This window comes from Schistocerca americana, chromosome 1 (genome assembly GCF_021461395.2).
Source record: "Schistocerca americana isolate TAMUIC-IGC-003095 chromosome 1, iqSchAmer2.1, whole genome shotgun sequence".
NCBI lineage: Eukaryota > Metazoa > Arthropoda > Insecta > Orthoptera > Acrididae > Schistocerca > Schistocerca americana.
In genome coordinates, this window is record NC_060119.1 from 312,445,147 (window position 1) to 312,589,325 (window position 144,179).

At 43.5% G+C, this 144,179-nt stretch overlaps 1 protein-coding gene across 4 annotated transcripts; it reads left to right on the top strand.

The window, feature by feature from the left end:
- The first annotated feature begins 17,282 nt into the window (after positions 1-17,282).
- On the top strand, positions 17,283-96,855 carry LOC124622211. 4 transcript variants are annotated; one of them, XM_047147861.1, is made up of 7 exons: positions 17,283-17,655; positions 41,740-41,825; positions 54,370-54,406; positions 55,723-55,767; positions 73,560-73,645; positions 79,493-79,642; positions 96,182-96,854. In XM_047147861.1, the coding sequence occupies exons 2-7, from the start codon at positions 41,745-41,747 to the stop codon at positions 96,308-96,310; spliced, it is 528 nt and encodes a 175-aa protein (XP_047003817.1). In that variant the 5' UTR covers positions 17,283-17,655; positions 41,740-41,744; the 3' UTR covers positions 96,311-96,854. The 4 variants fall into 4 exon arrangements, with proteins under 4 accessions (XP_047003817.1, XP_047003832.1, XP_047003840.1 ...); XM_047147876.1 differs by having other exon boundaries at positions 17,285-17,655; positions 79,493-79,646; positions 96,182-96,853; XM_047147870.1 differs by lacking the exon at positions 17,283-17,655 and adding an exon at positions 24,824-24,864.
- The last annotated feature ends 47,324 nt before the right edge of the window (positions 96,856-144,179 follow it).

Here is a 144,179-nt window from a genome sequence, read left to right on the forward strand (position 1 = left end):
GAGATGGAATTGAAACTGCGTGCGAGATTGCTTGGACAAGACTCACTGTTCAGTGAGGGCATAAGCAATCGGATCCTTTCATCGACCATCAGACTCACCTCTAGTTGCAATCGGAACTTTAGAGAAAACCTAAGATTAGTCAGTAGTAGGAAGTTGTCCAATCATACGACCATCATTGGAAGAAACTATAATCGCCCAACAATCAGTTGGGAAAATTATAGTTATTTAAGTGGTGGGTGCCGCGTGAAGCATTACTGAACACGTTCGCTCAGAACCAGCCAGAACAGATGGATGTGTAATGGAGCCAGTATCAACAAACAGACCTGACCTCTTTGAGATTGTCCGCATATAAACTGATATCAGTGACCGGGCAACAACGGTAGAGGTATATGAGCATAACTATGACAACAATGATTATTAAAGTGCAAAGGTCAACTGAAACAAGTAGGAGGTTTTATATGTTCAGTAAGCTAGATAAAGAGGCAATAACGACATATCTCAGCAAGGAACTCGAAACATTTAACTCTGGGGAGGAGTATGTAGAACTGAGGCTCAGATTTAGAAGAAGACCATGCACTTTACAGACATGTACCTGGTAGAACACTTCATGAAGGGAGGGGCCCTCCTTTGTATACAGTCACTGCAAGGTTGGTTGGTTGTTGGTATGTTTAAGGCGGACTAAACAGCGAAGGTCATCAGTCCCCCTCACTGCAAGGAAACAGAGACTACTGTATCATAGATGTAAAACAAAACGTAGAGCTACGGATAGGGCGATGCTGAATAAAACGCATTATGTCCGAAGAGGGCAATGAACAAAGCCTTCAGCAACTACCGTAGCAGAATATTGTCGAAGAATCCCCCACAAAAACCAAAGAAAATCTGGTCGTATGTAAAGGCCGTTAATTACCAAAGTTAGTGTCCAGATACTCATGGACAACATAGCGACTCCTCCTCTCGTGACATCCTTCTGGTAGTACCTTGTTGTGCCCATGGTGCAGGCCGTTGCTGTTGTTGCTGCATATAGGCGATGCGTCGTTGCGTCAGAGGTGGCTTTCCATTTTGCTGTTCTTCTGCATAGCGCTGGCTGGCTGGGGTGCCTCTGACGACAGTTGTTCTTCTGATTCTTTCCCTGGAGGTGAGTGGAGGCAGGACTCTCATCTGTCGACTAGCATCTTTATGCTTCGGACAAGACTTGTAGCTTGCAGGGTGGCTACCCCCGCAAAGTCCACATTTCGCAGGTTGCTTGTTAGGAACTGTGCACTGCCTGCTGTCGTGGGGTCCGCCATTTTTAACGCACACCCAGTCCATTGTGCAGAGTCTGGCGACATGGTTGAAGCCTTGACAGCGGAAACACTAATATCTCCTCAGAGACTTCCAGAGCCAAGAGTCTGTTGATCTGGAAGATTTTTCTGCTGTCTGGGGATTCGGGAAGGGCGACCGCCCTTCGGCCAGACTTCTGATTGGTGCCAGGCATCCCGTGAAAGTCTACTACGTGAACGGTGTAGCCCAGGCGTTGCAATTCTTCTTTGACTTTCTCATTTTTGAGTGAAGCGACGACTCCTCATAGTACCACCTTCAGTGTGGGTGACCGAACAGCTGGGAAGGCATACATGGGTATACCCCTGGCGCCGACAAGCTCCATCACGCGGACGTAATCTTCAGTAGAGGAGACAGTTAGTTTCAATTTGTCCTCTCCAGCCTGTTTGGCAGAAAACGACTGCTTCATGTTTTCCTTTAGCCAGTCGTAAAGTTCCTTATAGGTGTCGGGGAACTGCATCACGATAGATGAAATTTTCTGTACCGGTCGTGGAGGTTGCTGCGGCTGTGACGTCATGCTGCCGTCCGCTGCTGTAGTCGCGTCCGCGATGACGTCGTATCTGTTGCTGGTTTCGAGCCCTTGCGGCGGCGTAGGCAATTCCTGCTGCTTAGCTTGCCGCTTCCTCGGCGGGTTGCGGAGACCGTCGTCCATCAAAGGTTGCTGCTGTGAGGGGCGGCTATAGTCGCCTCTTTTGCGGCTCGTGCAACTGCCGCCATTTGCATTGTCGTGTTCCATGACTTTCGTGAGTCGGCCGCTGTGTCATGCTGCCGTCCCTGTCCGACGTGTTGTGAGTGATGGAAACATCTTCACTCTCCATACTCTCTTCAGCTAGTTGAGATGCTGCCAGTTCTTCTTGCTGTTGAGATGCAGTCTACGCGGCTACAAACAATTCCGGAAACGGTTGCCATGCTCTTGACCTTGTCAAAAAAGTGGTTCAAATGGCTCTGAGCACTATGGGACTTAACATCTATGGTCATCAGTCCCCTAGAACTTGGAACTACTTAAACCTAACCAACCTAAGGACATCACACAACACCCAGTCATCACGAGGCAGAGAAAATCCCTGACCCCGCCGGGAATCGAACCTGGGAACCCGGGCGCGGGAAGCGAGAATGCTACCGCACGATGACCTTGTCGATTGCTGTGTCGTCATATGCTCGTTGTCCCGCCTCCTTTGCCTGTTCGTCATCATTGGGGGGTCGAATGGGGCCGCCGACGAAGCGAGCTCCGCCGGACGGCGATCCGCCACACCCTTTGCCGAGTTACCGCCCGTAATCATCGCAGCGCAAGCGTCACGCGTCTGCTCGCAACGGAATACTAACTCGAACTGACATTGTACTCAATGGCCCTTGAATATCCAATGGTACGTGGGACCTCACCTCAATCCTGCGAGGGTAGAACAGGCCAGTATTTCATAACTTCTAATTGGAAACCCCATTCGCAATGTTGTATTACTCCAACATATCGGACAGGAAACTACTCAAGGCGCCACCGTGGCCATATAGCGAACTACGAGGTATCATCACTGGCTGTACATTGCGACTGGAGTGCACTTATCATTCAGACATAGAACAGATAGCGGCTCCAGCGCACTGTTTATTGCCTGCACACGTGTCATTACATTCTTGCACGCGCTATAAACATCGCATTTTTAAAATTACTTGATTTTCGTAAGATTTCTACGGAAAAAGAAAACTTGTTTCACAATCATAAGAGGTTCGTTCTCATAATGCAATTTGCCAGTAAACCACGGGTAGCGCATCATTTAGCCGAATATTACTCTTCAACAATCCTGCCCAACATCTCACCCTCAGTCTCTTCTTCCCCACCCTTACCGTCACCTGTGCCACCATTTATGTCCGCCGGCCAGGGTGGCCGAGCGGTTATAGGTGCTACAGTCTGGAACCGCGCGACCACTACGGTCGCAGGTTCGAATCCTGCCTCGGGGATGGATGTGTGTCATGTCCTTAGGTTAGTTCAGTTTAAGTAGTTCTAAGTTCTAGGGGACTGATGACCTCAGAAGTTAAGTCCCATAGTGGTCAGAGCCATTTGAACCATTTATGTCCGCCCTAGTATCCCCATCCCACAAGATTTCCTGGCCCACGTTGACCTTCTCCACTTACGTGATTGCCGCTGACCTCAACATCCACAGCCGTCCTCCTGCCGAACTCCATTTGTGGCTTCAGTTTACCACCACCCTACCACCCTCCAGGGAGGCCTGGTTTCCCCCCCCCTCCCCCCCCCCCCCCCAGCACTCTCGACCCATATCCAACACCACTCTCGACGTGATCCTCGCCTCTCCCAACCTCCTTGGGCGCATCGCCGTGGATGTCCTTGACCTCATTGGCAGTGACCATGCTCCCGTCCTCCTCACTATCTCTATCACTTGCCATCCATGACCTGCTCCTCACCCTGACATCCCTCCTAAACTTGTTCACGATTACTCCTGCGCCAACTGAGATGCTACTGGGACTCCATACACATCCAGGTCGAACGCCACAACCTTACCCTCCAATCTCCTGATGACGTCTCCCACACTGCTGCCTTCCTGCACCAGACCTTGTCTTATTCTGTCGCCACCCATATCCCTACCAAAGCCATTAACCCTCACCGCCCAGCCCTGCCCCCACAGGCTGTCCTTCTCCTTCGTGAATCCCTCCACCTCTACTGCTCTTTCTCCACACTCGTGAACAGGACACACTCACCTGCCACTGGCAATTACAACGACACGTCCACAACATGCTTACTGCAAAGTAGCGCCGTGCTTGGCGACAGACATGTACACAACACCACGCTCCCAATAAACTCTTCCAAGTATTGGTCTGGTTTCCACCACCTTACAGGGAACCACCCTACCTCCCAGTGCCCTCTCCTCCTTGATGACTGCCCCTTTCCTGACCACCTCAGTAAGGCCAACCACTTTGCCTTCCACCTATCAGATGTTTTTCCCATCCCAGATGATCCTCAATTTGATTATTCCCTCTTCCCTGATGCCATTTAACCATATGGATACCTCTGTTCCTCCCTTTGCTCCTAGCTTCCAGTACTTGGGCCAAACGCCACCATCTGAACTTAACACTCCCATCACTACACAGGACATCAGCTTACACTCCGCACTAAACGCAACACTGCTTCCGTCCACGATGTGTTACCTACTGCTATCTCAAACACTACCCTCCCTCCTTCCTTGTAGTCTTTGCCACCTTCTACAACGTAATCCTTGCCACCGGCTTCTACCCCGACCTGTGGAAAACCTCCGGTATCCTGATGTTCACCAAACCCAACAAGCCTCCATCTGATGCCTCTTCCTATCGCCCTATATGTCTCACCTTGGTGTTCAGCAAGCTCTTGGAATCCGTCCTTACTCGGCGCATCCATCACCACCTCCACTGACACCATCTCTTCCCCAACACCAAATGTGGCTTTCGACTTTCCTTCTCTGTTGATGACCAACTCCTATGTCTCACTAATCTCCTCTCCCTCCAGCTTAACTCCTGTTGCTCCACCATTTTTGTGTCCCTCGACCTCGAAAAGGCCTATGACCATGTCTGACATCCCAATCTCCTGACCTATGCCCTTCCTATCAACTATGTCCATCTGATTGCCTCCTTCCTCTCCCACCGTCCCTCCTATGTTACTATCCATAATGATGATTCCCACACCTTCTACCCCTCCGCGGCCAAGTACACAAGTGACGAAAATTGACAAAAGTAGGGTCTATCAAATACTGGATTCGGTAACTGGAATTGACTTTAACAGGTAGATTCTAGTTACCGATTCCAACAAGTCCACGGTTCGTTATTTAGGCCGTTTTAACAACAGGTATGTGCACTAAAGTGTTACAGGATTCCTACATATGATAGTTATGTCTTCACTTCTATGAAAAAGAGAAAAATTTGGAACCTGCACCTACAATATTTATTACTTTTTCGTAGTAGTTCTGAGATCAATAAGAAATCTAGAAACCCCACAAAAACATAGTACACAGATTTACTGCAAACATGTCCAGAATTATGAACCATCTAATAGTTGGAATCATTAACTAGAATTGACCTCCTATGTAGGTCAGTTCTAGCTACCGATTCGAGGCATTTGATGATGTATTTATTAGATCGTCTTTTCAGTGCATACAACAGTGCATACAACAGCAGAAATAATTTACATATGAATCATGGAGTGGATGGAGTCTGTAACCGGAAGTTACCTACATAGGTTAATTCTAGTTATCGATTCCAATATACTTTATTTTTTTGTAGATATTCGTTAGCCACGTACTGGTTTTTCTTTTAAAATTTAGTGTGTCGGTTTCTCCACATTTCATGCTACTGTTTTGTATTTGATGTCATTCACTTCATTTTCAGTGTTTTTGTTACACTCTAGTTTCTCCCCGCTCTAAACCCCAACTTTCGTGCGCTTCTCCCGTTAGGTTCAATAATTAATAGTAAAATTGATGCTCTTTTATAGCTATGATTTCACCATGCGCTTTACTATAATGCAATTTAAAGGTTCTCTGTGCTTTTCCACTCGAACAACTTATGCGAATACTTCTTATCAGACATGAAAATTTGTTTTTAATTCTCGTTCTTAATTATTTTCATTATCTTCAATCCGTTTGGATATAATTCATGACCAAGCGTGAATATGATTGTAATTTTATCGTGTGCCACATTCGTTTGTTTACGAGTATGATCCGTTGCTTTCTTAGGTTGCCTATACGTAACGTCTTTGCCTTAGGTATGACGTCATTGCTCATAGCCGAAGGGTGGTATCGGACATTAGAATTTATACGACGAGTCACTACGGAACATATGTGTGTACGTAAAAAATAGTTGGAATTTTGTTTTTGTGGGGATCCACGGCCTCCAAATGCTTAATGAAATAAAACATGGTCCGTAGTAGGTTGTAATGTAGACAATCTTTATTTAAATACCGCGATTAGCTAATTTTCACGACCTATCGTTTTCAAGAACATATGTAATATTATGTGTTACAAGTCGCAATTGCCAAATTATTTTTCACATCATGTAAAAAGTAGACATTATACACACAACGTAAGGATGAAATGTAACGTCTGTTTATTACTTGTAGTGAAAAAAAATCGGCAATTACGACATGTAATACGTAATATCACATTTGTTCTTGAAAATTGGCTAATCACACGATTTAAATAAAGATAGTCTATATTAGAACCTGCTACGAACCATGTTTCTTTTATTAACTGTAAGGAAGTTAGTTTCGTTTGTCTTTTAGTTTTCTAGTATCTCACTATCCGCATTTTGCTTCCTTTTTAAACACAGCGTGTGATGACTGAGCTTCCATAAGGTACTGTACATAGGTTGCGCAATAAATGCTAATCATTTTCATATCCAAGGATGCCAGTTTTGCAGTTTTTGCATACTGCCTTCATAATGTTGCAGTTTTAATAGCCGTAAGTCTATGTATTTACAACGTTAATAACGCGACTCTAGACAGACTGTTTCACATCGAAGGAAACGAGGGTGAATGAGACAGCGTACCACAGTGTCTTTTTCAGTGAGCCACCCCGCTCGATAAAGACAAAAATTATATCAAATCAGGTAGGCTTACTAAGAAGCATTCGTGCTGCTGTAAAGTGGGATCGTTTATTTGATCATTCTAAGTTGATCGTATATGAAAACTGTGCTTGAAATGATCTCTGTCTCACGCTACATTTATTTGTGTGTGTTGCTTTATTTGGAAAAATGTTTTGTGATTGACATTTACAGAAGAAATACGAAACTATTGTAAATTTTCACTTCTTGATTTCTTCAAGACTATGCGAGAAGCACAATATGTTTCAAAAATATATATACGATTTCATAAGACTGTATCTTATACGTGAATGATGATAAAAACGTGGTGAGAATTTAAGTTATATATAGGCTTACAACCTTTTTGATTTGCAAAATAAACTTCTGATTTATTCCCTCCACCGGACGCGTGATAAACATCCAAATGATAGTCACGCTCGCCCCACACTTTTGCGAGCTTCTCTGGCATCGCTTCATTTACTGCTATTGTTCTGGGTGTCGCAATTCACTCAGAGGCGATGGAAAGGGAAGCAAATTGACGAAGTCTTTCACAAACCCACACAAAGAACACAAAAAAATCACATATAGTGATAGCAGGTGACCTCGGAAGCCAATAACGCAATGCTGATCCATCACCGAGGAAACTCATTATTAGGAAGTGTTCTTACATGTAGGTGGCACTGAATTGGCGGTCCGTCCTGTTGAAAAATGCAAATTTCGCTTGCTCCTACAATTGTCCAATAAACTAGTGACCGAGCGAGCGATCTGCAACAGGAAGGACCCCCTACTGGCACAAGATGAGCTTGCATTTTACAGTTGGCGGGCGCCAAGGTAAACTTTTAGTTTCGCTGCTTAAAATTGAATCTAAATTTCTATCTTCATTCACATGCAAGATGTAATCATGTTATACTGGATGAATCTTGTCACAGATATTACTGAATTTTCTTGGTTCTGATTATTCGAGAAATTCGCTTTGAAATGAGCGCTCGGCTTTAGTAATAGGGAAGTTGAGCTTGTTTCTTTACCATAAACAGCCAAATATACTGAGCGGTGAACTTATGAGTTTTGAAGAAAATGTCAGCACCAGTTGCACTTTTTTCCTTTACGCTTGAAACCATGACCGGTTTCAATCCTCATAGCCATTATCTAGTGGTATCTGCAAACAATAAAGCACAACAGAATTAGTCAAATGGTGAAGAATTTAGTTGTATGTTACTTAAAGGAAATAATATTGAAAACCAACTTGTTAACAAACATCACAAAACACCGTAATGGCTCTGAGCACTATGGGACTCAACTGCTGAGGTCATTAGTCCCCTAGAACGTAGAACTAGTTAAACCTAACTAACCTAAGGACATCACAAACATCCATGCCCGAGGCAGGATTCGAACCTGCGACCGTAGCGGTCTTGCGCTTCCAGACTGCAGCGCCTTTAACCGCACGGCCACTTCTGCCGGCAAAACACCGTAATAACATAGATATTGTTACAAACAGAGAATCGACATATCTCTCTTACACGCACATGCCAGGCGCCCTGAGAGGATACAGGAGGAGTACCAGAAGCGGTAGTTGATCAGGGGAGAGGCGTGTCACGATTAGGGCCGACAGATGGCAGTTACGTAGGCAGATGGAGGAAAGTGATGCGATAAAAGCTGATAAAATGCTGTGAAAGTTAAATAAAAACAATACAAGTTGAAATTTAAGAGACTAAAAAGGATTCATAAAAAATACGTGTAAATCGTATTATTATGTAAGGTGGAAGCACAGCAGACGTCGCTCAGAAGCCTTATGATGAACGAAATGTCTATCTGGAAATCAACGGTAGTAGCAAAGAATATCTCTGCATGCAAACACTATGTTAACACGACACGTAGGTGTAAGGAACTGACCTAGACTGCTGTTTAAAATAAAGAGGCCTGCTGTTCTAAGTAGTGAGACGTAATAGCGGCAAAATTAATGACTTTATAATACATCAAACACAATATGGAAGACATCGACAAAAACAATGTTTCCAGGCTCTTCTGTACGTCATGAATCTCGCTCTTGTTGTGCTGCACATAGTTGTAGATTTCAATTTACTCAAAAATGTCCATGCCGGTAAATTTTGTCCAAAATTCTGAGCTTGTTGGCGATATGAGTGGCACTGTGTAACTCTGAAACTAAGTGAGAAGCAAACGTAGATTTGTCTTCGGCATTCTTCCTCCCTACTTCTGCATTATTTTTGAATTTATTTTTAAAGTTTCTGACTATCAGGCCAACATAAAAGGTGTTACAATCAACGCAGCAGATTTTATAAATGCCTGCATCTGTAAATTTGTTGTTGTTAGTTTTTATAAGCAGTTATAAGACTCGAGGGGCATGAAAGGGAAGCAGTGGTTGGGGAGGGAGTGAGACAGGGTTGTAGCCTATCCCCGATGTTACTCAATCCTATATTGAGCAGGCAGTAAAGGAAACAAAGGAAAAATTTGGATTAGGAATTAAAATCTATGGAGAAGAAATAGAACTTTGAGGTTCACCGATGACATTGTAATTCTGTCAGAGACAGAAAAGGACCTGGAAGAGCAGCTGAACGGAATGGACAGTGTCTTGAAAGGAGGATATAAGATGAACACCAACAAAATCAAAACGAGGATAATGGAATGTCGTCGAATCAAATCGGGTGATGCTGCGGGAATTAGATTAGGAAATGAGACGCTTAAAGTAGTAAATGAATTTTGCTATTTGTGGAGCAAAGTAACTGATGATGGTCGAAGTATAGAGGATATAAAATGAAGACTGTCAATGCCAAGGAAAGCGTTTCTGAAGAATAGAAATTTGTTGCCATCGAGTATAGATTTAAGTGTCAGGAAGTCGTTTCTGAAAGTATTGGTATGAAGTGTAGCCATGTATGGAAGTGAAACGTGGACGATAAATAGTTTAGACAAGAAGAGAATAGAAGCTTTCGAAATGTGGTGCTACAGAAGAATGCTGAAGATTAGATGGGTAGATCACATAACTAATGAGGATGTATTGAATAGAAATGGGGAGAAGAGAAGTTTGTGGCACAACTTGACTAGAAGAAGGGATCGGTTGGTAGGACATGTTCTGAGGCATCAAGGGATCACCAATTTAGTATTGGAGGGCAGCGTGGAGGGTAAAAATCGTAGAGGGAGACCAAGAGATGAATACACTAAGCAGATTCAAAAGGATGTAGGTTGCAGTAAGTACTGGGAGATGAAGAAGCTTGCACAGGATAGAGTAGCATGGAGAGCTGCATCAAATCAGTCTCAGGACTGAAGACCACAACAACAACAGTTTTAATATTATGAACATGTAGTTGGCATAATATGTTATCGTTTTGAACGTAATTCTAACATGAAATCTGCGAAAGAAAGTACAGAGTTTATAAGAAACGCCCCCCCCCCCCCCCAAAAAAAGGAAACGAGACGAATTTTATTTATTCTGACACATCCTCAGTAAGTACGTTGCCTTTGTTTCGAAGAACCTTATCAACTATGGGAGAATGGTAGCCATTTTTTGAGGCAATCTGGCACAGTTTATGAGTAGCAAAACCATGGGCCCAACACTTCGGCCGCCGGCAAGGTGTTCATGCTGTCACAATGCAGCAACTAGATTTAACTGCTTCAGGGAGACCTCTACCGACCTTCGCTTGTCACCGGTTGCTATTGACGCAAAGGGAAACTTTTAGTTTACGTGGGTACATTAAAGTTTGTACAGCAACTTTCTATCTCCATTCGCGTATGACATGGGTGGGCAACTGGCGGGCCTGCGACTGCATGCAAACACTATGTTAACACGACACGTAGGTGTAAGGAACTGACCTAGACTGCTGTTTAAAATAAAGAGGCCTGCTGTTCTAAGTAGTGAGACGTAATAGCGGCAAAATTAATGACTTTATAATACATCAAACACAATATGGAAGACATCGACAAAAACAATGTTTCCAGGCTCTTCTGTACGTCATGAATCTCGCTCTTGTTGTGCTGCACATAGTTGTAGATTTCAATTTACTCAAAAATGTCCATGCCGGTAAATTTTGTCCAAAATTCTGAGCTTGTTGGCGATATGAGTGGCACTGTGTAACTCTGAAACTAAGTGAGAAGCAAACGTAGATTTGTCTTCGGCATTCTTCCTCCCTACTTCTGCATTATTTTTGAATTTATTTTTAAAGTTTCTGACTATCAGGCCAACATAAAAGGTGTTACAATCAACGCAGCAGATTTTATAAATGCCTGCATCTGTAAATTTGTTGTTGTTAGTTTTTATAAGCAGTTATAAGACTCGAGGGGCATGAAAGGGAAGCAGTGGTTGGGGAGGGAGTGAGACAGGGTTGTAGCCTATCCCCGATGTTACTCAATCCTATATTGAGCAGGCAGTAAAGGAAACAAAGGAAAAATTTGGATTAGGAATTAAAATCTATGGAGAAGAAATAGAACTTTGAGGTTCACCGATGACATTGTAATTCTGTCAGAGACAGAAAAGGACCTGGAAGAGCAGCTGAACGGAATGGACAGTGTCTTGAAAGGAGGATATAAGATGAACACCAACAAAATCAAAACGAGGATAATGGAATGTCGTCGAATCAAATCGGGTGATGCTGCGGGAATTAGATTAGGAAATGAGACGCTTAAAGTAGTAAATGAATTTTGCTATTTGTGGAGCAAAGTAACTGATGATGGTCGAAGTATAGAGGATATAAAATGAAGACTGTCAATGCCAAGGAAAGCGTTTCTGAAGAATAGAAATTTGTTGCCATCGAGTATAGATTTAAGTGTCAGGAAGTCGTTTCTGAAAGTATTGGTATGAAGTGTAGCCATGTATGGAAGTGAAACGTGGACGATAAATAGTTTAGACAAGAAGAGAATAGAAGCTTTCGAAATGTGGTGCTACAGAAGAATGCTGAAGATTAGATGGGTAGATCACATAACTAATGAGGATGTATTGAATAGAAATGGGGAGAAGAGAAGTTTGTGGCACAACTTGACTAGAAGAAGGGATCGGTTGGTAGGACATGTTCTGAGGCATCAAGGGATCACCAATTTAGTATTGGAGGGCAGCGTGGAGGGTAAAAATCGTAGAGGGAGACCAAGAGATGAATACACTAAGCAGATTCAAAAGGATGTAGGTTGCAGTAAGTACTGGGAGATGAAGAAGCTTGCACAGGATAGAGTAGCATGGAGAGCTGCATCAAATCAGTCTCAGGACTGAAGACCACAACAACAACAGTTTTAATATTATGAACATGTAGTTGGCATAATATGTTATCGTTTTGAACGTAATTCTAACATGAAATCTGCGAAAGAAAGTACAGAGTTTATAAGAAACGCCCCCCCCCCCCAAAAAAAAAGGAAACGAGACGAATTTTATTTATTCTGACACATCCTCAGTAAGTACGTTGCCTTTGTTTCGAAGAACCTTATCAACTATGGGAGAATGGTAGCCATTTTTTGAGGCAATCTGGCACAGTTTATGAGTAGCAAAACCATGGGCCCAACACTTCGGCCGCCGGCAAGGTGTTCATGCTGTCACAATGCAGCAACTAGATTTAACTGCTTCAGGGAGACCTCTACCGACCTTCGCTTGTCACCGGTTGCTATTGACGCAAAGGGAAACTTTTAGTTTACGTGGGTACATTAAAGTTTGTACAGCAACTTTCTATCTCCATTCGCGTATGACATGGGTGGGCAACTGGCGGGCCTGCGACTGATTTCAGCCCGGCATGCGAAACGAATTCGGGGGAGAGAGCGTGAGGACCTCGCCTTGTACAACGCCGTGGACACATTTTCTTTTAATTCCTTCGATTTGCGGCTCGTCTCGGGTTTGCAGCTCATGACGCATACTAGTGAAAGTTTTGTCGACTCCTCTAAAAAGTAAAGTTACGTAATAAATTATTAGTGTGTTTGCAATTACGTATCTGCAGTTCTGGTGCACATTGAAATCCCCGCTCCAGTATCGTAGCACACCGACAGAGGTGCCAAAACAAAATGGCGGGACACATGGATAAAGTTTCTTTAGTCTCCTCTGTCGACGTGCTGAAATCAGTCGCAGGCCCGCCAGTTGCCCACCCATGTCATACGCGAATGGGGTGAAGATTTCAGCGTATACCTGCAAATAAACAAAAAAATTATTCTGAGGAATACCACTTCATCTACATCTACATCTACATGGATACTCTGGAAATCACATTTAAGTGCCTGGCGGAGGGTTCATCGAACCACTTTCACAATTCTCTATTATTCCAGTCTCGTAATGCGCGCGGAAATCTTTCCGTACGAGCTCTGATTTCCCTTATTTTATCGTGGTGATCGTTCCTCCCTATGTAGGTCGGTGTCAACAAAATATTTTCGCGTTCGGAGAAGAAAGTTGGTGATTGGAATTTCGTGAGAAGACTCCGTTGCAACGAAAAAGGCCTTTCTTTTAATGACGTCCAGCCCAAATCCTGTATCATTTCTGTGACACTCTCGCCCATATTTCGCGATAATCCAAAACGTGCTACCTTTTTTGAACTTCTTCGATGTACTCCGTCAGTCCTATCTGGTAAGGATCCCACAAGGTGCAGCAGTATTCTAAAAGAGGACTGTCAAGCGTAGTGTAGGCAGTCTCGTTAGTAGGTCTGTTACATTTTCTAAGTGTCCTGCCAATAAAACGCAGTCTTTGGTTAGCCATCCCCACAACATTTTCTATGTGTTCCAGTTTAAGTTGTTATTACCGTGTCTGACATTTTGTCCAGGGTAGTGCAGCAACTCGACGTGACATGGACTCAACAAGTCGCTGGAAGTCCCCTCCTGAAATATTTAGCCATGATGTCTCTATAGCCGGTCGTAACTGCGGAAGTGTTACCGGTGCAGGATTTTGTGCACGAAGTGACCTTTCGATTAAATCCCGTGTATGGCGATCTGGGTGTTCGAGTCATTCGCTAGCAATGTCCAGATGTCCTTCAAACAAATGTGAACAATTGTGGCCCGGTGCCACATTGCATTGTCATCCATAAAAATTCCATGAATGGCTGCAAATGGTCTCCAGGTAGCTGAACATAACCATTTCCCGTCAATGGCTGGTTCAGTTGGACTAGAGTACCCAGTCTATTCCTTGTAATCACAGACCACACTATTGTGGAGGTGCCACCAGCTTGCACAGTGTCTTGTTGACAACTTGAGTCCATGGCTTCGTGGGGTCTGCGCCTACTCGAACCCCACTACTAGGCCCTTATCGACTGAAATCGAGACTTATCTGACCAGGCCACGGTTTTCCAATAGTCTAGGGTCCAACAGATATGGTCAGGATTCCGGGAGAGGCGCTACAGGCGATGTCGTGCTGTTAGCAAAGGCACTCGCGTCAGTCATTTGCTGTCATAGACCACTAACGCCAGATTTCGCCTCATTGTTGTAACGGATACGTTCGTTGTACCTCCCACACTGATTTCCGTGGTTACTTCACGCACAGTCGCTAGCCTATTGGCACTGACAGGTCTACACAGTCGCCGCACTCTCGATCGTTAAATGAAGGCCGGCGGCCACTTCGTTGTCTGTGGTGAGACGCAATGCCTAAAATTTGGTATTCTCGGCAACTCTTGGCACTGTGGATGCCTCGACATTGAATTCCGTGACGATTTCCGAGATGGAACGTCCCATGCGTCTAGCTCTAACTACCATCCCTTCTGTTAAACGCCATCGGTAATAATCACGTCGGACACCTATTCACCTGAGTCACCCGAGTACAAACGACAGCTCCGCCAATACACTGCCTTTTTACACCTTGAGTACGCGATGCTACCGCCATCTGTGTATGTGCATACTGCGAGCACATGGCTTTTGTCAAGTCAGTGTATCTAACTAAGGTACGAGCATATGGTATTGGTTCCCAAATATGCGAGTGGCTCGAAGACTTCTTAAGTAATAGAACCCAGTACGTGTCCTCGATGGTGAGTGTCCATCGGAGGTGAGGGTATCATCTGGAGTGCCCCAGGAACGTGTGGTGCCGGCCGGTGTGGTCGAGCAGGTCTAGGCGCTTAAGTCCGGAGCCACGCTGCTGCTACGATCGCAGGTTCGAATCCTGCCTCGGTCGTGGACGTGTGTGATGTCCTTAGGTTAGTTAGGTTTAAGTACACTCCTGGAAATGGAAAAAAGAACACATTGACACCGGTGTGTCAGACCCACCATACTTGCTCCGGACACTGCGAGAGGGCTGTACAAGCAATGATCACACGCACGGCACAGCGGACACACCAGGAACCGCGGTGTTGGCCGTCGAATGGCGCTAGCTGCGCAGCATTTGTGCACCGCCGCCGTCAGTGTCAGCCAGTTTGCCGTGGCATACGGAGCTCCATCGCAGTCTTTAACACTGGTAGCATGCCGCGACAGCGTGGACGTGAACCGTATGTGCAGTTGACGGACTTTGAGCGAGGGCGTATAGTGGGCATGCGGGAGGCCGGGTGGACGTACCGCCGAATTGCTCAACACGTGGGGCGTGAGGTCGCCACAGTACATCGATGTTGTCGCCAGTGGTCGGCGGAAGGTGCACGTGCCCGTCGACCTGGGACCGGACCGCAGCGACGCACGGATGCACGCCAAGACCGTAGGATCCTACGCAGTGCCGTAGGGGACCGCACCGCCACTTCCCAGCAAATTAGGGACACTGTTGCTCCTGGGGTATCGGCGAGGACCATTCGCAACCGTCTCCATGAAGCTGGGCTAAGGTCCCGCACACCGTTAGGCCGTCTTCCGCTCACGCCCCAACATCGTGCAGCCCGCCTCCAGTGGTGTCGCGACAGGCGTGAATGGAGGGACGAATGGAGACGTGTAGTCTTCAGCGATGAGAGTCGCTTCTGCCTTGGTGCCAATGATTGTCGTATGCGTGTTTGGCGCCGTGCAGGTGAGCGCCACAATCAGGACTGCATACGACCGAGGCACACAGGGCCAACACCCGGCATCATGGTGTGGGGAGCGATCTCCTACACTGGCCGTACACCACTGGTGATCGTCGAGGGGACACTGAATAGTGCACGGTACATCCAAACCGTCATCGAACCCATCGTTCTACCATTCCTAGACCGGCAAGGGAACTTGCTGTTCCAACAGGACAATGCACGTCCGCATGTATCCCGTGCCACCCAACGTGCTCTAGAAGGTGTAAGTCAACTACCCTGGCCAGCAAGATCTCCGGATCTGTCCCCCATTGAGCAAGCCGTTCCACAGGTCTACATCCAGCATCTCTACGATCGTCTCCATGGGAGAATAGCAGCCTGCATTGCTGCGAAAGGTGGATATACACTGTACTAGTGCCGACATTGTGCATGTTCTGTTGCCTGTGTCTATGTGCCTGTGGTTCTGTCAGTGTGATCATGTGATGTATCTGACCCCAGGAATGTGTCAATAAAGTTTCCCCTTCCTGGGACAATGAATTCACAGTGTTCTTATTTCAATTTCCAGGAGTGTTGTTATAAGTCTAGGAGACTGATGACCTCAGATGTTAAGTCCCATAGTGCTCAGAGCCATTTGACCCGTTTTTTGAAGTGTGGTAGGTCCGCTGTTGTTTTCTATCTACATAAATGATCTTTTGGATAGGGTGGATAGCAATGTACGGCTGTTTGCTGATGATGCTGTGGTGTACGGGAAGGTGTCGTCGTTGAGTGACTGTAGGAGGATACAAGATGATTTGGACAGGATTTGTGATTGGTGTAAAGAATGGCAGCTAACTCTAAATATAGATAAATGTAAATTAATACCGATGAATAGGAAAAAGAATCCCGTAATGTTTGAATACTCCATTAGTAGTGTAGCGCTCGACACATCACGTCGATTAAAATATTTGGGTGTAACATTGCAGAGCGATATGAAGTGGGACAAGCATGTAATGGCAGTTGTGGGGAAGGCGGATAGTCGTCTTCGGTTCATTGGTAGAATTTTGGGAAGATGTGGTTCATCTGTAAAGGAGACCGCTTGTAGAACGCTAATACGTCCTATTCTTGAGTACTGCTGGAGGATTTGGGATCCCTATCAGGTCGGATTGAGGGAGGACATAGAAGCAATTCAGAGGCGGGCTGCTAGATTTGTTACTGGTAGGTTTGATCATCACGCGAGTGTTACGGAAATGCTTCAGGAACTCGGGTGGGAGTCTCTGGAGGAAAGGAGGCGTTCTTTTCGTGAATCGCTACCGAGGAAATTTAGAGAACCAGCATTTGAGGCTGACTGCAGTACAGTTTTACTGCCGCCAACTTATATTTCGCGGAAAGACCACAAAGATAAGATAAGAGACATTAGGGCTCGTGCAGAGGCATATAGGCAGTCGTTTTTCCCTCGTTCTGTTTGGGAGTGGAACAGGGAGAGAAGATGCTAGTTGTGGTACGAGGTACCCTCTGCCACGCACCGTATGGTGGATTGCGGAATATGTATCTAGATGTCGATGTACTTGTTCCAGTGTGACCAACTTGCGCTCTGCAGCGTCGTCTGGCTGTCCTGACAGTAGTGGCTGAGGCGGACGTAGCAGAACTTGCGCCGAGTCTGAGCGCCAAAGCGGAAACTCGGCACGCGTTCACCGCGGACGCTACAGAGGACGGCCCTATGCATGACGTTATCGGGAAGTAGCCTGGAGAGGCGTTTAACGGTGTGATTGGTGAGCGACGTTGCTGCCCCCTTTACAGTTCGTGTTCGTACTCGCTCATGCGGGAGGGCTCAGCTCTCGCTACGCCACACACTGCCACCGGCGGCCTCCGCGCTTGTCTCCAGGGAGCTCCTGGCTACCTCGCCTGCTCCCGTCTGAGCCTCCGTCTCCGCCACCGCCACTGCAAAGTAAGTCGCGCAGAAGGCAGCGACGCGCGCGCTTCTTGTGATGGTCTGAGGTCATCGCGACCCAGCAGCTGCTGATAGCACAGACGGCCGGCTGAGTTTTTCCTCTGCTGTGCGTCCTTGGCTACTGTTTTTCTGCTGCTAGTGTTACGAATACTGGTAATTATAAGGCGGCCGCACAACGACTTATTTCTTTCTTTCTGCATAACAATGTGAGACGTGACTGTCGTACCATAAAACTGGGAAACTGTATTACACATTCAAAAATTTTTGTAACGTAATCTTTTAAAATAAGCATGTATTGCAAAATTTTATTTCCACGTAAAGGGCATTTTCTAAATTTTATTGTTTAATTTCGATGGCAATAAAGTTTTTTTATGTGCAGTGAAATATTTAGATTTCTAATATTCGTTGTACAAAGTCCCCCCTCCCCCTTCCCCTAGCCCCACAGCTCAGGACAAGGTTGTGACATGAAGTCTAAAACAGGGAAAGTAGATTTAAATTAATCTGCCACAAGGATGAGCTGATCTAGCGATTCTTTACGACACGCATTTATGAGCTCGTTAGAAATTACCCAGTTTTATGAGTTTTGTTTCACCTACTCACAGAAAATATACGTCACAAATTTTGACAGTTTGGCGAGATTTATTTTAAAAATTATCTGAAATCCAAATGATTATAGGCCTACCACCATTGAATCATTGATAGGAAGAAAAGTCCTCAACTGCATTAAACGAGGTAATAAAACAAAATATTACACACTGATTTAAGTATCGGTTCAGTGGAACTGCATGAAAAAAAGACACACATCATAACACATTTAACGCAATATTCCCCAAGTAACGTAATTAGTTCATACTGTGTGACACTTTCTTCCAAGCTTAGTAGTATGAGAAAATACAAACTACTGAAATTTAATACAATATTTTGATCAAATGTATCTTGTATATACATTGAAAAATAAACTTTTAACTTTTCTACTGAACCATTCAAAACTGTCCCTAATTTCACTAACGAGGCTTGATGTGCTGTCACGAACTTACCCCTATAACATAAGGCATTTGCTTTCTTCGCTCACCAGTGGTTGAACAAATGGTTCAGATGGCTCTGAGCACTATCGGACTCAACATCTGACGTCATCAGTCCCCTAGAATTTAGAACTACCTAAACTGAACTAACCTAAGGGCATCACACACAGCCATGCCCGAAGCAGGATTCGAACTTGCGACCGTAGCGGTCGCGTGGTTGCAGACTGAAGCGCCTAGAACCGCTCGGCAACAGTGGCTGAACAAAATTATAGTAAAATTTAACTCTTATACAGGCTCAGTCAGCTGTTCAAAGCTATCGACAGTAGAAGGAAGTTTCCGAGAAAACCACAAACATGTTTTTCACCTATAAACTGGCCTTGTGACAAGTGTGTTCATGTGCTTGTAGTTACCACCTCTACTGGTGGCGTTATGGAAGAACATACTGTAGCAGAGCTATCTGTTGAATGTTACCGCGACCTGCAGTGCAGAAGACGGTATAGATTGTCAGAAAGTAGTACCTCAGTCACAAAGTTGCCCAGTTTTATGTTAAGTTTGTCGTGCTGGGTCTGGTTTCTCTGTTTAACTATAATATTTTTTTCTTATTAAAGTTCTTACCTATTTAATATACAATTAACATTTCAGTCGGTGATAGTTTTGATGCTGTCGTGGTAATCACTGATAGGTTGAAACTGTGTCGAACTGGGGCTCAAAAATCGACCAGCGCTTTTCATTTGTTTTCCGCAGAACAGCGAGTCCAGCTCCAGGACACGGTTTTAATCCGTCAGAGAGATAGTATTAATAACTTGAAGGTATGCTAAAACGTGAATAAAATTTCATTTGCGCATTATAGTACGTTATACACATACTGCAAGCGATAATAGAGAGCATCTTGATGGTAACGAATGTCATCTTCGGTAGCGACCTGATGATGATGATGGTCGTTGTTGTGTGGTCATCGATCCCTTCAAAGACAGAATGATCAAAAACAGTCGACGATGCATAGGAAACAGATTGCTGGTAATGAATAGGAGAATAACTAGCTACAGTTACGATTTACTCGATAAGGAATAGGTCTGGTGATGTCGAAATTAGTCGAGGGATATCGCTGGTCGCGCTATTCAACTCCATGGCCGAGGTCGCTCACGCATCCCCATGCGGTGGTGCTCGACACAGATGTAGCCAGTTCTAAATATGGCAGGGGAAAAACTTCCACCACCAGTGATTAGCCTGAAACAGGAGCAAGAGGGGTGGTGGTTATGCCGACTCCGTGATCACCAGTCCGTGTGCCAATGCCCTGGATAAATTCCAGACCTCCCACAATATATCACGGAATGAGGGCGTCGGTGCTGCCGAATGGGGCTTTAAGTACAATGGATCCCTTGAGATACACGGGAAGCTGTGCTGAAAGTGGCTAATTAATTTTTGTTGTTGTATGGTTGTTGTTGTTGTTGTTATTGTTGTTGTCTACAGTCCTGAGACTGGTTTGATGCAGCTCTCCATGCTACTCTATCCTGTGGAAGCTTCTTAATCTCCCAGTACTTACTGCAACCTACATCCTTTTGAATCTGCTTAGTCTATTCATCTCTTGGTTTCCCTCTACGATTTTTACCCTCCACGCTGCCCTCCAATGCTAAATTTGTGAGACCTTGATGCCTCAGAACATGTCCTACCAACCGATCCCTTCTTCTCGTCAAGTTCTGCCGCAAACTATTGTATGGTAATGCATAGTTATATTTACTGGTATTTTGTTTGTGTAGTAATGTGAAGTTAAACTCGTGATAAAGAAACAGTTAAGTTCGTATTTAAGCTAGTAATTAATCTCGTAATTCGTGAAAAGTGATCAGCAATGCAAAAGCTAATCAGAAATGCAACAACGAATTATGTACCACAATACTCGTGACGAGAGTACAGTCTGTTCTGTTAAATTAAACTGTCCTGTTAGAAATAACACAAGCAATCTGACTGCGAAAAAAATATGAAACATAAATAATTACTAAAAATGCCTTACCTGTAAAGTATGTCAGTTTTTAAATGTTTATTGTATCACACGTAAACAATGAATGGTCTACCTGTTTGCGCGATGAATAAATGCTGTGCTGCTACTATCTCCAAACTATTGCAGCAGCTGCTGCTATGCTAGTTAAAAAATAAGACTTCAAACTACCAGCAACGCATTATGCAGTGCGTGCGTGAAACTGTAGACACATCCAAGAAACTTCTTTGCTAATAAATCTCATTACTGCAATGATTACTGTCAATTGAAATTCTGTTACTGAGAACCTTGGGAAAGCAAATTATATATGTGAAACCTGTAATAAAGAGACGAATGCTGATTGATGGAAAAACAATAAAGTAACTGTATCAACAGCACTTTGCATCACTAAGATAAGATATTTTAACACTTCAAATATTAAAAATTTAATTTACATGAATAAGGAAAAACCTGAACAAATTCTCTTTACTTTCTTACAAACACGTATGCTATCCACCTTTGAAGAACAATCAGTAAATCACACATTGTTATATTATCACAAAACTCTAAATACCCGACCAAATTAGGTATTATGCTTTGATGTCTCGAAAAATGCGCTAATATAGTACCTTTTGAAGTCTTCTGAATGAAATTACAAGATATCTCTCCATAAATGAAAAACAATATAATTATTGCTGGCACATAGCACGGCCTAAACACATCATCACAAGATGCAACTCTAATCCTCCTATCTCTCTCTCTCTCTCTCTCTCTCTCTCTCTCTCTCTCTCTCTCTCCAACACTGCAGTCCACTCACAAGCAAAGGCTCTACTAACAGTCTCTCGCAGTGCAATCCTTACAATGTGCCAGCACTGTGTTTTTCTCCCACGTATATTAGAAACATGATACCACACTACATGCACACTCAGGGTCACCCACCGCCAACACTACTACGTAAGTCTATCTCTCTCTTTCTCTCTTTAACTGCCAGGACTAGATGAGCCCCGATAATGATTTACTCGACAGGTCGCTATTATTCGAGTAATACTAGTCACTAACAGAACATCCTTATTAGACGCCCTTCCGTAATGATCCTATCAATGAGTAATGTCACAGGATACTGCTGGTTATACAGATCATACTAGAGGAACTCCCTTAACGATTCTCTCTGCGGTGGACAAGTCTGTAGATACGTAATTGTTCGAGTGATATTGCCGGTAAAGTATGCCGTATGAGATGGGTTTCCATCACGATCATTAGACAGTAGCTCTGTGATTGTGGCCGCTTTGCGAGTGGACTAGTAGTGTGTGCGATGTATTACGCTAGAGCTGTGAGTACGGGCACTGCCCAGCTTGGACATAATATCTCTGTGATGTCAAAGAGAAGACAACAGAGTGGGCCGAACGACGTACTTTGTGTATCCGGCACTGTTCATCAGGGCTGTAGCATCTTCGTAAGCTATGTCTCGCAACACTGTGATGTCTAGGACTTGTCCTGTATGTCGTTTCCTAACATACTACAATAATTTGCGCTCCGCTAGTCGAATTTGGGCTTGGAAAGACCATAAGTGAACTCGTGGCAGAATGTTCTCCATTAGCAAAGACGAATCTGAGCTATTAGTGAATCTGTATACCGTTATAGTCCGAAATCAGGAGGACGAGCATGTAGGGGAGATGGGGAAATCCCAGTCATACAGACAATGCTATCCACTTGATATCGTAATAAAAAATTCGCTCTGAATCGCTCTGGTTGGTGCTGCCTGCTACAGAACAACAGTAGGAACTAACTCAACTCTGTGAACCATTGTCTGCTGGTGCCACTTAGAAGCAAGACAATTCTTAAAGGTTTCAGCAATTTTCATATAATTGTACCTGTGTGATTTAACTGAGGTAAGTGTGAGTGTTCTTACTAGTTTTGTAGAATACTTGTCATACATAACTCTACTACATGTAGGAGATCAATGTGACAGAGTAATTTGTAATCTGAACTGCAATGTTTCGACTAATTTGTAATATATATAATGACTTGTAGGCGGTGATTATGGCGGCCAACATGACCAGCATTGCCCCACATAATAATAATTTTGATTTTACTCTCAATTAGGTGGCGAGAAATTGTAAAAGAATTTCCAGTAAGGCCACGTGAACACAAGAGCAGCTGCAAGATGCACTCTCCAGGAGAGGATAAAGAAGGTAATGGAGTAGGCCCCTAGAATGGGTCGCAAATTCTCTAAATCTTAGAACAGCTGCATATGAATTTTCAGAAAGGAACATAATAGTTAATAATTTCAACTCGGTTGTGCGTCTGGCTGTTAGAAGTTAGTGAGAGAGTTTTCTGAAGAGGAATACCACCATTTCTGTTAGGAAATTATCGTGAGCCGGATTTGAGGAAGATTTAAGGAAGAATTAAGGAAGAAATGTCCACATTCTATGATCTTCTGGGTGAAACATCCAGCAACTCAAATAACACTCAGGATGCAACAGCTTACAGCAAAAGAAACTGATCTGCAGATATATCTCTAATTCGAGGTGCTAGCAACACCCCGAGGAATAGAAAATGACAGAAACGGCAGCACTCTCTAATCCTGAGACCTCAATGAAGAAAATATTGAAGAAAAAAGGGCAAAGTAGACGCGAAAGGTAGACAAAGAGAAATAGAAGGCTTTACAGAAGAGGAAACCAGTCGTTCACAATAAAATAGTAGGTCTTAGGAAGAATATAGCTGATGCATTTCATGATACTGCATCGGAGGCTGACACTGACAATCTGTGCAATGACAATTCGGACGACAACATTAAAATTGGAAGGGAAAACTGTCTAGTTTGTGTAGACTATAGAAAGGAGGACGAAATATGGTAGTAGTTTACAATCTGTTGTTTATGGGAACATTCAGATGAACTAGACTACTATAAGTGTGATTTTTTTTGTATAGACAACTGCAGTGTAAGCAGGAAACAGTCACTGATTCAGATTTCGCCATTCTATTATTTTTGTGAGTTTCATATTCCTTAGATTCCATAGTATTTAGTATAAATATGATTGTGCACGCATTCTTCTCGATTTGAGAGTTGGTTTCTTACATTTGTATTTTTAGATGTTTGCGACCATGTAACATTTATTCCTTAAACTTAATTCTATAAAGATTTCTCTGGCCGTTACTAACCCCATCTGTGCGTATTGCCGGTCAAAGCAGTATTTTAATTTGATTCACTTTGTGCACGAGAGATGATACATAACAGTGCAAAGCAGTATTTTTACTAAATTTATATATTTAAACGAATATAAACAGGCCATTTAATAAATAAGCATTCAAGATTTTGATATTCTAATTTTGACTCGTCCTTAAGTGACTGCCCCCCCCGCCCCCCCAATCTCACCTCGGATCACCTTCAGCAGTAGCAACACTTGTACACAGCAGACTCATTATGTCCATCCTGTTGGGCAGTTTTTATTCGAACGGTTTACTAACCTCCCACAGACTTGCAGTACCATCATAATGAAATGTAGCTGTCTGTCAGGATTGTGTTCGCTTTCCTCTTTGGAACGTTCACTAAGAGGATTACAGTTTTTGGGTTCAGAGTTTCCGTGCTCAGTACCTGGCTTCTACTCTGCCAACAGCACGGCAACTGGCTTAATAGCCTCTACCGGTGCCCCACGCGGATAAGGCTTTTGCACACGACCGTTTTAAAGCTACGTGTTTGTCATTTCCGCTGTTGTACTTGCACCCTGAATTTATATTTAACAATATAAGTTTAAAAGCTCAGTAATTTCAACTAAAGCTTAAGGCCAGTCTGAAGAAATGAGAAAAGTGAAAAATAAGAGGCGGTGAATTGTAGCTGTGTTACAAGAAGCTCCTAGAAGCCTGTGAGCCGTCGGCTGTCCTTAACTATGCCAGTGTGATATTATTTAGGTCTACACACATTTTTATGCGATAAGATGGAACAGTAAACGTAAACTCGAATTTAGTAGTGTTTCCTTATGGCTTCTTATCGTTCTGACTCATATCTTGGGTTGCGTCATCAGACTTTGGTTATTTTGCAGTTCTGGGATGGAATCTACACAGTGGAAAAAAACTGAGTGAAGTGTATTTCCCTAAAAGGAGACGCATCGAACAACAGTGTTTTTTTTTTTTTACCTAAAAAGATACTGTATGCCGCTGCCAGCCCGGGTCGTGTTCTCCTTGCCCTCGCAGTTAACGCTATATTTGTAACGTGTAAGTATTTTTAATGCTTCTTATGAACATTTCAAACGTTTCTTTGCTCTTCTTCTAAGAGAAGATGTTTTGCTATTCTGCTGATGCATTCGGAATGTTATGAAACACCTTTATACCTAGCTTAGTATTTGACCCCACCAGATTTTGTTTTCTGAAGTGTGGTTGCATCAACAGATCTACTATGCTCTTTCTGGTGTTTTTAGTCTGATAGCCGCCTGTCATGTCTTTCATTAATAGCAAAATGCGATTACATCTACTACCTCTCTCCTTGTTTTTGTGTTGCGCGCTACTATCCCATCTTGTACCATCATCCATAATTTCTGTTTTTCCTTCTTTATCTTTCAGCCGAAGTCTTTCTTAATAGCAAAATGCTTTTCATGTACTACCTCTCTCCCTGCTTTGGTGTTTCACGTTACTATCCCATCCCGTACCGTCAATCATAATTTCTGTATTTCCTTCTTTATCCTTCAGTTAATGTCTTTATTAACCCGATTTACCATTCTTTTGAATTCCTTCTCTAAAGCCGGCCGGAGTGGCCGAGCGGTTCTAGGCGCTACAGTCGGGAACCTTGCGACCGCTACGGTCGCAGGTTCGAATCCTTCCTCGGGCATGGATGTGTGTGATGTCCTTAGGTTAGTTAGGTTTAAGTAGTTCTAAGTTCTAGGGGACTGATGACCTCAGCTGTTAAGTCCCATAGTGCTCAGAGCCATTTTTGAACCTTCTCTAAATTTTCCATTCTTTCAATTATATTTGCTTTAAGTTCATCAACATTCCATAGATTTGTATTTTTGCTTTCCATTTTTATTCCTGTTCTGAAATTTTCTCTTACTCCACCATTTTGTATAAAACTGAACAATGTGATAAGTTTTGAATATCTCTACCTTACTTTTCCCATGTTAACTATTTTTCTTTCTTAATTTTTTGTTTTATTGTAATAAACTTTTGTAGTATGCACAGTAAATTACTCATTCCTCATTAAAGTTGATTACTATTTTATCTTATTCAATTTTGCGTTCCTCACCTTTCCTGTAGATCTAAAAACAACAACGGACGAATCCAATATTTTCAAGCCACCTTTGTAACTGCATACAAAAATCTTCTTTTTCCGCTGTGAAACTAACAGTTAACCATTAACTTTTAAGTTATACTTTTTATTTTTGGATATATGATTACAGCTAACAAATAAGGAATATGATTTAAGATTGGTGATACGATGACTTTAATGTTTATCTTCTTGTTTTTCTTCTCCCATTATTTACTAGAAAAGAATTATTGATGGGAACAGTTTTCCGCATTCCACATTGAATAAACTTTTGCTTCCCACATTTCCCATGGCCTAATGTAATTCTGAAAACAAGTTTGGTCTCTCATGCCTCACTTGAATCGTTATTTGCTATTCCTACCGCACGTTTATAGAAGATGACAAGAAGAGGAAGAAAGGAAAAATGTCAAGAATTGTAGATAAATGTCATTGTATATCAGCAAATCATTGTGAAGCAGTATTCGAAATCTATTGCAGTATTCTTCTCATTTATCTTTTCTATCTTTTACTTGGACTGAAATCAAAAAACTGCATGGCCAAGATTAATGTGGAGAGTTGCATCAAACAACTTTTTGGACGACATCACAACGACAAGTTGTACAGATCGACACACTTATACATCACACGTTATTAAATACAAATATGGAATATATTCTGAGAAATATTGCGTGGCATACCTTTAAATACCATGCATCTGAATCTACAGGTGTTATTGCTTCTTTTTTAAAATTATTGTGAATCTGACATAAGGGATGATATTACAATTTTTGCATGTATGGAACACTTTCAAAACAGAAGAAGCAACCATAATCATCACCACTAATATGATGTAGAATCTGTGAGACTGGAGACATACCATCACATTTTCGAAAGAAACTTATCACCCTAATCCTGAAGATGGCAAGGGAGATAAGTGCGAAAACTATCGCACAATCAGCTTAACAGCTTATGCATCAAAGCTGGTAATAAAAATAATAATCAGAATAATAAAAAAGAAAACTGAAGATCTGTTATATGTAACAGCAAAGGCATCAGAGAGGCAGTTACGACGAAAATCAAGACGCGTTCATAGGATTGTCGACGCAGAAAAGGAGTTCGACAATGTAAAATGGCGCAGGTTGTTTCAAAATCTTAAAAAAAAAAACAGGTGTAAGGAGAAACGGGTAGTATGCAATACGTACCAAAATCAAGAGGCAGCAGTAAGAATGGATGATCAACAACGAAATACTTGGATCAAAAGGGGCTTAAGAGAGGGAAGCAGTCTCTTGCCCCCCCCCCCCCCCCCCACTCCCCTACTGCTCACTCTGATCATCGAAGAACCAATGGCGGGAATAAAAGAAAAGTTCTGGAGTGGGACTGAGATTCGGGGTGAAAGGACATCAGTGATGAAAGGAAATGTGTGTGTGGCTAGGACCTCTCCTCAGATAGACCGCTTGCCTGGTGCAAGCCTTTTGTAGTTGACGCCACGTCGGCGACTTGCCTGTCGATGAGGATGAAACGATGATGTAGACAACGCAACATCCAGTCCAAGAGCGGAGAAACTTTCCAATCCAGCCAGGTATCGAATCCGGGCTCCTTTGCACTTCCACGGTGGCCACTCAAGTGTGGAGGTGGACATGTCAACGATACGGCTCGTTGATGTTATTGCTATCCCCAGAGAAAGTGAAAAACAAGACTAAAAGTTTATAAGGTATTGACGGGCAATATCAGCAGCAGTCCAGCACATGTGACGTCACAGGGGATAAATACAGAAACCAAATCGACTTTATACTGATAGTACAAAGATACAGGAATGCATCTGCACATTACCAGGTGTAGATATTAACAGCGACCACAACTTACTTATGGCAGAAATAGAAATAAGCATGAAAAAACTGAAGAAAGCGACCATGGTGAAGAAGCGGGATCTAGAGAAGATAAAATCCAAAAAAGAACAAATTACAGACATGCTGTCACTTGAGTTTCTAAACACATTACGAGACAAAGAACCACCTGATAATGTCAATGAGTACTGGAATATGCTGAAAGAAGGAATCAATAAAGAAGGACAGCAAAATGTAGGACATGTAAAAGGGAAAAGGGCAAAAAAACCATGGATCACACAAGAAATGATTTCCAAGGTGGAGGAGAGAGGAAAAGAACACTGAAGATGCAAGAAAGGTGTACCGAAGGTTAAATAATGAACTGCGAAGAGAAACAGAGTGGGCTAGGAAAAAATGGCTAAAAGAGGAATGAAGAACTGGACAGGAAGGGAAGATACGGCTTACTATATAGAGTAAAGACTATGACATGGGATCAAAGCAGAGCAGGAAGTAATAGTATGGAAATTTTGAGTAAAGACGGAGAGGCAGTGTACAAAGATCGTGACGATGTCCTCCAGAGATAGAAAGAATATCTAAAAGAACTATAAGACACAGATCGCAAACCAGAAACTCTGGAACTTGAATCACTCAACAGTGTAAGTGATGACGTGAAAGGACCAACCAACATAATGGAAGAAGTAAAGTCTGGCATAGCTGCAATGAAAAATGGCAAAGCAGTAGGTGCAGATACGATACCGGGAGAAATATTAAAATGCTTGAACCAAGATGGAATAAGAGAAATATTGAGGCTATGCAATAAAAAATATGACTCTGGTGAACGACTTGAGGACTTTCTGACAACAGTAATGATTCTATTACCGAAAAAACAAGGAACGAAGACATGCAGTGAGCACAGGACAATCAGTATCATTTCACATGCAGCCAAAATGATGTTAAGAATAATTAATAAGAGACTTGAAAAAGTAATGGAGAAGAATCTTGGCGAGGAGCAGTTTGGCTTTAGAGAGAATACGGGCACCAGAGATGCAATAGGGCTCCTACGAATCTTGGAAGAAAGGTTTATTGAAAAAGGAAGATACCTCTACATGTGCTTCATCGATCTAGAAAAGGTATTTGACAATGTGGCAGGGGATAAACTGGCGGCTATAATGAGGGAAAAGAGAGTGGACTGGAAACCAGATGACTTATAAACTTATTATATCTGAATCAAAAAGCCTCAGTTAAAGTGAGAGGTGAAAGTACAAACTGGATCGGACTAGGAAAAGGAGTAAGACGAGTATTATCACCTATCCTTTTCAACCTGTACTTGGAAAATATGATTGACCAATGCTCATTAGATGACAAAGGAGTAGAAATTGGAGGAAAAAGAGTAGGGTGTTTGAGGTTTGCTGATCACATGGTCCTTCTAGCTGCAGGGGAAAAAGAGTTACGGGATCTACATCTACATGACTACTCTGCAATTTACTTTTAAGTGCTTGGCAGAGGGTTCATCGAACCACAATCATACTATCTCTCTACCATTCCACTCCCGAACAGCGCGCGGGAAAAACGAACACCTAAACCTTTCTGTTCGAGCTCTGATTTACTTTGATGATCATTTCTACCTATGCAGGTTGAGCTCAACAAAATATTTTCGCATTCGGAAGAGAAAGTTGGTGACTGAAATTTCGTAAATAGATCTCACCGCGACGAAAAACGTCTTTGCTTTAATGACTTCCATCCCAACTCGCGTATCATATCTGCCACTGAAGCTAACGGAAAAAATTATGGAATGAAAATTAACACAAAGAAAACAAAAGTATTGGTACTAGGAGGAAATAAAGAAATAAAAATGAAGCTGAATGGACTAAAATTAGAACAGGTGCAAAATTTTAAGTACCTTGGGAGTGGGATAGATACCGACTGGAAGTGCAGCACAGAAATTAAAACAAGGCTGGCAATTGCAAAAGGGGCATTTTATAAGAAAAGGAGAATTTTCTGCGGCAATGTGGACAGAGAATGGCTCATAAAATGTTTTGTATGGCGCGTTCTTCTGTATGGCGCTGAAACATGGACTTTGAGAAAGGAAGACAGAGAAAGGCTGGAGGCTTTTGAGATGGAGACAATGTGGAGGATGGAAAGAACAAGTGGGATGGACAGAGTAAAAAATGAAGAGGTACTGAGAAGAGTGGGAGAGAAAAGATAGTTACTAGATGTAATAAAAAGGAGAAAAAGAAAGTGGATTGGGCATATATTAAAAAAGAATGAGGGACTGACAAAAACAGATTTAGAAGGCTATGTAGAAGGGAAAACGAATCGAGGAAGGAAGAGATTTCAGATACTGGATGACGTGAAGGACGGTACAACATACAGAAGCCTTAAGAAGGCTGATGATGATGATGATGTGCTACAGAAGTAAGCCGAAAATTTTGTGGACTGATAAGATAAGAAAAGAGGGGAATTTCCGTAGAATCGGCGAGGAAAGAAATATACGGAGAACAATGACAAGAGGAAATGACAGAACGATAACACATGTGTTACGGCGCCGGGGAGTAACTTCCAAGGTACCAGAAGAAGCTGTGGGTGGTAAAAATTGTAGGGGAAGACAGAGATTGAACTGTATACAACAAACCGCTGGGGACATTAGGTGCAATTTCGACTCTGATATGAAGATGTTGGCCAAGGTGAGGAAGTCGCGGCGGGCCGCATTAAGCCAGTCAGAAGACTGATTAACGCACCTCTCCTCTCCTCCTCCACAAAACACGGTGTATCGTCGCTGCGAATGAACAACACTGGTTCTCACCAAAGTGACGACAATAAGATTATTGAGAACTTGCAAAGGACCATTTGACCTCGCCGAAATAAGAGTTATATCAAGTTCTAGGATAATCGTGGAGGGTGTTGGTCCAGGTGCAGTACGGCTTCCAAGCGGATCTTTACCAAATTCAGCACGATTCAGGTAAGATGAGCGTCGTGGCATACGAGTGTTGAGCGTTCCTTGTGCCTTGTAGTAGTATGTCGTTGACTACCTTTACATGAGGCTTTCGTAAGAAGCAGTTTGTCGTCAGCGGCGTGAGCATACGGCAAGAGAGCAGAACATGCTGTCTCTCCACATAAGCACTCACAGTTACGTTACTTATTTTACGAACAGTACTCCACACACTCTAATGTGATTTGCTACTGCGTAGCTCGGTGAACAGTTCAAACAACTCCAGTCATTTAATAAGCTATCAAGTGTACAATTGTACGGTAATTTTTGGGCGGTGGGTACTTGACAGTCTGCTTGGTTGTACAAGTAGCCAAGAGTCAAAAAATGGTTCAAATGGCTCTGAGCACTATGGGACTTAACATCTCAGGTCATCAGTCCCCTAGAACTTAGAACTTCTTTAACCTTACTAACCTAAGGACATCACACACATCCATGCCCGAGGCAGGATTCGAACCTGCGAACGTAGCAGTCGCGCGGTTCCGGACTGAAGCGCCTAGAACCGCTCGGCCACCCGGGCCGGCCACCATGGATCAACTTACAGTATTTGATCAAAAGTATCCGGGCACCTGTCAGAAAATGACTTACAAGTTCGTGGGACCCTCCATCGGTAATTCTGGCATTCAGTATGGTGTTGATCCACCCTTAGCCTTGATGACAACTTCCACTCACGCAGGCATACATTCAATCAGGTGCTGGAAGGTTTATTGGGGAATGGCAGCCCATTCTTCACGGAGTGCTGCACTGAGGAGATGTCGGTCGGTGAGGCCTGGCACGAAGTCGGCGCTCCAAAACATCCCAAACGGTTCTATAGGACTCAGGTCAGGACTCTGTGCAGGCCAGTCCATTACAGGGATATTATTGTCGTGCAACCACTCCACCACAGCGCGTGCATTATGAACAGGTGCTCGATCGTGTTGAAAGATGCAATCACCATCCACGAAATGCTCTCCAACAGTGTGAAGCAGGAAGGTGCTTAAAACATGAGTACAGGCCTGTGATGCAATAGTGCCACGCAAAATAACAAGGGGTGCAAGCCCCCTCCACGAAATAGTCGACCACACCATAACACCATCACCTCTGAATTTTATTGTTGGCACTACACCCGCTGGCAGATAACGTTCACCGCGCATTCGCCGTACCCACACCCCGCCATCGGATCGCCACATTGTGTACCGTGATTCATCACTCCACACAACTTTTTTCACTATTCTGTCGTCCTATGTTTACTCTCCTTACGTCGTTTGGCATTTACCGGCTTGATGTGTGGCTTATGAGCAGCCGCTCGACGTTGAAATCCAACTTTTATTACCTCCCACCTAACTGTCATAGTACGTGCAGTGGATCCTGATGCAGTTTGGAATTCCTGTGTGATGGTCTGGATAGATATCTATCTATTACACATTACGACTCTCTTCAGCTGTCGGCGGTCTCTGTCAGTCAACAGATGATGTCGGCCTACGCTTTTGTGCTGTACGTGTCCCTACACGCTTCCACTTCACTATCACATCGGAAACAGTGGACCTAGGGATGTTTAGGAGTGTGGAAATCTCGCGTACAAACGTATGACACAAGTGACGCCCAATCACCTGAACACGTTCGACGTCCGTGAGTTCCGCGGAGCGACCCATTCTGCTCTCTCACGATGTCTAATGACTACTGAGGTCGCTGATATGGAGTACCTGGCAGTAGGTGGCAACTCAATGCACCTAATATGAAAAAACGTATGTTTTTGGGGATGTCCGGATACTTTGGGACGCATTGTGTACCTGTCTGGCAGCTGAGCTAGTTTCCCCGTGAATGTTTCGCTTTCTGGACGATACTTGTCGTATCAGCGGAAATATTATTTGGAGAAGGAAACACAGTCGCTTTTAAGTTATTGCTTAAATTCATTGTCACACTCGAGAATAGCCCTTTCTGTTGTTTCTTTTTAGTGTGTTGTCATGAATCTACTTCCACATTTCAGATTTACAAAAATTGTCAACGTTTCACTTTAACGTTTGTGTACCTGCATTATTCCAGTGGTTTCGCGTTGTTTTTTTCATATCAGTTAACTGAGGGTTGTGTGTACGCTTACACTCACACACTCACTCACTCACTCACACAAAAACACACACACACACACACACACACACACACACACACACACATACACACACACACACACACACACCCGCGCGCCGGCAAATGTGTGTGTGTGTGTGTGTGAGTGTGTTTGTACGTGTGTCTGGCCCAATGGTTGTTTCTCGAGAACCACACGCGAAGCACACTACATTACAAGAACAACTCTGACAGAAACTAAGTTAGAAATAATGGGCTAGAGACTCAGGATGCTGCAGAAAGCTAAACAATCTTTTATGACTTCAAATTTCACATACCAAAAAGTCTTGCGTAAGTAGATAAAATGTAGCAGTACTCTAAAATAAAACAAAAATAATGAATGATCATGTAAAGAGATCATCGGTCAAAACGAAATTTTTGGGTGTGATATAACACGTAATAGATAGTAGAAAAAAAAGTAGGAGAGACTAATTACGATACCTATTGCGTGTTAAGTCTATCATAGCGCTAAAAATCACATAGAACTTTAAACAAGCGAAGAGAGGAACGATACGCATTTGTTAGTCGAAATGGTGGTCTCCTCATTGCTTATTCGGAGAGCGCAAGTGATATATTGCCTGACGGCAACGGAGAGGAAGCGAGCAGTATAGCGTCATGCCGGCGTATCAGATGTTGTTTACATCCGGCAAGGACGCGAACTGTGTCGAGATACACGGCATATGTTGAGTTCTCTCCTTCAGTTAGTAGTGTCTGTAGCAACGGCCCCTCAAACGGGAGACATCCAACCGTTTATTTCCCATCAAGTTGATTAAAAAGTGAACATGCGTGTAGACATGGGTAGAGAAGTAGTGTCGAATACACCAAGTTGAACAAACGACTGTGAATACGAAGACTCATGTCATAGTGTCAAGCAACAACAATTAAACTCTAGGGATTATAGAATAACTTAAAAATAAAATCCGTCTACTGCCTTCTCAATAGCGCTTATACTTAGTCAGTGTACATTTCGAACCACAGCTTCATCATACGAGCTCCAGTTGGCACCGAAGAATACAATGCCCACACAACAGAAAGGTTTGTGAGGAACAAATGAAATACAGGCAACCAGTTACAGAATAAACCATTCATTTCTGTGACTGAATGGTTGTATTTCACTTTATCCTCATTAGCGGCATCCAGTCATGTTCGAGATTTAAACATAAATAAATAAATAAATAAAAGTGCATGTCTGTGGGACTTACAGTACTTCTTAATTGTAATTTGCCAGGCTGTGGCGTAAATATACAGGATGGAGAAAAATATGTGTTGATTTTTCCTAACACTTACAGTATTGGTATAACCGAGGATTTTGCTGATTGTTGTGCAGTATCTGATCAAAATAAACGTTAATACGAGGTGTGTCCACGTTCTGCCTTTATGAGGACTTGAACGCTGCTGCGAACATTTTCAGTGACATGTCTAAGTGTCTTACGAGCCGAAACCAGAGAAGAAACTTATCCCAAAGATGTTCCATTGCGTTCAGATTCGGACTCTGTGCAGGACAGTCCATTTCAGGAATGTTATTATCCATAAACCATCCGTAAACCACTGACTGACAGATGTTGCCTTACGACAGGATACGCTTAAATGCTGATTCAATCACCGTTTCCAAACTGTTCCTCTATCTTATGCAGTACACAACACTGTAAAAATGTTTTCATATCCTTCTACATTCAGCGTTTTCTTGAGCGCAAAAAGGAAACCACACCCCAATTACGACAAACACAAACCGAGCGATGTGACGCAGTGGTTAGCACACTAGACTGGCATTCGGGAGGACGACGGTTCAATTCCGCGTCCGGTCATCCTGATTTAGGTTTTCCTTGGTTTTCCTAAATCACTCCAGGCAAATGCCGGGATGGTTCCTTTGAAAGGGCACGGCCGACTTCCTTCCCCGTACTTCCCAAACCCAATGAGACCGATGGCCTCGCTGTTTGGTCTCCTCCACCAAAACAACCCAACGAAAAACACGCCCATAACGTAACACTACCTTCTTTGTACCTCACTGTTGGCAGTATATATGATGGCAGGTATTGTTTTCCTGGCGTTCGTCAAATACATACTCTTCCTTCGGCTTGTCACAGAGTATAGCGCGATTCATAACTGCTAATTACGCTTTTCTACACTCATGCTCATAAATTAAGGATAATTCTGATACATGGTGAAACAACGCTCTGGTGGATGGTTTGCGGGTTTAAATCACCTCGGAGTATGACCATGCTGTGCATTTGACCTACGGTCGTCGCACAGTGACACTGGCAGCAGTCCGCATATGCAGAGGTGTGTTGGTGCATGTCAGACTATGGTGCAGCGAGTAAGTGTGCAGTCGTTTTCAGAGGTGCTAATGGTGACTGTGTGTTGAAAATGGCTCAAAGAACACATATTGATGACGTTATGAGGGGTAGAATACTAGGGCGACTGGAGGCTGATCAAACACAGCAGGTCATAGCACGGGCCCTCCGTGTGCCACAAAGATTATGGCAACGATTCTAGCAGACAGAAAACGTATCCAGGTTCTACAGTACTGGGCGTCCATAATATACAACACCACAAGAAGAACGATATCTCACCATCAGTGCCAGCCGGCCGCAGTGACCGTGCGGTTAAAGGCGCTGCAGTCTGGAACCGCAAGACCACTACAGTCGCAGGTTCGAATCCTGCCTCGGGCATGGATGTTTGTGACGTCCTTAGGTTAGTTAGGTTTAACTAGTTCTAAGTTCTAGGGGACTAATGACCTCAGCAGTTGAGTCCCATAGTGCTCAGAGCCATTTGAAACATTTTTGAACCATCAGTGCCCGCAGACGGCCACGGAGTACTGCAGATAGCCTTGCTCGGGACCAGCCATTGGTACAGTTGTCTCCAGTCACACCATCTTCAGATGACTGAACAGACATGGTTTATTTTCCCGGAGACCTGCAAAGTGCATTTCACTGATCCCTGGTCGCAGGAGAGCCCGTAAAGCCTGGTGTCAAGAACACAGTACAGGGTCATTGGAACAGTGGACCCAGGTTATGATCACGGACGAGTCTAGGTATAGTCTGAACAGTGATTCTCGCTGGGTTTTCATCTGGCATGAACCAAGGAACCAGATATCAACCCCTTAATGTCCTTGATAGGGACCTGTATGGAGGTCATGGTCCGATGGTGTGGAGTGGGATTATGATTGGTTCACGTACACCCCTGCATGTCTTTGACAGAGGAATTGTAACAGGTCAGGTGTATCGGGACGTCATTTTCCACCAGTATGTCCTCCTTTTCAGGGGTGGAGTGGGTCCCATCTTCCTCCTGATGGATGATAACGCACGGCCCCACGGAGCTGCCATCGTGGAGGAGTACCTTGAAACAGAAGATGTCAGGCGAGTGAAGTGGCCTGCCTGTCCTCCAGACCTAAACCCCATCGAGCACGTCTGGAAAGCTCTCGGTTGACGTATCGCAGCACGTCTTCAACCCCCAACGACACTTCAGGAGCTCCGACAGGCACTGGTGCAAGAATGGGAGGTTATACCCCAGCTGCTGTTCGACCACCTGATCAAGAGCATGCCAACCCGTTGTGCGGCCTGTGTACGTGTGCATGGTGATCATATCCCATATTGAAGCCGGGATACACGCGCAGGAAACAGTGGCGTTTTGTAGCACATGTGTTTTGGGCGGTTTTCTCAGCTTATCACCAATGCCGTGCACTTTCAGATGTGTGTCGTGTGTCTTCCCTGTGTGCCTATGCTACTAGCGCCAGTTTTGTGTAGTGCCACGTTGTGTGGCACCACATTCTGCAATTTTCCTTAATTTATGAGAATGAGTGTAGTTATCCTCTGTCCAGCGGCGCCCCTGTTTGCACCATGTCAAGTGTCGCATACCACTGACTGTAGAAATCTGCATTGTTGTAACGTCCTAGGCATAGTCCTTGTGCTAACTACATTGCTGTTAGCTCTTTCGAACCCTTGCACTTTTTTACAGCCACCATCCGCAATACTAGACGGTCCCTATCCCCCAGTATGTGAGGCGTGCCTGGTCTTGCTACAGCTGTGGTTGTTTCTCCACTTTTTCGCTTTACATTCGCATCACCAACAGTCGACTTGAGCAGCTTTAGAAAGATTTAAATGTCCTGAGGGATATGTTACTCAAGTGACATGCAATGGCTTGTCCACTTCGGAGTTACTGAACTCAAGTGACCGTGAGATACTTCTGGTATTGCTTCTCTACTGATAACACGGCACTCCCCGTCTCCTTTTATACTAGCGGGTCGGCCTCTCATCTAGTAGTCAACTCTGCTTTACATTTGGATGTCCAGATACGTTTGACCAGGTAGAGTATATGACATGACAATCAAGTAATTTCCACACGTTGTTTACTCCATTCTGTGAAGATACATTGCTTTGAAAGGTGACAATACAGGCATGAAACAAAATCGCAAGTTGCGTAGATATTGCAGTGGAACAAATAATAATTAGCATACACGTTATACAATTTAATATTTAAAAAAAAATTCCTTACATATTCGATGAAAAAAGTGATAATATCGTCGATTCTTCTCCGTTGTTGAAACTAAACATGAAAATTACTATTACCGGTCGCAAAACATATAACGTGAATTATCCATCACAAAATGCTCGAACAAGTGTACTAACGGAGACTGAACGTGAATTGAGTTTACAAGGTCTGAAACGCTTTCGGAATCATGAAGAAATAGTGAAGATGTGCCATGTTCGGATCGAGAGTCAACATATATAATAAAGTAAAACATAGAGCAAGTGAGAGAGATGATAACATAAAATCATGGACTATATCAGAGACTGATAAAGGAAGGGTTGAGAAGCAGCAAAGAATGTTTACGACAACATTCACACAGATTTAGGAAAATGAGATAGCAATGTCCGATTTGTATTCCACAAATCAGCAAACGATCGGGACGCACTACGGGTGAAAATTGATATAGATGTAATTAATACTGAGATCCATCTTTTCTGTAAATCATCATTAGAGCCAAGAAATGGTAGGCAATATCAAAAGGGTCCGAAAAGTGTTCGGTACTTCTTTACAATGTAATCTAAACTGCAGACAGATTATTCGATATTGTAACAGACACCATTGGATGTGAGAGCCGTAACAGCGAGGCCGCCAGATTGATTCAGAGCCTGACAGTTTGTGGAATAGTGTCCACCTGCTTCCTCGATTCTGTAAAAGAGTAGCCTCCAAAAGTCCGCTATTCAAAGAAAGCGACGACATGATACAATGGGAACTCGTCCTAGAAAGTACTTCAGCTACCGACGCCGGTCTCCTCTACGACGCTGCATTAAGACTATTGATGCTACGTATTCGTTATAATCAGCCGTCGTCGTAACCGACAGCTAAGTGGGTCTCCTGTACGACAAAACCCGGCCGCATCATGGTACCTGTGAACTTGACTTCATGGCTAAGTGCCATTTCTGGAACATTGGCCATGGCTCCCCTGTATGGTAACGGCAGACTTCCTTTGGTTCTACTAAAAAAAAGGAAGCCCGAAAAGAACACATGTTTGAAACACACTGCACCTCCAAAGAATCGAGCGAAGTGGCGCAGTGGGTGACACTTGCCTCGTTATTGGGAGGACGGCATTTCAAACCCCAAGTATCCAGCTTGATTCAGGTTTTCCGTGCTTTCTCTAAATCGATTAAGACAAATATCGGAATGGTTCCTTCGAATACGACACGGATGATCTCCTTCCCTGTCCATCATCAGTCCGAGTTCGTGCTGCATCTCTAATGATCTCATCGTCGACTGATGTTACTCCCGAATCAACATTCTTGCACATCCAGACATGTGTTACGTCGATGCCTCGATTGACTACACAAGAAGGCCTTCGCTGAAACATTTATAAACGTCAAGGAAGGGTGTTGTGGCCACTGGAACTAATTATTTTAAGATATCACCGACAGAATTTTTCAGATTTACGTTGTGTGTAAAATACTTTCCTCATGAAGCAAACTACTAATTTAATGTAATAAATTTGCAAAGAAATGTGTAACTTCCTGGCAGATCAAAATTATGCGTTTGACCAGGGCTCGAAACTGGGACCTTTCCTTCCGCAGGCAAGTGTTCTACCTACTCAACTATCCAAGTACGACTCACGATCCGCCCTCACAGCTATAAGTTCAAAGTATTAAATCCCTCACAGCTGTGAGGTAAAGTATTAAATAAGGGTAATTAGTGATTGGAGGCCCGGTCCGCCACATAGTTTTCATCTTCCAAGAAGTTTCAAATCAGCGCACACTGTGCTGCAGAGCGAAAATCCATCCTGGAAAGAAATTTGTTTTGACAGGACGCTTTAGGTCTGGGCAAAAAGCTTGATATGAATTATTGGAGTCTGTAAAACACTATTCAACACTTAAATACATGCTTCTCCCACACATATCTTTCCGAAGTTTATTTGCACGGAACATAAAAGAGTTCTTGTTTTGTAAACAAAACTGCATTTTCCTGCTGCTAGTTAATTTATTTATTCCATCCGCGTTTCCCCTTTTCCTGTTCTAAGACATCATCAGTGGGACCTACATTGATACAGTTTTGTTAGTTTTAGGTTATTAAACAGTTCACGTCATGATTTTTTTTTTGTAAAAAATTAATTACTTACGATTTTCTGATCTGCATTTCCTCACGTCTGCTCTGGAGGTCGCACTACCACTTTGATTACTGCCATACAATCACAACTTTGTGTTCTAGCCTTCATAACACTGTTCACCGTGTTTCTCAATCTTTTTTGTGGTGTACTATTTGTCCTTTTGTCACTCGATACAACTATTTCGCCGGTTACTGCTTTTCACAAAGTAAATATTGTGACTCCATTACGTGATTTCTCTTCTTTGGCATGTTTTCTTATTTGTTGCCTACCTAACGAAGTATGTGTTCGAGATTAGATTCTGTTCGTGACGTTTATATTGTGTGTGTGTGTGTGTGTGTGTGTGTGTGTGTGTGTGTGTGTGTGTGTATGAGAGAGAGATGTGATACGAAATTCAATTCGAGTCTGGGACAAAGCTACTCATGTTTAAAAAACGTACGATTGATGGCACAAAAACTGGCAAGCGGAAACCGCAGCCAGAGCTAAACTCCGGTGCAGCAGAGATGTAAAACAAATTCAGTATGCCATAATTTTTTATTTTCCGCGGGAGCATCGATATGAGGAAATATTACTTCAAAAATTACAGGAAACCGAGCTTGTCAGTGTTTCAGGTCTGTTCCGAGAAGGCCTAAAATCTTTTGTACAAATAAGATATGCTGGTATGGAAGTTTGGCTACAAACCAAAGAGAGTCGCCCTGTATTTGATTTTATTGATATTAGACGCAACAGACTGATAGTCTGTTGCGGATAGGTCTGCAAGCGCAAACATTTGTTCTATAATTACCAGTGACAGTACACGAGGGACGACAAATGCCTCTACCCCATCGCTTTCAGACAAGTCATATTTTTCACGCACTATGCCTCATCGTCAACAGGCTATTCGTGGCTGCGTCATTGCTCCTACAGAGGAAGGGGATCGGACGCCCGGTCATGGTATGGCAAAATGTGTGTGAAGTATTATGGGACTGAACTGCTAAGGTCATCAGTCCCCATGGTATGGCATCCTGAGCGCACCGCGTGAGGATAGGCAAAACAGTATCGAGATACTAGAGTATCCAGTAGGCGTGTGAGAACTTGACTTTGGCGCATAATAACTTGTGTCCACCATGAAGATCTTGTCAACGCATCACGGCAAAATCCGTTTTTAAACGTGGTGCAACTGAAACATACTGGCGGAACGTGACATTTTCCGACTACTCAGTATTGTCCTCAGCGAATGATGGTCCCGTACGGGTATACAGACCGAGAGGTGGCTGTTTGGACCCCGAATACATCCAAGAGGCATATCGCAGAGGCTGTGTATCTGTGGCAGGGGCTGGATATGTTCCTGTGGAGTTGCAGTGGTTCTTGGCTCCACATCACGAATTGAACTGCCCTTACTGGATATGCAGTTCTACAAATGACTCGGCGCAGTTTTCTTCCCTTCCTTTGAGGTACGTCCTTAGGTTAAGCGTGAAACAGTTGTTAATCCTTCTACCACACAGACACACACACACACACACACACACACACACACACACACACACACACACAATTACAAATGTTATTTACTTTTATGAGCATATCTGTACACCCGGAATGTGACTGGCACCGTCATAACATGGGGGGTAATTCTCTGCTGTTGGTCGTATATCCTGTAACGACCTCTTCAGCTTGTGTGTTGCTTGATTAAGAGCTTGTCAAATCCGTTACACAAATTTGCCAAGAGGTTGACATTTGGGTTCTGCAAAGTTGTTTATAAAGTATGCGGATCATGATACAGCAACCACAGCTTGACAATTGCTCCCATTACAAGATGAATAAATCTTATACAGTTGTCGACTGCACTATACTTTTCGTAACTTCCTTTGCAGTACCTTAACGTACTGAAAACAAGTCACAGTCCTCTACACCAGAAGCTGTCATGACTCCCCTTATCACCTCAGCACCATCCCCCGGCTTCACTCTCCTCGTATTTACGTATATTTGTACACAACGTAAGGAAAGAAAACTCAGAGTTTGACATCTCGTAGATGGCATGATCATTAGAGATAGATAGCCGAGTCCATTGTCTAAGTTGTATGTGTCTCTTTGATCATGATAGCTATTTATGTTTGCACCCGAGTTACAAATTTGTGTCTCTTCTTATATCCACAAAATTTAGAAAACTTTTCCATAAACATTTCTGGGCTATAGAGCTTCTCATTCTGTAAAATGAAGTAATATTTCGCTTCAGTTTCATTATTTTCGTCGTGAACTTCATGTCTGCAACATACACAGGGCCTTTTGTATGCGGTTCCAGCCTTAACCTTATTATGGTGTATGTAGAAAAATATTTAATGACATGTTGTAAGCGAATTTGATCTTGTTGCAGGAAGTATGGTGGTGATGTTGAAGAGATGCTGTTGCCAGGGGTGTTCTCTCAAGACAGGTGCCATCATCATCGGCGTGTCTGGCATTGTACGTAACGTTGCATTATTACATTTCTTGCACCGTAAACTAACTAACTAACTGATATTGGCTGCCAGGCTATTGGCCTTCATATCTTTTCTTTACCGTGCTGAAGTTCATAGGGAGGTCCTCACATTAAGTGTGATCAGGAAGCCTAAGCATTTTCGGTATCACCCAAAGAGACAGTTACAGATAGCTAGAGTATGTTTATAGTACGTTATTGCATCCACGTCCTGAGGAAGGCCGCTGCTACACGATCCAAACGTCGGTTATATTTTACAATTTTAAGGTTTTTATAAGATGGAGGCCAGCATATCCTGAAGGATTTTAGTTAAGCTGTTACTGGTGGCAGAGATATACGAGCTTGTAACAGTGTATATACTAGTTAATACGCTCCACGTTTAACGACAGGTGGCACCGTTAACACAATTGTAGTTACTTCTATCCTACCTTCTTACAACACACATAATCATTTGATATTTATAGTCCACGATACAACAGGGGCGATTTCCATGTGATGATCAAGTATGCTGTAATTGAAAAGAATCGTGCAGTATTTGTAGCTTCTAGAATAGAACACATTAGCACACACAACTGCAGCTTGCAAGAGTACTTGGGTCTGTTGATTCGACATGGCCCAAAGGATTGTGATATCACGCTGAGGCGCGCAACGTGTGCCACGTTAGGGTGAGCTTTTGTCTATAATGAGTTCAGAAACAAAAATGGAGTTTGTGACTAAGGGGTGAGAGGGAGAGGAAAAGGGGAAAGGGGAAAGAAGGAGGGGGAGGAACCTGGCAATCCTATACACTACACTACAGAAGCTGAAAATCTGCTGTAGGAAGATATGCGCGCAGATCGTCACATAAATGGAATACCACACCGTGGTCGTGATGTGTCATGAAGCTGGTAATTCTTTTTGATGCACTGTAGCTGAGTGGTCAACGTAGGTGGCTGCCATGCAGAGGACCCGGGTTCGATTCCCAGCATTGCCAAGGGTTTCCTTCCTTGGCGAGAGGACTGGTACGTTGAGCATTCAGACTTGTGATGCCAAGTGAGGAGGGGCTACTTAACCGAGTCGCAGGGGCTCCACGGTCTGGAAAGTCTGTGAAACGGTCGTTAGAGCGGTGTGCTGACCACGTACCCCTCCATGCCGCATGTGCAAGACGCTGCAAGGTAGAGGACGACATGGCGGCTGGTCGACGTCCCACGGGCGTTCACGGCCTGACGAGGAGCTCATTTATACAATACTTAGTCTTGAAATGTTGGAAACGCTGCGTGAGAAGACTTTAGAAATATAATCGGAGAGATGTAGAAAACACCGGTAGATCACCTTCTGAGCGGACCTGAGAATTGTCTGACGAACTCTGAGCAGGTCCAGCAGTTCATACTCTGTCTGAATGGGTAGTTGCCCCATAAACGGTCCTCCGACTCCTTACCCCTTCCCTCTCCCCTCCCAGAAATAGCAAACAGAAAAAATCATAAAAAGGAAACTTTTTACTGACAAAAATCACAATAAAATTCAAAATCATTCTTAAGATATTATTTGTTTAATTGTAAACAATTCATCACAAGAAAAATCACTTGCGCCACGCAAAAAGTGAGCTCCCCTTTGAGTGGCGCGAAATAAATGTATTTAACAAATCGTCTACATCTGTTTTATTGGTAATGCCACAGCAAACATGCAAAATATCGATAGGGCTGAGTCGATCTCGCAACACTGCCGATCCTAAATAAGTTCTAAATCGACACAAAAAAGGAAAACTTCGTTCGTTAGAATATGATGATCAAGGAATCGTAATAAACAAATGAACAAACGTCTGAACTCAAGAAGTGGTCGTCTTGTCCATTAACATTTTTCAAAAACTCCACAACTTTCGTAAAATATTATGCCTACTCATTTTGTCTCTTCAGAAGTTGTAAAAACATGTCTCCGTTGCTTATCAACCTCTCTCCCGATAAATTACCTTTTCTGTAACATTTTACAATTTCATCGAGTTCTGTAGGTTGTTAAAGAATAGATCTTTCCAGAGATTTAAGGTTCTTTGAGGAATCGACTCTTGAGTGACGCAGTCAACTGTTCGTAAACTTCAGAATACGATTTTCTGAAAAATTCTTGAATAATTCTTTTTATTTATTACGTTTATTTTTCAGACCCAGTAGCATATTTCTTACTGTATAACTAGTTTTCATACTCCGGGACCACCGTCAGATATCTGTAGGTTCGTCGGAAACCCGTCGTATCTTTATCGGAACTACACAGCCGAATTTTGATGCGCCAAAAGATGAGTATCCGGAGCTTAAACACTGTTGGACGAAAAATAATTTCACTCATTCTTTTTATATTGCAAAACTGGTAAGCAATGTGCCAGCTTATAAGCGCTTAATAGTCTGAGAAACGGCTGGTACTGCTCGTCTACGGAAAGCGCTCACAATAAGCACACGATTTCCGCGAAATTAAAAAAAATGCGAAAAGAACTTATACCGCTTCTCTGCGACACTTTCCTTCTTTCCTTTTTTTAGGTTAGTTATTTAGAATATATATATATATATACATAAATGTGATGGAGCAGAACGTTTGCTGTGCTGCAGTCCTATTCAGAACGGCTGCTGTATGTACTTCACGGTGATTACCAGCGGTCTTACAGTTTTAGTTGCTGTTCCCTTTGGGACCGCAGCTTTCCCAAAACCGCAGCAGCAGCTACACCAGTACGTTGTGTTAGGAACGCCATCACGCTCTTGATGCACCTACCACAATTTGGAGTGGCTTCATAAGCGCTTAGGAGAGTATCTTTCCCGAAAGTAGGAGAGAACTCGCGCTGAGAAGTAAATACGTCACTGTAACTGCAGTTAGCGCAGCTGCTTCGCGAAGGTTGTCTTAGTGTACAGTCCGCATCTCGTGGTCGTGCGGTAGCGTTCTCGCTTCCCACGCCCGGGTTCACGGGTTCGATTCCCGGCGGGGTCAGGGATTTTCTCTGCCTCGTGATGACTGGGTGTTGTGTGCTGTCCTTAGGTTAGTTAGGTTTAAGTAGTTCTAAGTTCTAGGGGACTGAAGACCATAGATGTTAAGTCTCATAGTGCTCAGAGTCATCTTAGTGTACATGTATTCCCTGAAATCTAGAGTGGGTATTTTACCCGTTCTGAATTGTTTGAGTGGGTACACCTACCCTCTATATCCTTACTAACCGCCCGCCCTGTCTGTAAGTGGGGCATCTCATTCACAAGACTGGCTGAAACCTCCCTGTGTCTATCTGCACAACTGCCGAATTTCTCTTTGGCGAGGGATTGTCTCTGTGAAGTCTCCATCGTGACTCACGATGCCGCATCATCGAGCATGGCCATGCCATCTATGTGAGGAGGCAAGCGACATGTGATATGCCATCTAAAGTACGAAGTTAATTATGGTACTCTTTGCAGGTAACGTGCAGCTTAGCATTTCACTGCAGAGATTTTTTAAGCAACTGCAGCAGCTTTTCGCTACCTCGCTCCATTATCAGGAAGATAGCGCGTGGTCTCTCACAGCAACTAAATCGAAGGAATGTCTACAAGCCAAATATTCAATTCCTGATCTTTATCTCACAGGACAAGGGGTAATAATAAAGTGTTAATTATCACAAGCAAAAATTAAAGTTCCGTAATGTCTATGGTAAAGTGTATTATCGTGCTGTAATTAATTTCCTGTATTTCAAGGGAAACAACGCTGCAACAATCCATGCTGAGCTGTTGGAGGCATACGGCAGCAATGCACCATTATATGAGGATGGTCTTCGGCAAGTCATCTATCGTTGTGAAAAATATGTATCCCCATGGCTCTTAGGATGGTAAAGAAGCCATCTGGAGTGGCGTGAAACAGCTGAAACATTTACATTGCTGCCTCGCTTCGGTGAGCTCTTTGAAAGGGTGTGAGAAGTCGCGGAAACCAAATGGTGGCAACTTTTGTCACGTGAAAAATGTCGTGCAAGATGCTCAGAACTGATCCATGACTGTTTACACTTTTGTTTCAGTTGTGAGACTTCGGTGTTTGACAGTGTATCCACTTCTCTTGCGACTTACGGACTTCCTCAGAGAGATGGTGTGCTTTTTCGCTCTGCGCCATCCAGGTTTGTCTGACTGCCAAGCAAGCGTCTGTGCCACGTAACCATTGAGTCAGTGATGGTGTATAGTTACCATACACTTTTTCAACTCAGCATAGATTGTTGCAGCGCTGTTCCCCACCAAATGCGGAATATTAAAATCACCGCACGGCACTCCCTATATCAACGACTTGCGACGTTTTCTTTAGTCTCCGATGTTGGTGTGAAACGGTTCTGTACGGAACGATTTCTGTGTGTACTTGCAAATAAACAAAAAACAATTACCTAATTTTATGTTTTGGAGGTGATAATTAAAACTTAGACTGCCTCCCGTATGCTCAGCAAGGTCATTTTCTCTTTACTACTTTCCAAAGATACTTCTTATGTGATGACATCTACTATCGTCAATCTCTAATTACTACATCTGTAGATTGCGAAATACTCATACCTTTGAATCAGCATTAAAATAAGGTAAAAAAGCTTTAAGAACCTTGTTCTGTTTTTCTTCGTTTGTACGTTAAGAAAACCGATGTACGAGGGTAATCTCAAAAGTAAGGTCTCCTATTTTTTATTTCCACAATGGTTTACATCGGTTTACAGCTTGAACATTTAGCTATTTTTCGACATAATCACGATTTCTAACGATGCATTTTTGTAGATGCTGTGGCAGTTTTTGTATGCCCATGTCATACCAGCTCGCCGCCATGCTGCTCAGAAAGTTATGAATCTCTTCTTTCACCTCGTCGTCAGAGCTGAATCGCTTTCCGGCCAAACGTTCTTTTAACTTAGGGAACAGGTGATAGTCACTGGGCGCCAAGTCAAGACTATAGGGTGGGTGGGTGATTATGTTCCACTGAAACTACTGCAGGAGAGCAACGGTTTGCCGAGCGATGTGTGGGCGAGCGTTGTCGTGGAGAATGTGTACGACCTTGCTCAACATTCCTCTTCTCCAGTTCTGAATTGCCCGTTTTGAGTTTTTTCAGAGTCTCACAGTACCTGTCAGCGTTATTTGTGGTCCCAGTGGACATAAAGTCGACCAAAAATACCCCTTTCCGATCCCAAAAAACGGTTGTCATGACTTTACCGGCAGACTGTGTTTGTTTGAATTTCCGCGGCTTTGGCGAAGAAGGATGCCGCCACTGGCGTGATTGTTGTGTAGTGTCAGGTTTAAAGTGGTATTCCCAGGTTTCGTCACCCGTGACAACTGAATCCAGAAAGTTGTCCTGTTCGGCTGCAAGGCGGTGAAGAAATGCGCGGGAAGCATCAACTTGTTGTCGCACGTGGTCCTTTCAGCATGCATGGTACCCATCTTGCGCACACCTTCCGGTAACTCAATATTTCCATTAAAATTCTGTGAGCAGTGCTACGGGAAACCTCTGGAACCAACGTGCAGAGGTCATCCAGGATGATCCGCCGATCTTCACGCATGCTTTGCTCAACCTTCAACAATATCTCCTCAGAAAGTGACAGTCCGACCAGCTGCAAACTCTCTAGACCAGTTACGAACGTTTTTGACATCCATGCACGACTCACCATACACTTCCATCAATAGGCCATGGATTTCAATCGGCGCAGTGCCCTTTGCGTTCAAAAACCGAATAACTGCGCGCAATTGGCACATGGCGGTAACATTCAACGGAAGCTCAATTCTCAACGGCTTCCAAGACAAGACTGAGCGCTTCAGCGCGGCGTGCGCAAGTTTACACTCAGCGCGTGAAGCACTCTTCATAACGGTGTGACCAACTGCCACACAAACAGATTTCTATACTTATAAAAAAATATGAGACCTTACTTTTGGGATTACCCTCGTATTTCTTTTCGTGAAAGCCTGTTTCTAAATCTTCCAGCAATTGGAGCTTTTTTCCTATCTTTCCCATGTTTAAGATTTCTATCTGTCGTCTATTACTTCTACAGCGTGGCCATGGCCTGTTTTGTGCACGTGGTAGCTACTTTTGATTTGTATTTCCTAACTTTGAAAGCGTCTTTACGTTCCTTGTATCTGATCGAAAATGGGCTCCTCGTGGGTCCAATATACCTTGTATCACAGGATCGGACGTATTTTAGATACTCTCGACTTTTGAAATTTCCTTAATCGCTACCGACAACAAGCCTCAGGCAATGCCTTAAATGAAGCATTAGTCTGAAACGACTGTATGACATCATGAGGCTTAAAAATGTTTACTGACTTTTGCTAGCGGACATAGCGACCAACATCATCAACCTCCTAACGATGCTAGGACTGCCCCTCAAAATGCGTTGTTATTTTGTGCGAAGTATATTTTTAAGTGTAATGAATGGTACTACTTATTATGTTTAGATTATAGCAATCCTACCTCACATCCACACAATTGGAAAATATTAATTTGTTGCTCAGTTCGACCAGATGACAGTGAATATAGTATCCTGTATTCTCAATCCAGAGGCTTTGTAAGCATAGTTGGAATTAAACTGGAAGCGATAGGCAACAATTTGTTTTCAGGAAATCATTTTTCCTCTCCTTCAGTAGTTGTCATTCTGGTAATGCAAATCCACGAGTCTCAATTTGAGTTTCTTACACGTTTTCATCATCACCTACGTGAGACTTGGGCTTTTTGCCTGATCTGTCTCTTCGTGATTCCTCTCTCCACCTCTTCCTAGATCTTCTCGAAGGGTCGTCATTCTTTTGGTACGTACTGGATTCCTGTTCTCGTACTTTCCAGACCCCTATTTCGGACAAAACCAATCTGATTCAGTCTCCATCACTTACGTTATATTCCTAGTGATTGTTACGAAGCCTTGCTGCTAAAAAGTATCCCGCTTTTTGCTCCATGTGCTCTTTCCGACGACTTCTGCATATATGAGATATTCTTATTCTACGCAAAAATGAAACTGGGGCAGGCCGCTGTGGCCGAGCAGTTCTAGGCGCTTCAGTCTGGAACCACGCGACCGCTACGGTCGCAGGTTCGAATCCTGCCTCGGGCATGGATGTGTGTGACGTCCTTAGGTTAGTTAGGTCTAAGTAGTTCTAAGTTCTAGGGGACTGATGACCTCAGATGTTAAGTCGTAGAGTGCTCAGAGCCATTTGAACCATTTAAAACTGGGTGAACGAAAAGGATATTGTGAGATCTTAGCTTCTCCCGGCCTATACATTGTTCAAGTAACTTACGGGACTGTAGCCGGCTGGCGTCGCCGACAACCACCGATACTTCGACAGCAACACGCCCTGCCATTTTCAAGACAAAACTGCAGCAAGTAAAAGCCGTGCAAGCTCAATTAAAACCTCGGTTTTCAGAGAAACTCCATAAATTTAACACACACACACACACACACACACACATATTGTAAACACTAGCGCTGTCACAAATCAACGATGATAACTTCAGAAGTTATCGATAGTGAAATTACGAGCCCAGAAAGTAATGCACCGCATTTTTTTTCTTCGACCTTTATTGAACATTATGAGGATTGGATTACACACACGAAAGAATGGTGTTTTATCTACACACCCTATTTTTCCAAGAAATCTCCATCCCGTTCTATGGCCTTCCTCCAGCGCGAAACAAGAACGTATATGACTTGTCGGTACCAATCCTTTTGAATATCCAAGAGTACGGATAAATGTATCCACACTTCCTCTGCTGACAGATGCAGCGCCAAATGCCGAGTCGTAATGCGTCTGTTCTCGCGAATTACATCATATCGCTGCAACATGTCAGGTGTGACATCCGTGGATGGTCTCCCCGACCGATGAAAATCGTGGAGTTCCGCCGAACCGGCTTCCGATGACCTCATCCTCTGTGCCCAGAGACTAACTGTACTTGTGTCGACAGCAGATGCTCCATAGACTTTGTTTGTGAATATTCCCCACAGTTTCTTTCTCTACAGTAAGAAATTCAATGACGGCGCGTTGCTTGTAACGTACGTCACCTATAGACACCATTTTGAAACTCTCCTGCAGATACTCTCCCTGTCGGAAGTGAGGGAAACTTGGAACGCTCACTCAGAAGACTTCAAATATTACATACGTAACGTTTCGCATTCGTAGTATTGTTTTCGGATGAGAAAATAAAAATGCGCTGCATTACTTTCTGGGCAACCCTCATAATAACCGACGGGTGAGGTAACATGAACTCCGTCCCTCTGTTTTCTTTTTTTTTTAATCAAGTGAGAGAGCAGGATTCCATGCAGAACTTAAACAAAACTATCCCAATAGCTGGAAGTGTATGCCAAAATTTCTGTGTTGTTGTGTTTCATAGGATGACTGGCGCCAAGACAGTGTTCTGGAATGGCGGATTTGCCCAGCTGTTGTAAGCGAGTGTGCCGCTTATAAGCTCAGTCATATATTGCACAGACTATCAGGACTGTGGAGGATCGGTATACAAGATGGAAGCTACGTAAAAATATACTACGGTATTCTTCAAATTGAAACAAACACACAGTAGGCGAGGAGAGCGGAAATATCTACTAAATGCCTGTCTTCATACATACAAATGTTGGTTTATCAGTACAAACAATATCTACCGAATAACAGAAAATGAAGGTCCATGAACCATGGACCTTGCCGTTGGTGGGGAGTCTTGTGTGCCTCAGCGATACAGAAAGCCGTACCGTAGGTGCAACCACAACGGAGGGGTATCTGTCGAGAGGCCAGACAAACGTGTGGTTCTTGAAGAGGGGCAGCAGCCTCTTCAGTAGTTGCAGGGGCAACAGTCTGGATGATTGACTGATTAGGCCTTGTAACACTAACTAAACCTTGCTGCACAGACTTGCTGCGCTGGTATTGCGAACGGCTAAAAGCAAGGGGAAACAACAACGGTAATTGTTACCGAGGGCATGCACCTTTACTGTATGGTTAAACGATGATGACCTCCTCTTGGGTAAACTATTCCGGAGTTGAAATAGTCCCCCATTCGGATCTCTGGGCGGGGACTACTCGAGAGGACGTTGTTATCAGGAGAAAGACAACTGGCGTTCTACGGGTCGGAGCGTGGAATGTCAGATCCCTTAATCGTGCAGGTAGGTTAGAAAATTTAAAAAGGGAAGTGGATAGGTTAAAGTTAGATATAGTGGGAATTAGTGAAGTTCGGTGGCAGGAGGAACAAGACTTCTGGTCAGGTGAATACAGGATTATAAATCAAAATCAAATAGGGTTATGCAGGAGTAGGTTTAATAATGAATAGGAAAATAGGAAAGCGGGTAAGCTACTACAAACAGCCCAGTGAACGCATTATTCTGGCCAAGATAGATACGAAGCCCACACCTACCACAATAGTACAAGTTTATATGCCAACTAGCTCCGCAGATGACGAAGAGATTGATGAAATGTATGATGAGATAAAAGAAATTATTCAGATAGTGAAAGGAGACGAAAATTTAATAGTCATGGGTGACTGAAACTCGACAGTAGGAAAAGGAAGAGAAGGAAACGTAGTAGGTGAATATGGAATGGGGGTAACAAATGAAAGAGGAAGCTGCCTGGTAGAATTTTGCACAGAGCGTAACTTAATCATAACTAACACTTGGTTCAAGATACATGAAAGTAGGTTGTATACATATAGAGGCCTGGAGATACTGGAAGGTTTCAGATAGATTATATAATGGTAAGACAGAATTTTAGGAACTAGGTTTTAAATTGTAAGACATATCCAGGTGCAGATGTGGACTCTGACCATAATCTATTGGTTATGAACTGTAGATTAAAACTGAAGAAACATCAAAAAGGTGGGAATTTAAAGAGGTGGGACCTGGTTAAACTGACAGAACCAGAGGTTGTAGAGAGTTTCAGGGAGAGCATTAGGGAACGATTGACAGGAATGGGGGAAAGAGAAACAGTAGAAGAAGAATAGGTAGCTTTGAGGGGTGATATAGTGAAGGTAGCAGAGGATCAAGTAGGTAAAAAGACGAGGACTAGTAGGAATGCTTGGGTAACAGAAGATATATTGAATTTAATTGATGAAAGGAGAAAAAATAAAAATGCTGTAAATGAAGCAAACAAAAAGGAATACAAACGTCTCAAAAATGAGATCGACCGGAAGTGCAAAATGGCTAAGCAGGGATGGCTAGAGGGCAAATGTAAGAATGTAGAGGCATATCTCACTAGGGTTAAGACAGGTACTGCCTACAGGAAAATTAAAGAGACCTTTGGAGAAAAGAGAGCCACTTGTATGAATGTCAAGAGCTCAGATGGAAACCCAGTTCTAAGCAAAGAAGGGAAAGCAGAAAGGTGGAAGCAGTGTATAGAGGGTCTATACAAGGGCAATGTACTTGAGGACAATATTATGGAAATGGAAGAGGATGTAGATGAAGATGAAATAGGAGATCTGATACTGCATGAAGAGTTTGACAGAGCACTGAGGGGCCTAAGTCGAGACAAGGCCCCGTGAATAGACAGCATACCATTAGAACTACTGACAGCCTTGGGAGAGCCAGCCCTGACAAAACCCTACCATCTGGTAAGCAAGATGTATGAGACAGGAGAAATATCCTCAGACTTCAAGAAGAATGTGATAATTCCAATCCCAAAGAAAGCAGGTGTTGACAGATTTGAAAATTACCGAACTATCAGTTTAATAAGTCGCAGCTGCAAAATTCTAACGCCAATTCTTTACATACGAGTGGAAAAACTGGTAGAAGCTGACCTCGGGGGAGAGTAATTTGGATTCCGTAGAAATGTTCGAACACGTGAGGCAATTCTGTCCCTACGACTTATCTTAGATTAAGGAAAGGCAAACCTACGTTTCTGTCATTTGTAGACTTGGAGAAAGCTTTTGACGATGTTGACTGGAATACTCTCTTTCAAATTCTGAAGGTGGTATTGGTAAAATACAGGGAGCGAAAGGCTATTTGCAATTTTTACAGAAACCAGACGGCCGTTATAAGAGTCGAGGGGCATAAAAGGGAAGCAGTGGTTGGGAAGGGAGTGAGATAGGGTTGTAGCCTATCCCCGATGTTATTCAATCTGTATATTGAGAAAGCAGTGACGGAAACAAAAGAAAAATTTGGAGTAGGAATTAAAATCCATGGAGAAGAAATAAAAACTTTGAGGTTTGCCGATGAAATTTAATTCTGTCAGAGACTGAAAATGACCTGGAAGAGCACTTGAACGGATTGGACCGTGTCTTGAGAGGAGGATATAAGATGATCACCAACAAAAGCAAAACGAGGATAATGGAATTTAGTCGATTAAATCGGGTAATACTGAGGGAATTAGATTAGGAAATGAGACACATAAAGTAGTAAAAGAGTTTTGCCATTTGTGGAGCTAAATAACTGATGATGGTGGAAGTAGAGAGGATGTAAAATGTAGACTGTCAGTGGCAATGAAAGCGTTTCTGAAGAAGAGAAATATGTTAAGAAGGAGTATAGATTTAAGTGTCAGGAAGTCGTTTCTGAAAGAATTTGGATGGAGTGTAGCCACGCATGGAAGTGAAACATGGACGATAAATAGTTTGGACAAGAAGAGAATAGAAGCTTTCGAAATGTGGTGCTACAGAAGAATGTTGAAGATTAGATGGGTCGATCGCATAACTAATGAGAAGGTATTGAATAGAATTGGGGTGAAGAGAAATTTGTGGCTCAACCTGGCTAGAAGAAGGGATCGGTTATTGGGATATGTTCTGAAGCATCAAGCGATCACCAATTTAGTATTGGAGGGCAGCGTGGAGGTTAAACATCGCAGAGGGAGACCAAGAGATGAATACACTAAGCAGATTCAGAAGGATGTAGGTTGCAGTAGGCACTGGAAGATGAAGAGGCTTGCACAGGATAGAGTAGCATGGAGAGCTGCATCAAACCAGTCTCTGGACTGAAGACCACAACAACAATAACATAAAATTTTGTTAAGTGATATGGCCATTGAGAGGGCTAATTATGATAACGAGTCTTTCGAAAATTTCGATCTGATGCAACATGCAGTTACAGGTGATGGTTATCACACATATTATATAAATAGATACAACCAAGTGTGGTGTGACGATAAAACATGTTTATTTACGTAACTGTACGACACCCAAGTTGTAAACTAAGTACGTGAGGACTTTGTATCAACATACATGGCTGTGTATGAGAGAACTGACCCGTGACTGCTGACACAGTGACTAGTTGCGAAGACAACAGTACACGAGCTAAGCTTTGAAATTATTCCTACCATTTCATAGCCGGTTTTCCTGTTCCTAACCTCAAAACATGGCTTGGTGGTGGAGGGAGGGGGATTATTCCCAGTTTTGTTAATATAATGGAAATAATTTCTTTTTCGAGAGAATAAATAAAAGGTAATCTCAAGTACATTAAAGTCAATGGAAAATATCATGAGAAATATGATTTTACCTTTAATTTTGTACCAACCTCGTTACCTTATCCTCGTAATTCTCCAATCATGAAATGAAATTATGTGTGATGGACATTTGTGATCTTAATTATGTTATTCTTTTGTCTTTATCCGACATCCGGCATTGTGAAGTAATCGTTGACGACGTTGAACTGATAATACTTCCGTTTCTTTTCAGGTGTACGGCATTGCTATGATAATCGAATACCTCTATGGTAAGTCTAATTTGTATGCCAAAGCGCATCAGTTTACAGCAAAGAATATTCAAGACGATGGTAGTTTTTGTATACTTTCATTAATTACAAAATTAATTTGTAGGAAAACAATGTCTTTTAATTTAATAGTTCTCGGGACGTGCTCATACAGCCAACTGAACGCTGTAAATGTTATATTACAGATTACAGTTTTCTTTGACAATTCAAAGTAGACATTAGTGTAAGTCGTACTCTGGTACGAAGTTAGATTGCTTTACAAAGGACTAAAAGCGACATGAAACAAGTTTTACAATCACAGTATACTGAAGCGAGTAAACAAGACGAAAATGTAACAAAAGATACACAGAGGTAGTATGTTAAAAAAATCCTTCTGGTAACAAAATAAGAAATGATAAAATGCCGTTGGTACGCATTTGGGATATTCTCAATTTAATCCATGTGGATGACTATATATCTAAACTAACAGTAAAATGTTCTTTTGTATGTCCTGCAATAATTGTACCAAAAACTACGAATAGAGAACTGAATATTTGTGTAGGTGTGTAAGTACCATCTAGACAGAACAGGAGTATAGTTTACAAGAACCAGGTTTGGGCACTACAGCCATACGATTAGTTACACCAGTACTCAGACAAATGCATATAGGAGGTACATAATAACGTACATTTAGAGCTTGAACGTTCCGTATTATGTTGAGTACCACGTGGGAAGATGGTCAGTTAGTTGAGCTTTGGATTTCCCCTGGCAGTCTGATTGCTAAGAGCATTAGATTACCAGCCCAGGGAGCTATATCGGTGTGTTGGCACTGTTGACGAACACGTACTGCAGTTTATACTTTGCTATATCGTTGGATGCTAACCCTATGTGAAGGGTGCTTGGGAGATGATGTCCAGGGAGCCGGAGATTGCTTGCAAATAAGTTAATATGTGTGTGTGTGTGTGTGAGTGCGTGCGTGCGTGCGTGTGTGTGTGTGTGTATCTTCTTCCTCTCCGCAAAGATGTAGAGGGGTGGCGCTTAGGTTAAGCCGATAATGGTATTTCTTGAACTTACAATGATTAAATTTCAGCCGTGCTATAATTGTCGTGAAGCTACTTGATGTGTGCTCCTGTATTCACCTAAAGTAGTAATTTTACAATATACTATAGCCTCTTTGTCATAATTATTGATTTACTAACATTCTTAAGATTACGTCTTTCTTCAGAACAACGCATGTTTGGCTCTAGACAAACAATTACGTAATAGTTCGCACGTTCTATTATCAAAAATTTTCTTTATTATTGTTATTATTATTGTATACAAATACTTTTCTTTTTCAGTTATGCCATCGACATACTCGGAGCTGAAATACAAGTGGAGCTTTGGTAAGTAAGAGACGATATGCCCTTCACACTCTGTGGAAAAACTGATGAATTTTCTTTTGTGGAAAACATACATGGTGCCATGTAATGTTTCTGCATCCTGATAAAATCTGAATCTATATCTTAAACTATCAGGAGTATATAGGTCATCATCAGATGTAATAATACTGTAAAGCAAATAGATTTTAGACGGTTCAGAGTGAATATGCGTTTGCTATTTTTAATAAACTGTATATATATATATATACACGTTGTAGTTCGAAGATTGCTTTGATGAAGCTCTCTACGCTAGTCTATTCTGTGCAAGCTTCTTTATCTCTGCGTAACTCCTGCAGCCTCTATTCATTTGAATAAGCGCCTTGCCGTCCCTCTACAGCTTCCCCCCCCCCTCCCCCCTCGCCCCTCCCCCCTCCACCATCCCCCCCTCTCTCTCTCCTCTCTCTCTCTCTCTCTCTCACACACACACACACACACACACACACACACACACACCCCTGTTACTACACTGACGATTTCTTGATGCCTCAGGATGTGTCCTACCAACTATTAATGGATCCATTCCTCAGATCCATTCCCCCAGTTAGATTCAATACCTGCTCGTTATTTACATGGTCTATCCACCTAATCTTCAACATTCTTCTATAGCACCACATTTCAAAAACTATTTTCTTCTTGCCTGAGCTGTTTATTGTCAACTTTCACATCCGTACAAGACTATGCTACAGACAAATACGTTCAGAAATACTTCCTAACGCATAATTTCTACTAATTTTCAATGTCTGTTTATCAGGCAGGCATGCATGTCTCAAGGAACAGACATTGTAAAATAAGTTTTGTAAGCACAGACAGCCAAAACGACGAGAATAACGTTGGACGTGGTCTCACTGTCTATTGCGGGAATCCAGGTAATATTGTGAGCGTTAGGGGATGTAGAAGGTGTGATGCATGGAGGTTTGGATCGGTCCGGAAAGCGTGCATGGATAGCCGAAATGGTTAAGGCGGCCGCTCGTGATAAGCTGGATATCCGGGTTCGAGTACCGGTCCGACAGAAATTTTCATGTCAATAATACGTAGTATATCTACGCAGCTGATATCAAAGAATTGGCAATCAGTGAACAAATTTCGTGAAACTTAAAAATCTGTTCGGTGTTAACAAATTTCACTTTTTCAGAAACGCTTGCTATTGCCAGTCTGCATTTTATATTCTCTCTGCTTCGCCCATGGACAGTTATTATCCTGTTGCAATTATATAATTCATATATTACTTTTAGTGTTCCCTCAGAGTCAATTGATTTAATTCGACTATATTCCATTACCGCTATTTTTCATCTGTTGATGCTCATCTTACGACCTCTTTTCAAACCGTTACTCATTCCGTTCAACTGATCTTTCAAGTTCCTTGGGGCCTCTGTCATAAATACTACGTCATAGCAAACCTCTCTGAGCTTTAATACCATTCTGATTTAATTTCTCTACTGCTTACACTATCTACAATTTTAATCACATCGGGAGTATGCTATATACTTTCGAAACTTGTAACTACAATCTGACTTCTGCAGAACTTGTAGATAACATCTCACTTCCTGTAGAAATTTACCCTGGTTCCTTCAGAATCTGGAAGGGTATATTTCAGTCAACGTTGACAAAAGGTTTCTCTAAATCTACTAACGTTCTAAATGTAGAGTTTGCCTTTTTTAAAACTGACTTCTGTGATAAATACATTAGACAGTATTGCCTCCCGTGTTCCTACATATACGCACATGGCAGTAATATCTTGTACATAAGATATAAAAAGGTCAGAGCATTGGCGGAGCTGACATGTTTACTAAGGTGAGTCATGCGAAAAGATTTTCGACGTAGTTATGGTCGAACGACGGGAATTAACTGCCTCTGAACGCGGAATGATAGTTGGAGACGATGCATGGAACATGCCATTTCGAAAATCGCTAAGAAATTCAGTATTCCGAGATCCACAGTGTCAAGAGTGTGCCGAGAATACCAAATTTACGGCATTACTTCTCATCGCGGGCAACACAGTGGTCAATGGTCTTCAATTAACGACCAATAGCAGCGACGTTTGCGTAGAATTGTCAGTGCTTACAGACAAACAACACTGTGTGAAATAACCGCAGAAATCGATGTGGGAGATACAACGAATGTATTCGTTAAGACAGTGCGGCAAAATCTGCGTAAATGGCAGCAGATGACCGACGCAAGTGGCTGTGCCAAAAACCCGACATCGTCTGCAGCGCCTGTCCTGTGCTCGTGATCTTATCGGTTGGACCCTAGACGGTTGGAAAACAGTGAAACCGCGGCATGGTCAGATGAGTCCCGATTTCAAATTGTAAGAGCTGATGGTGCGGTTCGAGTGTGGCACAGACCCCACGAAGCTGTGGACCCAAATTGTAAACAAGGCACTGTGAAAGCTGATGACGGTTCCATAATGATGTGAGCTGTGTTTACATGGAACGGTCTGGGTTCTCTGGTCTAACTGAATCGATAATTGACTCGAGACAGTTACGTTCGGCAACCTGAAGACCATTTGCAGCCATTCATGGACTTCATGTTCTAAAACATATCATGGAGTCACAATTGTTCACGAATGGTTTCAAGAACAATCTGATTTGGGCACTAACAGTGCCGACATAAACCCATCTGACATTTGTGGGACATAATGGAGAGGTCAGTTCGTGCACAAAATGCTACACAAACAACAGTTTCGCAATAATGAACGGCCATAAAGGCAGCATGGCTCAAAATTTGTACAGGGTACTTCCATCGACATGTCGAGTTCATGTCACGTCGAGTTGCTGTACTACGCCGTGCAAAAGCGGATCCGACACGATAACTGGAGATATTCCATGACTTTTGCACCTCAGTGTATTCATTTCCGTCAGCCTTCTTTTGAACTGGAACTGTTACGTTCTTCTTCAAGTACGATGCTATTTATCTGCCTCATATATCTTGCATACCTTATGAATCAGGTCATGTTCTATAAAGGATCTGCCGGCCGGTGTTGCCGAGTGGTTCTAGGCGTTTCAGTATGAAACCGCGCTGCTGCTACGGTCGCAGGTTCGAATCCTGCCTCGGGCATGGTCGTGTTTGATGTCCTTAGGTTAGTTAGGTTTAAGTAGTTCTAAGTTCTAGGGGACTGATGACCTCAGATGTTAAGTCCCATAGTGCTCAGAGCTATTTGAACCATTAAGGATCTCAGTAATTTTGAGAGTATGTCATCTACTCCTAGTGCCTTGTGCCGAGTTAGATCTTTCAGTGTTATCTTACAGAGCTTTCCGTATTGTCATATGTCCCATCTGATCTTCAACTACTTCCTTCCTTCTTTCTTTTTGTAATATTGTCTTCACTTTCAGAGAGTGACCCAAGCTTTGCAAGAATAAATTGTGACCGCCGGTGATCAGCATGTTCCCTTTGCTCTTCAACGTATACGCCGAGAATCCAATAAACGAATGTAAAGATACATAATACACTATGTGATCAAAAGTAACCGGACACCTGGCTGAAAATTATTTAAAAGTTTGTGGCGCCCTCCATCGGTAAAGCTGGAATTCAATATGGTGTTAACCCACCCTTAGCCTTGATGACAGCTTCCACTCTCGAAGGCATACATCTAATCAGGTGCTGGAAAGTTTCTTGGTGAATGGCAGTCATTCTTCACGGAATGCTGCACTGAGGAGAGGTATCGATGTCGGTCGGTGAGGCCTGGCACGAAGTCCGCGCTCCAAAACATCCCAAAGATGTTCTATAGGATTCAGGTCAGGACTCTGTGGCGGCCAGTCCATTACAGGGATGTTATTGTTGCGTAACCACTCCACCACTGGCCGTGCATTATGAACAGTGCTCGATCGTGTTGAAAGATGCAGTCGCCATCCCCGAATTGCTCTTCAACAGTGGGAAGCAAGAAGCTGTTTGAAACATTAATGTAGGCATATGTAGTGATAGTGCCACGCATAATAACAAGGGGTGCAAGCCTCCTCCGTCAAAAACACGAAGACACCATAACACCACCGCCTCCGAATTTTACTATTGGCTCTACAGACGCTGGCGGATGACATTCACCGGGCATTCGCCATACCTACACCCTGCTATCGGATCGCCACATTGTGTATCGTGATTCGTCACTCCACACAACGTTTTTACACTGTTCAATCGTCCAATGTTTACGCTCCTTACACTAAGCGAGGCGTCGTTTGGCATTTACTGGCGTGATGTGTGGCTGCTAAGCAGCCGCTCGATCAGAAATACATGCTTTCTCATCTCCTGCCTAACTTTCATACTACTTGCAGTGGATCCTGATGCAGTTTGGAATTCCTGTGTGATGGTCTGGATAGGTGTCGGCCTATTACACATTAGACCCCCTTCAACTGTCGGCAGTCTCTTGTCAGTCAACAGACGAGGTCGGCTTGTATGCTTCTCTGCTGTACGTGTTCCTACACGCTTCCACTTCACTATCACATCGGAAACAGTGGACGCAGGGATGTTTAGGAGCGTGGAATTCTCGCGTACAGACGTATGACCCAACCACCTGACCACATTCGAAGTCCGTGAGTTCCGCGGAGCGTCGCATTTTGTCATTCACGATGTTTAATGACTACTGAGGTCGCCGGCAGGAGTACCTAGCAGTAGGTGGCAGCACAGTGCACCTACTATGAGAAACGTGTTTTGGGTGTCTCCGGATATTTTTGATCACATAGTATATGTTGCAGGAATAACTACATACGGGGAAAACATAAAAAATGCCTAAATCTTCAGATGATACAGCAGTGTTTGCCTAATCTGGAAATATTTTCCAAGAGACCGTAGAAGACATGAACAATATGAAAATAGATAAGAAGCAAACCGAAGTCACCGTAAGTAGGGAAGTTCCAACAACAGCAAACTTACGTCAGGATGGAGAGAATCTGAAGCAAGTCACAAGCTTTATGTACTTGGACAGTAGAATAGCAGAGAATGGCAGATTAAGAGGTTAAATACCAAAATGCACAAGCTAAAATAGCATTCAGCAAGAAGAAGCTACTAACACCGAAAAATATTAGACCAAACACCAGGGAACAGTGTGTAAACCTTTTATTTGGAATGTTACCCTATATGACCCGCGGACACGGTCGCTAGGTGAGTGAGAACTGAAAAGGCTTTTAAGGGAGGGTGTTGTAAAGATGTCATGGAGGGAGAGAATGATCAATGAAAATATTCAGCAACGCAGGAGAGAAAAGACTGTTGTGGAGGGAGAATCGATGCTTTGGACACCTATACAGACATTGCCCTTCATTGCGAAATTAATAGAGGGGAAAAGAAATTAGGAAGAATGCACGAGGAAGTCTAAGAATTCAATACACCAGGAAGGTAAAACAAGATCCGAAACTGACTTAGAGACGGTAGGGAAAAATGGAAAACAAAAATTGCTCCCACCAGCCTATGAAATGAGGACAGAAGAAGAAAAATTCTTTAAGTTCGTTCCCTTGTATAGTCGTATATTCCTCCACTTTTCAGCTTGTCCTTGTTACCACTGACTTGTCAGCTGAACTTTTAATACTCTTGCATATCCTATTTCATGCAAAGGTCCCTTTAATTTCCCTAAATGTGGCATCTATATATTCCATAGTCACGAGTAGTCACTTGTTCGATTCCCAGCTGCGTCGGAGATTTTCTCCGCTCAGGGACTGGGTGTTGAGTTGTCTTCATCATCATTTCATCCCCATCCGGCGCTCAGGTCGCCCAATGTGGCATCGAATGTAATAAGACCTGCACCAAGGCGGCCGAACCTGCCCCGCAAGGGGCCTCCCGGCCAATGCGGCCAAACGCTCATTACCATGTAGTAGTTTATATGTTATATTGCGATCAAGAAGATTAAAATTTATAATTGATATCGGTCAGTCAAATATTTGGCGTCACCCCTGCATGCCTGAATCTTCTGGATGACGAACCAACATTTCCTTATGTTTTCACAACAGAAGAAATGTTTCCATGTGGTGAACTGGCTCATTGTTGAAGACAGGGGATTTCGGTCGGAGCGAGGTTCAAACGACCGTCCGGCCACCAAGATTAAAACTTGCCTTTTCAAAGGACTTTGATTTCCTACTCTTTCGCAACCCGAGATTCTACTCTGTCTCTAGTATGTCGACACGATGCGAAACACTACTCTTCCTTGCTTTACGAAAGTTTATCACCTACGGATACATGATGTGGCATTGACGTCCCTATGATTCTCCATAGCAGTTTGTCAAGTGGATTATGACCCTTGTTGACCAAGCTGGCTACCACACCTGCCAAAGCAACAATATGGTAATACTCTCAAGTATGGAACTATCTACACTCATGCTCATAAATTAAGCATAATTGCAGAATGCGGTGCCACACAACGTGACACTACACGAAACTGGCGCTAATAGCATAGCCACATAGGGAACACACACGACACAGATATGTAAGTCCACGGTATTGGTGATACATGGAGAAAACCGTCTCGAAACACAAGTGCTACAAAACGCCACTGTTTCCTGCGCATGTACCCCGACATCAATTTGGGATATGATCACCATGCACACATACACAGGCCGCACAACGGGTTGGAATACTCTGGATCAGGTGGTCGAGCAGCTGCTGTGGTGAAGCCTGCCATTCTTGCACCATTGCCTGTCGGAGGTCCTGAAGTGTCGTAGGGGTTTGAAGACGTGCAGCGATACGTCGACTGAGAGCATTCCAGACGTGCGCGATGGGATTTAGGTCTGGAGAACAGGCAGGCCACTTCATTCGCCTGATATGTTCTGTTTCAAGGTACTCCTCCACCATGGCAGCTCGGTGGGGCCTTGCGTTTTCATCCATCACCCAAGAAAAGGCGGACATACTGGTGCAAAATGTCGTCCCGATACATCTGACCTGTTACAGTTCATCTGTCAAAGACATGCAGGGGTGTACGATCACCAATCACAATCCCAACCCACACCATCGAACCACGACCTCCGTAAAGGTCCCTTTCAAGAACATTAAGGGGTTGGTATCTGGTTCCTGGTTCACGCCAGATGGAAACCCAGCGAGAATCACTGTTCAGACTATACCTGGACTCGTCTGTGAACATAACCCGGAACCACTGTTCCAAGAACCATGTACTGTGTTCTTGACACCAAGCTTTACGGGCTCTCCTGTGACCAGGGGTCAGTGGAATGCACCTTGCAGGTCTCTGGGCGAATAAACCATGTCTGTTCAGTCGTCTGTAGACTGTGTGTCTGGAGACAAGTGCTCCAGTGGCTGCGGTAAGGTCCCGAGCAAGGCTACCTTCAGTCTCCGTGGCCGTCTGCGAGCACTGATGGTGAGATATCGGTCTTCTTCTGCTGTTGTACGCTGTGGACGTCCCGTGCTGTAAGTTCGAGCGGGAGTCGAACTGTTGGCTCACACGCGTTCGTCTTACGTAGCACGAATACTAAAGCACTTCTTTTTCATTTTGTTCGTTATTGTTCGTTGCATTTGGTCGTGGCTGACGTCACATGGCACCTGTTGAAGTTTATCGTTGATCCCTTCACTCTTATTTTATTTGCAGAGAGCAACCAGCTCTGTGACCGAACACGCTGAGCTACCGTGCCGGCCGACGTGATCACCATGAACTCTAAATCTGTGATTCAAACGTCGTGGTCCTCCCTTTGTGAGATATTGAAGTAAGTACGTTTTTTGTAAACTTTTGTTAATGTTGACGTTGAAATCTATTGTACAAAAATTCGAGAAATATCGTAGAATGTGAAAGCTGGGTGGCCGGAAACGGCATTTGCTGTGCAAATATTGCCAAGTAGGTGTCTCGGACCACGCTGCGTAGCAGTATGCCGTAAGGCAGGCCTACGCTACGAGAATAAAGCTCTATTTCTAACTGAACCAACTTACTACCTAGATGTACGTTCACACGAATGTTGTGTATGTAAATACGACAGACGCTAGTACCTGTGGCATCACAAAGAGCTTCGGAAAACTATTTACATTTGTGTATTCTCCTAGGTTTACGTGGGCTGTAACAGATAAATCAACTGGTCATTCATAAAAAATAAAGGCTCTTATACGCTGCAAAAAGCAACTACTGTATTAAATATCTGAATTTCAGATGGAAGATCTGTATATTTTCCTGTACGTGGCTGTATGCTTCTTTGTTGACATTGCATGGCAATTTTGTACATACGCAAATGAAATAAACAATTGACTAACAATGATTTCGTAGCCAGGCAAATCACATAAGTTTTGTCTTAAAAAAAAAAAAAAAACTTTATCCTTAATTTAATCAAACTGTTGACCATGGACTGAAAGGCACATTTGCAGTCGTCGTTAGAAATAATGATTAACAGATGTAATTACAGTGTGAATGATATGGTAGAGCATGCACAGGCGCTTCGACAACACATATCGTCCGGGGTAGTTAGGTATTCGTCATAGACAGCATCTTTGAGTGGTCCCCAAAAAAAGGAATCAAGAGGAGTCAAATGGGGGGGGGGGGGGGGAATGATGGGGGGCTGGCAGACCATTTGACTATAGAATTTCGTTCTATCAAACGTCCAGGAAAGCTCTCATTCAGTATTTGCGTTGCAACACGGGACGAGTGAGCTGCACAAACATCGTATTGCAGCCACTGTCGAATATCCAGAGGCACCTCTTCTAGAAGAACCGGTAGAAAGTGTGCATGCGAATGTCAATTTAGAAGGCCTGAGATTAAGTAAGATCCTAAAATGTAATTTCCTATGAGGTCGCACCATAGGTTTTCGCTCCACGACCGTTAACGTTGCACCTGACAGAGCCAGTGTGGATTTTCCGCTGCCCAGCAGTGTGTGTTATGCAAATTTACATTCGCGTGGTTAGTAAACGTTGCTTCATCGATAAAGAGAAGAAAGAAGTTGGGTCGTCTCTCAGTTGCTGAAGTGCAAACCTACAAAATTCGGTACGACGTTCGAAATCACAGTCTTCGAGTGCCTGGTGTAGTGACAGATGATAGGGATGGAAATTCTGTCGATGCAGGATGCTAATGATACTCGCCCGGGTGATTTCAAATTCCTTGGCAATATTTTTCGAACCACTGTGCAGATTCATTAGCGTCGCAGCCACAACAGCTGCTTCGTGTTCTCTATCAGTTGCAGTCTCCTACCTTGTCCTCTTTTCGATGTTCAAGCAGCCTATGGCGTTAGCATCTTAAAAATTCGTACAATTTGCTGACGCGTCGGGCATGGCGATCCGGATAGATAGCACTATACCGCTGTCCTGTTTTTACGGCATTTCTTTTACATTCACCATTTAAAAGTGCTATATCCAACTTCTCCTCATTGGTGCACGCAACGAATGTTGAAGCAGAAGTCAGAGGCCTGCAGTGCAGACAAGTAAACAGACAAATTATTTGACATCCAGCCACAGCGTAGCACGAGAGCTCTGCTTGGCAGTGTTAGCACCGGTAATGTGGATTCCGGTCACCGTGCTCTCAAATTCTAGGATATTTCTCAAATTTTTTAACGTCAAGTTTCAACGTCAACTTTGACAAACGCTACATCACTGTAATTATCTGCTAAAGAGCTATCGAACGCAATAAAACGTATATGGTTCCATTTTAAAAACTCGTTGATACCAGCGCTAGAAGCATTAACGAAACAAAAAACCCCTGTCCCTCGATGCTCTAACATTTGCTGAAAAGTGCGTTTCGAAATGTGTTACCGTTCACGAAATAAAAGATGCGTTACGTCTAACGTGACTCACATATGTACTGGGCGATTCAGAAGTATGCACACAAATTAAAGGAGCTGGTAAAATAGTCAAAATACAACAACTCTGGAATAGAAATTTATGCCTGGGCAGCAATTCCGAGAAAGTGAAAGCTTTGCAGTGTCAGGAAGAAACAAGGGCAATCAAGGCACACGCGCCTTAAGCTCAACAAAGATAATGTACTGTTTACTCAGCAATATTGTACAATACAGAAGGTGTTGAAAATGGCGATCACCACATTCAGTACAGGCATAACATCTTCGTAAAAAATTCTGGTGCACTCTACCTAGTACAACAAACATTGCACGCTCAAATCTCATCAGACGTTGCAAGTATCCTGACGAGAAGAATTTTTTGATCGGGGTTTGCTGTCACATACACAATGCTTTTGATATTGACTCACAAAAAAAGTAAAAATAAACTCAAGAGATGTCAGATCAGGGGCAGACAGGTGATCCCTTTTCGATCCAGTGCCTGGGATGTGTAGTATTGTATGGCTACCTCACGCCATTCATCTGATGCCTCCTGATCTTCTTTTGGGGTCATTTCCTAATTTAATTCCCTCAGCATCACCCGACTTAATTCGACTACAATCCATTATCCTCGTTTGCTTTTGTTCATGTTCATCCTATATCCTCCTGTTAAGACACTGTCCATTCCGTTCAACTGCTCTTCCAAGTCCTTTGCTGTCTGTGTCAGAATTACAATGTCATCGGCGAACCTCAAAGTTTTTATTTCTTCTCCATCCATTTTAATACCTACTCAGAATTTTTCTTTTATTTCCTTTACTGCTTGCTCAATATACAGATTGAATAACATCGGGGAGAGGCTACAATCCTGTCTCACTCCCTTCCCAACCACTGCTTCCCTTTCATTCCCCTCGACTCTTATAACTGCCATCTGGTTTCTGTACAAATTGTAAATAGCCTTTCGCTCCCCGTATTTTGCCCCTGTCACCTTTAGAATGAAAAAGAGACTATTCCGGTCAACATTGTCAAAAGCTTTCTCTAAGTATACAAATGCTAGAAACGTAGGTTTGCCTTTCCTTAATCTTTCTGCTAAGATAAGTCGTAAGGTCAGTATTGCCTCACTTGTTCCAATATTTCAAAGGAATCCAAACTGATCTTCCCCGAGGTCGGCTTCGACTAGTTTTTCCATTCGTCTATAAAGAATTCGTGTTAGTAATTTTAAAGTCTGAGGGCATTTCGCCTGTTTCATACATCTTGCTCACCAGATGGTAGAGTTTTGTCATGACTGGCTCTCCCAAGGCCATCAGTAGTTCTAATGGAATGTTGTCTACTCCAGGGGCCTTGTTTCGACTCAGGTCTTTCAGTGCTCTGTCAAACTCTTCATGCAGTGTCGTGTCTCCCATTTCATCTTCATCTACATCCTCTTCCATTTCCATAATATTGCCCTCAAGTACATCGCCCTTATATAGACCTTCTCTATACTCCTTCCACCTTTCTGCTTTCCCTTCTTTGCTTAGAACTAGGTTTCCATCTGAGCTCTTGATATTCATGCAAGTGGTTCTCTTTTCTCCAAAGGTCTCTTTAATTTTCCTGAAGGCAGTATCTATCTTACCCCTAGTGAGATCCTTACATTTGTCCTCTAGCCACCCCTCCTTAGCCATTTTGCACTTCCTGTCGATCTCATTTTTGAGACGTTTGTATTCCTTTCTGCCTGCTTCATTTACTGCATTTTTATATTTTCCCCTTTCATCAATTAAATTCAATATATCTTCTATTACCCAAGATTTTTGCTAGCCCTCGTCTTTTAACCTACTTGATCCACTGCTGCCTTCACTACTTCATCCCTCAGAGCTACCCATTCTTCTTCTACTGTATTTCTTTCCCCCATTCCTGTCAATTGCTCTCTTATGCTCTCCCTAAACTCTGTACAACCCCTGATTTAATCAGTTTATCCAGGTCCCATCTCCGTAAACTCTCACTTTTTTGCAGTTTCTTCAGTTTTAATCTACAGTTCATAACCAATAGGTTGTGGTCAGAGTCCACATCTGCCCCTGGAAATGTCTTACAATTTAAAACCTGGTTTCTAAATCTCTGTCTTACTATTATATAATCTATCTGAAACCTGTCAGTATCTCCAGGCTTCTTCCATGTATACAACCTTCTTTTATGATTATTGTACCAAGTGTTAGCTATGATTAATTCCCACCTTTTTGCAGTTTCTTCAGTTTTAATCTACAGTTCATAACCAATAGATTATGGTCAGAGTCCACATCTGCACCTGGATATGACTTACAATTTAAAACCTAGTTCCTAAAACTCTGTCTTACCATTATATAGCCTATCTGAAACCATCCAGTATCTCCAGGCCTCTATATGTATACAACCTACTTTCATGTATCTTGAACCAAGTGTTAGCTATGATTAAGTTACGCTCTGTGCAAAATTCTACCAGGCAGCTTCCTCTTTCATCTGTTACCCCCATTCAATATTCACCTACTACGTTTCCTTCTCTTCCTTTTCCTACTGTCGAGTTTCAGTCAACCATGACTATTAAATTTTCGTTTCCCTTCACCACCTGACTAATTTCCTTTATCTCATCATACATTTCATCAAATTCTTCATCATCTGCAGAGCTAGTTGGCATATAACTTGTTCTACTGTAGTAGGCATGGGCTTCGTGTCTATCTTGGCCACAATAATGCGTTCACTATGCTGTTTGTAGTAGCTTACCCGCACTCCAATTTTTTTTTCATTATTAAACCTACTCCTGCATTACCCCTGTTTGATTGTGTATTTATAACCCTGTATTCACCTGACCAAAAGTCTTGTTCCTCCTGCCACCGAACTTCACTAATTCCCACTATATCTAACTTCAACCTATCCATTTCCCTTTTTAAATTTTCTAACCTACCCGCCCGATTAAGGGATCTGACATTCCACGCTCCGATCCGTAGAACGCCAGTTTTCTTTCTCCTGATAACGACGTCCTCTTGAGTAGACCCCGCCCGGAGATCCGAATGGGGGACTATTTTACCTCCGGAATATTTTTCTCTAGCGGACGCCATCATCTTTTAACCTTACAGTAAAACTGCATGCCCTCGGTAAAAATTACGGCTGCAGTTTCCCCTTGCTTTCAGCCGTTCGCAGTACCAGCGCAGCAAGGCCGTTATGGTTAGTGTTACAAGGCCAGATCAGTCAATCATCCAGACTGTTGCCCCTGCAACTACTGAAAAGGCTGCTGCCCCTCTTCAGAAACCACACGTTTTTCTGGCCTCTCAACAGATAACCCTCCGTTGTGGTTGCACCTACGGTACGGCTATCTGTATCGTTGAGGCACGCAAGCCTCCCCACCAACGGCTAGGTGCATATTTCATGGGGGGGGGGGGGGGGGGGGGAGGAAGTAAGCAGTACTCATGTTGATATACAAGTAAAAAAATGAATTAAAAAAACAAAAAACAATTATTTAGAAAAAAGACAAATATTTTGTGAAATGATTTGTCTAAAAATAAGAAAACAGTTTAGATAAACATCTGAGGCGCGTTTTAATGATGGTCGAAATGATATGTCTCAAGATATGGCTTTGCCACAGTCTGGGGGCTTGTTTATAGAATTAATCTTCACAACGCAGCGGAGTGTGCAGTGGTTTGAAACTTCCTGGCAGATGAAAATCGTTCGTTGGACTGGGACTCGAAACTGTGATCTTTGCGTTTCGGGGGCAAGTGCTGTACCATCTTAGCTATCCAAGCATATTCATGGCCACCCCTTCCCCCTCACAGCTTTACTTCCGTCAGTAACTGATCTCTTTCCTTTCAGGAGTGCTAGTCGTGTAAGGCATGGAGGAGAGCTTCTAAGAAGTTTGGACGTTAGGTCGTATTTGTTTTCGTTCCGTTACAACATCTGACCAACACTGAGGACGATGTGAAGAAACTTACGACCCAGTAAGAAGAATATTTCGTAACACTGATACAGCTTAGAGTGACGTGCAACTTTAGAGAGGCATACTCGCTATTCCTACAGAGTAATCCTAAAAAGTAGACACGACAATGTTTCACCAAACCTACAGAATGAACCACAGCATAAATCATGACTAATGAGATTTCTATTTCTACATATCAGAGTTAGAAAATTAAAAAAAAATTCTTTAATGATGGATTCCCTACTTTCTAGTTGCATAAACATAGATAACATAACAGTTATTAAATTGCAGAGCGACCTACATTTATATATAAGACGTATAACGTAACATGAAAACTTGGTTCAAATGGCTCTGAGCACTATGGGACTTAACATCTATGGTCATCAGTCCCCTAAAACTTAGAACTACTTAAACCTAACTAACCTAAGGACATCACACAACACCCAGTCATCACGAGGCAGAGAAAATCCCTGACCCCGCCGGGAATCGAACCCGGGAACCCGGGCGTGGGAAGCGAGAACGCTACCGCACGACCACGAGCTGCGGACTGAAAACTTGGAATGGTATGCGCAATTAAAGTAAAATTCTCAGTTAGGTGCAAAGGAAACTCAAAAATAGTAGCTATATTGTTTCCCAATAATATATCAAATGGAATCAACAAATAAATTTATAATGTGAAACAACATAACATGAAATGTAAATTCTAAGAATAAGGGGTAAATTTTTAGTTATTAAGACCTCTTTTTACGTACAGATCTACTCGTAGTTTTGGCTTTATAAGCCATTTTCCACTGTTTACCCAGAAAAAGGTGCAACACGCTTAAAATTGGCAGCCAGTTTACTAGGTGTGTTAGCGTGCTTAATGGTTTACAAATCGTTTTATTTGTAAACAATTACGAATGGTAGCGTCTTGCGGGAATATACACTGTTAGAAAAAACTTTGTTCACACTTTTAGAGGTTTCCAGTTCACTCAAGATTTATTGTTGCAACAGTGCATATGGAGCACAGCAAATGATTACATTTACAGATCAATAGCTCAAGAGGTTCTGAGGTATCAGGTATCGACCCATGCCGAAACACCCATATTGGTAAGTGTTGTAACCTCCACGGGCTGCAATGCAGGCACTGACTCTGGTATCCAGTCGATCGTGCAGGCGGCGAATACTCTCCTGGGATACGTTATGCCAGTCCTGCTCGATCCGCTCACGTAGTTCGATAAGAGCTGTTGACAAGTCGCACGAGTCACTTCTTGTACCATCACACCCCACATGCGCTCGATTTGAGAGAAGTCCGAAGATCATGACTGAGCCGTGGTAAAAATTGCTGTTTTGAAGAGCGCGCAGCATCGTGTGGTGTAAAGCAGTCGCCCTCCGTGTCTGGCGGTGGCGCCGCTGTGGCAGTCGCAGCTTTGGTGTCTCCCTCTGGTGGGAAAGGGGGAAGGTTGCCTGTTCACGTGCATTTAAGGGGCGCTATCAGCTCGCCAGTGGGTCAGTCTGAGTCAGTCTGGGTGAGTCCGGAGTGAGTCTGGGGTTAATCTCTCGTCCCCAGCTTGCTAGTCTGTCTCTCGTCCGAATTCGTGGCGCAGTGAGAGAACTCAACGAGTGGTCGTCCGGTCGGGGGCTTAGTTCCTGCAACTGAGTCTGCGCGTTAGGCCGCCAGTCTGCTCGAGTTGCTCAGGCAACCGTCATTGGCAGTTGGATCGATCGGTTGATTGGTCGGTCGCGCTTTGGGAGTGCTGCGTCAGGTCTTCCCCAGAAATCGCAATTTGTTAGAAGTTAAGTGATTGGTGATATGTTGTTTCATTTACTTGTTAATTTCTACTAGTTTTCTTGGTGAGGTTACCAGCGGCTTTGTTTTGGGGTCGTTCCACCATTCTTCTCCGTTTGCCCACCCACAGGAAGGTGGTTATTTGTGAATTGGGTGGTCCGTTTTTCCCTTGTGGAGTAGGGGCGGGTTAGAGCAACCTGCGGTTCGGGTTGTTCGGTAATCTCCCTATCAATCTGCCGTACACTAATAGCTGTCTCTGTCGTGTTTGTCGGATTCGGTGTGTTAACGAATTTATTGCTTGAGGTGCAACAGCCTAATTTCTGAAATATGTTTTTATCTTGCCTATCATCCTGTGAGGCGGTACATGTGTACTGTAGAGCATGTTTGGCCAACCTTGTATAATTTTATGTAAGATTGCATTTCATGGGCTTTTATTTAAATGGTCATTTTAGTATATAAAGTTGCCACCCTTCCACCGTAAGACTTTTCTTAGAATTTAAAATCAAGTTGCACCTTCGGTGGCAAGTTAATTTTTTAATTTTAGTGTTTTGTACCATTTCCATCCTGCCTACGGGGTGCATAGTTTGTGTGCTTGTGTGAATTGTTAAAACTTTTACTTTAAGGTAATCTGGTGTGTTGCAGATTTGCACCTGTGTAGTCTTTCAGGGGTTGTTGTGAGCGGTCGTGACTACGGCTGTGTCAAAAGGGAGCGGCAAGGTTCTCAGCCCGAAAGCTCATACACTCAAAAATTTGTTTCTTTCTGCCTCTGTATAAATTGTAACTTGGTATTTAGAGGGTGTTTTCTGCTTATTATTTTAAATCCGTTTCTTAAAAAAAAGGGCTTTTAGGAATAAAATTCCCGTTTGTTAAAAGGAATTTCATTTTGATTTCATCAGTTACTCCCTGGTAACTACTTCCACGCTCACATAGTGTGATTAAATGTGTTAATGTTCTTGATGAATCGCTAGTAAATAAAGTAAATTATTAAGAAAAGGTTTTGAAAGTAAATTCACGGTTCAATGCCTTCTAGGAAAGTTGCTGCACATCTTGCAGAACACTTTGAGTTTCACGGGCAGTGCGTGGGCGTGGGCGAGCATTATCCTGTTAGAACAACACATCAACTTCCTTTTGCTAGTTTGACAAAAGAATAGGTCAAACAACATTCTGCACGTACCGAGTGCTGGTCAGCGTACCCTCCATAAACACCAAAGGTGAACGAGAGCTGTAACTTATCTCACCTGAGACCATGTGGCGTGGAATGGGGCCGGTGTGTCTTGGACGAATGGACTCTATGGGACGGCGCACACCAGGTTTACGTCGTACGCGCAAACGTCCATCATTTGTGTGCTGGCAGAACCTGCTTCCATCGCTGATGACCACGGCGCGCCATTCCAACTTCCAAGTGATCCTCTGACGGCACCTCTCGAGGCGAGCACGTTGATGATGTGGCGTGAGTGGAAGACGGGCTAGAGGTGTGCGTACCCGTAGTCCCACTGCTAATAACCAGTTTGGAACAGTTCGTGTTGACATGCCTGGGCTTACAAACCATCTTATCTGTGCTGCGGTAGCTGTACAATCTGCCACTGCTTCCCTTACAAGACGATGATCCTGTTGGGTTTCTGTGTAGCATGGATGCCCAGAACTTTATCTGAGAGTGTTGGAATGTTTACGTGACCACTGATACTAACGTTTTATCAGTGACGCAGCATGTTGAACTCGTGTGGCAGTTCTCCGAAACGACCATCCCGCCACCCCAAAGGCCATAATTTGGCCTCTTTCAAACTCAGTCACATGGCTGTAGGAAGCACGTCTCCGTGGCATGGCTGCCTGCTTGCTTCACACGTTCGCATCACACTGAGTCTTCTGGCTGTGAACATCCCTATTGAAGGGTAGACACAAATGGCGCTCTGGTAACTATGCCACTCCACTATCTATTCACGGACGACGTTGAAACCATTATCAGTACATCTACTACTCCTAAGTTGGCATATGCCGACAACAATGAAAAACGACATTGTCTTTCCAAGTGTGTTAATATTTTGTTTCCGGCACTGTATATTCAGTATACTCTTTACCAAAAATGTAGTGTGTAAACCATTACACACTGTAGCACATCGTATGTATTAGCCGCTGCAATATTTTAATTCGTGTGATACCTAGGTCTGTGTTGACACTAGAAAATGGCTTCTTAAGCCAAAACAAGTGCTGTATTTAAGAAGAGGTCTTAACGAACATGTAGCCAAAGTGGAAAAATGTCGCCTTCATTCGAGAAAAGTTTGACTGTGGGACCCATTATAAAAAAGATGTACACTTCAAGCACGAGATTCACTGGGTGAAGATTGGATGTGACACGTGACCAGCACTTGGAATTACTTGGTGAGTCGCCGTGTGTACGTTTGTTCTGTTGCAGACGTGCAGTTGATGTCGTACATCACCCTGTGTCTGGGCCTGCTCACTCTGCTGATCAACTGTATCCTGATAGTGGGCGTCTGTACGGTAAGCAGTTGCGCGTTACTGGAACGATGATCACCCACTTTCAGTATTTATTTCATGACACACTTTTCCTCAACTACATTTTCATATCAGAAACTTAATTGCTGAGACTTTAGCCAATGACAAGAAACGTTGTTTTTAAATATTACACGAACGAATTGAACATTACAACTGCGAACCATAATTATCAAAGTTTTTACAAATATCACCGCACTGCGCAGTTAATGAAAAATATTAATTGTGTCGGGAGTAGGCATAGATGGTACAGAGGCCGTCCGAGAGTTCACCTGCGCTCACAGTGGCATATGTTGTTAAGGGAAAAACAGAACATCAGTTCTAGATCGACTTCTGATTCTGCCATCGCCTGGCGGTTCAGGCATAGTGGTGTTCATGAAAGTGCACGATTTCTGAATTGACTGCGTGCTGGTGGAATGAAAAAGCAAATTAGCCGTGCTAGTGCGGAAAGTCTTGCTGGAAATACTGCTGAATCGAATACAAAGGATATCGGAGGTAGATTATGGCTATGGGGGAGCACTAAATTGTGCAGCAGAGTATCGATTATCCAAAACAACAGTAGACGTCGGATTTTTGGATATCCTACTTTTCGGATAACAGTTAGTGAACAAGTGTTCATAGGAATGTAAAACAAAGGAACACTGAATTAAAAGCAAAACTGTACATACATATTTTGCATCACGCGTCTTACAAATACGTCGTAATACAGATAGCTGATTACCTAACCTATCCTGGGAAGTTCAAACTGGCTATTAAAGTAGGTCTTCGGTTTAGGAAAGTAAGTCCAAAATACTTGATTTAAAGTTCAGACTCGCTATTTTTTACGCTAAAAATCCGAAACATTTTATAGAGAATGGTAAAGCATCACATTCTTCTTCTTCTAACAATTTCATATTCGTTTCAAGGTAGTGAAGTATTCCTAACTGGATGCTCCTTTTTCAGCACAATCGTTGTCCTCGCAACGAAAATTGACTCATCGTCCGTCAATACTAAATATTTAGGCCATCAGCATCTCATCCGAAGAAGTCTTAAAATTATCCTGATCGCGTTCCTCAAATCCTGACGCTACTTTAATCAGTTCATTCAGTTCGGATACGAATTGTCTGTCTGGTGGCTTTTCAAGGTGCACTGATATGCTCATCCGCTATGTGCAGCGTCTAAATCTTGGTTTTCTGTCGTTTCCATTTTTTTTTGCTGGCAGGCTTCCATCTTCACTGAAAAGTGCAAACACAGATTTTGCAATACCATTCTTGTCCTTCCTAATTTCCAATATTGTTGCACTGCCAACTCCATATTGAAGAGCTAAGTTTGTCCACTAGCACCTTTTTTCAAGTGGCCCATTATTTCTAGTGTACCGGAAACACTAAGAACAAGGCGTCTACATTGAGTCGTCATTGCGACCGGTACAAGAACAGCATGATGTTCTGACGTGAAAACAGAACTGAAACAATGACAGTTGGCAAGGAGGACGAAACCGCTGAACTGGCCCACCCAGTGATAGTAGAGCTTTTACGTGGCACACACGCAGATTTCAATTTTCGGACTGGAAGTCTTTCGGTTAATTATTGTTTCATTTGGTCAGTATTCGGATAAACGACACTTCGTTGTACTCAGTAAGTGCTTACCAAATGAAATCTTTTTGGCATTATGATTGGCTTTCGATGTTACATTGCTGTTCAGTTTTACAGAATAACCCGGGCTAATGCTTTTTTCCCCTTAAAACTGATACTGGCCAGGGAAGTCTGCAATCCTACAGTTAATATCTATCACCTGGTTTTCAACCTTATTATCTAAGTGTACTTTGTTTCTAGCTCAACTAGTTCTGTACTTGTTTGTGATATTTTTGTGTGGTTTATGATATAGCTGCATTACGTACAACGACTACGCAGGAAATGCCTACAATTCGTCGAAGGCATTTTTGTGAGATACGACGTATATCGTTCAGTTTTACTATCACTGATGCATGGTATAAAGTCTGTGTGTGTCGTGGGTGGACTCTGTGACCTCCTTTCACTAGCTGTATCCTCCGCCACATTGTGTCAGGTGATATGCTAGTATTTGAAAAAGTGCAGTTATTCCTACTTACGTAATCGGTGTTACAGTACTAACAAACAGTGATAATGGTGAAAACCTTTTCGAAATAGTTACGGATTTCCAGCACGACGGAATAGCTTGGGTCAGCAACTTCTGTTAATCAGTAGCACGAACAACCAGTACGAGTTTCAAATTTCTACTTTTTATGCATTCGATGACTAGTTTCAGGCCGAGACTCAATTTTCAAATCACCATAACAAAGCCGAAAATGGCATTTTCGAAGATGTCAAAAGCGTGCAACGAATACTGATTGTGGAAAAACCGGAAAAGAAGGCAGCCGAAACTTTTGAGATGTGATGACACAGAACAACGTTCATATTAGGTGGACTGATAACATCACGAATGAGCAGGAGAGTCTGCAGAATTGGCGAAGAACAAACGGAGAATACTGGAAAGAAAGAGGGTCTGGGTGATGGGATACGTGTTACACATCAGGAAGTAACTTGCATTGTACTACAATAGTAGTTCCCAACCTGGAGGGAATTACCCCCTGAGGGATTAAATTGATTTCTCTGGGAGGGGGGGGGGGGGGGGGGGAGGGGCGGACTGCGAGGGGGGGGGGGTTAAAACCGAAGCGTTCAATTGTGTTTCGCTCAAAAAACTATATTTATTTGGAAAAGTAGTGCGAAAAACCAGTCCAAGATGCAACTTTTTACCTTTTATTCACTATACGAGGGGCGTTTGAAAAGTCCGTGCAAACATAAAAACTATTTACTTGTTTGGGGTAAACCTTTTTTATTTTTCGACATAGTCTCCTTTCAGACTTATACACTTCGTCCAACGCTGTTCTAATTTCTTGAGCCCTTCCGAACAATAGGAATTGTCCAAGTCTGCAAAATAGCTATTAGTTGCTGCAATCACCTCCTCGTTTGAATAAAACCTTTGTCCCGCCAGCCATTTCTTCAAATTGGGGAACAAATAGTAGTCCGAGGGAGCCAAGTCTGGAGACTAGGGGGGATGTGAAACGAGTTGGAATCCTGTTTCCATTAATTTTGCGACTACAACTGTTGAGGTATGTGTTGGTGGATTGTTGTGATGGAAAATGACTTTTTTGCGGTCCAATCGCCGGCGTTTTTCTTGCAGCTCGGTTTTCAAATGGTCCAATAACGATGAATAACATGCACCTGTAATAGCGTTACCCTTTTCCAGATAGTCGATGCGGATTATCCCTTGCGAATCTCAAAAGACAGTCGCCATAACCTTTCCGACCGAAGGAATGGTCTTCTCCCTTGGTAACCCATTGTTTAGATTGTTCTTTGGTCTCAGGAGTATAGTAATGTATTCACGTTTCGTCGACAGTGACGAAACGACCCTTAAAGTCCTGTGGATTCTTCCTGAACAGCTGCAAACCATCCTTGTAACACTTCACACTATTCCGATTTTGGTCAAGCGTAAGCAATCGCGGAACCCATCTTGCGGATAGGTTTCTCATGTCCAAATGTTTATGCAAAATATTATGCATCCGTTCATTAGAGATGCCCACAGCACTAGGAATCTCACGCACCTTAACTCTTGTGTCACTCATCACCATATCATGGATTTTATCAATTATTTCTGGAGTCGTAACCTCCACAGGGCGTCCAGAACGTTCAGCATCACTTGTGCCCGTATGGCCACTCCGAAAATTTTGAAATACTTATAAACTGTTCTAATCGAAGGTGCAGAGTCACCGTAATGTTTATCAAGCTTTTCTTAATCTCCTGAGGCGCTTCTCCTTTCCTAAAGTAATGTTGAATCACCACACGAAGTTCTTTTTAGTCCATTTTTTGACAGTCACTCGACGTCCTTGATTCACACGAATGCCAAGCACGAAGAAATAGACCAATATGGCTGAAACTTGGTGCGCGTTATTTCCAAAGATGCTACCAACTAAACATGACCTCGATATTCGCCCGTGGTGCCGTCTTTCGGACTTTGCACGGACTTTTCAAACGCCCCTCGTATAGTGCATACGGATAACTAGTCATCGAGTGAATAAAAGGTGAAAATTTGTATCTTGGACTGGTTTTTCGTACTACTTTTCAAAATAAATTAATTTTGTGAGCGAAACACAATTGAACGCTTCGGTTTTAACCCCCCCCCCCCCCCCCCCCCCCTCGCACTTCCCCACCCTCCCCTCCCAGAGAAATCAATTTAATATTCCCTCCAGGTTGGGAACCACTGCTGTAGTACAATGCAAGTTACTTCCTGATGTGTAACACGTATTCCATCACCCAGACCCTCTTTCTGTCCAGTATTCTCCATTTGTTCTTCGCCGATTCTGCAGACCTCCCCTGTTCATTCATGATGTTATCAGTCCACCTAATATGAACGTTGTTCTGTATCTTCACATCTCAAAAGTTTCGGCTGCCTTCATTTCCGGTTTTTCCAAAATCAGTATTTAATACCACGCAAAAATCTCCTCCAAACGTACATTCTCACAAATTTCTTCTTCAAATTAATGCGTCTGTTTAATACTAGTAAACTTCTTTTGACTAGGAATGCCCTGTGTGATAGTACTAGTCTGTTTTCATGTCGTCCTTGCTCAGTCCGTCATGTGTCACTTACCTTCCAGGATAGCAGAATTCGTCGTCACTAAGTTCGGTATTAAGTTTATAGTTAACGTCATTTCTCTTATTCCTAATTTCGCTTTACTCTCAGTCCAAATTCTGTGCTCGTTACACTGTTCATTTCATTAAACAGTTCCTGTAATTCTCCTCCGCTTTCCCTGAGAGTAGTAAGGTCATGAGATAGTCTTACAACTGATGTTCTTTCAGTCTGATTTATAATCCCACTCTAGAATCTTACTTTCCGCCACTGCTTCTTCGATGCATATCTTGAACAGTAAGGACGAGAAAATGCATTCCCGTGTTACAAGCTTCCTCGTCAGAGTGCTCCGTTTTTGGTCTTCCTTTCGTATTCTACTCCAGACTCCTCTGGTTCTTGTAGACATTGCATACTACCGTCTTTCCCTATAGCTTGTTCCTGTTTTTCTCAGAATTTCGAAGATCTTACAGCATTTTACTTAGTCGAACGCTTTGTCTGTGCCGACAAATCCTAGAAAGTCTTGATTTTTGAGTGTTATAAGGAGCAATATTTCTTTGGGCATTTGTTATCATAATTGCTGCGCGGAGTGGCCGCGTGGTTTAGGGCGCTATGTCATGGATTGTGCGGCTCCTCCCGCCGGAGGTTCGAGTCCTCCCTCGGCATATGTGTGTGCTTGTGTGTGTGTGTGTGTGTGTGTGTGTGTGTGTGTGTGTGTGTTGTTGTTGTTGTTGTTAGCTTAAGTTAGTTTCATCAGTGTTTAACCCTAGGGACCGATGAGCTCAGCAGTTTTGTCCCTTAGGAGTTCACATATATTTGAAAATTTTATTAACATATGTATTTGCATTGACTGACAAACGAAGTGGATGTTACGAATTCGTTCAGTCCTTTGGTATTCGATGGGACGTTGTCAGAGATTTAATTTGAAAAATTTAATCCGAACCATTAGAAAAAGACACTTTTGAGCTGTGTTTGTCTGGTATATGTCTAGAACGGTCTTAATCAGGTTTCTACAAAGCTTTCCAGCTTTTTAAAGATAGTATGAACCTAACATTGTTACAAGACAGTTTACGCAGCGCTTTTACAAATTTAGCGGTAAATGTCTGGTTAGTAGAAATGCTTCTGTAAGGCATGACTATTTAAAAATTAATGCTTTTATCATCTTTAAAAATTTAAGGAAACCTCGAAGCGCACGCTATAAGCTCAAATGCTGTTCAGGAATCCAAGGGTCCTTTGCTGGCATGGACGATTTTCACAGCCGTAGTAACAGTACTGGGAATGGCCCTTTGTCCCTTGACTGTGGAAATATACTTCTGGGACAACAATGTCAACTTAGCCGTCATCATACTGTGCAGCGGTTTCACAAATGTAGGTGAGTGCCATGTCATATACATTTTAAGCCTTTTCAATTCTGTATTCACTCACATAATTCTTAATTTGGCTTACAAAATCACGGCAATCGAGGGGTGTGCGGATATTCCTGACTCATCATCCCTGTACTGTAAACTCGTCTCAGTACATCGAAGGTAATATGAATTTAAAATTTCTGATCACACATCGACCGCCATCATTCGTAATAATGCATTTTAATTGTTAATGCAGGTTACCTCTGCGTATTTCTCAAAGAGATAGTTGTCTCAGTTTTAGAATTTTCGTAATGATTCAGATTAAGAAAGCATGTGTTGAACTGTTTGGGGGCATAGCCGCGTTGACGATTTTGTTCTGCACCCAGTTTTAGAACGACAGAGCCAGTCTTCTTCAAATAGTCCGAGCAGTTGTAATCTTGGTCCTAAACTGTGACGCACTGTTGATGTTGCTCTTTTACCTGTAACTGAGCCCGCTTCCTGCTACCCCGCTATTCTGACCCCCCCCCCCCCCCCCCCGCCACCACCATACCCACTTCCAAACCCCGCTAGCACCTCTTGCTGTTCAGTTGTTATACCCTTGCCATGCCTTTCCCGGGTCCGGGTGTCACCCTATCGTGTTCGGTAAGTTTACCACTAATCTCGATCATCTGAGTGCCGGATCGCAAAAACTTTGTTTTAACTGAATCCTTCACTACCGCTGTGTCTATACAGGGTGTTACAAAAAGGTACTGCCAAACTTTCAGGAAACATTCCTCACACAGAAAAAAAGAAAATATGTTATGTGGACATGTGTCCGGAAACGCTTACTTTCCATGTTAGAGCTCATTTTATTACTTCTCTTCAAATCACATTAATCATGGAATGGAAACACACACCAACAGAACGTACCAGCGTGACTTCAAACACTTTGTTACAGGAAATGTTCAAAATGTCCTCCGTTAGCGAGGATACATGCATCCACCCTCCGTCGCATGGAATCCCTGATGCGCTGTTGCAGCCCTGGAGAATGGCGTATTGTATCACAGCCGTCCACAATACGAGCAGGAAGGGTCTCTACATTTGGTACCGGGGTTGCGCAAACAAGAGCTTTCAAATGCCCCCATAAATGAAAGTCAAGAGGGTTGAGGTCAGGAGCGTGGAGGCCATGGAATTGGTCCGCCTCTACCAATCCATCGGTCACCGAATCTGTTGTTGAGAAGTGTACGAACACTTCGACTGAAATGTGCAGGAGCTCCATCGTGCATGAACCACATATTGTGTCGTAGTTGTAAAGGCACATATTCTAGCAGCACAGGTAGAGTATCCCCTATGAAATCATGATAACGTGCTCCATTGAGCGTAGGTGGAAGAACATGGGGCCCAATCAAGACATCACCAACAATGCCTGCCCAAACGTTCACAGAAAATCTGTGTTGATGACGTGATTGCACAATTGCGTGCGGTTTCTCGTCAGCCCACACATGTTGATTGTGAAAATTACAATTTGATCACGTTGGAATGAAGCCTCATCCGTAAAGAGAACATTTGCACTGAAATGAGGATTGACACATTGTTGGATGAACCATTCGCAGAAGTGTACCCGTGGAGGCCAATCAGCTGCTGATAGTGCCTGCACACGCTGTATATGGTACGGAAACAACTGGTTCTCCCGTAGCACTCTCCATACAGTGACGTGGTCAACGTTACCTTGTACAGCAGCAACTTCTCTGACGCTGACATTAGGGTTATCGTCAACTGCACGAAGAATTCCTCGCCCATTGCAGGTGTCCTCGTCGTTCTAGGTCTTCCCCAGTCGCGAGTCATAGGATGGAATGTTCCGTGCTCCCTATGACGCCGATCAATTGCTTCGAACGTCTTCCTGTCGGGACACCTTCGTTCTGGACATCTGTCTCGATACAAACGCGCCGCCCCACGGCTATTGCCCCGTGCTAATCCACGCATCAAATGGGCATCTGCCAACTCCGCATTTGTAAACATTGCACTGAGTCCAAAACCACGTTCGTGATGAACACTAACCTGTTGATGCTACGTACTGATGTGCTTGATGCTAGTACTGTAGAGCAATGAGTCGCATGTCAACACAAGCACCGAAGTCAACATTACCTTCCTTCAATTGGGCCAACTGGCGGTGAATCGAGGAAGTACAGTACATACTGACGAAACTAAAATGAGCTCTAACATGGAAATTAAGCGGACACATGTCCACATAACATCTTTTCTTTATTTGTGTGTGAGGAATGTTTCCTGAAAGTTTGGCCGTACCTTTTTGTAACACTCTGTATTTTGGAAAAGGATTCTGCCTCGAGGAAGCACATTTTCTTCTTTTTCACCCATGTTTCAGTGAAATTTCACCATTATCAGAGTGTTTATTGTATTTTCTTTATGTAACTTTCTGTCGTCTGTAGTATAGCTGATATTTTGTACACGTCGTCATGACTATGGAGCTGCACTCACGAACGCACACTATGTCACTATTTACGAAAAGTTTCATTTACTAAAATACACTTACCTGAACGCAAACAAGGACCCGTTTGATCTTTGATCTCAGGTGAATACCTGTTTGCAATGTTTCCCGTCACCTATATTTTGAGAGTCCTTCATTAAGCTGATTCATAACCTTTGATTCAGCATCAATGTTGCAAACAGCACGCGACGCCGTAAAATGTGAAGCGCTGTGTGCTGGCCTGCAGACAGTGAAGTGACACAGACCTACATCGAATACGTGCAGCACATAAGTTAGAGACGGTTCGGTGCAAGAGCTAGCTTGAGTCCGGTTTCTTGCCAGTTTTCCACCCTCGTTTACGTCAGTGCTGGGGTGGTACCCCTCTCCACCTCAAAAATAGAATACACAAACAGTTAAAATACACAGAACCACGTGTTTGCGATTCACTACATATTGGTGCATAAAACTCACGTCCCGCTTAGGTTAAATGACGACTGTGTCGAGAGTAAGGATACCAGACTACAAATTTAAAATAAGTTTGCCAAATTATGAAAACAAGAGACCCTGGGCGACGGGATAAACATTAGGAAAGAGAGGATGCACAGAGACAGAAATATAGCATTAATGTTTTATTGAAATGTTTTAATTGCAGATGCTAATAATGAAGTTGACCAGTTTCAAATGATAAGCAGCCTACACCAGAACTAATGAAAATAAGAGACAGAATGGTAATAGATACACTGAAAGATGAAAAATAAAAAACTTCATCCACATCCAGTAGGCTAGTCACAAGTGACATGTCACAGTAATGGTCTCGGAAATTACAAACTACCTTTCTTGCTTCTGCGTCACAGTTAAAACGGCAAAATAAACTATATCAGTAGAAGTTCACAAGAGAATAGGAAGAGAAATGGAAAAGAACCAAATAAAATATAGGAAGAAGATTTCAGTATTGCACAAAGTCCCTGAAAACAGAAGTAATGAGCTGATGAAGAAAGAGCTTGTTTCTGATGACAGAGTAGTTAATCTTTCTAATATTGTAGTTAACAGTGGTGCTACTGTACAAAGGGCTACAAAAGGCTTCAGTACAGAATTACTCCTCACTTCAACGCAGAGAAAATTAAGGAAGTGCTAGATGAAATGAAAGTGAGTGCTGAAATAGCTAAAATAAATGGATTAATTGTGACAGACAGATATTAAGTCAAAATACAGTCAACAAAAATACAGTGAACAAAAAGTAATAATGTCCAGATGCTTAATGATGAAGAGTACTGGAGTCTGACGGTCTCTCTGGTGGATGGTGGAGGAGCTATTTTACTGGTATCACTGCATGGCATTTGGATTTCCCACCAGAATTTTGTAGGTTACTTAAAATTTACTAACTGCAGTGGTACACCACTTTACTATTCTACAGAAGCGAACCGCAGTATTTAAACAAAAAAAAAGCTTCGCAATACAACACCCCCAAAGGGCAACATACGTGTACACACTTTATAATGAAAACTTTAGAGCCAATTCAAAGAAACAATACAACGCCCTACGCTGCCAGGACGTTGTGACCACACAACACATCACACGGTCATCTTAACTTTTCACAGTCCAAGTTTCAGTTTTTTAAAAACATAACATACGAACCACGGGACAGACCACCAGTACCTCCCCCTTTTGGGTTACATCAGTAGCAACAACCATATACGGATGATCCAGAATCGCCAACCCTTTGAAATAATGAAATTTTTGCCGCCAAAGTTGCCACCGGAGGCAGTCATTACAACATTTCACAACGGCCACCACAACACAAGGAGTATCAAACGCACCATTTCTAGAATGGTAGCACCTACCCTGTAACCGTCGTTTCCATCACTTTCCTACGGTGCACATGCTTTCGTAGTTCTCCTCAGCAACAAGAAGCTTATAAAGCACATCTGTTGTCGGAACCAGTCTTTGCAATAACTCACATCGGCCGCACCACGAAACGGGGCAAAGAAATCAACACATCGCACACAGTTCAATAATAACGCTAACAATTCGCAGTCTGTACCGGCACTTTAATACCATAGGAAACGCCGTCAAGAAGCTAAGGGACCGACATTCTCTTATTAAGTAGCCGTGGCAACACCACACAGCTTCTTATGGTCGGCGCGGTCTATCGGCGTTGTCTTATTAAAGTAAAAATAAACGTTACAACCACCCTGTTCATCACTTAACCGAACCCGATTGTCATCGTTGAAGAAAGACAACGCGAACGATAAGCCGACCCTAACCACTGATCTTGCCTTCTCTCTCCAGTATCCTGACTGAATCCAACTAATAGTCAAAAAGATGAACAGCACCGTAGAACTAAACCACCAAAGACGCATTTCAACACTTTCGCAGAGCTTATCGCCAACGGACACACTTGCTGTCGGCAGCACAACTCTGCCTCGTCGCTGCGACCGTAAACACCGGCGGTCAAGAACGGAGCGCCAGGCCTACCTTGCAGTACTACTTGCTGTCACCTTTGACGCCGCTAGCGCACCTAGGTACAATCAACCGTCCGTGAAAGACAGAGGAACTGTGGTGGAACCACAACGGCGCGAAATACAAATTTCCATAGGAGGAAGACAAATCGCACAGCACAAAATCAGAAATTCTCCTCCTCCTCCTCCTCCTCCTCCTCCTCCTCCTCTTTTTCCTCCTCCTGCTTCCAGTCCAAGGAGTGAGTGTATGCCCGTTTTGAAATCAAAGGACTGTAACAGAAATATTGTCGCCATATCTCCATGGCCTCCTACCAGCTCTAACCCCCCCTCCCTCCTCCCTATCCTCCCCCTATTGTCCACCTGGGCTCCCTCTATCTCCCCCACCTTCCTTTCTCCCACCATCCTGTCTCCTTTGTCTCCCTCTTACTCCTCTTCTCCTCCCCGGGCTGCCAACCCTTACCCTCTCTCCTCCCCCTCCCTTCTTTCTCCTACTGGCACCTTCCCCCCTGCCTTTCCTCTTCACTCAGTGGCAGTCCCCCCCCCCCCCCCCCCCCTTCATGGTGTTGGTGGTGTCCTCCTTCGCTGATGATCATCGCCACAGTGGTTCAGTGCGCCAGTGTTTTTTCAACAGTATTTTTCGGTGTCCTACGTTCGTGTCTCCAACTGAATGTCTACATTTGATTTAACTGTTGAACGCATTTGCGTGTACTGCACCTACAGTCGAACAACTTCATTTCTACCATGTTACGTTTTGTCATCATGTTTTTCTCTACATATTTTTTCTATTGTCTTCTATTGTATTTAATGTTGTCCCATTTGGCCGAAAAGCGGCGTATGTAGGCCACTGCTGGCCCGCCTCGTATGCGGAATAAAGGGAAAAAAAACTTCATTGGCTAGGCTGCAGAGCGGCATATGAAGCTGCTGCCAGCCCGACCCCCCTCCCCCTTTCCGCCCTGGGGGGAATCGAAATTCAGGGTGATTATACGAGGGCTGACTGAAAAGTAATGCCCCCACCTTCGTAACTCTTCAACAGTTGGCAGCATTGGTATGCTGCAGGTATTGGTTTCTTCCATAGTCTCTTCCCTACAGCTCCTGTTGGCAGAAAGCCTTAGCACTCAACAGTTGTGTTGATACAATGTAAAGTATGGAACCCGGACCAGACGGTCGGTCAATGCGATTTAAGCAACGTGCAGTCATTGAATTCTTGACAGCAAAAGGTGTGACTCCAAAGAAATTCATCAGAGAATGAAAGCAAATTATAGTGATGGCTAAAAAATGGTTCAAATGGCTCTGAGCACTATGGGACTCAACTGCTGTGGTCATAAGTCCCCTAGAACTTAGAACTACTTAAACCTAACTAACCTAAGGACATCACACACGTCCATGCCCGAGGCAGGATTCGAACCTGCGACCGTAGCGGTCGTGCGGTTCCAGACTGTAGCGCCTTTAACCGCTCGGCCAAAATTATAGTGATTTCGTTGATGTGAGTACTGTGCGTCGATGGGCCAGTAAGTTTAAAGATGTTGAGGTGAGAACATCTGACCTCACAAACAGTTGGACGTCCTCTGACAGCAACCACCGAATTTCACAAGAAAAATGTTGACAGATTGAATTAGGGCGATGTTGTATCGCTCAGAGAGAAATTGCAAGCACAATCGGCATTTCACAAAAACGTGTGGGTCACGTTATTGCTTTGCTAGGCTATCAGAAAATCTGTGCACGATGCGTAGCCCAGATGCTGACTCCTGAAATGAAAGCGCATAGACTTGAAATTTGCCAGGAACTTCTCTCGCGTTACGAGAACGAAGGTGACGCCTTTCTCCATTAAATTGTGACAAGAGACGAAACGTGGGTACACCATTACGACCCGGAGACGTTGAGAGAACTGTGAGACTGTGGTTGCGGAAACAGAGTGTTGACTTCTTCCATAATGGCTTCAGAAAAAGTGTTCATCGTTGGCAGAAATGCATCCAATTGGCTGGTGATTATGCGGAAAAGTGAATATTAATAATTAAAGATCACATTCTAAGGATTATTTCTGCGTTTTATTTATCAAAATATTCCCATCCAAACTTAATTAACGAATGTGGAAAAATTACTTTTCATTCAATCTTCGTAATTAAACTATCAAACCGCTGTAGAAATAACACCACTGCTCAGAATGACGTCATATTGCAACGGAATAATATCTGAGAAGGGGGAAAAATGTATGGCAGAAGAAAAATACATTGTTACAAAATGTAGCAGTAGATGGCGCTGTAAGCATCATAATTTAATAGTGGTCGACTAAAAATGACAAATGAAGGTGTACGTTTGATGTTAAGCAAATTATGCTACTCAGTGTGCATTGGTGTATAGGTGAGATATTGTTAGTTACGTAAGCCCATCCACCAAGGAAAGCTCACATCACATCGGATGGGAAAAAATCGGTTTTTAATTGTCATGAGTCAAAAAACCGCATAAAGAGTATCACTCACATCGGTTTTTAATTGTCCTGAAGCCAAAAACCGCATAAAAAGCATCAATCAAAATCAAATCGGATTATTAATTTCTGTGTGACTGGCGCAAAACAGTATACCGTCCATCGTTTTCTGCAAGTTGAAATCGAGGAACAGCATGTTTCATAGCTGATAGAAGTGTTTCTGGGGTCACGTTCAGAATGTGTTGCGTAATGCGTGATTTCAATGCAGCTAAGTTTCCAATCGAAACACTGAACATCTTTCAGATAGCCCCACAGCCAGAAGTCACACGGATTAAGATCAGGTGATTGGGACAGCCAGGCTGCAGGGAAATGGCGGCTGATAATTCTAGCAATTCCGAAATGGCGCTTCAGCAGATGCTTAACTGGATTTGCAATGTGTGCAGGTGCACCATCTTGCATAAAAATGATCCCATCCACACATCTACGATGTCGGAGGGCTGGAATGACGTGGTTGCACAAAAGACACTCACAGCGCTTACCAGTGTCGGTACAGGTCACAGGACTGGAGGCCCCTGTTTCTTCGGAAAAATATGGCCATATGATCAATTATGCCGTAAACCCGCACCACACAGTGACCTTTTCAGGATGAAGTGGTACTGGTTGATTTGCGCGTGGATTTTCCATTGCCTATATTCGACAGTTCCGTGTACTGAGATATCCTGTCAGATGGAAGTGAGCTTCGTCTGTCCACAAAATCTTCCACAATCATTCATTGTCCACTTCCACGAGAAATTCTAAAGCAAAGGTCTCTTGCTGGCAGGTCAACAGGAAGCAACTCGTCCACGTGAGTTATTTTGAATAGATAGCAAAGAAGCATGTTCCATAGGATTTTACGCACCGTGCTTACAGGTATGTCCAATCTTCAGGCAATTCTCCGTGCACTACACGTTTGCACACCACCACTCGTCTCCTCCTGCATTGCTGTGGCCACTGCTTCCACTGACGTCGAATCAATTCGTCTCCTCCCTCCATCAGGTTGTACATCAAAAGAACCCATCTTTTCGAATTTCCGAATCACTTTCTCCAGACCCACGGCAGTCATCAGACCAAAACCTTTTTTCTAACCCTTCAGTGTCCGGAACTTCTGCACAGTGAAGTGTGCACAGTCATTATTTTCATAATACAGCTTTACAAGCAGAGCACGTCCTGCATTGAGACAGTCATGACGAATATACTTATATGGATATGACGACCTGCAGCCGTCTAGAAGGAAATTAGAATTATATATTAATACCTTCAGCTGCTGACAGGGGTTGATATATATCAATAGGGACAGGTGAAAATGTGTGCCCTGACCGGGACTCGAACCTGGGATCACCTGCTTACATGGCAGACGCTCTGTCCATCTGAGCCACAGAGGGCACAGAGGATAGTGCGACTGCAGGGACTATCTTGCGCATGCCTCCCGTAAGACCCACATTCTCACATTATGTACCTCTTCAGCCAAGAAAGCAGACAGGAAGACATTTAAAACAACATAAAGAAGAAAACATGGCAGAATATAGAAACAGAAAAGTCTGAAACATAAGAAAAGAAAGCGTGCAAAGTGGTGACTGTAAAACGGAGGTAAAAATCTAAAAAAGTGTTTTACACAGAAAATACACACTGGATTAAAATGCAACAGGCAAAGACAGGCCAGAACATAAAAAGTCGCAGGACGATTGAAACAGCCACGTGACGGACGGCGTAGCATGGAACAATCATGGACTAAAACAGGTTGAGCACACAGTTAAAACCACATCACTAGATGACTCTGTATAACGGCACCAAAACACAACGCAACACTAATGCAGCACACTGATGATGAATAAAAACCTGAGAGGATCTGCCGGGAGAGGGGACAAGGGAGAAGGGAAAAGGAGGTGAGGAGTAGGGGAGAGAAAGAGTATGGGTGGGGGCGTGCCGAAGGAGGGCCGTGGAGGGAAGGGATGGGAAAGGAAAACAGCTGCGGAGGGGGTGCAGGGACTCAGGGAGGGAAGGAGGAAAATCTGCTCTGGAGAGGAAAAAGGAGCCCTGGGGAGGGGGGGGATAAGGCCAGGTTATAGTTGGACGGAAGGGTAGATGTCACAGCGAAGTTCAACATCCGGGAGAGGGAGGTGCTGGAAACAGCCCTGATCAAGGAGATGGTGGGTGTGGAGGTAGAGAGAGGGAGGGATACAGCGATAGAGGCAGCAAAAGCCGTGTACCCTGCGTGTTTTTACCAATTTCAATGGTTCATGCGCATGACAGGTGGTTTCATTTACTATTCTGACACATATAGCGCCATCTATTGATCAATTTTCACACTTTTTTTCTTCTATCATACGGTTTCCCCCTTCTCCGATAATATTCCGTTGCAATTTGACGTCATTCTGACAAGCGGTATTATTTCAAGCGTCTTGAGAGTTTAATTTTAATTATAATCACCCTGTATATCCCGTCTTCCAATTTCGTTAAAATATAATGCTTGCCATGGCAGATGCTCAGGTGGTATCCGTTCGATGTGGCCTTAGCGTTTTTGGGTAGCGCCCAGTATCCTCTACCAGCGTCGTTTTCATGTCTCATTGCTGTCTTATGTCTTTACTTAGCGCTCCGTTTTACAATGTCCGCGAAGTGACCCCAGCTCATCCAATTCTTTGTTCTCTCCTTTTCTTAAAGTCCATGACTCACAAACAAACACAAGAGCAGACTTAGCCACCCTTTGTGCCATGTTAGTGTTATGTCTTTCTCTATAGTTCTGCCAAGGTAGCTCCTTAAGCAACGATTTTTAGCGTTACATTTCAGTATATTTTATACCATATCTAGGTTATTTTTGTATCGATTCTGATACATTTAAACGAATTTACCTTTTCAGTTATCTTATTGTGTAGGACTAGTATTGTGCTTCTTACATTTTTCCTTTCCTTTTCCATTACTTTTGTGTTATTTGCAGCTACAGACAGTTGATAAATATCTAATACATTATTAACTTGAAGCACATTTCATTGTAAAGCACTTTCAATGTCTGCTGGAAGAACTGGTCGTCCATAATGTTAAGGAATTAATACTGTAAACATAACTGATGAATGCTGTTTAAGACACTGTCTCTCTGTAGAGAATAGTAATCCCTAAGGAAAATGCACGACCATGAATATACATGCAATCCCTCGATAGAAGGGGAAAAAAGACGGAAAGTTCATACACTGTCAAAAAAATATGCAATGAAATTCGGAAACAGCAGCAATATCATGAAATCGGAACAATTTACCTTCTACCATTTACGCAATAACTTGACGGACGGTCTCCTACAAGAATGTCAGCCTACATACTCAACACGGCATGTAATATTCCGCAGCAACTGTGTCTGTAAAGTCTGCTAATTTCACTCCAAATCGTCTTCACTTCGAAATGGCAAAAGCTGAAGTCCCTCGAAACGACCGAAACACAAAGGGACCTACACATATTAAACAGTGCTTGAGCAAGAGAACTTCTCGGAGACATGTCTCTGGGAAGCAGAACTAGCAAATGTAGCTCATTTGATCGTAAGATGTTTTCTTATTGACTTACGACCATCGCCATGTCACCATCCATTGATATAGATAATAAAATTCTTCCACATATTATTCTAAACTATTCATTAATTGCTCCAGTGAAACTAAGGAAACCTGAATGGCCAGACGCAGATTTGACTCACTATCCATCCGAACGATATCCAGTGTCTTTACCGCTAGGCCACCCTGGTCAGTACGGGCATGTTTAGTGATCAGCTGAGCGGGTGATTTACATTGATGTGCGATGGATTTCCACACCGCCAAACCAACAATGGGGCAAATAATTTGTTCGTTTTGCTGATTTGCAGATTTATTGATCACGAGCCACGTCTGTCAACTACCACTCGCATTATAATGATTTCTGTGTCCTGGATATTTCTTTTTGCAATTTATTAATTTATAGCTTCGTCTTTCTTCGCGTTACCTATTCTAATTCTACTTTGCACAACAAAATTAAAGGACCACTGTTTCGAAACCACATAATTGTCTTCCACTACAGCGCGTAAGCTTGTAATTTGTCCTAATGGTGCCTACAAGATTCCTTTGAAACAGTGAAAAACTATAGCGCCCTGCGACGTCACCCTCGAGCTTGGCATCGCTTCGAACGGAAGATGTCGACAAAGGCGAAAAATAGGCCACTCCTGAAAAGTTCATGTGCGCTGTACGGTCGTTTAATGATGTCATACTGGCACCAGATTTCAACATAATTCTACCCAAAACAACGACGATAAGGCCATCACAGCCGCTCTTCCCCACGTTCCACCCCCTCTTTTGACGTCTCTGCGATGGAGTTCAGAACAACGACACCATACGTTGAAATCATGGTCCCGGCGGAGGTTCGAGTCCTCCCTCTGGCATGGGTGTGTGTGTTTGTCCTTAGGATAATTTAGGTTAAGTAGTGTGTAAGCTTAGGGACTGATGACCTTAGCAGTTAAGTCCCATAAGATTTCACACACATTTGAACATTTTTTTTGAAATCACGCGGTTTTCTTATGAGTGACCGAGGAAAACATTTGAGACAATCGCCGCTTCGAGTCGACACGAAAAGGCCTCAGGGGATGGCATAAAGTGCCACAATGAAACTGCCCCTTCCTTGGGGCGTTGATTCCCACACATTTCGCGGTCGAAAACGACAGTTCACAATGCGATGAGCAACGGGAAGATGTTATTGGTGTCCTTCGCCACTGCTGACACCCTCGGGCATTTCATCCCTTCTCTTAGGACATTGTGGGGCTGCATCCCCATTGAATATGATCACACCCTCTTGGAGTGCAGCGTGACCGCAATTTTTACTATCCTGCACAGGTTGGATTACAGGGACCGTTCAAAACATGTGGACGTTATCCAAAGCATCAAAGGGCAGTTATACTTTATCAGCCCTCCCATTTTCCGGCCTCCTATGGCGCTATCACGTGGGAGTTCAACGTTATCATGTGCGTGAACGAAACGACAAAGGGTTCCTCTATGAGCCCCCAGTTGAGCAACACCCTCGGTGGCCCTATTCACCTTTTTTGAGCATGTTGGGAATGTACGTTTAGAAATTTCGACATTAAATCAGCCTGACAGCTACTCTAATGCCTGAGGGTTAGGCAAAACCTTCGACAACCCCTTGGTGCGGTTCGCCTGCCCTCAGGGTCAAGAGCAGTCGCCAGGCTGATTCGGTGCCGATATTTCTAAATGTACATTTTTGACGTGCTCAACAAAGTTGCGTGGGTGGCACAGAGGATGTCGTCGAACCGGGATGGTCTTAGAGGGACCCTTTGCCGTTTTATTTATACACATGTTAATGTTGCACTCTCACTTGATCACGCCCTAACAGTGCGGAAAACAGGAGCACCATTTCCTACTTCGGATCACGTTAAAATTTCATCGGACGGTTTTGAACGATCCGTAGTGGTTCCAACCTGTACACGAGAGCAAAAGCTGCAGTCGTGCTACACACCAAGTGGGTGCGATCACGTCCAATGGGGATGCAGCCCCACAATATCCTTACAGAAGGGCTGAAACGTCCGATGGTGTCAGCAGCGTCAAAGGTTGGCAAGAATATCTCACAGTTGCTCATCGCACTGCGAACTGTCGTTTTCAACGGGAAAACGCGTGTAAATCAACGCCCCAATGAAAGGGGTAGTTCTATTGACGCCATTTATGCCTCTCCCTAAGAAATTTTCCTATTGATTCTGAGCGGCAATGTGTCTGAAATATTTTTCACGGACACCCATATGAAAACTGCGCTGTTTCAGTGCTAGGTGTCGTGGTTATGACTTTCGTCGCAAAGACTTCAAAGAAAATGTGGGTAAGAGGGGCTGTGACGACCTTATCATTGCGTCACGCGTCCACGGTGGCATTGGGTAGAATTGTGGTGAAATTTGGTGCCAATGTGACATCATTAACCCATCTTACGGCTCATATGAGCTTTTGAACTACGGTCTTTTTTTCGTATGTGACGACACCTTGTTGTCTGATGCGTCGTCGAACCCGAGTCACGTCGCAGGGGCCATATTTTCGCACCGCTATAGAGGAAGATTGCAGGAACCTTTGAGCCAAATTTCAAACTTCTGTGTCGAAATGGGAGCCAATTACTGGATTTCGAAAAAGTGATCCTGTAATTGTGTTGTGCAGTGTACTTCAGTACTACAGCTGATCTGCTAATGTTCAACAGCGGTATTATTATTCGAAATGAAGAAAGTAAAGTTGCCTGTAAATTATTTTCACTTTTCATCTATATTTTGGTCTTAGACTCTCCGTCCATGATCGGACTATTATCTGAAACAAAATAAAAATCCTGTTCTTATGAAGTGAAAGCAATTTATATTCCATCAACAGCAAAGTATTTTCTTTGTGATAAGCAGATTCGGCAGTGCGTGGATATTTTCAGATCAGTTCAGAGTTACAAGGTAACTCGTCATAGATGTAAAGCGCCAAAGGTAAATGCTCCGTCTCTGCAACGTCTTCGGTGGGCATGGCGTGTGTGAAAGATATTACGAAGTGAAAGTTGCGTAGTTCTGTAGCAACTGCATCACGATGGGAGAGAACATTCCTCTTTACATGATGCTACCGCTTAATCAGCATTCCGTCCTTCTATTCTTCACCATACCGTGGCAGGAATTCGACTGACCGATAAAGAATATGTGTTGCGAAGTAACTCCCATCGGTGTACCTGGACCTTACTTTTCGACACTTCCGCAATAATCTAGTCATGAATCTGCGGATACTGCAGCAATTTACGATTAATCCTGTTCCGTTCGAGATCAGATTTCCAACCAAAAATACCGCTACTTCAATATGCCCGTACTGTCCTTGCCAAGTTTAACCGCACACCATCACGGCTTCATTTATTATAAGACCAACCTTTTGCTGCTTTCCATAATATTCACGTTTAACGTCTCAAGATTTTATCGTAACGACTATTGTGACGGAGATCCTCTACAGACGTACGGTTTATGATCTCGGGCTTTGACTATCAGAGATGCATGCTGATTTTCGTACGTGGTACATAATGAATTGGTTGGAATCGACCATAAAAGTAACTGGAGCAAATAATGTATGTTGTGTCATTGAGTTAGTTACGTGTTTCTCTCATTAAAATCCTAACATAATGTTGGATACCTGATATAGTCTTGTGCTCTAGACCTACCATCCCAGAAATGAATATTTAGTAGTAATCTTTCGGAGAGAAAAACTTTGTTTGCTGCCTAGACTAGTGTGCAGAGTGTTATTTTACACTAGTGCTTCCCAAACTGGTAGTATTGACCCCTGAGGGGTAGTTAAATTATCTGAGAGGTAAAAAAAAAGTGTTTTAATTGTATTTCCGTCACTAAACTAATTTTTTAAAGATCATTACTATTAACACTATTTTGTCAGAACTGTAAGCAATATTGATTACGTAAATTGCCAATAATTAGTTTTGTTTTCAAATGCTAACATTAACATGGGAGTAATTTGGTGGAATTTAAGCTTGTTAGCGATTATATGAACATTAGATTCCTCACACTGTTCACCTGTTACAAGCATACTTTGTACTTCGGACTACGCATGTATTAAAGCAAACCTGAGACATATACATCATATATGCTTAAATATCTCATGAAAATTCTCGCAGTAGTCCAGAAATCACGTCGCTATTCACTTCACGACAATAACTGAAATAGCTGGCAGTTCAACTTGACAGTAACTACGCATTGGGTACTATATTGCTGTATAGAATACACAGTATTGTTATGTATTATTATTATTATTTATTATTTGTTATTATTATTATTATTATTATTAGTAGTAGTAGTAGTAGTAGTAGTAGTAGTAGTAACAGTCATCGGACACAAAGTATTGGCAGCGTGACGTGTTTCAATTTCTGCCAGTTTAGTAATAAGGAGTCCGGTAATCAAGTGATTTATAGACAGTAAGTGTAGCATCTATTTTAATTTTGTTGATTTTAAATGGGAGAGCACAGTATGGATGGAGCAAGTATCACCAGAGAGAGAAATGATGTATGTTTTGTCCCCCGAATGAAATTTCCACCCTGCAGCGGAGTGTGCGCCGATATGAAACTTCCTGGCAGATTAAAACTGTGTGTCTCACCGAGACGTGACTCGGGTTTGGAAGGTAGGAGACGAGGTACTGGCGGAATTAAAGCTGTGAGCCTGCACGGTTGCTCAGCGTGTTCGGTCAGAGGGTTAGCTGCCCTCTGTAATTAAAAAAAAAAAAAAAAAAGACTGGGTGAATGGATCAATAACGAACTTCAACGGGGGTCAGGGGACGTCCGTCACGAACAAAATGAGATTTAAAAAAAATAAATATGGTGGAGCACTTGCCCGCGAAAGGCAAACGTCCCGAGTTCGAGTCTCGGTCCGGCCCACAGTTTTAATCTGTCAGGAAGTTTCAAGTATGTTTTGTCTTCCCTCAATATGGACAGTATTTTCTGAGGAGTTACGGGTATCACCCGCAAAGCATTGAGAATTTCTGGAAATAAGCTGTTAGAAATCACCCGCAATGCATTGAGAATTGCTACAAATAATCACTACCAATTGTGTCATTGATCCATTAACTCATGGTTTAATAAAACGCCTACAAAAACAAAACATAATTCATCTTTCGTCGTTTTGAAAATAAAAGTATTCAAAGAAAATTCGTTTTCTTTCCAAAGGGTAATTAATCGCTGATGTTGATGACTGAGAGAGACGGGTGGGGTACTTGCTGATATCAGATTTCACTCAGGGGTAATGGTCACACAAAGACCGGGAATCACTGTCTTACATCCTCAGCACTAAAGGTTCATCCACCTCCTTTCTCAATTTGGATGTTAGCTGATTCAGATAAATTTCAGATGCACCTAGAAACTTTTATTGTGGAGAGTTATGTTGTGTATAAATCCAAAATCTCAGTTGTTTGAATTTAAATGTTTCTGGGATGAGGTAATATTTCCTATAATATTGCTTCTGTATTTACTTACCACACTTTTTATACTCGGTACTTTTTGAAAGAGACAACAGTATCAAACAACATCTTTATTGGTCATGATACAAAAAGATGTTTTGGTAAATAGTGAAGGGAAGAAATTAATTGCTTTTACAGGTGATAGAACTTGAAGACTATCACCAGACTTTCATTTTAACGATAGTATTTTATAATGTACTTTGTATTTCTTTTTCAGCTCTCAATATATACTACCTATTGGTGGTGTACAGCTTCTACCGCACGATTGGAAATTCGTCAGTGGATGATGTCGAAATTGTATGACCGTGGAATTTTTTATCCATTATTGCAACAAACCATAGGTTGATATCACTGCGTAACACGGCACATTTTTAACAAGCACGATCTACTAGAAACATCGAATATTGTTAACGCTAGTAAAATAATTTCATTCAGACATATGGAAACTACGAGTAACAGACAAAACATATTCGGTCACAGACTGCTTCGACGTCCTTCAACCACGCCCTATCGAAAGCCCCTTGCGCTGTTCCATTTAGCCTCTGTTATCATGTGATCCCAAAAGTGAAGTATAACTAAGCCTTCTTCTAAACCTCACTTTTAGTTTTCTTGCTTTCCAATCAGTTAACTTTTATATCTAGCTTATTAGGATAGGTGTACATATTTACTTTATTATAAGAATATCACGTAAGTAATAAGAGAACGTTAATAGCAAACTCGATTTGTAAGCTACAGCAAATAAAGTGAGACGTAAAGGTAATTTCTTATGACATGTTGTGCTTCCCTTTTTATGCGTATGTTGTAGTGACCTCGTTACGTCTTTACTGTGTATGATTATTGAAGAAATCATATTCTTTAATATTTTTGTTGTTGTGAGGCAAATGAAATATCTGCAGCAATAAAAAGAGCTGTAAATGTCTGTTTTGTTGCGACAGTGTTGCTAGATTTATTGCACGTAACCATCTCCTAAATTTCAGTTCCATCTGCAGAGAAAGTAACATCAGTTTCGTGTCATCGATTGTCGTCACCTGGGTAAAAATGTTTTTGTCCTGGTGTTGAACAGAAATTATTATGTCCATTTGACTGAAGAAATGTAGGTGTGATTTAAACAGAAAATTTCAATATATATCAGTTGGGTTTAGGAAACTGGAACATTTTCAAGAGGAATAATAAGTATTTTAAGCGTTACCTACTCAGTATTCACAATTCATTGATTATGTAGCAGCAGTTGAAAATTGCTCTTCACGTACAAATGAAGTATTCATATCTACATATGTAGAACAGTTGAGCTGCAAATGAGAAAACAGAAACAAAACGAAGGTGTAATACTAAGTTAAAACGATATTTAACTTACCAGATAATTCTCTATGAAAATCCAGGCAGAAACAGGAGACACATTTTTAAATTTGGTACGCATATCATCAGCAAAGAGTGATAAGATAAATACCAAAAGTATCTGCTGATTTTATTCAGAGCTCTTTTGGACAGCACTGCGTCCTTCATGTTGAAAATTTTAAATGGTTTTAATAACATTAGATCTTTATCAGGCGCTTTGACATCTGCACTACACACAAGTGCCATAGTTTAACATTGATCGTAACTACGAACATTGAAGCAGCTTTTAAACTACTCTCATTTCGATGCATGGTTTTAATTTCGGTGTCAGTAAGAACATATTGGACAGTAAATTTCTCTTGCTAACCAGCTTGCATGATGCAGTCCACCGGGAGAACTTATTTTTAATCTCTTTTCAGCATCTCCTTCAAGAAATGTAAAAACAGTTCTGTGGATTCATGGCAAACACTTGTCAGTAAAACTTCATGTACTTCATTACTATAAAATTCGACTATGTATTCAGTTTCCGAAGCATTAATTTTTTTCCGTATACTTATTGCCACAATGAATGGTTTAGCAAGGATATTTTACTAAGTTTCTCTCAACTATTTGTATGCAACGACTTAACAAACTGAGATATCTTGCTTTTAAGGACACTTCGCAAAGTTAATTCATCAATGCAATAATGGCAAGTAAAACAGATTTCTATGAATTTTTTGGAAATGGGTAAACATCTACCATTAAGGCGACCAGTGTTCGCACCGATTGCGAAGTTGAAAATAATTTTGACATTGTATTTTAGTCATCCCTTTGAAAATGTAGTTCAAACAGCTTGTGCTTGCTCTTTACCGGAAGAATTCTCTAATTTTTGACGGTCATAGAGCTTCTCTTTGTACCCAAGGGAAGCCACAACTGGAAGCTTTTCTTCGTTTGATTCCTTAAAATTTAATGCAGACAACAATTTGCCACCCATTGAACAGTCATAATGGTAGGAACATAATTACCAAATGCCTATTTAACAGTTTTAGGACGTTTCTTTTTTACTTTCATCTGGATTTGATGAATAAATAATTTACTGATAGAATGATCATCAGTAGTTTTACTGCATCCTGCAGGATATAAAGGGGCCATAACACTCAGTCAACATCTGTCTATAGTTTCGGAGCCATAAAATCCGTTGAACCTTGTTTAGTAGCACCCTGACATCAAGTAGGAAGTTACGACAGGAACTAATAAGTCATCAAACGATGAATTGTATGTTGCAGCTGAAGAGGCTTACGGTTGCATGTGACTGTTCTTTTATTGTTTCTGTCCTTCTGTACTTCTCGTCCTCCTCCTCTTAGAACAATCTATTTTTCCTTATTATGTACCTGTTTGACAGTTCGTAAACCATTAACGTTGTGAATTTAACGTCGGTTCACTGATACAGTTATCATAACTTTCGCTTTGACTGAAAGTGTCCAGTACATGGGAAAGTACATTACATTTGGAGTAAGAATGCGATTTGCCTGAATGAAGTTTAACAGACGACATAAAATCTGGAGTACTTCGTTTCGTAGCACCCTGACACCGGCAGAATATGTCAGGACTTTGCAATCTGAAGTATCATGCTTTCTAAGGCACACTGACTTTCGTTGATTAGTGTTTACAGCCTTATAAAGACTGCCGCCAGAAATCAGTTATACCCTATGAAGCATGTTCTGGAAGAAGATGTAGCCGAAACCCATCCATATGAGCACACTAATCGTTTCCTTGATATCGATAGTGTTGAATTAGTTAAGAGACTCATGGGTATTGTCTGTCGTGAGGAACCAGTTGCAACAACGGTGTGCTTAAGGATACTAGTACCTATATGTACCCATGATTTACAATCTACTGCCCGGTGAATAAGGTATTGGCCTTTATTCCGTTCCACAGAATGTGCAAGAATTTCACGTTCACCTTCGTGGATGTACTACGTTAAATCCTGTTCCTGGACCGCAAAAATTTTTTTCGTATGACCACAGAAATGGAATACATCATCTTCAGAGATCAGTCGATTGGTATTAAACATGATGATCTTGGTGACCAACTGACGGGGATTTCTCTTCCAATACATCTTTCACAAAGATAGTCTTGAAAAGTATTATTAAAGTGGGCTGGTGCACCGTCGTGATAACAGCCCTTCAGTGACGTCTGTGTAAATTTCTGGAAGCTACTTACGCAAGATCTACAGTCCTAGAGAAATAAAAAACGCACATTCTTTTTAAGTTTCAATAACAAGTACACTGTTCTGTTCTATTGACTTTTTTATTTCAAACTAGTTTTCGGCTTATTAGGCCACCTTCAGGAAACAACTGACTAGCGACTGAAAGGGACTCTAGCTGTTAGGTAACCATATATCCTGTAATACTATAAGAGTGTGTATTTTAATTATTGTGTGTGGTGCTGTTCATTGCCTAAAGTTTAGTTTACAATGTCAAAAAAAAAAAAAACATTTTGTTGAATATAAATATAGAGTGCTCAGTTTAACGGTTTCTCAGCCAATGTCAAGACCTCACAAAAGCTGCAATATTGTGTCACTTAATTATTTATTATACTTAATATTGTCCATGGTGTAAGTTGCAATTTCAAAGTTAAGAAACAAGTTTGCTGCTCAACACTCTACATAAGTAGAATGTATCTTTGCTTATAACGTTTGATTACCTAATAACTAGTGTCCTTTTCAGACGTTAGTCAGTTGTTTCCTGAAGATTGCCTAATAAGACGAAAACGAAACTGAAATAAACAAAAATCAGTAGAACAAAAACGGCGTACTTGTTATTCAGTCTGAAATATGGAGGAACTGTTCTGCCAAGAAGTAATGGAAGAATTCAGATATAAAATCATAATTTCTTGTATGAAGTTGTTTGCTATCAAGTACTTTCCCTAACTACAGCGCATAACAGGATATATCGATAAATACGTATATGTTTGGTTTGCGAAACGCCTGACAGCGTAAATTCAGGTGATTACTCTGTAAACGAACATTCTGTGCGCAGAGGCAGTAACTTCAAGAGTACGTCTACGGCGCGTGTTATGACGCAATAAATGTCGCAGAAAGCAGGGCCTCTAGTACTCTCGTAATTGCAACCAGGCGTTTTCATATTAGCCTTACCATGAAATACGATGCGACGGTAATGAAAATGCCCGTCGCTGTAATTAACGGGGCAACCTTTCACTGTAGTTGCAGCTGTTTGATTGATTTAGCGCGTGGGTGGGAATACTCAAATACCAGATGTGTTGTAGAGTAGAAAGTCGATAGAATTTAATCAGAGAAAAATACAAGTGATGTTTTTTCCTATGTTGTAACGAGAGTAGGTTCGTACTGTAGCTTATTACAAAGCAGTTGCTCGTTAGGTAACGATTCCTAACTGCTCTATCGAGTACCAGTAACGCTTAGCGTTCTATTTTCTAAATTTGCGCCCACATCTTTACGCAACAAGCCGCCATACGCTGTGTGGCGGAGGGTACTTCGTGTACCGCTGCCACTGGAAAAGGGAAAGGGAGGACCTTTTCCTTTTCCAGTCACAAAGTGTTCGTGGGAAGAATGATTGCTGCAGAACCTCGGTGTTGCCTCAGATTTCTCTGATTTTATCTTCATGGTCTTTCCTCGTATATCAGTAGGAGGAAGCACTACATTGGGTGACTCTTCCAGGAAGGCACTCTATCGAAATTTTAACATCAGACCATTCCTTGATGCAGAACACCTCTGTTGCAGCGTCTGCCGCTGTGTTTGGCTGAGCGTCTCGTAGACGCCTTTGCATTTACTAAATGAAAACCTGTAACGGAATGTGCTGCTTTTTTTTTTATCTTCTCTATTTCCACTATCAACTGTAATTGGTGTGGGTCCCAACTGGTCAGCAGTATTCAAGTATTAGCCGAACAATTGTTTTGTAAGGTACTGTCTTTGTTAATGGACTACATTTTCTGAGGATTGTTACAATGATTCTCAGTCTGACTCCTCTGTAATCCACGATTAATTTTGTATGGTCGTTCTACTTCAAAAGACTCCGAACCCATGCCCCTACATTTGCTTTGGAAGTCGCTGTAGCGAGGCTTAACGCCTCCACTGTCAGTAACTAACATCACATTAGTACTTCAGATATGCGTAACACACATGGGACAATTTTCTAGAAGACGGACGGCCATGCTCCTACTAGCCACCAGGAGATAGCCTAAGGGCTGCTAGGGGCTGCAGGTCGCGCAGACCTTTTCCCCTCTGAAAGGCATACTACTGAAAATCGGCCCGACTCTCTCCTATCACCGAGTGGTGTTTAGGGCAGCAGCCAGGTCAAACTACACCCGTTCGCTCCGATTACACAAGGATTGAATCATCAGTCAGGATGCTCCAGTGAGAGCGCTTACGTGACGCCGCTGCCATTTACGTCTGACTCCACAACCACGGAAGCCACCACTGTAGACTTAGGGTGTTTGTTCTTGGCCTCCTCGCTGAAGAAGACGTTGTTGTATGCGCATGGATGTGAAAAATGAGCTGCTAAATAGAAAACCTTCAGTTGTATTTTATTTTGCACAGTGCTACTAGATTCGGCCACAGAGCATTTACAAGATTAACAGACATAAATGGCAGGTAAGGTTGCACTATGATGTGAACGATTAAAAGCTGCTGTTGCAGGCCAACCATAGCCAATAAAATTGTCAGCAATATAAAAATTGTGCAGAGCAGCTATCACCAAAAGGCTTATTCAGATCGAAAGTCAAAAATGTGTGTGTCTAGTGCACATAGGTTCAGTGACAATCTAACTGGCCATCAGCCGCCTGAAGTACATTGTTCTATTTCAAGCGTGGACTTATGTTTTGTTTCAGTCCACGTTGAAGTAGATGCACTATTAATCTTTAATAAATAAACATGTTCAATCAGTGCTACGTTGGTACTTTTTGAGTGCTTCCAGTGATCGTTATGCAAACATGTAAGCTTACAATAAAAGGGCCTACATTTGTTTATGTTGAGGGTCGATTCGTACTCCCTACAACATCGATCCTCTGCATTTACCTAAAATTTACTAGTACTGCTACTTCTCTGTACGTAACAGTATGACCCACGAAAAGTCTCATGGAAACTACGACTTTACCTACGAATACTATGTAAGTTCTGTACCTTGTGAAAATTAATCATCCTACAACATTCCCTTGGGGCACGCGCGAGGTCCTAAGACTTCCCTGCGTTCAGAATGACATGCTGTGTTCTGTTTGCTAGAAACTCTTCGGTCCAGTCACACAGTTGGTCTGATACCCCGTAAGCTCGTGTTTTGTTCATTAAGTTTCAGTGCGGAACTGTACTGGGCGCCTTCATCCGCTGCTTTCTAGGTCTCCTGGACGAACAATGTAAGCGGGGCTTCACACGATCATGGTATTCGGATCCCATGTTGATTCCCACAGAGACGATTTTCGGCCTCCACAAAAGTCAAATACGCTATCACAAAAAAGCATACGCCAGAATTCTACAACAGATCGACGTCAGAGATGTAGGTGCATAGTTTTGTGCCTCTGTTCGACGGCGGCTCTTGAGAACGGGAATGGCGTGTGCTTTTTTACAGTCATTAGCAACGCTTCTCTTCCCTAGAGACCTACGGCACATTGCTGCTAAAAGAGGAGAAAGTTTCTTCTCATACTCTATGCGGAATCGAACTGTTAGCCCGGCGGGTCCAGTAGCTTTTCCTATGTTTCGCAGTTTCAGTTGATTTTCTATCCCTTGGTCAGCTATTTCGATATCTGTCATTTTGTCGTTTGTGCGAAGATTTAGAGGAGGAACTAGTGTGAGATCCTCCTCTGTGAACAGTTTTAGAAAAACATACACTCCTGGAAATTGAAATAAGAACACCGTGAATTCATTGTCCCAGGAAGGGGAAACTTTATTGACACATTCCTGGGGTCAGATACATCACATGATCACACTGACAGAACCACAGGCACATAGACACAGGCAACAGAGCATGCACAATGACGGCACTAGTACAGTGTATATCCACCTTTCGCAGCAATGCAGGCTGCTATTCTCCCATGGAGACGATCGTAGAGATGCTGGATGTAGTCCTGTGGAACGGCTTGCCATGCCATTTCCACCTGGCGACTCAGTTGGACCAGCGTTCGTGCTGGACGTGCAGACCGCGTGAGACGACGCTTCATCCAGTCCCAAACATGCTCAATGGGGGACAGATTCGGAGATCTTGCTGGCCAGGGTAGTTGACTTACACCTTCTAGAGCACGTTGGGTGGCACGGGATACATGCGGACGTGCATTGTCCTGTTGGAACAGCAAGTTCCCTTGCCGGTCTAGGAATGGTAGAACGATGGGTTCGATGACGGTTTGGATGTACCGTGCACTATTCAGTGTCCCCTCGACGATCACCAGTGGTGTACGGCCAGTGTAGGAGATCGCTCCCCACACCATGATGCCGGGTGTTGGCCCTGTGTGCCTCGGTCGTATGCATTCCTGATTGTGGCGCTCACCTGCACGGCGCCAAACACGCATACGACCATCATTGGCACCAAGGCAGAAGCGACTCTCATCGCTGAAGACGACACGTCTCCATTCGTCCCTCCATTCACGCCTGTCGCGACACCACTGGAGGCGGGCTGCACGATGTTGGGGCGTGAGCGGAAGACGGCCTAACGGTGCGCGGGACCGTAGCCCAGCTTCATGGAGACGGTTGCGAATGGTCCTCGCCGATACCCCAGGAGCAACAGTGTCCCTAATTTGCTGGGAAGTGGCGGTGCGGTCCCCTACGGCACTGCGTAGGATCCTACGGTCTTGGCGTGCATCCGTGCGTCGCTGCGGTCCGGTCCCAGGTCGACGGGCACGTGCACCTTCCGCCGACCACTGGCGACAACATCGATGTACTGTGGAGACCTCACGCCCCACGTGTTGAGCAATTCGGCGGTACGTCCACCCGGCCTCCCGCATGCCCATTATACGCCCTCGCTCAAAGTCCGTCAACTGCACATACGGTTCACGTCCACGCTGTCGCGGCATGCTACCAGTGTTAAAGACTGCGATGGAGCTCCGTATGCCACGGCAAACTGGCTGACACTGACGGCGGCGGTGCACAAATGCTGCGCAGCTAGCGCCATTCGACGGCCAACACCGCGGTTCCTGGTGTGTCCGCTGTGCCGTGCGTGTGATCATTGCTTGTACAGCCCTCTCGCAGTGTCCGGAGCAAGTATGGTGGGTCTGACACACCGGTGTCAATGTGTTCTTTTTTCCATTTCCAGGAGTGTATTTAGTTTTCACCCCTTTCTGTCATCTTCTCAATGTCATTATGATCACTCGCTGTCTGGATAGAAAGCTCCGATTCGTTTACTGATATAACATATTACTAATACTTAGAATATTTTGTCAAGACGGTAGATAGAATTTAACTTTAGAAATCGCTGAACGCTTCACGCATAACTTTGATTACGCTAATATTGGTTTCGTTTCGTTTTTGTTTGTCTGCGAGACTTTGTCAATGCTTAAATTTGGAGTAAGGACCTCTTTGCTTTCATAATAGATTTCTGACGCGATTGTCGAACCTCGGTGGGTCTTTTCCGTCACTCACAATTTTGCTCTGCAGACACTTGTGTAAAGCGTGTTGGACAATGCTCTTGAACTTTGTCCATTGATGATCAATAGTGTCAGCCTTGGAGTTGAAAGTTTCGTGCTGACATGTCAGGTAATCTGTTGTCTCTTGTCGCTCTTGCTAAACAGAAAGATCTTTCTACTTTTATTTGTATTCCTATTTACAGCAGCATCCAGTGATGCTGTAACACTTTTATGGTCACTGATACCCTGTTCTACACTGAGTCTAAGGTTCATCGCAGCAGGTCTAAGATTTTATCTTCACGATTCTATTCTATGATTATCGCTCAAAATCACTTTGAGGAAAAACACATCGAACAATTTCAGTCGATTATCTGTACCTAGTACCCGTCCTAATCACTTGAGTATCCAAGTCTATAGCTAGTAAGTTAAAGTATCCATCCAAAATTAAAACATCGCCAGGAAATCTACGCGAAATTCTCTTAAGGTTAACCCTCAGATATTCCACCATCACTGCTGCTTAGCTTATAAAGCATTGGATGACAATGTCTGTTTCTCTGACTACACACTTGTCTCTCACGATATCACATATTGAAATAAATGATAAAAAGTTATTATCGACTATAAAATAGGGGCGTGCATGCCATAGTCATTAGCGAATGTTATCATTGATGTTCATTCACCTTGAATTTTAGTTCCACTCCTGAACCTTTCTTTTATTTCCGTAGTTGCTTCTCGATTTATCGACTGAACAGTAGCGGGGAATGACTACATCCCTCACTTTCTCCCTTTTTAATCCTAGCACTTCGATCTTCGTCTCTCACTCATATTGTTTCATCTTGTCTCTTGTACATATTGTATCTTACTCATCTTTCCCTCTGACTTTCCCCTACTTTTCTCAGAATTTCGAACCGGTTGCACCATTTTACACTGTCGTACGCTTTACTGAGATCGACAAATCCTATGAAAGCGCCTTGATTTTTTTCAGTCTTGCTTCCATTATCAACCGCAAAGTCAGATTGCCTCTGTGGTGTTGTTCCTTCCCTAAATCCAAACTGATCGTCATCTAAGACATACTCAATTTTCTTTTCCATTCTTCTCTATATTATTCTTGTCAGCAGCTTGGATACATGAGCTGTTAAGCTGATTGTGTGATAATTCTCGCACTTGTCGGGTCTTGCAGCCTTCAGAATTGTGTGAATGATGTTTTTTGCTAGTGTCACATGGTATATCGCCAGACTCATACATTTTACACACCAACGTTAATAGAAGTTTAGCTAGCACTTCCCCCGGTGATTTTAAAAATAGTGACGGATTTTTATTTATGCCTCCTGCCTTATTCAGTCTTAAGTCTTCCAAGGCGCTTTTAAATCCTGGTTCTAATACTGGATCCTCTATCTCTTCCCTATCGACTGCTGTTTCTTCTTCTATCACATCAGATAGGTCCTCAGTGTACTGTTTACACCTATCTGCACTCTTCTCTACATTTGTCGGTGGAATTCCCATTGCTCTCCTAATGTTACCACCCTTGCTTTTAATTTCATCGAAGGTTGTTTTGACTTTTCTATATGTTGGGTCAATCCTTCCAACAATCATATCTTATTCGATTTCTTCACATTTTTCCTGTAGCCATTTCGCTTTAACTTCGCAACACTTCCTGTTTATTTCATTCCTAAGTGACTTGTATTTTCGTATTCTGGAATTTCCCTGAACATTTTTGTACTTCTTACTTTCATCGATCAGCGGAAGTATTTCTTCTGTTACCCTTGATTTCCTCGCAGTTTGCTTCGTTGTACCTATGTTTTTCTTTCCATCTTCCGTGATTTCCCTTTTTAGCGACGTCCATTCGTCTTCAATTGAGCTGCCTACAGAGATATTTCTTATCAGAGTATCTACAGCCTCAGAGAACTCCAAGCATATCTCTTCATTGCCTAGTGCTTCCGTATCCCACCTTTTTGGCACTAATTTTTCCCCACTAGTTTCTTAAACTACAGCCTATTCTTTATCACTGCTAAATTATTGTCTGAGTCTATCTGCTCCTGGGTACGCTTTACAACACAGTATCTGATTCCGGACATGATGTAATCGGACTGAAACCTTCCTGTATTTCCAGCTCTTTTCCAAGGATACCGCCTCCTCCTGCGATTCTCAAACAGAATATTCGCTATTACCATCTGAAATTTATTGTAGAACTCAATTAATCATTCTCTTCTCTCATTCCTACCATCAAGCCCATACTCTCCCGTAACTCTCCCTTATACTCTTTCCCTTTCAACTGCATTCCAATTTCCCATGACTATTGGATTTTCATCTCCCTTTACATACTGTGTTATTCGTTTAGTATCCTCATATACTTTTTCTATCTCTTGATCTTCGACTTGCAATGTCGGCATGTATACCTGAACTCCCATTGTCGGTGTTGGTTTTCTGTCGATTCTGATGCGAATAAACCTACCACGGAACTATTCACAGTAACTCACTCTCTCCCCTTCTTACCTATTCATAACGAATCCTACTCCTATTATACCATTTTCTGCTACCCCATACTCATCTGACCAGAAATCTCTGTGTTCTTTCAGTTTCACCTCACTGACCACTATATGTAAATTGTGATTTAACATATCCAGTTTCAAATTTTCTAGCACCCCTGCTACGTTCAAGCTTCTGACATTCCACGCCCCGACTCGTAGAACGTTACGCTTTCGTTGGTTATCCCGTTTGTTCTCGTGAACACAGCCCTGTTGGTAGTTCACTCCCGGAGATCCGAATGGGTGACTAGTCCGGAAGCTGCAGCGTACGGAGAGATCATCATGACAGTTTTTCGGTTATAGGCCATATGTCGTGTGAATATACGTTATCTGTCTTTAATGCAGTGGTTTACTTTGCCTTCTGCATTCTCATCTCGTTGATCATTGCTGGTTCTTCTGCCTTTAGGGGCAGTTTCCAAACCCAAGGGCAAGAGAGTGTCCTGAACCTCTGTCCGCTCTTTCGTCCTCTTTGACAAGACTGCTGGCAGAATGAGGGTGACTTCTTATCCAAAAAGTCTTCGTCCACCAATTCTGGTGATTTTACTCAAAATTGAGTCAATGACTTTATTTTCCATGGAGCTGCCCACGTGTCGAATTTCGGCGTAGTTTTCTGGGATAAGGCTCTGCTCACACCAGCTGCTTGCAACACTGCATCACTGAATGAACAAAAAGTTCTTGAGTAATCAGTAGATCAAAGATGTACTATTGCGAGTAGTTACAAACCTATAGAACTTGTAGAGGGGAGTGAGTACATAATATTTTGAGTAGGTACCGCTTTTGTGCTACAGCCGGTAGTGATGGGGAGTGTCGTTTGATATCTGTCCTACCTCTCCGACCTGGTTCGAGTCTCATTCACGTATCTGTAAGTGTTAGGGCAACATGGTTGAGTACATATTTGCAGAACACACCACCGTGAACCTTCAGAATGGCGAAGCTCAGGGTAACGGAAGAGCTGCTTGCCGGCTTTATCAAGATCGTTCTCCACAACGTCAGACTTCATCGCATACCCATTTTCGCCACTATTCCATAACGGCTTCGAGAAAGGGCACGTTCACGGTCAGCAGAAGTGACTTCGGTAGTCGAAGGAGACGCCGCAAACCCGAATTTGGAGAGACCGTACGGCAACACAGTGCAGAGAACCCGTCAATGAGTGCACGAGTAATTTATTTAGCTATTAATGAGTGGAATTGTCAGCCAAGTAATGTTCTAGGTCACGCCTAATCAATTATTTGGAAAAGCCGTTACCAATATGTTTTCAAATGATCGTATCATGGAATGGGTTCCACCTCGAAATATTATCTAATCACTCTCCTCTAAAAGTCCTAGAAGCTTGTACTTGGAATTTTTGGATATCCTGTATATTTTTCACACCTATATCTTTTGTGGTTGCACATTGTATCATGATATTGACAGCTAGAATGAGGTGGCGTCAGGGTACTCTGCAACTTGGCACTGCTTTTATACACCAAACTCCGAGACGAATAGTTCCAAATACTTCCCAGTAGTTCTGAACCTCCCTCTTGGGTAACGAGTGTTGTGAAGCGGATTACTCACAATTTCTAGTGTTATGTCAATTTTTGCCGAATCAGCAGTTTGTTACAGTTTCACTGTAACATGTGGGACCACAACATGGAAGGCTATTTGTTATAATTTTGCTGTAACACGGACAGTTTGTTACAATTTCATAGTAACATGGAGGGCCGTTTGTTACAATTGTGCCATAATATAGGCAACTCGCTACAATTTTGCTGTAACATGGATGACAATTTGCTGCAGTTTTGTTGTAACATGCTTCAGTTTGTTACAATACTGAGTTAACATGGAGGGCAATTTGCTACAGTTTTGCTGTAACATGGACAATTTGTTACAATTTCGCTGTAACACGGAGCGTCATTTGTTAAAATATCACTGCACATGGGAAGAGGAAGATTTGTTACAGTTTTGCTATAACATGGAAAACGAGTTACAATTTCTTTTGTTGCTTATCTGTAAGTGCATATAAGAAGGAACACATTGTCATATGTTGTTACGGTGTAACAACCCACTTTTCTTTGTAAAGGCAACATGGGCAACTACAGAAAGAAGGCGAACAGAGGCCCAACACCAAGAGGTAAAAAAAGTGGTAAAAATGTAAATGCTGGTTCATCTCTAAGGAAGGCTACTAATGAATATGGAATAAATTTTGTGACTCTAAAATTATCCTGTCGAAAAATGAAAACAGGTTCTGTTGGCAATGGTATTTATAGGCACACATAATTTTATTGGTAAGGAAACATTTCATGTAAAGTGGTGTGTGAATGTTTTAAAGTAAATTAATTTTCAAGTATGCACAAGAAACAAAGTGAATCAATATGGAAAACGCAATATTCATTTAGTCTTACCGTCACTTAATGGATATATTACAGTATTCTCAGTTGCAGTTTCTAATCCAACTGCGTGTAACGATGGATACAAAAATCTTGGCAGGTTTTATGAGAGGGGAAGATGGAATTCTAGAAACATGCACTTCAACATCCCAATCAAATTCATTTTTCATCCGCCACATAGATTGAGCCACCTATTCTGAACATATAAAATTACAATGAAATCCAGACCATTAGCTGCTTCCAGGCGTTGATAAATATCAACGGGGTCAGTTGAAAATGTTTACCCCAACTGGGACTCGGATCCGGGATCTCCTGCTAACATGGCAGACGCTCTATCCGACTGAGCCACAGAGGACACAGAGCGACGGCAGAGACTTATCTCTGGTACGCTCCCCGTGAGACCCACATTTCCAACTTACTGTCCACACACTACATTTGTAGTGTCCCTGCCCACTATACTCTTTACTCGCGGCAGTCAATCTACCGATTCCCTTAAGAATTCGAGCAAAGTGGGTGCATCCTCACTGAAGAAGATCATTGGCCAGTAAGCCTTATCTATATGAAGATGGTATCTGCTCTTTCGGACATGTCCGAAGGAGCAGATACCATCTTCATATGTTCTGAACATAGGTACACCATGGAGGAGATGTCAAAGTCAAAGGAAACAATATATTGCAACTTCAGTGGTGTCAAGTGAGAGCTCAGTGGAGGACAGGGAGGAGCCTTGTTGCGTTTTATGATGAAAGCTGGATATTCATCAGTGCCAGTGATGGTCATGTGTCTGTTACAAGGATGCCAGTTGGGGACCTTCACGAAACCTATCTGCGTCCTAGACACGCAGGACCTACACCTGGAGCTATGGTCTGGCGTGCTATTTCGTATGACAGCAGGAACACTCTCGTGGTTATCCTATGCAAAACTGCGTGTCAGTCAGATGATTCGACCTGTTGTGCTTACTTTTACGAACAGAATTACGGATATGGAAAGCGAGGTGGAGCACAGAGCGTTCATGGATTTGGAGGGCTTTATAGAATTTAGGAGGGTAGAAATCCAGGCGACACTGGAGTACCAAAGAACATACAGCAGGATACTGCTCGCACATCTACCTCTGGTGCAACCCAGCATGCTCTACAGACTGTCGATACGTTGACTTGGCCTGCTTGATCACCAGAACTGTCTCCAGTAGAGCACGTATTGGACTTCATGGCACGATCATCATTCACAAACAGCATTAACCGTCCCTGTATTGAGAGAACAAGTGCAAGTGGCTTGGAACTCTATCCCACAAACTGACATCCGGCACCTGTAAAACACAAAGGATGCATGTTTGCGTGCTTGTAGTCAACATTCTGGTGATTACACCAGTTATTAATGTACCAGCATTTCACATTTGGAATGGCTTAAATCGCTCTTAAATTAACCAGTAATCTTGCAGCGTTAATCAGTTGAATCTGTTACCTAGACAAATGTATCCATGACACTTCATTACTCTACATTAAATATTTTCTGGTGTTGCTTTTTTTCTGTCAGTATATAGCAGGCCCAGGTCACACAAAATGTATAACTGCTTTCGATCCCTTAGGAAGTCATCATCAGGTATGCTACATGATAGAAAGTAATAGTGAGGAGATGCATTTTCCTGCCTTGTTAAGATGTAGTATGAAGAATTACTGTACATCACATACAAATCACTTGATTTTTTTTTATAGAACCATGATTATGTTTTCGTAAGGTTGTTTGGATAGCCGGTGAAAATAACATCCGTCGCTATGTAATTTGAGTTGGTCCAAAAGCAACAGACCACGAGAATGAATGATCATGTCGCTAAGAATGGTGTAAAGAAGTTTTTATTGACGTGAAGAAAGAAACTTTAGAAGAGTGATGCGTCATTTCACATGTCAGCTTGCGTGTACGAATTGAGTTTTTATTCTCTAAAATGTGGGCTGGTAGCGGCACAATTCGCTGCTCTTGAGCGGAGAGGCTGCATAAAACAACACAGGAGAACGGCACTTACATAAAATATGGCGATAAAAGATGAACTTTACTCCTGATTAGGGGGAAACAATAGGTGTTAAAATATACCAGAGAAGGGGAAGTTTCATGAGGCACGTTTACATAAAATCCACATACAAATCAAATGACACTTGACGAAGACATAGCACATAAACACTGACAGCGAAAAGAGCACAATTATAAATGGCGTTCATGGTAACGAGAGCCACACAGGACAATGACACTGAACACACACTGCATTGATGTTACATACTTGATGAGCACAAAAACAGCAAAAGTAACTGAAGTAACTGGATTTAAATCGGAAGGACATTCCAAGGAAGGGAAGGTCAGAGGAGGGAGAGAAAAAAGAAGAGAGATCGACAGAGGAGTGGGGCAGGAAGGGGCGGAAGGGGGGGGGGAGCCTGTAGCACACAAAGTGGCAGGAGACAGGGAGGGTGGGGAAGGGAGCACCCCAGGAGGAAGTGCAAGGACTGCAAAAGGGGGGTAGGAGGGTGGAGACAGCAGAGGAAGAGGCAAAGGAGTGTGAGCCCAAGGAAGGAGTGGAGGGGAAGAGGAAGGTCAGAATTGGAAGGAAGGGTAAATATCGAGATGAACCACATGTATCCAGGATGGGGAACATCAGAAGTTCCAATGGGAGAGGAGATGGAGGGTGTGGAGATGGAGACAAGGTGGGAAACATCAGTAAAGGCGCAGCAGCAGGTGAAGAGTGGAGAGGAAAGGAGACACCAGGGGGTGAGGGGGATCAAGGTGGCCATTGGTGTAGAGGATATCGATGTGTTCAAGGAAAACGAAGAGTTGTGTGAAGGGGGTGAAGTCATAGTGGACCCTCATGTGGGACGGGAGATGAATATGGAAAATGAGACGGAGCACACGGTGTTCAAGGATTTGGAGGACTTTATAGAATTTAGGAATGCAGAAATCCAGATAAGGTGTATAGGACGACCATAAACGGTGAGGTAAAAATTGTGGAGCCAGAAGGAGCGGCTGGTATTACCTATGATGATTGCCTGGGTTTTGGAAGGGTTGATGCGAAGGAGCAGTGCACCTATTTTTTTCCATTATCGTGATTTAATTCCCCTGCTCCATATGGGCAGGGGAGGCCTGGCAGCAGCACAATCGGCCGCTCTTCAGCCGAGTGGTACAGTTAATTAAATTTCAATTCCCCAACAGGGCAGGTTGGCAGCAGCATATGGGGCTGTTCTTCAGCCAAAAGACTCTAATGATACAATAGAAGACATTTAAAATTACAAAGGAGAAAATATGGCGGCCAAAAATATAAAAAGGGGGGAACATAATGGATGAGAACAGACACAAGGGGGGCGACTCTAAAATGGAGAGACTGGGTGTTGTGTGATGTCCATAGGATAGTTAGGTTTAAGTAGTTCTAAGTTCTAGGGGACTGATGACCATAGATGTTAAGTCCCATAGTGCTCAGAGCCATTTGAACCATTTTTCTAAAATGGAGACAAAAACCTCAAAAAGTATTGAGCACAAAAAACCAAACACTGGGACAATTAAAAGAACACAAGGCAAAGTATGGCTTCAGCATAAAGTATCGATGGGCAGCGTAGCACATAACAATCACTGACAGTAACACTATGTACAAGTCCAGTACACAATTAAAATCACAGCTCTCGTCACACAGGAGAACAGCACCAAACGCAACAGTGACGTAGCACACTGATGATGATGAGCAAACAGAGGATCTGGCAGGTGCATGGAGATGAGGGAGAAGGGAAGAAGGGAGGGAGAGGAGGAGAGGTGGGAGACAGGTGCGCCAAAGAGGGCCAGAGAGGGAAGGATGTGGGAGAGGAAGAGTTGAGGATGGGGTGCAGGGACTCGGGGGGGGGAAGGGAGGAAAATTCACTCTGGTAGAAGGAGGGGAAAGGAAAAGGGGGGCTCTGGGGGCGGGGAGTACAAAGCCAGGTTACATTTGGAAGGAAGGGTATATGTCATGGCGAAGTTCATCATCTGGGAGGGGGAAGGTGCTGGAAATTGCCCTGATGAAGGAGATGGAGGGTGTGGAGGTGGAGAGAGGGAGTGATACAGTGATAGAGGTGCAGCAAAGGGCGGGGGGATGGAGAGGAGGGACGAAACCAGGGGATGAGGGGGATCAAGTCTGTAAACAATGTAAAGGATGCAGAGATGTTGGAGGGAAAGGAGGAGTTGAGGGACGGGGATGAGGTTGTACAGGAGCTGTGTGGGGGAAGGAATGCGGATATAGAAAGCAAGGTGGAGGACATGGCGTTTGAGGATTTGGAGGGCCTTTTAAAAGTGGGCGGGGGGGGGGGGGGGCAGGATGCGGAGATCCAGGCAATGTTGTCATAACAGAGGATAGGACGGATGGTGGATTTGTAGGTGTGGAGGATGGTGGAAGGATGCAATCCCCATGTCTGGTCAGACAGGAGTTTCAGGAGGCGGGAATGGGCTTTATGCTGGATGGTCAGGAGGTGAGGGGTCCAGGTGAGGTGACGGTCGAAGGTGAGGCCAAGGTATCTCAGGGTGGGGGTGAGCCAGATGGGACAACCATAAAGGGTGAGGTAGAAATCATGGAGACGGAAGGAGCAGATGGTGTGGCCTTTGATGATTGCCTAGGTTTTGTTGATTAAGGTGTTGATGGATACAATGGGAGAGGATTGATTCAAAGACCTTACTGAAGATGGAGGTGAGGCAAATGGGATGATAGGAAGAGGCGACGGAAGGGGGTTTGTTGGGTTTGAGGAATAAGAGGACATGTGAAGTCTTCCACAGGTTGGGGTAGAAGCCGGTAGAGAGGATGGCATTATAAAGATGGGCAAGGACAGTCAGGAAGGACAAGGGGCTTTCTCTAAGGTGGCGGTAGGTGACACAGTCATGACTAGAGGCTGAGTTGTTTTTGAACCAGAGGGTAAGTATAATGTCTTGTGCTGTGATTGGAGTGTTGAGGTCAGAGGGGGGCAACTGCCCCAAGTACTGGAGACTAGGAGCAAGTGAAGTGACCGAGGTATCGGTCTGTTCCATGACGGTTGGGAAAAGAGAATAATGAAAGTGGGGATCATCAGGGATGGAGAAGACCTCGGAAAGGTGGGAAGCGGTTGTCCTTACTGAGGTTGTCAGGAAGTGGGCAGTCGTTATGGAGAAGGGGGTAGTGGGGTGCGGAATGGGAACTAGTAGGGTACCCATGGTCTAGTGGTAGCGTCTTTGATTCATAATCAAAACGTCTTCAGTCCCAGGTTCGATCCCCGCCACTGCCTAAATTTTGATAAATAATCACCATTGGCGGCCAAAGACTTCCGGCATAAGAAGTCAGCCTCATTCTGCCAACGGCCTTGTCAAAGAGGGTGGAGGAGCGGATAGAGGTTCAGGGCACTCTCTTGTCCTAGGGGTGGGAAATTGCCCCTAAAGGCCAAAGAATCAGCAATGATCAACGACATGAGGATGCAGAAGGCAATGGAAACCACTGCATTAAAGACACGTAACGTGTATCCACAGGACATGAGGCCTGTAATTGAAGAAGTGTCATGATGATCTCTCCATTGGCAAAAGATTCCGGAATAGTCCCCCATTCGGATCTCCGGGAGGGGACTGCCAAGGGGGAGGTTACCATGAGAAAAAGATTGAATAATCAACGAAAGGATAACGTTCTACGAGTCGGGGCGTGGAATGTCAGAAGCTTGAACGTGGTAGGGAAACTAGAAAATCTGAAAATGGAAATGCAAATGCTGTATCTAGATATAGTAGGGGTCAGTGAAGTGAAGTGGAAGGAAGACAAGGATTTCTGGTCAGATGAGTATCGGGTAATATCAACAGCAGCAGAAAATGGTATAACAGGTGTAGGATTCGTTATGAATAGGAAGGCAGGTCAGAGGGTGTGTTACTGTGAACAGTTCAGTGACCGGGTTGTTCTAATCAGAATCGACAGCAGACCAACACCAACAACGATAGTTCAGGTATACATGCCGACGTCGCCAGCTGAAAATGAACAGATAGAGAAAGTGTATGAGGATATTGAAAGGGTAATGCAATATGTAAAGGGGGACGAAAATCCAATAGTCATGGGCGACTGGAATGCAGTTGTAGGGGAAGGAGTAGAAGAAAAGGTTACAGGAGAATATGGGCTTGGGACTAGGAATGAAAGAGGAGAATGACTAATTGAATTCTGTAACACGTTTCAGCTAGTAATAGCGAATACCCTGTTCAAGAATCACAAGAGGAGGAGGTATACTTGGAAAAGGCCGGGAGATACGGGAAGATTTCAATTAGATTATATCATGGTCAGATAGAGATTCCGAAATCAGATATTTGATTGTAAGGCGTACCCAGGAGCAGATATAGACTCAGATCACAATACAGTAGTGATGAAGAGTAGGCTGAAGTTCAAGGCATTAGTCAGGAAGAATCAAGTACCCAGGATGTACCCAGGAGCAGATATAGACTCAGATCACAATATAGTAGTGATGAAGAGTAGGCTGAAGTTCAAGGCATTAGTCAGGAAGAATCAATACGCAAAGAAGTGGGATACGGAAGTACTAAGGAATGACGAGATTCGTTTGAAGTTCTCTAACGATATAGATACAGCAATAACGAATAGCGCAGTAGGTAGTACAGTTGAAGAGGAATGGACATCTCTAAAAAGGGCCATCACAGAAGTTGGGAAGGAAAACATAAGTACAAAGAAGGTAGCTGCGAAGAAACCATGGGTAACAGAAGAAATACTTCAGTTGATTGATGAAAGGAGGAAGTACAAACATGTTCCGGGAAAATCGGGAATACAGAAATACAAGTCGCTGAGGAATGAAATAAATAGGAAGTGCAGGCAAGATGTGATAGAAGAAGAAACAGGAGTAGATTTAGAAGAGATAGGGGATCCAGTATTAGAATCGGAATTTAAAAGAGCTTTGGAGGACTTACGGTCAATTAAGGCAGAAGGGATAGATAACATTCCATCAGAATTTCTAAAATCATTGGGGGAACTGCCAACAAAACGACTATTCACGTTGGTGTGTAGAATATATGAGTCTGGCGATATGCCATCTGACTTTCGGAAAAGCATCAACCACACAATTCCGAAGACGGTAAGAGCTGACAAGTGCGAGAATTATCGCACAGTCAGCTTAACAGCTCATGTATCGAAGCTGCTTACAAAAATAATATACAGAAGAATGGAAAAGAAAATTGAGACTGCGCTAGGTGACGATCAGTTTGGCTTTAGGAAAAGTAAAGGGCCGAGAGAGGCAATTCTGACGTTACGGCTAATAATGGAAGCAAGGCTAAAGAAAAATCAAGACACTTTCATAGGATTTGTCGACATGGAAAAAGCGTTCGACAATATAAAATGGTGCAAGCTGTTTGAAATTCTGAAAAAAGTAGGGGTAAGCTATAGGGAGAGACGGGTCATATACAATATGTACAACAACCAAGAGGGAATAATAAGAGTGGACGATCAAGAACGAAGTGCTCGTATTAAGAAGGGTGTAGGACAAGGCTGTAGCTTTTCGCCCCTACTCTTCAATCTGTACATCGAGGAAGCAATGATGGAAATAAAAGAAAGGTACAGGAGTGGAATTAAAATACAAGGTGAAAGGATATCAATGATACGATTCGCTGATGACATTGCTATCCTGAGTGAAAGTGAAGAAGAATTAAATGATCTGCTGAACGGAATGAACAGTCTAATGAGTATACAGTATGGTTTGAGAGTAAATCGGAGAAAGACGAAGGTAATGAGAAGTAGTAGAAATGAGAACAGCGAGAAACTTAGCATCAGGATTGATGGTCACGAAGTCAATGAAATTAAGGAATCCTGCTACCTAGGCAGTAAAATAACCAATGACGGACGGAGGAAGGAGGACATCAAAAGCAGACTCGCTATGGCAAAAAAAGGCATTTCTGGCCGAGAGAAGTCTACTAATATCAAATACCGGCCTTAATTTGAGGAAGAAATTTCTGAGGATGTACGTCTGGAGTACAGCATTGTATGGTAGTGAAACATGGACTGTGGGAAAACCGGAACAGAAGAGAATCGAAGCATTTGAGATGTGGTGCTATAGACGAATGTTGAAAATTAGGTGGACTGATAAGGTAAGGAATGAGGAGGTTGTACGCAGAATCGGAGAGGAAAGGAATATGTGGAAAACACTGATAAGGAGAAGGGACAGGATGATAGGACATCTGCTAAGACATGAGGGAATGACTTCCATGGTACTAGAGGGAGCTGTAGAGGGCAAAAACTGTAGAGGAAGATTGGAATACGTCAAGCAAATAATTGAGGACGTAGGTTGCAAGTGCTACTCTGAGATGAAGAGGTTAGCACAGGAAAGGAATTCGTGGTGGGCCGCATCAAACCAGTCAGTAGACTGATGACAACAAAAAAAAAAAAAAAAAAAAAAAATAGAAGGTGGCTCCAGGTACATGTCGCTGTATTTGCCGGTAGCGTTGGAGTGTATCCCTGTCATGAGTGCGCAGGAAGGAGCGATAGAGGAGGCGGGATTGAGAGGGAGAGTGGAACGATGGGGGTGGATGTTTCTAGTAGGAGCACGGGTCTCCATGGCGTCAGTAATTACCATCTGAAGGAAGGATGAGGCGTGGATGATGTTGTCAGGATGGTGATACGTAAGAGGGTGGGTTTCGACCTTGGTGGCGATGGGTTCCTGGTAGGCTTCCCAGTTGGCCTGACGGTAGTTGTGGACGACCTTGGAACGGGGTGCAGCGTGGGAAGCCAGAGGGGGGTGGTGAGCAGACATGACGGTGAGAAGGACAGGGAGGTGGTCGCTACCTGTGGGATCGAGGATGCTGACGGCAGTACTCGCAAGGAGGCTGGCGGAGCGGTGACATCGGGGGTGGTGTCGCTTTCGGGACAGGTGTCCTGGGGAAGGGGAACAAGGCCACCTTGGATCGTGGAGAGGAACTGATGCCATCGCCGATGTGTGGCAGGGGAGCGGCTATGGATATTGATGTCTGCGCCAATCACATAGGCAGAGAAGGTGAGGTCAATGTGGGAGATCAATTCATAAGAAAGAGGAGCAGTGGAGCGGATATGGATGGTGGCGCAGGTAATGGTGAGGGAGGGGAAAGTGCTGCGATAAATCCATACTCCCTAAACACAGGAGTCATATTCCGACAGCATTGGGGAATGAAACATACTTACACCTATTTACGAGTCGCGATTCACAATCTAGCCAACACAAACGTGGAAAATACATCGTACGATTTTTTGTAATTCTCATTATCTTACTTGATCACGAAGTCTCAAGAAAAGAAAAGAGAAGAAAGAAAAAAAAGAACCTGGCTAGTCACATCCAGTCTAGTCCAGCGCCATCTACTGAGTGTATTGCGTCCCTGAAGAGCTGACAGTCTGAAACCTTTTTTTATACCTGTCGGTCGCAACAGGTTAAGTCGCAGCTTCCACTCGATCGAGCCCTCATGACCGCGCCTACTGGTCCCTAGTGTTGCTAACGCCTAGCATGCTATGAGACAAGCAGGCACGACTTGGGTGTAGAGTTCTAACTGCTATCCACCCCCCCCCCCCTCCCCCCATAGGCAACCTAGTTTAAAAATCCATTTTACCGGATCCGAGACGGGGGGTTAGTGGCCATAAACTTCGAATTTGTCAAGCGAAAATAGATTCCTCCCTTTTATGCGCGTTATATTCGAAGAGAGAAGAAATCAGAGCCTGCATGCGTTTCCACATCGCTAAAGTATTGTTGATAGTGTGAAAATCCTGTACAACAGTGTGGTGTATGCACATTTCTTCTAAGTATCCTCTCATCCGGTAAAAGATCTATTTTTATCAGCTTAATATCTGTTACGTCTTGCATCACACGGCTAGAATATTAGACTCATTTTTTGGCTCATAATGGAGAGCTAAGAGCATGCAGTGCCTCTGTCACATGATGCCTCGTCACTTTCAACCTCCCTTAAGATGTCTAAAAGCCTTGTCATCGCCGAAGTCTCTTAAGGTAGCGGCACAGTTGAGCTGTAAACATCAAGTTGTTACGTCGGTGCTATTTGTTACGTTATATATAAAAGAAATTATATATATACATATATATTATATATTTTTATTTTTAATTTATCAGCATGAATTTCTCTTTTGTTAGAGCATGATTCTTTCTCTCAGGGATATTGTCTTTTCTTATCACTTTTACTTACGTGCTTAAGTAAATATGAGACGGGTTCTTGAAGGTTCGCTGTTATTCATGTACCAACTTTAGATTTTGAACGTGGTGACTAAAATATAGTTGCCGTTAACTGAATTGAATGTAATTTTGTAAACCCAGTAGCTACAAACGTCGTACATCGAGAGCCAATTAGCCGACAAATACAAGCTAGAGCAAATCAGTGTCGATGCGTACTCCAGCAGCAGCAGCAGTCATTTTAGTATCTCTCACACCTCGAACTGAATTGTAGTGCCACAGCTTCTAGGTGACATACAGAAGGAATTTACGGGCACTCGCCTTCTACACTGTCATTTCTTAGTCGGTGAACTGCACCCACCCTCCCCACACCACAACCATTAAAAATTCATGCAAATGAATTTGAGCCTGACATCATTTCTGCTTTAGCTCACCGACTTATCAGTTCATAGAGTTTGGGTTGCTTCCCTTAAGATTCCAACAAATGAATCAGAAACCGACATATGCAATATACTTCAGCTCGCTCCAGATGTTTATTGCTAGGTATTTTACTGTAGTTAACGCTCCCGATAACAGTGTATTGGATGTATAGTCCTATTAACGTGGAATACATTTCGTTCCGTTCAGGTCACATACCAAACTCACCATAGATCTTAACGCCTGCTTGGAGAGAAGAAACATTCTACATAATACAAAACAAATACGCCGCAAGCCGTTGTACAGTGTTTGAAGGAGGTAATATCGCTCTAGGATTATCGATTTCCCACTCATCCCATTTTCACGTTGTGACTGAGTAAAAAAATGGTTGTCTCTGTACTTCATAAATACCACTAACCGGCCTTGTGTTTCCGGGAGAAATAAGTCGTTTTTCCCCTAAATGTTTTTTCCGTTACATATTGAGATGGAGTCCGCCATCCTACACGGCCGGTCCCAGCACATCCACACGATACTTTTGTTTCGTGGATGAGCACCATAACACGAACAGATGTGGGCTCACATGATTGGTGGGCAGCGACTATGTAGTTTTGAGCTGTCGAATCCATGATACTGTTCACCGATACTTAACCACAAATGTCGGTTCTAAATTTCTCAATAGTGTTCCTCAAAAAGAGCATCGCCTTCGCTCCAGGAGTTCTCATTTGAGTTTTTGAAGCATCCTCCCACTAATTTGATGGGGCCCAATAGGTACACTTCTACAAGACTATATTGTGCTGGAAACTCAGATCTGAGGGCTCACACACGTTTGGGACGGGATGGTTAGCAGACAGGTATTTTGCCATTGTTCGCTGGGTCAGTCTTTCTGGCATATCTTGAAATCGAATCCCAGAATGTTTCTGTTTGCTTGTGGGCGGAGGTGATGTTTAACGTTCTAGTATTTTCCCCAGGGACGTTTAAGTGCATAGTCCCTCTGAGAAGGATAGGACATTTTCTACGAGCCTGGAATCATTTGCAGCTGTCTGGCATGGTGAGTGGTGGGTTGTCGGTCGGGAGCAGTACAGTCCTGACGTGCAGTGCGTGCAGTGGAGGTTTGCGATCCGGTTTGCATACCACCGGTGGTGATGGCAGGCACAGGGGCAGAGGAATTCTAGGGGTGGCGGCAGTGGCAGCAGTTTGCATGCGACCCAGTGGTGGTGGTGGGGATGGAGGTGGAGGAATTCCGCGTGTGGAGAGGAGAGTTAGGCATCCTACTACCCCCACAGATAAATGGGTCCCAGCAGGCTTAGTAGCAGGAGCAGTAACATCCTACCGCCCCCACAGGCCGTCAGGTCTCAGCAGGATTAGTGGCAGGAGCAGTATACCAGAATTGTAATTGGCTTACTTCCACCAGCATGACAAGGAGGTATCTGACGATGGTTTCCAGCCATTTTTGTATTGGAGGAGGTGACTACCTAGCCTATGGGAAACCCCTAGAGATGTCATAGAAGCGTCTGTAATGGTTGCCAGGTCACTGTGTTGTATCCACGGACCCAACCAACCAACCAACCAACTCTCGCACGCGCGCCCTGACCGTGACATCGCTGGCCACAGTTCCTGTCGCGGCCGTCGGCGTCTCAGGGCGTTACCGCCGACGGAAGAGGTCGCGCCATGGCTGAGCTCGGGTCCGCAGCGCCCTCTGCCTTCTGCATATAAGGAGGGGCGCTGGCCCCGAGACGGACAGTCTATTTTCGGTTGTCTATTGGTAGCCTTTCGTGGAGTTTATAGCGGAGCCATTGCAATGTGATATTTTCTATTGTATTCGACTAGGCTCGGTACACGGATTACTCTTGGATATTACTTGGACTTGTATTGCTGGTGCACGTTTCGTCAGAAATAAAGATAAATTCTCTCTTCATTCTAGCTGGCGCAATTCTTGTCATTAATTATTTTTCGGCCAACAGACATAGCTACATCCTGGTCACTACCTACGCTTTATACAATTTGTGGTCGCTGCCCCAAAAGTACCGCCGAGGACCTTGGATTTGGGAGCCGTCACAAAAGACTGTAATCCGAATGCAGGAGAAAAGTTATCACCATACATAGAGATTCTCGCGATGATTTTAGTTAATTAGAAAATCAATTTGATGTCAATGACATGTTTTTGGACTGGTGGAAGCGAGGGCGAAAGTCCCACAGATTTGATTCGTGACTTAGGGCGGCGTTTCTTCGTTGCGTCAATATACTTTAACGAAATTTCAAGCACTCACCTACACAAGGAAAGATGCCTATCGTAAAAAAAAAATCTATATAGCCGAATTTATGATATGATATGTAGTATTAATTCCTATGTGCTGCTATTTAGCAACCTTAATATACTTGGTAGATGTTGAGGGTTTTGACCACCTCTAGAGGGTTTGAAAGTGAGGAGGTATTCTATGACATAGAGCATGCTCTTAGCACTTCGCCTTTAGCCAAAAATGAGTCTAATATTCTAGTTATGTGGTGCAAGACGCAACAGATATTAAGTTGATTAGAATAGATTTTTTTTTACTGGATGAGAGAATACTCAGAGGAAATTCAGAATATGTTGTACAGAATTTTCACACTAAGAAAATTTGTTTAACGATGCGTAAATTCATGTATTCCCCGATTTCTTCTGTCTTCGGAAATGATGTGCATAAAAGGAATGAATCTACATTTTGCGTGACAAAATTGAGGTGTATGGACACAAACATGCCCATTCATAATGGGTAATGTGGATTTTTTAAACTTAGGAGTCTGTGTTGGGGTGGAATTGCAGTTAGAACTCTACATACAAGCCACGCCGGCTTGTCTTGCAGTGAGCTAGCAGTCAGTGACGCTGGCCAGTGGTAGGCGTGGTTGTGCTGGCATATGCTGGCGCCAGCACACCATGCAGCATAGTTACGAGATTATCGATAGGGGCCAACGACAAGGCTCGCTGGAAACTCGCCGACAACCCCCTTTCATCCGCCAATATTTAGGATCGCTGCCACGGACCGAAGAGCCAGATAACTAGTGAATGTTAGCCAGGTAGTTCGAGTCTGTACGCCATGCAGCTCCACTGTGTCACCGAGACGGCGCCGCAAACTTACCCTCTACAACACAGACAGGCAGCACATAGTAACCTTATAGTGAACGTAGAGGACTTTTGCTTCAACAGCATTAGGGCTACGTGGACTATACAGAAGACAGTTTGTACCAGAGCACATAGAAACTTAAATAAGATAGCTCTTTCTTTATGAATAAAGAACCCAATTATTAATTGCACGCAGTTTGTGTTATAGAACGAGGATACCGGCAACAAACCAACATCCTCTCCTTGTTTCCCATGGTATAGCACTACAGAGACAACGAGACGACATAAAAGTGGCTCAATCGACCAGGTACTGCGGCTTAGTCTGTTGCGACCAGTAGATACAAAGAATGGTTCTGGATGGTTGGCTCTTCATGTACACAATACAACTGGTAGATGGCGCTGGAATACAGTGGAGGTCACTGGCCAGTTTTTTAGTCTTGAGATGTCGTGTTCAAGCGAGCTAATGAAGATAACACTCACAATAAATAAATAAATAAACCGTACGATGTATTTCCCTTGTTTCTGCTGGCTAGGCTGCGGCTTGTAACACGTAAATAGGTGTAATTGTGTTTCGTTCCCCAATGCTGTTCATATATGACTCTTTTATACAGATATCATGGATTTATAGCATAACTTTCCTAGGTCTTCTCCGTCCCTGATGATCCCCGCTTTGATTACTCTATTTTCCCCACCGTCATGGAACGCGCTGATACCTTGATCGCTCCACTTGCTCCTGGTTTCCAGTACTTGGGGCAGTTGTCCCCCTCTGACATTAACACTCCAATCACAGCACAAGACATTACACTTATCCTCTGGTCCAAATGCAACACGGCCCCTGGTCACGACTGTGTCACCTACTGCCACCTTAGAGAAAGCCCCTTCTCCTTCCTGTTTCTCATTTCCACTCTCTATAACGTCATCCTCTCTACCGGCTTCTACCCCGACCTGTGGAAGACTTCCCGCGCCCTCTTATTCCTAAAACCCCCTTCCGCTACCTCTTCCTATCCTCCCATCTGCCTCACCTCCGTCTTCAGCAAGGTCTTCGAATCAATCCTCTCCTGTTTTATCCATCAGCACCTTAATCAACACCACCTCCTCCCCCTTACCCAGTGTGGCTTCCGACCCTCCTTCTCTGCCAAAGACCAACTACTTAACCTCATCCACCTTTTCTCCCTCCAGCTTAACTCCCGTCACTCCACCATTTTTGTTTCCCTCGACCTCCAAAATGCCTATGACCACGTATGGCATCCTGATCTCCTCTTTAAACTCCAAACATACGCCCTGCCTGTCAATTTTGTCTGTTTGGTCGCTTCCTTCCTCTGACGCCATCATTCCTATGTCACCCTCCTCAACACCAACTCCTGTATCTTTTATCCTACTGCTGGCATCCCCAAGGGCTCCATCCTCTCCACCCTCCTCTATCTTCTGTACACCACCAATGTGCCCAAGCCACCCCCACCTGTCCACCTTCTCCAATATGCTGACCACATTGCCTTCCTGACTCTCTATTGTACCGTTAAGTGGTCCAAATGCACCCTCGAAACTCACCTTGACCAGTTCACCACTTGGTGTAACCAGTGATTCCTTTGTCTCAACACCTCCAAAACCCAGGTGATCATCATAGGCCACACCACCCACTCCTTCCATCTCTATGATTTCTACCTCACCATTTATGCTCGTCCCATCCAGCTCACCCCCACACCTCCAAAACCCAGGCGATCATCATAGGCCACACCACCCACTCCTTCCATCTCTATGATTTCTACCTCACCATTTATGCTCGTCCCATCCAGCTCACCCCCACACTGAGATACAATTTCCTCATCCTCGATCATCACCTCACCTGGACCCCTCACCACCTCACCATCCAGCAGGAAGCTCATTCCCGCCACCTGAAACTCCTGTCTGGCCGGAGGTGGAGATTGCATCCTTCCACTATCCACCACACCTAGAAATCCCTTATCCATCCTGACCTCTGTTATGTCACCGTTGCCTGGATCTCCACACCCACCCACTTTTATAAGGCCCTCCAAATTCTCAAACGGCATGTGCTGCACCTTGCCTTCCGTATCCGCCTTCCTTCCCAAATGGTTCAAATGGCTCTGACCACTACGAGACTTAACATCTGATGTCATCAGTCCCCTAGAACTTAGAACTACTTAAACCTAAGTAACCTAAGGACATCACGCACATCCATGCCCGAGGCAGGATTCGAACCTGCGACCGTAGCGGTCGTGCGGTTCTAGACTGAAGTGCCTAGAATCACTTGGCCACACTGGCCAGCCCTTCCTTCCCCCACATGGTTCCTGTATGACCTCATCCCCTTCCGCCACCTCCTCCTATCCCTCCAACATCTCTGCATCCTTTACACTGTTTGCAGACTTCATCCACCCCACCCCCTGGTTTCCTCCTTCTTCGCCACTCTCTCAGTGTATCCATCCCTCTCTCCACCTCCACACCCTCCATCTCCTTCATCAGGGCAATTTGCAGCATCTTCCCCTCCAAGATGTTGAACTTCACCATGACATCTACCCTTCCTTCCAACTGTAACCTTGTCTTGTTCCCTCCCCTCCTTCTCCCGGAGCGGATTTTCCTCGTTCCCCCTCCCCTGAGTCCCTGTACCCCCTCCTAAACTGTGTCCCTCCCACGTCCTTACCTCCCCAGCTCTCTTCGATGCACCCCGCCATTCTACCCCCTCTCCACCCCCCTCCCTTTCTTCTCTTCTCCCTCATCTCCATGGCTGTGGCAGATCCTGTGTTTGCTCATCGTCATCAGTGTGCTGCGTCAGTGTTGTGTTTGATGCTGTTCTCCTGTGCATCGAGAGCTGTGATTTTAATTGTGTGCTGGACTTGTACATAGCGTTACTGTCAGTGATCGTTACGTGTTACGCCGCCCATCACTACTTTTATGCTCAAGCCTTGTGTTCTTTTAATTGTCCCAGTGCGAGATTTTTCGTGTGCAATACTTTTTTAAGGTTTTTATCTCCATTTCACAGACGCCCCATTTTTGTCTGTTCTCTTCCATTATGTTCCGCCTTTTTGTATTTATGTACACCATATTTTCTTCATTGTTATTTTAAATGTCTTCCATTGTATAATTAATGTCTTTCCGCTGAAGAGCAGCCTATATGCTACTGCCGGCCCGCCCCAGATGGGGAATTGAATTACAACAAATAAAAAAAAAATTATAGCATAACAGCGTCAGGCAGGTTGGGGCCCTGACAATGTTTACTTGCAAGTACGTGCACGTCATTTGTTTCGATGACAAGTGTTGTTCAGCGCTGTTTAATCGTCGTGTCTGAGTCAACAGTGGTTTGTCATTTGCCTTCTAAGGCAGTGGTGTTGTTTTTGAGTAAGTGTCTCTGTTGTAATGAGCATTTATAGGCGACAGGCGTTAGCGTATCTGATCTGTTAGCGGCGTGACTACGTCATTCGGGCCGAGGTAAACCGTGAATATGGTCAAGTCCAGGAATCAGCAGCTAGACGACTCTTCGCCGCCCCTTCACGCGGCAATATGACACCGACCGCTCAACGGCCGTCCTGGCAAAGTGTCGGAGCCGAGCACGTAGCGCCTCCCGTCATGAGTCCTCGATAATCACTGACAATGATACCGATTCACATGGCCCTGTCCAGAGGCTCGCGTGAGAGGCCGGCCTTCCTCTGCGTCGTCCAATGACTCCCATGGCCTCCTGGTGATAGACCTCTCACCCAGTGATGGTCAAGAAATGTGAGCCCTCAGCATTTATGCAACCTACCTCCATGTTGACGTTCTGTCAGCTGCTATTTCGACTATACCATCTTGTCGGCCCACGGGCCTTCTGGAGATTGTGACCCTGTCGGTTCCCCCTGTGGTCTAAAATCTAAGTGGTCTTCTGCTCACGCCCATCGCAGCGGCCTTGATTCGGTTTCAGATGCCCCACACCTGCAGCTCGAGCATCAGCACCTGTAGGTGCCATTGACCAGACTTGGGTCCCCCTTCCGACCTCACTTCTCAGAATCCACCGCCACCACCACCAAAGGAGTACAAGATCCCTCTTATCGTTGTTTACAATTCCACAAACTACATTAAATTGAACACTGAACTGCAACGCCTTGTTGCAGGCCAGTTGCGAGCAGTTTACCAGAAGGAGAATGATGAGTACCTGCTTGACACAAACGGCGATTATCTCCAACTCCTCAATGTAGTGAAATCATGGGCTGTGGACTTCTAAACTGATCAGGCTTCCGGCAATGGAAGAACAAAAATCATCATCAAGGACCTTCCCTGCAATGTTACAGAAACAAACGTCAGCGATAATTACTCCGTCTCAAGTTCCTGGGCCCTTTGGTCCACCAATACAACAAGAGGGACGCCGAGACCCAGAAATTAATCCCTATGCCCACCCATGTTGTCTCATTAGGAGAGATGACATCAAATGCACCTACCAACACACGTATCTCCTGATTATATGAAGGCGCAATGGCCCCTCCATCTGTCGTGTCAACGTTTGTGACACACTGGTAATCACTGCTCATTGCCTTTTCAGTGTGTCAAGTGTGCTGGCTCACATGCGTCAGAGGACTGCAAACTCCAAGCCTCAGAAAAAACCCAATGTGCCTGCTGTTTGGGCACCTCTTATGATCTCCACCATCTGACTTCCTGGGTGGGTTGCCCTGTACACCAGAACGCTATGATGTCTTCCCAGCCTCCAGTAAGGAAACGAAGGAGGAATTCATCACAACCACCATCGTGGGACTGCACCCATTTCCCCATCTTGTGGGTTAACCCAACGTCCATCTCACCACTGATGCTCAGGCGCCTGAGGCATTTGTGACACAGGAGCTCCACCTGGCTGCATCCACTATGACCACATTCACTGCTACAGCTGAGTCTCCTCCTGCTCATCTATCTTCTGTGATGAATCCCAATGCCCACGAAATTTAAAGACTGTCTGCAGTCTCCTCATGCCCACCTGTTGAAGCGCCACAGCCCTCAATTGGGCACCTTCTTCACCAGTCACCACGCTCACCCATACCCACCATAAGGTCAAGCAGCCCACCCAGTATATTCCCTCAGTTTTGGATACAGATGATTCTTTCTGGAATGACATGAGAGAGATCCTCCACGTCATCTCTCTGTTCACGCAGCCCCAAATCAGGGCTGTCATTCGTGAAACATTTGAAAAGGTCTATTGGTCAGAGGATAAGCTCACCAAGGTCGTCTGACTTGTTAGTGGGCTCAGCCAGACTTTGTTATAAAGGCAAATTGCCCACAGCACAACCATCAGCCCTCTCGGGATCTAATTGTCCGTATTTTTAATGCTACTGGCATTAAATGTGTGAAGACTGAATTGAGCACCTTCCTCTGTGACCACCATATGGACATTTTACTTGTCTCAGAAACCCACCAGAAACCCACCGATGATATTCGCCTCCACAACGTGGTGTTGCTATCACATTGACAGACTCCATCACTGACGTGGGGGCATGGCAGTGATCCTATATAAGACACTCGTCCATAATCACGAGGTTCTCCAACCACTAGAACATACAGAGGCTACGGTGGTCACTGTTTCTACCTGCCTGGGTTTTATTACTTTTTCTGCAGCGTATTTGAGCCGATCCATAACCGAATACTTCTTGCAGTGGACCTCTGTACCTTGACATCATTTGATAAATTCATTTTTGGGGCAAATCTCAGTGCTAAGCATCCAGCTTGGCATTCTCGCATTGCTAATCCCAAGGGCAGCCTCCTCTTTGACCTGGATGATCTTCTGGCGCTGTTGGTCTATGGCCCACTCACTCCCACCCATATACCTGTCTGCTCCGGCTGCCTGTCGTATGTTCCGGATGAGCTAATTTTCAAGAACATTGTGGTACAGTTTTTGTTGTAAACACTCCACGAACTGGCTTCTGACCACGATCCCATGCTCCTGCACCTTACCGATGTCACTCTGTCTTTAGAATTCCGTTCTACCTTGACCATCATGGATTAGAACAAATTTTCCAAGACTCTCAACAACATCACTTGGCAACACCTCGATCTGACAACGCCTTCCAATCTGTTTACTGCTGTTGATTACCTAACTACGAAAATCCAGAAGACGATGAAGGTATCTACTTCCATTGTACCAAGGGCTTTAACCCCACTGGATGACTTTCCTTCCCTATTGCGCGAACTGAAAATTCAGAAGAACTGCTACTGTAGACAGTGGAAACAGTTTCGCAGTCCTTAGGATAAGCATCACACGAAGTGTCTCCAATGTGAATTCTGCCACTGCCTCGCCAATTGGAAAGCAGAACAATGGGAGGACAGGATGTCCTTTCTTCTCCAACAGAGAATGGGCTGTTGACTGAGCGCCATGGCACTCCACAGTGAAGACCAACCATGCCATCGGCACAATGGATGGCTTAACTTATTATACTCTCTATGTGGTAGAAACTCTGGCCGATGCGTTTGAGGTCCAGAACCAGTTGCTCATCCAGCACCTTACGCCTGATGAACTCCGAGATGAATGTGATATTTTGGTGGCCATTGCCGCTTTCAGACAAAGACCACCTCTGACTGCCTCTCGCCTTACTGGCGGAAGTCTAACGGAGCTTCCGGTGGAAACGTGGGCAGTCAGCTCCAGATTTTGATGGCATCTTAATGAACACCTCCACAGGCCAAACTGATTGTCACCCCCAAGCTCTTGAAGTATCCTACAGTCCCTAATAATAACAGGCACATTAGCCTCCACTGATCTTCCATTGCATTTCCAAGCCTCTGGCTGCGTCTGGAGGCCAGAACAATTCGGATTCGTTTCCCACCTGTCAGCCAAACTCCAACTTTTTAGGATCACAGAACATGTCAGCAAGGGCTTTGACTCCACCATGTCGACGCAAGTGGTTTTCCTTTACCTGCAAAACGCGTATGGCAAGATTTGGCAGGACTACCTTATGTACAAAACGCTGACACAGATGACCATACCCAACATCATTGTCAAGATCGTGGTTACTCAGCAAAGAAAACGCTGAAGCTTACGTCACATATCGATTGGTACCCCTCAAGGCCCTTTGTTCCCTCTCATCCTCTTTAACATTTATGCTAATGATATGCTAGTCATCCGACGCTGCCAACAAGCGCAATACGCCGATGATAAGGCACTCTGTGTGACCAGCTGCAACACGGACCAGCTCATTGCTTGTCTCCAGAGGCAGGTGGGCGTGACAGTGACCTGGTGTCGTTCAAAGACGATTACCCTCAATGCTGCCAAAACTACGGCTGTCTACTTCAACAAACTGTGCCCAATCCTCCACCACATCACTACTGCATGCGTCCAGGTCCCATGGTCCCCTGGTACCAAATATCTAGATGTGTGGATGGATAAAAGGCTGCTCTTCCATCGACATGTAGACTAAGTCACCGAAAAAGGACAGAAGCTGATAAAAGCATTTTACACAATGTTCAACAGCAGGGAAATGAACCTTGAAACCAAGCTCTGACTGTAACGGATGGTTGTCCACTATTCCCTCACCAATGGCTGCACTGTTTAGGCCACAATTAGTGCCTCCCGGATGCAGACCCTCCAGTGCCTTCAGAATAAGGTGCTTTGGTGGAGTCTCCATGTTCCTCCCCTCACGGGGGTAGCTATCCTCCATGTGGAAACAAACATGGTGACTCTGAAGACGTCCATTCGAGAGAAGGCAAGCTATCCCTATGAAAAAGTGGGTGTCCTGTGCAACACAGTCGCTAGCTTACAGAATTCGCATCACAACTCCTTGGCACTGCCACCGCCACCTTGTTCCTCTAACCATCTGTGAGGAATCAAATTCAGACCACGGCTAAAGATAGCCCTGTTGTAGCCACTAATGAAGTGTCAGTGTTGATACGACCACTGGATGTGTGTCGACCACCATACCGCCTCTAATGTCAGTACCTAATGTAGTTGTGCTACCTATCGCCTGCACCTTGAACTGCCACCGTCAGAGTTTGATATGGGACTTTGGAATGACGTCATTGTAAGTTATAACAATTTTACCTCTCCGCCAAGACAGTAAGACTGAGACCCACCGGTGACGCTGCACTTCAACGTACCACAAAAAAAGCAGCACAGGATCATTGTTATGACTCGAGGTTTTTGATTGTATTGAAGTGTTCTTAATGAAGCGTACATCGTTAGTCAGTTATAGTGTTTTTCGTGTGCTCGCGGACGTATTTACGGAAGTATCTGTGCAATTTTTCACGGAGGCGTCGACGGGAGTGTGAAGGCGACTGCAGGCTGCTGCGGGTTCCCCATCTGATGACGACATGGCTCACGCCTAGGACATCGCATTGGACACTACGTTGAGTGACACTGTACCGCAACTACACTAAGACACGGTGAAACAAAGCCTGAAGGCTAGGTCTGAATCGGACACAAAGGCTAATGATTGGGAGTGCTGGTCGGGCACTGGAATGAGCTGCACAAGCTACCCTTGTCACAACAAACAGATATGAAGCCCTCCCTGGAGCGTCGGTGCACGAGCCTACGGCTGCCGACCCGCCACCCGCACCTCCTTCCGTGCCAAAGGCGCCGTAGACACCACCCGTAGTGATTTACAACTGTGAGAACCGTGTTAAGCTGTGCCGAGACCTTAAGGAATAGATATATTGTGTTTTACGAGCTGTACATAGGAAGATGGCGTAAAATTCTACGTTGACACTCTCGAGAATTACCAGAAGAAGATGTTCAAATTTTGCAAGAATCAATAGTTACCATTTCACACATAGCAGGAAGTCACCAGCAGGCCTACGAAGGTGGTGGTAAAAGATTTTCCACCTTCGATTACTGTGGAGGAAGTGCACAAAGACCTACAAGAGCAAGGTTTTACTATAAAGGATGTACACCAGTTCAGGCATAAGAGGCAGGGAAAGCTCCGCCCATTGCCGGTGTACGCTGTGACACTACCAAAGGGGGATAAACCTGATACCATCTATGAAGTTCGCTATGTGCTATCAACAAAAATGCAGGTGGAGGATTACCGCTCTCGCAATGAACCGTCCTAGTGTAAACGTTGTCAGCGTTGGACACACATGTTTAATTGTTGTTGGCTACCGGCAAGCCATGTACCCCAGTACTGAATGCACATTGTCTCCAGGTTCACCTCCTAAGTGCGTGGGTTGCCACGGCCCGCATGCAGCTTCTTGGAAGGGTTGTAGCGAATTTCAGAAAGCTTTCAAGAAGTTCTTCACATCAACCTCTCGTCATGCACAATCACATAGGGAACGTCCAACTGTTCGCGTTGGTGAGAAACTTGTAATGGTTGACATGGGTAGCCTGGCTGCTCAAAAAGCCCCCCTCAACTACCACAGGACTAGGTGTGGACTGCAACTACAACATGGTAGGGATGAGCATTTGCTTCAACAGTGCAGGGTCTACTGTGTGACACTGGTCGTTCAACATAGAGGATGTCTCGGACAAAGAGCGGTTGCTGTGCTTAAGGAGGTGATAACTCAAATTTCTTAGCAGCGCAGCTCATAGCACAAGATTTACATCATATCTTAGCACCAAACAGTAAGACGTTTATTGGTGGCGACTGGAATGCGAAGCATCCTACCTGGAATTCCCGTAACACCAACCCTAGGGGACTGGTGCTGCACCACGTGGAACAGTACTTTGTCCCGGAGATCTGGAGACCTTTTGAGCCGACTCACACTCCCTCCCCCAGCCATCAACGTACAGATATCCTTGACGTTGTTATCACCCAAGGACTTGGGATTGACCCCCGTCTTTTTACTATCGATGAGTTATCGTCGAAACATGACCCTGTTCTGGTGTCTCTACCACTTACGAATCAACCATCGAACCAGCGAGTGCACCAGAAAAATAACTGGCCCCAGTTCGAGAGGTACTTAAATGACAAAATCGTGCCTACACTGGAGGTTCAGACGATGACCCAAATCGATTACGCCATCGATTACTTAAAGCGGAAGCTCCAGAAGGCCCGCAAACTGTCGTCTGTAACGGCTCTTGAGCACTTCCAGACCTACTTCCCGTTGCTTCCGTACTTGAAGAACTACGGCTACAGAAGAACTTGTACCTGAAGTTACGGCAACGGCCTCGCAACCCAGCTTACCACCGATGGTGCATCGCCCGGGAAGGCAGCTTCGACGGCGATTATTTGATTGGCGAGTAGAAACGTAGGATGACAAGATGTCCTCCTTCCTCTTACATACCAGAAAAGAATGGTGGTTAGTGAAAAATTTGAGGGCTGACTCGATGCCCAAACGATCGCTTTAGATTCCTCAGGAATTAACAGAAGACTCACTCACAAAAGTGGAAACATTCGCGATGCCGTTTCAGCGACAAATGACACTTCTATGGAGCCCGTGAACAGAGCTCAGAGAGACCACGAGTATGCGACCATACAACTCGTCTATCGGATCATCACTGCTCCTGACCAGTTCCGTCCCCGTCTAATTACACCTAGCAACGTTAGAACCATACTCAGGAAGCTAAATGGGAACAAAGCACCTGGTGTTGACAAGATCAGCAAGTTATACCTTAAGAAATTTCCACGTAAACCATTGGTTCACTTGACAAGTATTTTCAATGGCTGTTCTCTTGACAAAGTACTTCCCCATTGCGTGGAAGATCGCCAAGGTAGTTCCTGTTCCCAAACCACAGGAGGAAGTTACCCTGGCCACAAATTACCGCCCCATTAATGTTCTTAGTGGTTCGGGCCAAATCTTCGTGCCAGCCACTATATCCGCATTCTTGACTTGCACGCGCCTCTCCATATGGATATGATGTTAGTAGCAGTTCGCAAACGGACGATGACCTTGCACAACAAAATAGACACTTTGCGTTACTCGGTGTATCAAATACGAGGTCTGGGCAGGACAATACCCTTCCCATGGCATCGGTATAAGGTACCACGTTCCTTGGTTCTATGCCATCCTAACCCATTTCACTGGCGGTATCTTATGGAGCGATTCACAGGCCCCAAGAAGTTGACCCCAAACATTCATTCGTAATAAGGTGAACCCAAGCACCGAATTCCTTCCACCATGAAGTCTGGATTGTTGTCGACGATGACACTTAGATTTAAAGCGTGCCAAAAATAAATAAATAAATAAATAAAAAAATAAGAAAAAATAAAAAAATACCAGCACTGGGACAGTGGATCACTATTGTAATATTGTTACCCACCCTTATGTTCCTCCTAGCAGCTGTTCACTTGTAGATCGGCAGGAGGCTACTTCCCTGCACTCTCTTATTATTGCCATCCATTTCTCCCACATAGAACTAATAACGAAAATACCCGCTCTACATCTAGCAGTCTTGGGCCACTTAAGTGCCACGTAAGTGTCCGCAGCTCGTGGTCGTGCGGTAGCGTTCTCGCTTCCCACGCACGGGTTCCCGGGTTCGATTCCCGGCGGGGACAGGGATTTTCTCTGCCTCGTGATGACTGGGTGTTGTGTGCTGTCCTTAGGTTAGTTAGGTTTAAGTAGTTCTAAGTTCTAGGGGACTGATGACCATAGATGTTAAGTGCTCAGAGACATTTGAACCATTTTTGCCACGTAAGTGCTGTTGACCAATTGAAACACTGACAAAGAACGATGCACTTTCGGTGTCTCTCACAAAAGCTGCAAGCGTATTTTCCAGAACGAAATGGATGACGGCCTCTGGCTTGCAGAAATCTGTAGAGGGTGGAACAAACACATTCTATCTTCCAGAAAGGAATGGTCAACACCTGGGGGATTTAAATGCCGCCAACCACCTGAAACATCGACGAAAGGACGGTGCGTTCTCGACTATTTTTAGGTGGGGGAAGGGAGGTTTCTATTCCCAGCGCCCTTTGGTGGGGGTAATGTGATGTAGGCTAGTCAGTCTCCAAATGTGTAGATGAGCATTGCCATAAGGCAAAATTTTAGGAAACATTTTATAACACGATAACACCCCAAAATGAAACCATCCTATTTCCTTGTACACCAACGGCTCAACACAGACAGAGCAATTTTTTCGACTAATTTTCAGGTGGAGGAGGGGTGTGGTGAAGCCCTAGCTTCCACAAGCTGATTAAATAAAGAATATGAAAATTGAATTTTAAAAATAAACAATATATCCTGCGTTTTCCCCCAAAATTTTGAGTATGCTCCCAAATTTAACCCCAGAAATAACGAAATGAATAACATTTTCCAATAGGGTAACACCCAAAATAAAGTGAAAACCATCCTGTGTCCTTCCAGTCAAACAGCTCAGCACAGACTGACGTTTCCCCCTCCAGTTTCCAAGTGGGAAGGAGAGAGAGGATGGTAAGTGTGAGAAGGGAATATAAGTGTAGAAGGAGAAGTGGAGGAGGGGGAAAAACACATAATGTCATGAGTGTGATGTTGACACATCTACGCCAGGGGGCAAGGGTGAGGGAAGAGTCCGCCACCTCCAATAATGTACCGGTAGCGGTTCTTATTGCATGTTTCTGTCACCGACACACACACGTATTGAATCCATTGAATTCTGCGCAGTCTTCTTCCGAAATATAGGCATGTGATAACCGGTAATCCAGTTGCTGTGTTCTGCAAAAATATATATTTTCCATTTCCAGCATCTGTTGGCAAAACCACGTTCTTACAGCTTCAATTGTGGCATCGGAGGTTTCTTATCGCCACAATATATATAAACTTCGACATCAGGAATTACAGGAATTTGAAGCTCTTCCTTTGTTGTACGAGGAATAATTTTTCTGACATTGTAACGGTATTATTCATAGTGGAAGTTTGGCTTGCATAAAGTGCCATGCAGTGAGTTGATGGTAGACCGTCTAGTGACAAAAACCATCAGCCGAAATTTTCTGCTGCTGCCTTTATGAAAGCTTCATTATTACTAGCGAAGTATCCTCGAACATTCACCTTAGCCGCGGAAATGGCGGCTGATGATCTGAAAGAGTGAAATTCGTCATAAGAACAGCACACTGGAAAGTCATATACATTCCCAATCAGTTCTTTCAGTAGCAAAATGAAACCACCTGCAACCTATAATGTGGTCAGCTAATGTACTGTGTTGCCAGTAATCATACTTGCGGCCATGACAAAAGGCGAGGTGCCACGAAGCCACTTCTCACTCATTTCGTTGCATTTATCAAGTATAGTCTGTTTGAAAGCCTTTTTACCTTGATCACTGTTGTGTACATAGTTTCGCGTAGTCAGCGCGTACACAACTTTCCCAATAGAGCGCGCCCCGCTAAGCACAACAGCGCAGGCGCAGCGCTCGTCCGTCTCCGCTCTACGAGATGGCGCTGCCGTAAAGACGGACCAAATTCGGCTTTCGCCGATCCGCGTATTAATATGTAACGCAGCCAATGAGATTGCTGCTAACGTAGAACCTTTTCTCCTCGCGGATCACACTCGCGCAGTGATACCTGAACGCGCGAGGTATTATAACGAATGTACAGACCTCCGATTAGTCATCCTGCATTAGTCAAGTTTCAGTCTGCGCCTAGTAAGATTATCATATTCCTGTACATAGCCATGAAGATAAATGTATAGACACTTTTGTCAAGTATCAGAGATACGTGAGAATAAGATTAACGTACCAAGACCAAAGGAACTTCAGATTTTCAATTGTAAATAGCATCCAGAACCAAGTTATTTCTATGCTTTTTATTATTTTAATAAATGTGTGCGAAACTTAATCAAGTTCTGTTTAAAGTTGGTCACCGTCAATCTGCTACTCTAATCGTGCAAGTGGCATTTCTATCGCCTGACCTAACGGCAGAAGATAAACACGCCACGATAAGACCACGAGACATATTGCTGACACTCGCCCACTTCATTAGAGCGACAAGTCAAATAATCTGATGGTGTGTGTACCGAAGGTCTTACAGTACGCACACCACAATCACGATCAACTGTCCTGCATCAGTTAACCCCACCCATGGGGATTTTTGCTGACTCTTTCCATCAAGCACTGCATACCACAGATTATACAATGCTGAAGAGATCCCAAGCCGGAAGTTTGGAACGGCTACGTTTCTCATGTGTTTCACTCCCAGATTATCTCACAGTTTTGTGTTTTCTACAAACTCTGTGATCCGCTTTTTCCACGTATACATTGACAAATGGTTCAAGTGGCTCTGAGCACTATGGGACATAGCTTCTGAGGTCATCAGTACCCTAGAACTTAGAACTACTTAAACCTAACTAACCTAAGGACATCACACACATTCATACCCGAGTCAGGATTCGAACCTGCGACCGTAGCGGTCGCGCGGTTCCAGGCTGTAGCGCCTAGAACCGCTCGGCCACTTCGGCCGGCGTGTACATTGACACACAACCCTTATGACAAGGAATTGTCATATTTGAGTCAGCCTGCAATTACTCATGGAGGCCAGTATGTACTGTTCCGTCCCCCCCCCCCCTCTTCAACCCCCAGCCCCCCTCCCCCACCCACTCGTCTTACTTGCAGTGACGATCGACTGAATTCTCTTGGCGGTTGTAGTAACCAACAGTTCTCATTCTCTGAGTGGCACAGGGTTTCCGGAATGTTTTTGTAATAGCACTTAGACATCTTCACAATTCTTCACAATCTCCAATGTGAAAAAAAACGAAAGGAATTACTTAAGTGACTTGAGGAAATCATCAGATTTCTATTGTAAGCAAAAGTGAAAGTCTTTAAAAAATACGTTATTGGTATCCTACTGTCTAGCTACAATTGCCCAGCAGTGTCATAGTTGCACCCCCACCCCCCCGCACCCATCCCCCTCCCCAGACTGTTTACTTGCATACGTGTTGAGCAGATTCAGTGATAAAACTCTGGGTGTAACTCATTTCCACTTCATAGGTTACTACCACCAGACTACATGAAAGAAAGGCGCTAGAAGTCCTCTGCGTTAATATTGAGCGACGCTGCCTCTACAGCTGTCCGTAAGTGCGGAAGTGTTGCCGATTCAGGATATTGTGCACGAACTAACCTCTCGATTATGGCCATGAAATGTTCGATGGGATTCATGTCGAGAGATCTGGGTTACCAAATCATTCGCTCGAATTGTTCTGAATGTTCTTGAAACCAGTCGCGAACAACTGTTGCCGGGCGACATGGAGCATCATCGTTCATAAAAATACCATCGTTGTTTGGGAACACAAAGCCCATGAATGGATGCAAATGGTCTCCAAGTAGTCAAACATAACTATTTCCAGTCAACGATCGCTTCAGTTGGCTCAGAGGAGCCACTCCATTGCACGTAAACACAGCCCATACCATGCCACCAACATGTCTTGGCCACACTCGAATCTTATCATCAGCTCTTACTAACTGTAATCGGGGCTCATCCGACCGGGCCTCAGTTTTACAGTCGTCTGGGGTCAAACCGGTACGGTCACGAGCCCAGGAGATGCACTGCAAGCGATGTCGTGCTGTTAGCAAAGGAATACGTCGGTCGTATTCTGTCATAGACCATTAATGACAAATCTCGCTGGACTGCCATAAAAGATACTTTCAACGGGCGTCCAGCATTGTTTCCTGCAGTTATTTCACGCAGTGTTGCTTATCTGTTAACACTGACAACTCTACGCAAACACTTCTGCTCTCAGTCGTTAAGTGATGGCCGTAAGCCACTGCGTTGTCTGTGGTAAGAGGCATTGCCTGAAATTTGGTATTCTGGGCTGTGGATGGTGGTTATCGCTTACACAACCGGGTTTTGGTTATACCAGAATGAGATTTTCACTCTGCAGCGGAGTGTACGCTGATATGAAACTTCCTGGCAGATTAAAACTGTGTGCCCGACCCAGACTCGAACTCGGGACCTTTGCCTTTCGCGGGCAAGTACTCTACCATCTGAGCTACCGAAGCACGACCCACGCCCGCTACTCACAGTTTTACTTCTGCCAGTATCTCGTCTCCTACCTTCCAAACTTTACAGAAGCTCTCCTGCGAACCTGGCAGAACTAGCACTCCTGAACGAAAGGATATAGCGGAGACATGGCTTAGCCACAGCCTGGGGGATGTTTCCAGAATGAGATTTTCACTCTGCAGCGGAGTGTGCGCTGATACGAAACTTCCTGGCAGATTAAAACTGTGTGCCCGACCGAGACTCGAGGAGAGCTTCTGTAAAGTTTGGAAGGTGGGAGACGAGATACTGGCAGAAGTAAAGCTGTGAGTACCGGGCGTGAGTCGTGCTTCGGTTGCTCAGATGTTAGAGCACTTGCCCGCGAAAGGCAAAGGTTCCGAGTTCGAGTCGTGGTCGGGCACACAGTTTTAATCTGCCAGGAAGTTTTGGTTATACCAGTTTTTTTTCCATGTAGTTTAAACTGACTGCTAAAACTTCTAAGAAACAGGTTTCATAAATAACCGATTTTCAGTTTTTACTTCCTTTAATAAACGTAGAAATCGAATAAAGATTGAAAAATTTTGCCTCTTTCCGTTTCAAGATACGTGGAATCAAAACATTAAATTAAATTGGCAAATAAAAGGAAATTTAGTTCGTCCAATGTTCGCTGCTTTTCTCGAAAAGTTGTAAGTGTCTAAATACTACAAAAATTGTTGAATACTACAAAAATCACCAATATGCTCCCACTGTTTTTAACTTTTTGAATCTCTGCTAAAAATCATATTGTAATCGGGTTCGTACCACAGTTTGAACATTACAGATAGGCAGTGCTAAAGGGCAAAAACTGAGGTTGAAGAACTTTCATTCGTGTTATTTTGTTTCTTTTTTAAGGACTGCAAGCAGATAAAGGCGTGTGGCGGGGACACAGGCACCAGATCAGCTACTTTCTGTTATCAGTATATACTATAAATGAATTGTTTACAAATTTTTAATTTATTACAGTTACCTTAATTTCCTTACTCTTTCATTATTTCATAGAAACTGCAGACAAATCTTTAATTGAAGCATTGTACAGTACTTAATTGCTATGTAGCTTCGTAAAAATACTTCCAGACTAGGGTTGGTGCCATTCTGCAATACAACGTACGTCCGCCGATGACAGCGAGAAACTACCGTATGCCGGCCGCGGTGGTCTAGCGGTTCTAGGCGCTCAGTCTGGAACCGCGCGACTGCTACGGTCGCAGGTTCGAATCCTGCCTCGGGCATGGATGTGTGTGATGTTCTTAGGTTAGTTAGGTTTAAGTAGTTCTAAGTTCTAGGGGACTGATGACCACAGCAGTTAAGTCCCATAGTGGTCAGAGCCATTTGAACCATTTGAACCAAACTACCGTATGGCCAAGTGGATCCATCTCTTGCACACTGCAAGTACAAGCGCACCTCAGGTCACGACACAGGCCAATAGGGACATTATTGAAGAGAAGGCATTTTAACATGGAAGCTGCTTTTTATTTACCGGCTGACTAATTTTGGACTTTGCCCATTTTCACTAGCCATCTTTTACATGGAACTACACTTGATGTGATTAGGTGTATAGAATGTGGATAGTAAAGATATCAGTGATTAAATGATTCTGTGGTAACTATGGTAATTACAGTACTTACGCTTTTGTATTTTAGGTATGGTTGGTGTGGACAGTTCTGTTTATGCCATCACACGTTAATGTATCTCACATCCTGCATTGAAAGATCTCACAGATTAGTTCCACCTTACAGTATTATGTTACAGTAAGGAGGAATATATATATATACTTTTCATAATTGTGGTACCTTTGTTATCCAACATGACGTGAGACATATGACAACAGTATTGTATACTACACGGAAAATTTGTTCTTATTGGATTACACTGAGTATCGCGCTGTCTTATTTATCGTACGAGGGTGAGTCAAATGAAAACCTTAAATCTGTAACAACAAATCGAAATTTTGCGCCGTTATCCTGTAAGTTCCTAAGCGTGCTACAAACAGAGTGCAGAATGGCCTGTACGTGACAGCATAGTGCAGATGCACACATACCGTCGCAGTATCAGTATAAAGATAGCCGCTCCATTTTCGACTTGCACCAGTCAACAACAGCGTTCTGTAATTAGGTTTCTGCGTAGTGAAGGTGTGACACCTACTGAAACTTATCAATGAATAAAGGTTCAGTACGGTGATGCATGTTTGTCACAGCAGCAAGTCTACGAATGGAGTAGGAAGTTGGCAAATGGTGTGACTTCAGTGGAAGATGCTCCTCGCCCAGGTCAGGCACAACGAGTCGTGACTCCACAGAACATTGCAGCAGTTGAAGACATAGTGAAGGAAAACCGCCGAGTGACACTGAATGACATTGCAGCATGTTTACAGATTAGTCATGGGTCAGCACACGACATTGACCATGATGTGCTCCAGTTTCACACTGTGTCTGCAAGACGGGTGCCACGGCAGCTGACTCCTGAAATGGGAGAACGACGTGTTGATGCTTCCTTGCAACTGGGGACGAGATCTGGGTTCACTTCCACCAACTGGAAACGAAGAGAACAAGCAAGGAATGGCGCTAGTCCTCATCACCAAAATCAAAGACGCATCGAACAGAACTATCAGCAGGGAAGGTTATGCTCTTTTGGGACGAAATAGGCGTCATTTTGGAGCATTACATGCCTAGAGGGACCACTGCCACCAGTGCATCATACACAGATGTCCTAAAAAATCATCTGCGGCCTGCAATCAAATCAAAGCGACGTGGATTGCTGTGAGCAGGTGTCCTTTTGCAAAATGACAATGCAAGGTCCCACAACGCCCGTACAACAGTTGCAACAATCACAGACCTGGATTTTGAGTGTCTTCCTCATCCATCATATTCACCAGACCATGCCCCAAGTGATTTCCATATGTTTGGACCACTCAAAGACGCAATGGGAGGAAAGAAGTTCCGTTCTGATGAAGAGGTACGCCACGCGGTGCAGGAGTGGTTGCGCGGACTACCAAAAGAATTTTTTTCTAAAGGAATTTATGCACTTTGTAAGCGCTGGAGGGGTGCATTGAGCGTGGGGGAGATTATGTTGAAAATTGACACAGCTTTGTACCACTTCTGCACATTAAATAATATTTAAAAAATATTTAAGGTTTTCATTTGACACACCCTAGTAAGAATTTTATTGTGAGGTCTTATATAATCCCTGGTATTTTCAGTACATGGCGATTGTATTAATATCACTGACTACATCCAGGGTGACACAGTTTTCCCATCCCATATAGTTGTTCAATAAATTTTCGTTTCCCTTCAGTATTATTTAGGAGGAAGCACATTATCTCATTCGTATTTCAATGGAATCCGTATACATTACAACAGGATCACAATATATAGCGATATTGTAACAGTATAACAATATTATCGTATGTGGAGTTCATTGGAAAAGCACTAATCACAATATATCAAACGAATGCTAATTTTACAAATAATAATTACTACTTTTTTAAAAAGGGTTATTAAAAAATGAAAAATTTTAGCTCTACTGCTATGCCTAACTGATATTTTGGTTTTTATTCGGTTATCAGTAAAAAATAAAAATATTTGTTATTACCGAGACCAAAGAAATACCGAAAAATACCGGTTAATCAGAAATAGAATACCGGTCGGTTTTTCCCATCTCTACTCTCAGCTTAATCTTGATACTGTGGATCTCAGAATATCGAATTTCCTAACGATTTACGAAATGGAATGTCCCATGCGTCTAGCTCCAGCAACCAGTCCACGTCCAAAGTCTGTTAACACCTTTCGTGCGGCCATTATGACGTCGGACACCTTTTCACATGAGTCACCTGAATACAAACGACAGCTTCGTCAATGCACTGCCCTTTTATACATTGTGTGCGCGATACAACTGCCATTTGTATATGTGCATATCGCTACCTCATGATGGTTGTCACTTCAGTGTATGTTAGTCCCACCACGTGGCTTCAAACGGGGAATGTCAAAATTATTTTGTCCCCTCCATCTGGTGAACCTCTAGACAATATCTCGGTAATGTCTGCGAATGTGGGAAAATTGATTTATTAGTATTAACAGAATGATTAAGACTGACGGCTTGTTAATTATTAATCGGCCTGTCTGAGTTTTTTATCAGTCACTCGGAATTTTATTAGAAGTTAGAATCTGTGATCGGAATTAAAGAATTAATTTTATTTCTCTCTCTACCTTGTGGTAGGGACTGGTCTGGACAAACGCTGTTTCCTCGCGACGTGCGTTATGTGCTCGACAAAATCACTGCGTCACAATTTCAACGAAATCCGTACAGAAATGCAAAACACGAAATATAATGAATATGCCGTTACTAATCAGTATTGGTGCCGGAGGAGTAAGACATATTTCAAACAATGTAGGCACTGCTTTTCTAACGTGACTGCATTCTGGGTCATTTCATTGATCATCACAGTTCGCGGCACGTATTTCATTTCACTAAATTCTTATTCAGTTGGTTTGTACAGTACGTCTACGGATGTGTGCATCCACAGTTCTCCGCTAAATCCATTTCCTCTGTGGTGGTTTCCCAAATACCAAGTGAGAGAACCTCTCGTTATAGCGCTCAGATCTAATAGAAGCAAACATCCTTAATGTGAAACAACGGAGTTAGATGGTCTAATGGGTGAAGGCAACTGCCTTTGCAAAGTATAAGATCAGGGTAAAAGTGCCGGCCTAAGGCAAATTTCCGTTTTTCACGACAGATTCATTACTCTAGAGTATTCTGGAAACAGTCGAATTCTGTAGAGGTGACGCATTGCGTTGAAGTTTGTAACGTTATTTTTTAATTTTTCTTAGTAACTCCCCCAAATTCAATAACGCAAGAGAGTTTCATTTTGTCGACTTGGTACGACGAAAAGTTTAGGCAGAGCCAATAAAAGGTTCAGAGAGGTCTAAGAACAATGCTTTTATACGTAGTAGTAAAGAAAGAATATCTCTGTATTTTTTTGTAGATAAAAA

Bases quoted from the DNA above. Each gene is read 5' to 3' on its own strand.
- LOC124622211 (XM_047147861.1), top strand. From the start codon at position 41,745: ATGGTGGTGATGTTGAAGAGATGCTGTTGCCAGGGGTGTTCTCTCAAG. The intron at 41,826-54,369 runs GTACGTAACGTT...GTTTCTTTTCAG, and splicing joins TCATCGGCGTGTCTGGCATT to GTGTACGGCATTGCTATGAT. The intron at 73,646-79,492 runs GTAAGCAGTTGC...AATGCTGTTCAG, and splicing joins TGATAGTGGGCGTCTGTACG to GAATCCAAGGGTCCTTTGCT.